At 35.7% G+C, this 144,179-nt stretch overlaps 6 protein-coding genes and 1 long non-coding RNA gene across 9 annotated transcripts in view; 2 read left to right on the top strand and 5 right to left on the bottom strand.

Annotated features, from left to right (window-relative positions):
* Positions 1-10,332, bottom strand: part of opa (odd paired) — a 21,450-nt gene extending 11,118 nt beyond the window's left edge. Inside the window, exons 1-2 of the mRNA XM_053745745.2 lie at positions 9,979-10,332; positions 5,083-5,930 (exon numbers count right to left, since the gene is read on the bottom strand). Of these exons, the coding sequence (XP_053601720.1) occupies positions 5,083-5,788 (706 nt within the window). The 5' untranslated portion in view covers positions 5,789-5,930; positions 9,979-10,332. The remainder of the gene's footprint in view (positions 1-5,082; positions 5,931-9,978) is intronic.
* Positions 10,333-36,605: 26,273 nt separating this feature from the next.
* bel (belle) lies at positions 36,606-49,430 on the bottom strand. 3 transcript variants are annotated; one of them, XM_053745139.2, is made up of 14 exons: positions 49,211-49,430; positions 47,356-47,452; positions 46,519-46,722; positions 45,134-45,375; positions 44,775-44,918; positions 43,852-44,063; positions 43,496-43,624; positions 42,921-43,087; positions 42,278-42,465; positions 41,745-41,871; positions 41,090-41,242; positions 39,575-39,770; positions 38,903-39,075; positions 36,606-38,529 (listed from the first exon to the last, which is right to left on the bottom strand). In XM_053745139.2, exons 1-14 carry the CDS (start codon positions 49,253-49,255, stop codon positions 38,432-38,434), a joined length of 2,175 nt encoding a protein of 724 aa, XP_053601114.1. In that variant the 5' UTR covers positions 49,256-49,430; the 3' UTR covers positions 36,606-38,431. The 3 variants fall into 3 exon arrangements, with proteins under 3 accessions (XP_053601114.1, XP_053601116.1, XP_053601115.1); XM_053745141.2 differs by having other exon boundaries at positions 46,543-46,722; XM_053745140.2 differs by lacking the exon at positions 49,211-49,430 and adding an exon at positions 48,794-48,933.
* A 1,199-nt stretch (positions 49,431-50,629) lies between these two features.
* LOC128669918 (uncharacterized) lies at positions 50,630-53,337 on the top strand. The gene is made up of 2 exons (XR_008404707.1): positions 50,630-50,771; positions 50,900-53,337. It is a non-coding gene; the product is annotated as an uncharacterized LOC128669918 (long non-coding RNA).
* Positions 53,338-53,561: 224 nt separating this feature from the next.
* LOC128669916 (uncharacterized) lies at positions 53,562-60,290 on the bottom strand. The gene is made up of 7 exons (XM_053745148.1): positions 60,186-60,290; positions 59,734-59,825; positions 59,197-59,374; positions 55,245-55,375; positions 55,101-55,164; positions 54,537-54,654; positions 53,562-53,882 (listed from the first exon to the last, which is right to left on the bottom strand). The coding sequence occupies exons 2-7, from the start codon at positions 59,822-59,824 to the stop codon at positions 53,673-53,675; spliced, it is 792 nt and encodes a 263-aa protein (XP_053601123.1). The 5' UTR covers position 59,825; positions 60,186-60,290; the 3' UTR covers positions 53,562-53,672.
* A 126-nt stretch (positions 60,291-60,416) lies between these two features.
* Positions 60,417-62,854, bottom strand: LOC128669917 (uncharacterized). The gene is made up of 6 exons (XM_053745149.1): positions 62,723-62,854; positions 62,392-62,551; positions 61,874-62,004; positions 61,583-61,646; positions 61,278-61,395; positions 60,417-61,174 (listed from the first exon to the last, which is right to left on the bottom strand). Exons 1-6 carry the CDS (start codon positions 62,784-62,786, stop codon positions 60,989-60,991), a joined length of 723 nt encoding a protein of 240 aa, XP_053601124.1. The 5' UTR covers positions 62,787-62,854; the 3' UTR covers positions 60,417-60,988.
* Positions 62,855-65,915: 3,061 nt separating this feature from the next.
* On the top strand, positions 65,916-72,046 carry LOC128669684 (uncharacterized). The gene is made up of 3 exons (XM_053744689.1): positions 65,916-66,184; positions 67,298-67,489; positions 71,159-72,046. Exons 1-3 carry the CDS (start codon positions 66,100-66,102, stop codon positions 71,323-71,325), a joined length of 444 nt encoding a protein of 147 aa, XP_053600664.1. The 5' UTR covers positions 65,916-66,099; the 3' UTR covers positions 71,326-72,046.
* Positions 71,809-138,825, bottom strand: jbug (jitterbug). Its single transcript, XM_053744688.1, has 54 exons — positions 138,662-138,825; positions 126,467-126,771; positions 125,961-126,141; positions 124,603-124,702; positions 122,946-123,088; positions 121,494-121,717; positions 121,155-121,296; positions 120,555-120,718; positions 120,099-120,274; positions 119,865-119,977; positions 119,235-119,416; positions 118,727-118,969; positions 117,371-117,497; positions 116,684-117,095; positions 114,899-115,083; positions 114,313-114,397; positions 113,619-113,784; positions 113,006-113,175; positions 110,914-111,005; positions 110,474-110,650; positions 93,267-93,403; positions 92,143-92,268; positions 91,225-91,345; positions 90,661-90,734; positions 90,357-90,513; positions 89,873-90,081; positions 89,516-89,695; positions 89,317-89,391; positions 88,701-88,860; positions 87,506-87,654; positions 87,319-87,391; positions 86,842-87,009; positions 85,880-86,049; positions 85,580-85,672; positions 85,232-85,376; positions 84,767-84,852; positions 84,191-84,383; positions 82,773-82,994; positions 82,274-82,437; positions 81,855-82,005; positions 81,122-81,370; positions 80,379-80,599; positions 79,687-79,894; positions 79,095-79,223; positions 78,608-78,793; positions 78,109-78,266; positions 77,589-77,768; positions 77,026-77,170; positions 76,358-76,573; positions 75,914-76,087; positions 75,153-75,328; positions 74,657-74,818; positions 74,277-74,456; positions 71,809-72,989 (listed from the first exon to the last, which is right to left on the bottom strand). Exons 2-54 carry the CDS (start codon positions 126,680-126,682, stop codon positions 72,852-72,854), a joined length of 8,673 nt encoding a protein of 2,890 aa, XP_053600663.1. The 5' UTR covers positions 126,683-126,771; positions 138,662-138,825; the 3' UTR covers positions 71,809-72,851.
* Between the last annotated feature and the right edge of the window lie 5,354 nt (positions 138,826-144,179).

Here is a 144,179-nt window from a genome sequence, read left to right as displayed (position 1 = left end):
GATATTACATAGGGGAAAATATCTGACAACGCCGATTCCGCTTGGTCTTAGCAGAAGAGACAGATTATAGAGATGCTGGATTGATGTCGTCAATTAGTATTAAAACTTGCCGCTTGCTACCAATGGACCCTAAGCATCAACAATGCTATGAAACAATTGGAATTTATATGAGAGGAGAGAGATAATTTCAAAAAAACTAATTTCTTATAATTACAATATTGAAATAATACTAGTAATATACCTACTAATAATTAATATTATACATACACCTAAAACAAAACCAAAAACAGCATGAAAATACATTTTTGAGTTTATTGTGAACAGACAGACAGACGTGGCAGAGGACTTTGTTTTATAACATGTTCCTTACATATTAGCAACTATCAAGTTGCTACAAAAGGTGACAAAGTTGAGCGATACGGAATTCGGTTATAGAAACCAGGCAATCTGCTTGGTTCTCATTAAGAAGTAGGTGAGCAATGTAATTGAATAAACATCGAATTAATTAAACCATCAGCTGAAGTATTCCGTAGCTCCTCTGCGTCTGGGCGGGACCGGATATTGGTAATAGTTCGGATGGATACCCGATTACTTGCTCGATTAAACTATGTACAAGAAACGATTGATTGATTGTGCGATGCTATCTCTAACGAAACAATTTCAGACTTTGATTAATAATTCCTCTAATAAATTACCTTTACTAAGGGCCTGGAATAGAATAATGCGAAACGTAATGGAAAATGAATTTTAGTTGTTAAAATCTAAGTTATAGGTAGTCGGTATTCATGATACTTGATTTGATGTTAGTAATTTCGTTTACATTATACATTTGCGATAATTTTATATTACCTATTACTACATTTTCCTCTTGTTGTTATTGGTATTTAGTTAATTGCAATGACGTTTGCCATTTTGTTAGGTGTAAGTATTAAAAACAAACAATTACTTTTAGTACAACTAACAAAAAATTGACACAAATTTAAACTTTAATTTTTCTTAAACCCGTACTTAGTTATGTATAATTCCGCATGGCGCTGGTAGAATGCTTCCACTGCGATGTAAGAAGCTATATAAATTATTCTAGTTTTTATCGATACGAATCTGTAATCAACTAATTGTTGAGATCACATTAGCGATGCGAGATACGTATCTCTGCATCGGTATCCGATGTATCGAGTGGAAGACAAGGAATCGCTGCCCGGTTGCCGACGCGCGCGCACTGCGGCAACATGGCGGAGCAGTTTTTGCCCGCACTCTTGAACCCTGTTCGCACCATCTCCATGACATTTAGTAAATTTCCAACACGATAAAAACAATTGTCACGTTTGCTCGCAAAAGAATGCTTGGAGAGAACTGTTCGCGTCCTCGGAGCATATTTTTTCTAGGAACTTTAGCGTCGGTGGTGGCAATTTATTCGAAGAGCGCTCACTTTGTCATTTAAATTCGGTCCTACAAATCCTGAATATACGGAGCGACATATGTGTTCGGCCATCGTCACCTCGATGATGCGTTGTCAATGTAGCATCGGAGGGGTGGCGACAAAGAAGACAAAAAAATAAACCGCTTAGCGCTTTTGTCTCGGAATATCGTTCAGTTGCTGGTGTGTGCGTTTTGTTTGGGGTAGCAAGTGATGGAAACTTACATGAGTATTCGTCTGGGTGTGTATATATCGATACGATGTGTGTCGAGGGTTGTAATGATGCTACGGTGCTACCGACGGGTGATGGCTCGGCCACGCCCTTCAAATTATCGTTTGTTTTTACACGGATGTTTTCCGTGGAATATCTGACAATTAATGAACGAAGGCGGACAGTTTTTGTAGCTTGAGATTTATGAATGTTTAACTTGTAAGAAGATTACAAACTTTGAAACAATACATTTTAGGGGCAGATAATAATAAGTTTTTACACTTGTATTCAGAGTAAAAGTTAAATGGAATATCATATAAGTGCAACTCAGGACTATGTAGGTGGCCACTAAACATAGCAATGCAACTAGCATTATAAGACCAACCAATAAAATAATACACAGTTAGTGTAGTTACTTATCTAAAAGGAATTAAAAATATATACAAAGAGTGATGACAACACAAAGTTTTTTGAATGTTCTCCTGAAGCGCCCCCATCACACACACACGCTCGGCATTGTGCTGTAGATAATATTTTTTATACAATTTATCAAATCGGGACAGATGGCTGGCTCACATAAACACCTTTTAAAATGCACCCAGCTATTATAGGGTTACAACATTATCATACACGAATACGTAAAATGGCCGAACGAACAATACGTTCTTTATTATGGACTGTATATTAAAAAGTCTAATTTAAAAATCTGGTTTTATTCATTTCATCTAAAATACTTTAATCCTAAGATAGGTAGTAATTTTTGTTATATTTTGGAATTATTGTTATATTTTTCTGAAAAAGCTTATTCAAAAGACGGAATGAATATTAAAGTACCTGGAAGAGTTCTTCCGTAGTGGGTACTACAAATTCATGAAATTCAAAATCGTTTACATTTTTTGCAGAAAATAAAGAGTTTTTTGTTGTATCGACATCTTGATACGAATTAATTATATTTTCATTAGCGTTTTTTTTATATGAAGTGCATTTTAAAGAGTATAGTAACGCACTGTACCAGACGTTGCTCAATGAAACCGCAGAGGGTTCCGTATTGTTTGCAAATATTGTGAAAGCGTCATTTCATACGCCATATTAGCCTGCGTTTGATGGCTGGGGTCTTCACGAGGACGCAAATTGACGAATCTATAGAAATGTAGCCGTCCCAGTACTTGATACCGAAATAATTTGATACGGTAGTAATAAATACCAAAAGTTGTCTTGTTAGCATTATTGTACACAAAATCCTTCAACGTAAGTAAATATTATTTTTAACATCTTCCTAAAATATTATATGAAATTAAATCATACCGAACATTAAATCATAATAAACATATCAGGCTTATATGGTGCTTTATAAGATGATGATTACTGATTTCCAAAAAAAAAAGTTCATGAATCCCTATGTAAGTAATTATTAACATAATTTGGCTGTTATACGATAGGTATCTTTCTGTACTCACTTCCTTCGAAGTTGGTCGTGATCATATCGTCATTACTATTATAGTTCACCCCGGCAAAAACACCCCTTTGCGGATGAAGTGTTCGTAAACATTTTATACGCATTCGATTGGCTGGCATAAACTTTCGTTTCCTGACTATAAGCAGCTTGATAACAATGAAAGGATGGAGGATTTTTAATAAGATTTTTTAAGAAATATCTATTATGGGAGTATTTTATGAGAAATACACAAATACATATAGGTAGATATGTAAGTCGATGATTACATTCTTTAATCGTATTGAATAATTACTTTTTCAAAATTTCATAGTAATCGCGGATTCTATTTTATTTACTTCAAATAAGTATGACAACAAAATACTTGATTTGTAATATAACAATATGGGTAAATAATTAACTATGGATGTTATGAGTGAATTATACCGCTTGCTACCAATATGTTCGTGTTTTAGGTATCATGTTACTCTCTTCAATAAAAGTATCAGTTTCAAGCGCGCTGGAGACTCGTTGCCGTAAAAATTCGGTAGCCCTACTTCTGTGTTACTTGTCGCTTACGTATTAAAATTGGAATTCTGTGATATTTTAGTACTTATTTGTATGTTTGTTATTTAGCATGAAAGATCGTAAAATAATAAGTGCAAAAATTATGGGGGTCTTTTTGGGACTATCAGAAGTCACAACATATTTTTTAGAATTTTTGCCTGTCTTTATGTATGTTCGCGCATCACGCAAGAACTATTGAATTGAATTTGATGTAGTTTTCACAATTGTATAAGGGATGGACTAACTTAAATACCTGGCATCGCGATACATTGCTTAGAACCCGATATATTGCCAATCATTATGTGCACAAAATAAAGAGATTTTACTTTGTTTAGAAGGGAAATTCACGTGGGCCGCGTTATGAATAATTTTATTGGATTGTATAATATCATTCGTAAGTAGGTATTATATTATTATGTTATAATCCATTGCAATTAGGAAATTAACTTTGGATGAGTTATATTAGTGTAGGACTTTATTACTAAATAGTTAACTATTATTACGAGGAAAAGAAGCGATTAATGTTTGGTCAATGAAATCATCAGAATATTTTGTACATTTTATGGTATCTAATGGGCTTCCAATTCCATATTGCTCCACGAGCTCGTCCCAGTTAATTTATAGCCGATCGTAAAACAATTCTTTAAGCTGGCCACAAAAAGCGGGGTCTATTCTGTCGCCCGTATGAGATAATAGAGGACGGGGGCACAGGACAAAAGTCTGGACGCAACACTAAACACTGATGGTCGTTAAAAAAAAAATATAAAACCATCTGCCCATACGAATTCCTGGAGTCTACCCGAAAATCGATATTTAAAGTTAAGTACCAATACTTTACCCCATAACAATGGAGTAACGTGCGAGGGAGACGTCCAAGAAGCCAGGCGACGGAACTGGACATTTTAATTTATGATATTTTTTCTATCCCATATTACACAGTTCAGATGAATCTTTGGACTTTTGAAATGAATTGAAAAATAGACCTCGCGCTGAATGGGGTTTTGTCCTTACTGAGAAAAGGACTTCACAAGTCGACAGAGGACATTATAGGATGCCCGTTAGCCGTTGTTTGTGCGCAGATCGCGTTACAAGGATCTCTGTCAGTTTGTTTGTCATTGTGTCTGCTCGGTTATTGTCGAGGCGTGCTGCTTATGACATGTGCGGGCCGCGGGGGGCGGTCATTATGCTTTAATGAGAATCAAAACGTTCCGGCAGATCAACACTGGTCCGCTTCAATGCCCGCGACAACTCTATACCGCAACCGGACCTCATGTTGCTGTTGCTGATATAAGATTGTTATAGACGTTTTCCTTTACTGCTAAACGTGATGAATTAATTCTGCTTCCTTTGCATTTTTACAGTGAATCTGGTTTGTATCTTTTCTTAAATTTAATTGCTAAATTAGTGGAAAGATAATACCTAATCATAAAATAAGATAGGTAAATCATAACTCACCAGTATGTGTTCTTTTGTGGATTTTGAGGTTTTCTGATCTCGCAAATACTTTGCCGCAGCCAGGGAAGGGACAAGGGAAAGGCTTCTCTCCAGTGTGCACGCGGATGTGATTCACTAGCTTGTATTTCGCCTTGAAGGGCCGGCCGTTCCTCGAGCAGCCCTGCCAGAAGCAGGCGTGCGTCGTGCACTCCGGACCGCCCACGTGTTCCACTGTCAGGTGCGTCACGATCTCGTGCATACTTGAAAACAGTTTGTTGCACATTTTCCGCGGAGGGGGCTGCTCGGGGTCGAGCCATTGGCAGCGCATGTCCCGTCGCGGAGGAGCGCGCACATAGCGGAGGAACGCATGAGGAGCGTGCGCGTGCGCATGTGGGACGAGCGGAGGAGCACCGCCCTGGTAGTGCACGTCACCGCGCCAGTCCCAACTCTGCTCTAATGGTTGTTGAGGAAATAGCTCCCCACAGCCCCCGTACTCCCGGAGGTAGCCCGTCTGGTAGGAGTGCAGAGGATAGGGCTGATAGTGAGGCGGATGATGAGGAGGGGGCGGGTGCGGCGCGGCGGCCCGGTGTTGGGCGCCGACGCCGCAGGCCGGCTGTGGCGACATCTTCAGGCCGTAGGAGGCGAGGTGCGCGTGGTTGGTGTCGAGGAAGGCGTTCATGGCAGGGGTGGCCGCCGCCGGCGCATAGCCCCATTCGCCCGCCACCATCCACGCGGCGGGGAGGACCCGCGCTCGCCGCTGCTTCCAAACAAGTCTCCGCCGATGCTGACGGGCCGCTTGACGGCGATTTTGTCACGCAGTTAGCCAAACCTCCGAACAAATCACCATTTCTTTCTTCTAGAAGATGTTGCTGTAAAAATAAATGTATGGTATTAATTTCTTAATTTAACTTTAGTCAGTGGTATTTTCCTTCTTTGCATGAAACAAGTTCGAAGCAAAAGCAATCACAAACGGCCCGAGACAAATTCAAAACCATTTTTCAAAATAATAACACATATTCGTGCACCCATAACCGCCGACGAATATTTTATTTACAAAAAAAAATGTGATGCAGGTACTTTTGGACATTAAATTAAACTGTGGGTAAATTTATAGGACATTTTTATACGTCTGAGACAAAAATTTCGATTGTAGTCGTGTGTATATTTAATTTTAGTTTATTTGTTAGGTTGGCTCCAATCTCTTTTATGGCCAGGTTTAGCATCGATAGTTTATTAAAATAGTTTTATGAATGATAAAACCTGTTGCGAGACTCGAGCCCGGACCACTTTATGGCTGTGCATCCCTTTAAAATTAATAGGTACTTTCCTACTGGCAAAACATGTATTTTTTATGTATTCTTTTTTTAGTTAAGTCTGTAAGCATAATCTGCCCATTGCAGTGTCTGCTTAGCATGAACTTTGTAAGACCACTGTGAATAGCTTGAGAATTTGAAATGAAAACAATTTAGTGAAAAGAGCGAATCTGAGATCTGAGGCCATGCTGAATGTAGGGTTCCGTTATCAGCAAGTAGTCTTGTATTTTTACTGACAGTAACTAGGTATTCATCATTGTTTTTGTCAGGGTGAGTACTAACTTATCATTTTACAACAGTGGTTCTTAATTTACAATCAAAACCATGGAATAAATCAATTGGAGAAATCAAATTACATCTTAACAGTTCTTTTATATGGATTGGTTCGTATATTATAAGTGTACTGTTAGTTTAAATTTCATAAATTGTAAATTAAATAACTTTTTCCTCAGAAAATAAGTATTAAATAGGTGCTTTTTTCTTCTTTTTCAATGATGTTTATAAAAAAAAGTATATTATTATTACTTTAGCATCTGCTGCAATAACATAATTATAAAGTGTCTACTTTAATTAACTAAGAGTTACGTGGGAAAATTAAAATATACAGACAATAGGCAGAAATTAATTATCAAGAGAAGATTTATGAGAGTGCCATGTAATAAATTAATTATGTGTGTGATATGATATATGGATTTACAGACGTTGTGATATTGTAGCTGAATCATAATTGTCTGACAGCGAGGAATGTGGCCTGTTGTCTGGAGAACAACGTATTATGCATATCGAATTTTATTACTAAACTTTACATATATACCCGAAGTGTTTACTGTAATGGAAGATATATTATTTTCCAAAAAACAAATACTATTCAATTCATTCGTTGATATATTCTAATATTGTAACAAAATAAGTAAGATGTTTGTAGATGTAAGGAGGATGGGTTATGTCATGTCATGAACGAAACCATGACCCTAAATGTGGGAAAAGTACATACACATATAAATAAAAAATATTACAAATACCTTTTAAAAAAGTATTTAACTAAAAATACAATAGTAAAAGTACAGTAGTACTATATATATTTTTAATTAGTTTAGCACTCAGGGTTAAAATTCATGTGATCTACAGCTAGGTAATTAATAAGTAATTCCAAAATAAATCAAGTAATAATGAACAAGTCACTCCCACAGCTGTCAATCATCGACATTTTCGCAAGTTAATCGCGTTACTTGAAAATAATGTTGTTTACCCATTGTTCGGCCACTCGAGCCTCCTCGACTGCGGGTCTACCTGGCTTAAACAATGTCCTGCCTGATTCCCATCTAATCTCTACATTATCTATGCGACGCCCCGCCGCGCGGCCGCATCATCACAAAGTAACGGGTTGACAGATATCTACAGACAGCACATTAAAAATCATATAGTACCACCCTAACATGCAATTTTAAACCTTATATTCTCCAAATTACGACGGCAAACCAGTTTATTGAACGCACAAATAAGTTGGCTAATATTTTGCAGCTGCTTTACAAACGATTTTTACAGTTTTAAGGAATTAGCAATAATCACATTAGTTCTCTATTGAGATGTGCAATGCTTAACTTGCTCAAAAGATCTTTGTTAAATTTTAAAGAAATCCTCGTTATCTTCTAATCCTGTTAGTTAATACAATTTAAGAAAGAACTGTAATTTACATTACTATTTTACATAGTTTTTTTTTTGTTTCAGAGAAATCAGTACATTGTACATCTTTAAATTTATCAATACATATGTAGTGTATATTTTTTAAATACTTTACATTAGATACAGACAAGTTTTTTTTTAAAACACTTATCTGTGAAACTGGATTTGAAAAACGTTTGTTTATTTTGGATATGTTTATAGTGTAGTGTAGCCCAAATTATTGAAGTTAAGCATATCGCAGGTTTAAACATTTTAATCAGTTTTAATAAAAAATTACAGTTTAAAAAAACCAAAAATGACTACCATAGTAATGCCAAATGTTTCTCTAAAATTTTTAAATATATCTACGCAATAGGAGTAGGTTGTCATCGACTCTACATTTTTGCCACACACTTGCAATTATTAATATTTACAGGTAGTAGAGAGCATTTTAAAATTGTATTCACGATAAACCAATTAGAAGAATTATAATAATCTGTAGTTGTGACTACCTCTATCAAATGTAATCCAAGGTCTTTTAGAAAATATCTAAAAATGGAAATCATCACAACGGTAGCAAAGCAATCGTTGCGACTCTACAATTTTAATTATTTTTCATCTAAACATAGAAAATATATGTTACTTTTCTCCCATCCTTCCGTTTTCCCGATTATGTTGGAGGCTGTGATGCCCCGAAGCCCAAGGCTGTAGTAAAAGTGTGAAGCATTACATTTTAAAGATTTGGCTATGATTTTACAAACGGCTGCCTGTCTGAGGTCAAACCCTCTTTGAAAATGTTTAGTTTATAAGAACTATATGTATCGCGATTAAATTAAAATGTATTCAAAATATAGTTCTATTATTACTAAATTTCAAAATTAGTTTATAATGATTAATGTTAATATTTCAAGAAGATAAGTTTTATTTTTTATCAGACTTATTGAAATAGAAATAAATTTATTCATAGCATATAATACATCACAGAAAATGAACAAAATAATAATTTTAATTACATTTGTAAATTAACATGCTTACCTAAACAAAAAAAAACATCTAAAACATCTAATACAAAAAAGAAGAGACATTATGTAGAGTCCGTCGGGTCTCGAGTATATAGTGCATCATAGTATTGTGGTCTGTCATTTTGGTAGTAATAGTATTTAAATTTTCTACCTACATGTTTGAAATACCAGCATATTGCAGTATAATAAAGAAAATTTAAAAAATATAGTGCAGATGTATGTATGTTTTTATTCTTTCACGCAAGATCTAGTGAACGGATTGTTATGAAATTTGGTACACAGGTAGAATATACGTAGGGTACTTTTTACCCTGAAATTCCTACGGGAGCGAAGCCCCGTAGCGTAGCTAGTATTAAATATTGTACTAACAGCTTATATACCTAAGTCTAGAATTTTAAACGTCGCTTTAAAGTCCGTTGGCGAGTCGGTTAGCTTTACTAATTTGATATTAAATTGCTTGTAAAAATGTAAGCAATAATATTGTTTTGGCCTTATATCTGTATATACGACACTGCTAAATAGGTTAAATTATGCTGACTTATTGATAAAAGTTGGCAGATAGATTGAATTTACTTATTTCCATAACACATAATTATGCCTAAGTTCAAAATAGATTCATAAGGAGAGGAGGTAGATGCATATATATTAGATAACACACAAATTTCTTTCTTCACTAGACCGGTTGATAAGATTAGTTTTAAAAATAAGCTAAACTGCATCCCTATTAGGTTCGTAGCAATTAGCTACGATATGCGTAGCGCCGTAGGTATCTACGCATATTTCCTTCAATTAGTCATTGTTATTTAAATATGTTTTATTAAAAAAGGAACCATTTCAACCCTTACTGAGTTTATGAGAAAAAAACTTAGTACCTATATGAGTATGGCAAGAAAACCACAAATAGATAAATAATATCTTACTTGACAAGAATGTTAATCCAGTCTTTAATATGTAGTGAGCCGTTAAAATCACTTCTAGTTATGCAACACAAGTAAATATGAAACACTTCACTCAACGTATACGAATAATAATATCTAAAATAAACTTCAGTATCCTCATATAACTAGTGCAATTGCTATCACAGAGATTGGCGCGTCGTTATAACAATCTCGAGTCGGTTTCACAGCCTAATTCTGCGTTTCGCGGTTGCATGCGTTTTTTGGTCAAATCGTCACGCAAGGAATTTTTCTCGGAGCGATGAAAAGCTTCGCGACGTGTGTCCGGTGACTCCGCTGAGGCTCTCAGCATGACTGCGGGCTCCCGCGTCGCCGCCCCTCGACACCACCGACATACTGCTTCTTAGAAACCGTTCCGAGCGGCCGGAGGCGCGAACGCAGCCCTAACCCAACGAAAAGGGCGGGACACCGGCTACTTTTTCATCCAATAATACCGGCTTCGACGACAACGCCACGCCATATTTCTATCTCGCTCGCGCTCGCCGTTATCTCCATTCAACTGCGGAAACAGCGACAATTTTGAAGCAATAGTGTTAAGAAGAAAATTTCTTCGTGTTGCCGTCATAATATGTTTGCTTTATCAGATTTACGCTGAAAGCTCGCTGTTTGCATCAGAGGGCGCCATGTCGGTGTTTCCTTTCGGACATTAGAGATTTTAGACGGGTGCGAGAAGGATGCAGGACGTTCGGGAAATGTTCCCGCTAATGTATTTTCCTGTGGGAAGAAAAACACATGTCGTCGCTTTTAATTTAATACGTATCATGCTGCGATCTCTTGTACCGCTTACGCGGAGCTTATTTTTGCTGAAATGTTTTGGGGAGCACAATTATTTTGTTCAGAAAGCTATTGTATCCCATAAATCATTATCCATGTAATGTTCATTAGCCATGATTAACTGAATGTCAAAGGTTTAGTAGGTACTTAAAAAATTGGACAGTTTTATAGCTGACTAAATTCTTCTCCATTTCCACAACTTCGAAAACGTTTGAGCATTTGCCGTTGTGCAGATCTGCTGATTCTAATTAAGAGAACGAAAATTTAATGAATATTTAATAAAATATGAACTGCTCTCCAATGAAATAAAAATATATTCTTAGTAAAAAAATATTTTCATATTATATCATAAAAATATTATATATATTTGCCGGTTTTATTCACAATTAGTTCTTAACAACCTACTCTTTATAGTTATTGCAATCATCAAGTGTTGGTTATTATTACCTAAACATATATAGGATAGGGTTAGTTATTAATAAATAAAATATTTGGTTACATAAAGTGATTAAGTCATGCATGTGATGTTATATGCAATAAAAAATACTTTTAATTATAACTTATTTTATTTTCTTCAAAATGCAAATATCTATCGTCTTAAACATGAGTTCGTATCACGAAAGAAGTCCCGCGGAAGTGGCGCTACTGTAGCTGTAAACAACAATGTGGCCATCCCTTATTGATAGTTCCTCATATTGCCACAGGCCTTCTTTCCATTAATAGTTTCTAGTAATGATTTTGAAAATTAAATTAATTTGACTGCCAGATTACTTTTTTTTTTCAAGAAAGTGGTCGAGGATTCTGATTTTAATCTAATTATATTTTTTTAGTTTTGCAATACCAAATACAATGGTCAAGACAAGTTGATAAACACCCTCACCTTAACTTACATAAATAAATAAATAAAAAATATATTTATATTTATTTGAATCAGCGACCGGTCCCTCAAAAATGTCTTACTTAATAATGATTACTGTGTCCACTCCAGACCAGACTATTCTCATACATCACCCTCAATGAGTGTACAGTACCAACTTTTTGTTCCTGTCAGACTATCCCATGGCCAATTAGCATTCCAAACGTACCGTGGCGAAGCGCGCCGAAATTAATTCAAGTAATTAATTTGACATTCCGCTCCAGTATAGTAATTATTTTGTAAAAAGTCACAATTCCATGTGTGTAATAATGTGTGATGGCACGCCCCCGCACGGCGCTCGCTGATTGGTCGGCTCGGAGGCCCGAGAGGGCGGAGGCGTCTCCGGCGCACTCATTTTTATCACAATTTATTTTCATCCACCGCACGAAGGTCCTGATTAATTTAATATATCTTTATAAAGGCACTTTCTCACGCAATATTTACCACATTTAAGTGATAAATTAATCTAGTAATTAGTTCTTAATTGGTGCCTATTATGTTATACGTCTGTAAGGTTCTCTCAAAACTCAAAAATATGATTTTTTAAAATGACTCAAAACCAAAGTAAGCAATTTTGATCTAAATACGAGGAGAATAAAGAAAAGATAAAAAATATCTTGTATGATTAAAGATGAGCTCTTTCTTTATATCTCAGAATTGTATTGACATTATTCTAATAAGATTTATTACCCAATTGGATTGAATTTTCCAAATATTAATTTGGAAAATTTCATATCATTTTATATAAATTTCAGTTATATCACTGTCGTCTCTCGTGTTAGGCATCTGCTTCAGCGACAAGTATAATAAGGTCTCCTAGTATGGTGACTTAAAATTGCAAATGCGTGTATAAGAGTATTCTAAAGAAACATCTTTCTTTCTTATCGAATTATTTCTTTAATATCTTATTAATAATAATAAGGTACTACTACTATAGGTAAATAAGTCATATTGTTGACTGTTCTGTCTGATACTGCCTGTGAGCGAGTCACTGCGTCACCTAGATTTTTTTTAAAAAGCTAGATAAGTTAAGATTAAGTTTAACCCAGTAAATTATCAACAAACCTAAACCGTTCCATCGATTTACTAATTTTATATAAAAAATCGAATAGATATAGCAGAAATTAAGTGTAACATAACAAAACGCAGTGGGAGCCAGGTCACAAAGGATCCCAAGGGACCCTCACCTCGCCATGTTGCGGGTTCCGTAGGTATTTTATAATAAATAACGTTATTATTTATTTGGCTGTTTGGGAGTGATGCCAGCTACAAATTACCATGGACAATAGCTCAGTGGGAAGCCGCTCTTATTATACCTACACAACAGATGGCTGTGCTTGGGCACCCCATTACTTATAAACAATATTAAAATCTTTATCATTGTGATAAACAATTAGTCCAAATGTTTGACATTTAAATGAAATTAAACTTATAAAACTTATAAAATGTAATTAAATGGATAAAACCATAATAGATTCCATTCTCGCATGCCTCCTACAAATACTCTCCGATGATCATGGTTGAATCGACAAGTACACGGCTTTGTATGAACGCAATATGAAAAACCAGCAGTATAATATTACTAGCTGCGCCTCGGGACTTCGCTTCCGTTCTAATTTCGGGATAAAAAGTACCGTATAGTAAGTATGTGTTATTTCAGGTTATTCTACCCGTGTATCAAGTTTCATCAAAATCCGTCCACAGTTGATTTAACGTGAAACATACACACACACATATATCCTCACAAACTTTCACATTTATAATATTAGTAGGTGTACCGAATCTATTCGCCATGATCAAGACCGATAGTGTAGTGTAGTGATCGATATTAATCAATACTATTGATTTCCTTAATGATATAGCAATCCATTTAAAACATGGAATAAATCGATAAAAATATTATATAAAATATATTATATATAATATTGTATAAAAATATATTAATATAATATAACATTTAAATTGCGTGCAGTATAACTAATAAAGTTTAAGTGTGTGGTATTACTTAACATTACTTTTTTCGTACTTGTCAATGTAGAATAAAATTTTACCACGATTTTATACATATTATTTTTCACTAGCGGCCCGTACTGGCTTCACTTGGGTTATATTATAATAAATTATACACCTAAATCTTCCTCAGGAATTATAGTATCTATAAAAAAAACAAAACAATATCTAAGCATACACAGGGACAGAGAGCGGGTAGAAACATTGTTTTACAAAAATATAATTATTTGCATGAAATTAGGTAAGCATAGAAAAACTTTTAGTCAAAAATACCAATTAGACATTATACAAATCTTAGTTGTGATACGATAATTTAAAGTAAATTAAAAGTGAGAGACTTAATACATATTTACACCTAGTGACGTTGATGTCTAATACACAGTCAAACATAGTGGGTATACTGTACATCATATTATAAACCAATTTTACTCTCGCTTGTAATAGATATTTATAAAATACTTTTTGAAATATATCAGTTTGGATTCTGATAACAGAGGTATATGAAAAACCTTAATTGTCTACTTATTTTTAACAGATTCAAAATATAAGCTGATAAAACTGGGCGAGGTGCAAAAAAATCAGGTATAGCAGAATAGTTCATGACAAATTTTATTAATTTAGACCAGTATAAGTAGCCACAGCAATTGTCTCGTCATTGCCTCATTACCTATATATTAATTCGCACGCGGCCCGATCTGACTGTTTTTCAATTGTTTTTATTATCTCCAGGATCGAAGTGTTAAAGTCTTCTATGAAATAGGAGGGACAATTTGAGTATAGTTGTCTATATAAAATATGTAATCGGATAACTGAAATGAAAGACCTGATATAAAGCGCTTGCGGCACTTGTGCCCTGCTCTGACTGAACCCATGTAATTAAATTCCAAGTCTTCAAAGCTAGACGTAGCTCGCCGACATTGATGAGACTTTTTGCCGTCTCCCACCGAAATTAGATGCGGGCCGAGAGGATACCATTATATAAATTCACTTGTACTCTCAATTCTGCATGAAAAAACTAGCAATGAAGATGGTAAAGATTTTTAAAATCTGTGCTTTGCTTGATCTACTTTTAGGAATGCCTATATTTAGTTTTTAACTTCGGGGCGCTATTGGTTGTGGTATTTAAATTAATAACATTCCATTTAATTAAATAGGTACGGTCTGCATGTCAAGTTATCCTCATGGACCTCTATGCCGCGGCATTAGCGATCATTTTGCAATGAATTTGGGTAGGTTGTTATGCTGTCTACTATATACGTAATTAGGAAGGTATATTTCCCAAATATTTAAGAATGATAGTAAACGTGATAATGAAGACATATTGTTATATTCCAGCAGGCAGTCTTTCGCAGTTGAAGCAGTTAAATTGCCGTGAAGTATTTAACAAAATTTACATATGTATTGGACGACAACCTTCCTCATTAGTGCTGATGGAAATATGAAAACATCTTACTCGTAAATTTATTGTGATGGGAAAACAAAATAAGTTTTTATTTATTTGCTCTGAAATTTAATATATGTTTTAGGTATTAATATTACAAACTTTATTTATGAAAGTTTATAAAGATTTATGTTTCCTTGTATCCTTAACTGCTTAATCAAATGGCTTTTTTTCATACGTATCTTTTTTGTAAATATATCATGATTGCTGGCTTTCAGTAAATCGTTCAAGACTAAAAAAACATTTGTTTGTTACCTGTTCTGATTACTAATATGATCATGCGCCCAGTCGCCTCCCGCGGCGCTGCCCGCGTACCGAGGTAGCGAACTGTACATACATTCACAATAAGCAGCCATAATTTAATATACCTTTTGCCATACATCGCCCAAATTGAGCTATTTATACACGTCTCGGCTCCAGGGGCCGTACTCCAGAATAATAATTGTTTGATATCGAAATGATGTATCAATGGCCCACGTAATTATATAAACATTCGTACTATGTTCGTATTGTTGAGTTTCTTTAGTTATCTCTTCTCAGCAGTGGTCGTTCTGAAATCCCAGTAGTTTGTACTGTGTGTTCTTTTTGAGAAATACTACGTAGAACACAAGTCGTTAGACCATCCATTTGTGAATCTTCAAAATGTTAAAGGTTTTCGTTTTACGTGAACCCTTTAGTTTCACATATTAAATCTAAAGTTATATATGGTAATGTATATTGTGTAACCTATGGTATAGCCCCGAGGTTTTGAGCAAAGTCGGTCGGGCTACCTCGCGTGATCCTTAATAAATGCTGATTGTATACGGGTATCTGTAATTAACGTTATTAAACCACGCTCGATATTGGCTAATCGATTTTATTTCATCGAATATACCCACATATTTGAAAATTATGCAGTTTTGACAGGAATCGTCATGCAAATTCTTTTTTTTTAGAGTCTCCAATTAAAATACATTAAAATTTTATAAACTAACATATTCTACCTAAGAGTTAGTTTATAAGAATCTTAAAATAAATTACTTAAAAATTCTGCCCTATTAAGGTAAAAAAGTATTTCATAAGGGTTGGATATGAGAAAAGATATTATATTATACTTGTTGCCTATATCTACTTACGTTGTTCGTTGTATAACCCACTCCATTTTTTCGTTGATAATAAATAACCCTATATTTAATTGATGCTGACTCGTTCTTTTTTCTCGATATCGATGTCTATTATTTAGATATTTTAATCAAGTCGATCAATTGTGCTATGAAGTATAAAGGAAGGTAATTAATAATAACAGATCGAGAGCGCGTTGCCACATGCCGCAGCAAAAACCGATTCGAAATGGAGCGATTCGAAACGGACTCGATATAAAACGATGACGATTGTGCGTCCCAGACCTTTTTGCTGCGCGACCAACTGATGCTACAGTATCAGGAACGCAGAAGGTTACCTGTTTCTCTTTGCTGGACACATCAGTATTTCCATCATGGAACAATGCAAGCAATAGTTCTTCTAGTGGTTCACCTGGGTCTCACCCAGGTCACCCAACCACATATCTAAGGCATATTGTAGTTATTTTCGACTCAATTCAAGGAGAAGACCAGGATTTTTTTTACTATGTCATATACAATTTTGACTAAACTATTCCTAGATGAAAAATTTGTAAATTGAAGAACTATTTCATGAAAGTTCTTACATATTTGTATAAAATAATGTATTGTCTATATACATTCAATTATTTTTGTTGATCTATAATCAACAAAAATAATTGAAATACCATACATATATTGCTTTAATAGGTACGTACGCGTTTAATTTAGAATAACAGAAAGTGTTGTTACGTATAACCTGAAATATCAACGTCCAAATCGCTGGAAATGTGATTCCGGCAATTCGCTTATTGGAAAAGATTGCCTTCTGATTTTCAGTTATTGTGCCGCTTTTCTAGATGATTTGCGGTATCGGAGACAACTACACAGAAAAGACCGGTAAGATACAACTCATCGAATCTAAAAATAAAATTGGAATTAACCGGTGGTCTAACCTGCGTATTATAATTTGGTGACTGTCTCGCCATTAATAAATTGTAATCAAAGCAGCACGGGACGCTCCAATGAAGTTTTTTCAATGATTCCATAATTTCAGTTTATTAAAGCAGGCAGACGTAAATGATGTAAATATTGTTTACAAATACAACTCAATGAATATGGACTAAATTATTTAAGCTTTACCAGATTCAAAATAAATTACTTCATGGTCTCTATATTTAGCAGTACAGCTATTTTAACTCATCCCACCTCTAGATTTGTGTTGGAAAATACACGCAAAATTAGAATTTTTTATAGCGTTTCACGATTCTAATAGTAAACCTCGTAGGCACGGTTTAGCGAAGTCATCGTAATTCTTAGAATGGGTAGCACCGTCAACTTTGACGTTAACCTGAGCAGAAAAACTCAAAGTACGCCATTTTATTTAAGTGACGGCGGTGCGCAGGTTAAAGTTAACGTCAACATTGATGGGTGAAAACCATTCTTTAGTAATTCAACTATGAGTAGAATCAGGGCCAATCACGGCTGGCTCGCCGCCCACAAAAACCGATCAAAGGCGTCGTGCCGACACCACCTCGGGACCGCGGTCGCGACAAATTGCTTTATTCTCAAAATAGACCAATCGTTTGAAAAACGACGCTAAAGAGAGCCGCTCACGAGAAAGCCAACCACGTCTAATTGAACGTTTTAGAGCTCAGTTAACTGAATAGCTGGGAAAATGGTGAGGAATTCTCGTTCCGATTTGTATACCATTTTAAATGTTATCAAAATCTAGGTATATTTATCTATTATTAAAAGATTCGCAACATCTATTTATTACTATCGCACATAGGTGGATATCTCGATAGTTCACGATTATTTTAATAAGTTGAGAAGTGTGGTTTTCCCTGTAGGATAGGACCACACCATAGCCTCCCTTGAGATGTCACATGAGGTACCTAACTAGAGATATAAAAATATAATAAAGCAACGACGACATTCCCAAAGAACGGCAATCGACCAAATGAGCATATCTTTGCGTGGACCCCAGGTCTCCGGCGTTACAGCTAGAAACGTAACATATTATATTTATTAATGTGTAAGTAACTTGCCAGCAATTCTTGCGAAAATATTCCATTAGTTAACGCATAGTGCCGTATTTAACCATAGGCAACGTGGGCTGTTGCCTATGGGCCGTCACCACACCACAAAAAAAAATTAAATCTATAAAGACTCAGTAGAAACAAAAAATACTGAGTTTTGTTACAAATAGTTGTTACAAATAGTTAGACGCGCCGGGCAAAAAAAAAATAATTTAGCTTGTAGGTACATCTAGGTTAATTTTGAATAAATTTTATGTTAAGTAGCTTGTTCAGTTGCTCTCTTCTATAACTTGACTTTAATATAAACCACATAAACTTTCAACAGTAACCACAAACTAATTGAGGACCTCCACGACATGCCCTGCCATGGGTCGCCGAAGCTTAAATCCGACGTTGAGTTTACGTTGTTTTCTTCTTTTAACTATTTTTTTAAGAAATACAATAAGTACTTATCACAGTAGGAAACTAGAAAAAGCCTTAATTTAGTTGTGTACCTACTGTGATATTTGTTAATCACTACATACCTCGCAGCGTACGAAGTATGAAAAAATAATAAGAGCGAAGACTTACGATTATATTCATCTATACATATTCTTTATTATTTCTTAAATCTGTATTTCTTTTAAAATTCTAAAATTCTCACAGTTTAGATATATTTATTATATACTGGTAATTTTCTAGAAAATTATTAATTTTGTTAAGACCGTGGATTTATTCATTTTTGTATTTATAGTAAACAAGGTACGCAATCAACCGAAATTGATATGAATCTTGCAAACGAAGCGATTGTTGCAGGGGACGTTATCAAGATTGCGCCAATCAGAGGCATTGATTAGTTATAATAATAGACATTGATTGAGCAAGTTCTGTCTCCCTACAAATGCTCGTCAAATGTCATTTTATTTACAGATTAAAGATACGAATTATTGGTCCCCTAACTGGAGAAATATAAAAGTATTAGAAGTAAAGAAATACTCGTAACTGCGTATTTTGTACCGTTTCATCAGAAAAAATACAAAGCTCGTGTAATTATCCTTATCCTTACATCATTTCTTACATATTATAAAACAAAGTCCTCTGTCTTTCTGTCGGTTTGTTATCGATAAACTTAATTTAATTTTCATGCGCTTTTCAACAATAGTGGGATGCCTGCGAGGAAGTTTTTGGCAAAGTGTATAATTTATTATATTTTTACACGAGCGAAGCTTGGACTAGCGATCGGTCCAAGCTTCGCTCTTCAATATCTTATAAATTATGCCACACGGAATAGATAAATTTATGTAAAAAGCGATTTCTTTGTATAAAACTATTAATCGAAAACCAATACGTCTAAAAATTTGTAGGGCCAAATAAGTTAGAATGTAAACTACTTTAAGCACATTAATTTGTACGATCTTCTCTCACCACAGCTGAAAACGATCCAGTTATTAATATTGTTAGACAATTTATGAAGAAAAATATGTTTTTGATTAGTGTGGAGTGTGAACGCGGTGGCAAGCAACCACGCCTATTATGCCCGCCCACACGCCCACGGCGTCTTATGCCACGACATGTTGTTTGGTTAACACCACGTTTCTGCATATTATTAATATAAATTATAATTTAATTGACTCATCACAGTCTCGTTTCATACATATTTATATGAGCTATAAATATTATCGGTTGATATGTTTTCTCGTTTATGTTTTAGGTAACGAACGAGCGATTTTTATAGTCATTTCATTACAGGGCAATAGTCCCATGAGTACGTACCTACTTACAAAAAATTAAGAGTATATTTTAGTGGTAAGTCAGTAAATAGTTTTAGCGGTTTTAGTGCGTTGTAAAAAGGTTAGTTTCTGGAATTTGTTCTCCAAGATTTTTTTTATCTAGTAAGTAAGTACGTTTGCTAAGGTAAATTTGCTTGAGAAATACGTACATACATATTATAACGCGTGTTTCCTTTGGAAGTAAGCAGAGGCTGTTAATAATCTGGCTAGTTAGAGTTTGAATCTGTTGATTCTCGCTGCAACTGCGTCACAAATAACAATTTATGTCATGTAGGTATTGATTGCCAAATACAAAAGGTGCAACGAACCTGTTTCATGTAGAAGAAATATGTACAATTAAGTGTATAAATATGTATAAACATCGGTTCTGATTTCATTGTGACAAAGTTTAAAATTGAATGCTGTTGTGTACATATTAATGTACGTGACTGTACCTAATCGAATTAAGTAGGTATGGTACGTACTTATAACATTGCGTTTCTTACAACCCTTGTATCCTAAGCCGGACTATACAGTGAGTATGTAATATAATGTCCTAGATTACTTAGATACGTAGATTAACCGCGGTACGAATAAGATTATACATATATCATGGTCGAATACGTAGTATAATTACGGCTTTCAGAATATTTTGATTTAAGAGATACTTGGGTAGATTATTGAGAGCATGTTCGCTTTTTAAATAAGTACCACAATATTTTGATCAACATCATTAATTCTTTATTACAGAACAACATAAGTATATGTCGCTTCGTCGTTTCGAAGGCCCAAGAGGGTAAATAAGTCAGACAATAATTATGAATACTTATTCCATTTACCTTCACAGTCTACATACCTATTACGTATTTTCTACGTATTTTCTCATAAAGGCAAATAAAATTCAATAGACACGAGGAAGAAAATAGCATTTTCTATCATAGTACTTCTTATGTTAGATCAATTTCAAATCTATTAAGGCTAAATCATCTGTGTATGTCTTAGTGTTGTTGTAGAAAGGCACTTATAGAGCGGGCGCGTTTTTCCCGCGTTATGGGCGCCCCCGCAGCGCCCTGCGGGGCTCCGGCCGCCCCCACTTAACACAATTTATTGTGGGCCCTTTAATAAATAAATAAATAACCGAGGAAAATTCGATGAAATACAACCGCTCGTGCCCGTTTCGCTCACGAACCATAGAGTGCAACTTTTGAAAAATTGCTTTAATTTCGGAAAAGATCGCAAGTTATTTATAGCATAAGTATTAAATTTATCTGGTAAGAATACTAAATGCTTATTTTCCCTCCTTACTTTCAAATGTTGCAATTTATAAATATTAATTAGAGCATTAGTAATATTAAGTCATGGACTTCTACTACAATTTAAATAAAGAATAACAAGTTAATTAAAAATCACGTCAAAGATCGCGTATGTATAAAAAATCGTCCCAACGGTGAATAACAATCAGTAACACGGTCCCAGCGTCCAATTAACAAAAATAGCGAACTAATAAAGCAAACATACCAGTCTCTTTATTTCTCTCGAACACGAAAAGTCTACACATTTTCCAATTAATAAATAACAAAAAATGTAAAGGTACTTACTTTCTAGAAGAATCTTTTAGAAATATATCGGTAGAGGCAGACAAGGAGGAGATGGCGAGGCGACCTCAAATTTTCGAAATGGTCTTTGCAATATGGCGACCCGTGGAAAATTTAAGGAGCAACTTTGCCCAACTGTGGTCACACACGTCACCTTTTTTTCTGAGATAAAGAAAAATAATAAAAATAAATCAACAAAATGATTTTCTTTCTCGGATCTACTGAAAGAAATTTCTTTAGAAATAAATAATATCTGTCTACTTAACCTGTTAGGTTATTGTTTATATTTACACTGTTATGTTGTGTACATACATAAAATTAATAAAATAAATAAAAAAGGCAACACATCTATTTTTACAAACCGAATTTAAGCACACATTTTAAATCTGCTATTTTCGAATGGCAAACTATGGAACCTTTATAGAGCGTTATAGATTCCTCATGTCTGTCTGTCCATCCATATGTTACTACCTATAATATTGGTTTTGATAAATAAAATGAAATTCCTTTTTATTTTGCTATACCTTACACATACAGATGTCAAAATAACGGAGATGCCGTAAATAACCTCTCACATTTCACCAAACACTGGCATCCCAACTACTAAATAATTATAAATATACGAGTATTATTTAATCTTAAAAACAAAAATTTTAAAAAGTATATTCGCAACATTCTTCCGTACAAAAAAAATATTTAATTTGATAATCATAGTTAATACTTCATTTCATAATCAGAGTTGAAATTCAATTGTCCAATTCCCAACACTGTATTATTGATTGAAACCTACTTATACCTAGGTACATAAAATAGATACACATTTAGCAAATCTTATATACGAAGGTCCCGTTAGAACAGAGTTGGGCACAAAAAGTATAAACTCATTAGTTGGTAGCTGTGGAATTAATGAAGGTGAACAATAATTTAGGGTTTAATTAAAAGTGCAGCCCCCCGCGGCGGGCGGCGCTCCGTCCCTGCTATATTATTTCTACATAATTTGTGAAAGCAGTAATTTAATAAAACTCGCCTCCGCTAGATTTATAAGATACACTGAACAAGGATATATGCTTTATTAGCTTTTGTGTTGTAGTTTACATAGTTTACAAAAATAGAACAGTTCATATCATAACTTTTTAAAGTCGTTGACCCCATGTAGTGCCAGGACCAACTGCCATCGCAATGTAATTGGTACTGTTGTTTTTTAAAGGATGAAGATGATAAAGGGGAACTAATCATCGAAAGTCCAGGGAGTGCTGGAGTCTTACTGGTTGAAACAATACCTATAACGATAAGCGATTCAATATGCCACCAGTTTGGATTTTCATTTTCTAATTGCTACTAAGTACTTACTTGCAAAACGCACTTACTTATATATACATAATTTGTGTATATGTACATAAATATATTTAGAGAGATTTGAAAGATAATATATGTATATACAGGAGTGCGTAACTATTTTTTTAAAAGGTAAAAGCAATTTACCAAATGGGGTCGCGGCGTTAGAACAAACACTTGCGCCTGCCAACGTCTTTTCTCACAGGTATCGAGTGAACAATGCTCTATAGAAGCTGTGACCCTCCTCTCTAAAAGAATAGAGCTCGCCAAATTACTGTTATTACGCCACAATGCGACTGATGATTGAGGGTCCTTACATTTATTGCCGAATTCTAATCTGATACGAATTTGTAAAATATTTATGATAATAATTAAGGCACTTAGTTTAAAGTATCCGAATATTTGTTTTCAGTTCTTGTAGGAGAACGTACTTACTTCAATTTATTTTCTGATAACGACTATGATGTTATATTTTAATACCGTTATCAGTACTGTAATATATAAAAATAATATAATTATTCATCTTTTTGTTTTATGTTTTTTTTTTCTAAGTAAAAACTGTATTACTAACAAGTTAGTAATAAAAAAGTCGGCTTTCATCAATGTGTGCCTTACTTACAATACTTACGTTTTTTTTCCTTATTAACATTTTATCTGCTCTCAAAATTCATGATATATTTAAAATTCAAAGTTCGAATTCAAATTATAAAAAACTCAGCAATTAGGTAATTGCATGAAAAGTTGTTGCGATAAGTCGAACATATTGTCATTACATTCACAACACGGACAGGATATCAAAAAGTCAGAAATGTGCTGAGCAAAAAGTGGCGCGAGCGCAGTTAAATAAAGCAATGCTATGCGCACCACCCCTGGCGCGGGACAAAGCTGGAATCCTACACCGAACGGAAGTGGGGACCCCCTCGACGATACCATTTTCTTACACTCTCCAACTTTTCAATAAAACACTAAAGAGGGCTAATGCGTGCGCGCATTTTTGTTATCGGCGCGAGACATTGAAGTCAAGTCGCGAGCCATTGTTCAAGAGCATAATTATCGATGGTTTTATTGTCGCGCACGATCTCAAAGAATATGCTCCCCTGACTTTTGACTCGGAGCGTATTGCGCAAAGTCAATGGAGAACGGTTAAAACTTCTCACGAGGAGACGATTCTATGCAATTGCGAACGTGACGTTACACTATAATATAAATTAAATAAGTAATAAAATTGACCTACAAATTTCAAGACTTATTTAATCAGTTAGGTACTTACTTATATAAGCTCAGTTAGGATTAGGACACGGTAGGTACCTACCACTGCTTTAAAGATATTCAAAAATTTCAATTTTTTTTGTCTCTTTCTCACACTCATCTGAGCGTATTCCCGGTTGTTTTCGCTCTCCTACTTATTTTTCCACTCTTCTGTCCTACCAACTAAATTTCGTAAAATTGTGTTAATAGAGATACCTAACGTCAAAAATGTCCATGTGCAGTTTTACTCATTCATGTACTTACTTCGCATCTCCTAATAACTAGTAACGTCTATTGCACATCCAATCTGATCTCCCTATGAACCTTAAGAAGCAAATTTTCATGCATCCACGCATGAAAATTGCTGTTCTGATGCAATCATTTCTATTAATGCGATGACTAGAACGATCGAGCAGTATCACTTAGGAGTTAAGAGGGGGAATTCCATATGTTCTTTTGTACGAAGGTCCTTCGTCCCCTCAGATACTTGGACGTTGGCGTCACGTGCTCGAGGGCTGTACCTCCTCGTATGATCGTTCCGTTTATTACAGCACTTGATCTTCAAGGACACTCGAGGAAACCCCTAGAGGCAACGACTTCACTTTGGCTTGTGCCAATTTTTAAAGTTCAGTGTAATAGAAACTGATATTTTTACACGGCGATTTAATTACCGATTACCGCAGAGGAAATTCTGTAAGAATCCATAGTAAGTAAGGAGAAATATTTAGCATCCGTCTTCCCCCATGGCGATTCGCATGCGTGAATTTCACAAAGACACATAAGTGCGGTACCTAAACTCATCCCGGAAATAGGTTCTATATATTTTTTATGTTGTACGACGACCAATACCATGAAACGAATTTTCAGGAAGAAAGGACAAAATATATGCTGTATGCATATATTAAGTTTGATGACTATACTTAAATAAATTGAAATAAATTTTAAATAAATTTGCATTAAATAATATTATTTCTGATATAACATACATGATTTGACCTTTCCAACAAATGAATAATTGAATACAAAGTCTGATTGTCGTTAAAAATATAATGTGCTGCAAAAAATACCACCAACCACGTTAGCTGAATGAATTTATAAGTCTTTTTTTCGACAAGTATAATTTGTTTGATTTGTAAAGAGTGAATGGTTGGTACGTCTGTATTAGTCTGGGCTGTAGCTCGCGACCCATTGTTTGAGGCTCCCGGGTGTCCACGGTTCCCTGCTATTTTCTCCGCAGGGTTCTGCTAAAGACCCGCCATGCTCGGAGTCACCAAATGTGTCGTTAAAGTTGTCAGCCCTCAATGGACTCTTGCCCTTTGACGCTCAGTGCTGTTGTTCAATAAAAATATCATTCATCGCTAGTCAACGTCAAACCGTTTGCGAAATTATTTTAAATTCGAATGCATATTTTATTTTTTAATGTTTTGATTAGGCATAGGAACTTACGTCAAGCATCTCGATTTAGTAGTAGTAACACCGTTTTATACCGTGAACCGTGAAAAGAAAATGTAAGTAATGTCTAGACGAAATAAAACCTGCTTAAAAACGCATATCCGACTTTCGAAAAATCTGATTGTAAATAAATCTCATTTTGTTTGAAAGTAGATAAAATTTCTAAGAAATAAAGCGTTGCACATCCGCATCGAAAGATTCTCACAGTTTGTCAGATGGCATGGCTCGGTACATTGAACTTATGCCGGAAAATTCTCCGAGTGAGCACGGACAATGCTGACAATCGCCGGGTGTTGTGATCCTGCCCACAACTAATTGGTGCGGACGTGGCTCTGCGGGGACTGATTTTGGATTCATGGTTCAACAGACAAATACTTATATTTTTTATTTAACTATAAATTTTAAATGGGCAACTGCAAAATTATTGTTTCATAATAAATTCTTAAGTTGATTCTGTTTTCATAATTTCTTTCGAGATTTTTGTTTGTCTGTCAAATATTGTCCAAGTTCAATTTCTCCTAGGTAGGTACTTCAGCTTGTCTCACAGTGTTGAAATTTTGAAAAATGTCAATTTTGTAAAAAACCTGTTCTCTGAACCACAAATTATATAATACTCTGAATCGCCACTAACTACTTATCTGTCAGAAATACCTAGAATACTTCTCTTCAGACTGGGCTAACCCGCACACAAACACCACATCACATTGTACCTAACCAACTTATTTTATTTATTAGCGAAAATTAGAAATTTGGTATTACAAAATATGCTACAGTAAATAATTGATTTTATTATAAAGTTTTCTATAGGACAGTTGCCACAATTACTAAAAAAGAAAACAATGACCAGCAAACATCTAGCAGTACATTGTGACTAAATTATAATGGAAAACTATAATACTACCTATTTAATAAAATGCATTTAGCTTTAAGGTTTCACTTTAAATTGAGAGAAAACGATAAAAATGTGATGGTGGTGCTAGGGTAATTCACTTTGAAGATCGATGATGATGGTAATAAATATGGAACCTCAGTCTGAGTTCGTCTTTTCTCGATCTAATGGACCGTGGTGTTACGTTTACGATATGACCTACATATAACATTGAATCACAAAAACATTTTCAGATAATTTTTTAGTCATTAAAAATTTAAAATCATTTGGTTTCAAATCATAGAACAACATAAAATATTGCAAATGGATTATTATCATTTACAGTTAATTCTGTCTTTATTTAATCTGTCTATAAAATAAAAGACAATGCTAGATAAGTCCTTCGACTTCGATAAATTTTGTGTTCAATAATAGATTTATGAGAAAGTTGCTTTCGGTAAATGCAGTTTTAAATAAATGATTGCCTTATAAGTAGAATGTTATTATTCGCCATAAAAATAATAAAGTATTTTTAAATTTTAATATTTAATTTCCTGATTGAAATTAAAAACACCTGGGAAATTATAATGACATCATTTTCTAAGTTTATAATAAACACGTTCATTAATTCATTACTTTTGATTTTTGTCGTTTATGTTATGAATTTAAATATTAAATTACGATTGTCTCATATCAAGTAGGGTTGTAAATAATTTTAGTTTTTTCGTCGCGTACGCAACTGCGGCCGACAAAGCAGAGCCAGGCCGCGGTCGATTTGCCAGCGGGACGCCAGCCGTCCCAAGCCCATTGCATAAATAAATACCTACTACAAACATAAAGACACACATCTGAATACGTATGTGTATTTACGGAAATTATTTATTTCTCAACGACGAATGCTGACACTCCGAAAATTGTTTCTCTGAACTAACAAACGGATGAATGTTAAAATTGATTGAATTTATTACATTTTTTTCGACATTTATCAGCATAACGAGAAGCATTAATAGAAAAATCGTAAATTAACTGAATTCATGTCAGTACGATCATTGATTTGTTATTATCTGTAATGTAACTAAATATAGATCTTTCTTGATCTTATGTGGTACTTTTGGGCTGGTTAGAACTACTAACAATAAGTTAGAACCTAGACTCAGCAAAAATACTAGACCGTTACAATTATGTACAACATGGCTACAACTATCGTCGTTTTTGCAGCGTGAAGTTAATTTCTTACCTTCGCAGAAGCACACCCATTTATAGTCAATCTGGGTGTATAAATTTACACATTGATCTGTAAATGGTCACAGGAAATCACGACTTTTGCTGGTAGGTACTTACCTACCTACAGCACAGCATACATAGTTTTTTATTTTATACTATAGGCATATTTAGTAGGTTCTTTACTTAATTTAATTTAGACCTAAATATTCATAGTTATAAAGATGTAGATCCCTTTTGCAACATGGTTTCCAACCCAAACACCTACTTAGATACTTAGGTACATATCTATTATACTAATTTTGTTAAAGAATATGAAAATTAAGTACTTACCTATAAATGAAACCACAAATACTAACATCACATAAAGACAATTTACAAAATGTGCAGTTAAACATTAAAAAAAAAATCATTTGTATTATCAAAATCAAATACAAAAATATTCGATAATTAAAAGAGAACAGATATTAGACAGATTGCCTACTTGCTACCTACTTAACCTATCTAATGTAATTAGACACAGTATTCTGAATTTGTATGTAAATAATTACACTGAAACATAGACATTAATAATTTACGCAGTTTTATTAAAATGACGCATAAAATATTCAGCTCAATTTATAGTACAGACTACGTCTATTAAGTCGCGACAAATTGTGCGATTAATCTTGCCTTATGTCTTAACTGCCGCTTTATTGTCGACAGCCACATAAAGGATGTAATTGCTTCTAGAAATCTTCCATGGTTTCAGAAAAAATGGCGACGTGCATGTACGTTGACTATATGCTAGGCCGGTTAGTTGGAGTCATAAAGTTCTTCGTAAACTCTAGTAGTGAGATTACCTATCTCAAGTTAGATACTTAATCTAGCTTAACACTTAGTTTAGTTATCTAGTTACTTACCTACTATAATGTGTTCTAGGACCAATGTAGCGGTTTTCTTTTTGCACCTAGAAGCAAATTAAGAAGAATATTTAATCTGAGATTTAGTTACTATCTATAAATTTTTTCATTTCTCTTATTTGCAATTTTGGAAAAAGTGTATTTGATTGGAGTAGCGAATAAGAGATGTGCGGACCCATCGAAAATACCTATACTTACTATCAGCAATTCTTTGTCTTTGCTCATAAGTTGCTCATTGACAAAGAAAGTTATTCGGAATATAAGTATAGGTACCTAATACAATACAGCATCATTAAATGTAAATAATAAACTACAGACGGTGGCTGTATGGGTATTATATGTATAGCGTCTTATTGGTCTAACAACTTGGGGCAAAAATAGATTTTTTGTATGTAAGTATGTATGTATGTTTGTAACGCGATAACTTTCGAACCGTTGGTCCGATTTTGATGAAATTTAAAATGTATGTAGGATCTGCCAATGGTTTTTTTAAGTTCGTGGGGCAACATAATCGCATAAGCCGTTTTTAATATTTTTGCCGTATAGGTTTAACCTTAGATTAGGGGTATAACATATTGGATAATGGAGACGCACGTGACATTCTATTGCCGAGATATTCGAATTCTACCAGAAAATAATCTCCATTTCTCGAAGCCACAGTACATCATCTATTTATAAATTACATAAGAAGTATCTAATCTTCGAAGAGTCATCAAACACGAGGGCTGATAGGTTGCGAGGGAAGATAATTGCTGTAATAAATAGTGGATCTCCGCAATTCATTATGGCTATCGACAGGTCGTTCAGATCGCTATTCTATGGTACCTAGGTACCTACTTACTTCACTATAGTCGCCACTCTACAAATGATAAATTAAAGCCGGATTAATACCTACAACAAATGTTCAGTCATAATTTAACAAATAATTACTACTTACTTACCCATATAGTATATTTTTTCGGATCCAAACACTGCAGTATAAAGTTATATTAATAGTATAAGTATGATAATAGTTAAGTATGATACGAGACTTCAGAGTTTGAATGCAATTAGTTAAAAATTAGAAGGATATACTTAAGTAGACACCTATACTTATAATATTCTTTGAGTTATACTTAGTACCTACTTCATCCTAATTAATTATTCAATTAAACAACGATAAAGCTAACTACGATCTCATACGATGTCGTATTTCCTTTCAATCACATCATTTGACACAGGTAGATACTTACATGAGTTGGTAGTTAGTTAGCTATTTTGTTTCAGAATAACTTATGGTAGGTCCACAGTTTAAGATTCACGAATATTCTTGCCAACATGGCAAGAAAATGTGTAGTAGGTACTTAATAAGAAGTTATATTATAGTGGACGTGCATTACTGAACTCAATATATAATGTAATGTGTGTACGTTATGTATCCCAGTAGGTATATAGAGCGGTGGGCGGCGCGGGGCGTGGCTCAGCCCCTCCCTCCTTAACCGACCCGAGTGGTTACATACTTAAACATATTAAAATAATGGTTGCATTTCATACGTTATTATTTCTTATTGAATGTGAAATTAAACATGGCAGGATTTTAGCCTAAATGTTAGCACACGATCGTGTATCGGCAATCACCTATATTTGTAGGTACTCTAAGTAGTCTACGGTATAATGGAACTCGATAAGAGTTTGTATATTTGTTTGTTTTTTTTTTATTACGGATGTCTACTTACTTAAAAACTTATTTTATAATTTTTCGCTTTATTCTCAAGCCACCATTCCTCCAATGCCTCATGGTGCCAGCTGAAAATCAGCGCTATGGTTTCTGTAATAGCAAAACACGCTGAGCTGGCCGCCTTATCGACAAACTTACTGTATTGTCAATTTTAAGTCACATAAGTAGTTAGTTGTAAGTTTAGTTAATTTTTTTGACGAATATAAATATTTTCTTTCTATTCCAATCAAACCAACTAGGTGTTGGTTGCACAGAATTAACGAGGTTATTTTAAAAGTACTTATATAGTATAATATCTTAAAATACAAATGCTTTTTTTACACATGCAAGAAAGGCAGACAGCCAAAACCGTATTTACATCATTGATTACGCATATAGCAATTTTCATCCTCCAAATAGGTTCATTATAACGATGTTTAACAGCGTATGTACGTACCTACTTAATTATATAGAGTTACATCGGTAATTAAACTGAACAGTCATCTAAAAAGCTGTCAATCTAATCGCACATCTCACCACAGATCTGTGGGCCTATCAGCTGAAGTGGCAACGCGTGCTGCTGCGGTGCCGCGCTATGTGGCCGACCACCGCGGCGCGTGGGCTACTAGGAGTGATATTGTTTGGGCCGCATTGTCCACACCCTACCTATAAGAGTACTCTGGCATGATTGAGCTTAATAATTTGAGATTGGACAATTAAATTCAATGCAGGGTGGCTTTTACACCATGCAAATTTTCAATACAAACAATACACAATTATAAAAAAACTGAATCCGCGATCAACAACTCTAGTTATTGAAAATAAACCAAATCGCATACTTAAGTAAATGGGACCTTTAAAACATAATAAGTAAAACATAATAAGTAATAATACTTATTATGTTTTAAAGGTCCCATTTACTTAAGTATGCGATTTGGTTTATTTTCAATAGCTAGAGTTGTTGATCGCGGATTCAGTTTTTTTATAATTGTGTATTGTTTGTATTGAAAATTTGCATGGTGTACTTATGTATAATCTACACTGCATATCAAATAGACTGTGCATAGGTGTACATTAGAGATTTTGTTAATTTCATAAGTAAGTACTGAATTGTGTAAAAAGTTGGTACAAGCATGAAATGGTAAATTTATGACCGTTTAATTACTACAGGTGCCACTTTTCATAAAAATTATAACGCAAACAGCAATTAACGCAAATTAAATAAACGGCCATAAATCATAGAGGACTTCCTACAGCATCGAACAAAAACGGCCCCTAGAAAGTTTAGGGCGTCATAAATCGTCCAAGAAAAAAAATCCAAAACAAACAACCAGATTTAGGGTCCAGTAAAACAAAAAACACATAGACAATGTCTGTAAGGCATTCATAACATTTCTGGAATTTTACAGTTTGCAATTTAACATCCGTCACGCTTAAATAAAATGTAACATTGAATTTGAGGACACAATGCGTTGTGGGGACAATGTTGCACCCAACATCTTGTTTAGAAAACATTACTCTATCAGAAATAATGGCGGGAATCGCAAGCCCACCGTGACTGGACAACTAGAGCAGACTCATAATAGTAATAAATCACCTTCGAATGACAAACTGACTCACAAAAGGCGCATTTCGAAGATTTCCGTTTGCAAGATCTATTTTGTTATTTTGGTTTGGCGATGGATGGCCACGATAGCAATTAATTTGTCAATAGCTTTATATTCATATTCGTTGACTTGTAAGCATTAGTCCCGTCATCGATCGTCGTAAATCGATAATTACACTGAGTAGTATACAAAACCATTTGCATCTGACTGTTGAGTTGGCGCAAAAAATTAAAAAAGACACATCCCTCTTTCTACAGACAGCTTAAGTAATCCACTTTTTTTAAATCCTGAAATTACTGAAAACAAAAGACAAAACTTCGATCATTAATTCTTCATTCCGCCGCTTAGGTACAACCCTTTACCCTGACCATTACGAACGTCATATACCTACCTACCTACCATTCTTCGTCATGTACCTACCACCTACTTACCATTTTAGTTGCAATCTTCTCGTGGTGCCTTACGCCAACAACGCTGTTCAAAATTATATTACATGTCATACATAAACGTATTTTACTATTGAAAATGTAATTACTGGGCTTACTTAAAAAGTGCTGTTGTCCAAAAGGTTACTTATTCAAATAAAAGTTAAACCCTACATGAATAACAGGTTAAAAATATCATATTGTAATCTGGCAGTTCTCAAATTCACGATACCTACACAAAAATAAAATATTTTCTTTCCAAAGCAAAAACTTATTGTAATTTACAATAATAACAGACAGTCTACTTACGCAAGGGACATTATTTACGAGTCGGTTTGTAGGGAATAAAGTACGTCTAACTACTGAGAAACTACAAAATGTGAGTTAGGCTATGTTAACAGCTGTTGGGCTACCTGATTTGGTAGGTAGTGGTAGTAGGTACTAAGCTGTTCTGTGTGAGTTGGAATTGATTACCTTGATTTACCTTATTGATTACTTTCAACCGTGTCAAACCCTACTTTTCATTTCGAAAGGAAATTGGTTGATAGTCCAATGTATATTTACCTAAACTTCATTTTTGCTAGAATATTACGGAAGCGGCTTCTTCAAAGATTTCTTTGTAATTCTTATTTATTATTCTATTGAGATAAATGTTTTGAAAATTTTAAAAAAATTAAGAGGACGTTATTATTTGACGACCTCGGTGGCGCAGTGGTAAGGTTCTAGCCACTGAACCGAGAGGTCCCGGGTTCGATCCCCGGTCGGGTCATGATGGAAAATGATCTTTTTCTGATTGGCCCGGGTCTTGGATGTTTATCTATATATGTATTTGTTATAAAAAAATATAGTATCGTTGAGTTAGTATCCCATAACACAAGTCTCGAACTTACTTTGGGGCTAGCTCAATCTGTGTGATTTGTCCTAATATATTTATTTATTTATTAAAAAGCGAAAAGGTTTATTACCCTAAACATTATTACTTTTAGTTTTTTTTTGTTCAAAAGTTAAAATAAGTAAATATAGGTACCTACACTATCACCAATTTAATTCTATAATAAAAACACTAAATTTGTCGATTCTGAAATCCCGGGACTTTTTTCGATATAAATCTGTTCGAACAAAATTCCATATTAGCCAACAAACACATTAAAATAAGTAAATATACCACCCGATATAACACCCTATAACACCCGATTTGATTCTATAATAAAAGAAACTAAAGTTCATTCTATAATAGCCAACACCTCAACTTAGTAAATATGCATCCAATTATCCGATCACTGATTATATAAATTAGTTTTTTTTATCAAAACCTAACTGAGATTTTGAATTTCTATGCAGCTCCAACAAATTGCACATTGTCCGTCCATTCAAGATTTAAATGTGGAACACACGTGGAATAAATTATATTTTTTAAATTTACTTGCCATCGGTCAGGAAATAATTAGGTACCATAAGCTAGTAGGTACCAAGTTTTTCTTGACCGAGGCGCGGGTTGTATTTTACATTTTTCACCCGATACCTACCTATTCAGATCAAACCATGGAATTAGTAGGTATTCCGTCGAACGTCGAAGTACTTATTAAATCCATGGGTCAAACATAGGTACTTTACAAGTAAGTATTATGTAGACAGGAAAAAAAACATTTTTACCTCTAGATAAACCACGGTATGAATGGTATTAAAATGAATTCTCATGTAGTGCCGCTTCTCGTCGAAGATTGGTGACCATCATTTATTGGCTATCCTTTTGAAACTGTCTGCACGGTAGAGCATTCGACGGGGAATTTCACGAGCATTTTGAACTCTGCCGCGGATTCTCATAGTGATTATTAATTTGTACCATACACAGTAGGTAATCAATTTAATTATCCTATTTTATAAATAGGTGAAGAACTGGTGGTACAATTAAATTTTATAAATGTTTAATTAAAAAAAAATGATTCTTTATTTAAAAAAAATGTGCGACACTAATGACACGCAGAGTTCAAATGGTCATGAAATACACCCTCGGGTACTCAAATGAAACTAATATATTTCTCCTTCCCAATTTACGTTTTCCCTGGACTTTTGCTTGCATTACGAGCTTAAGAATGGGTTATCTTTCCCAATGATTCTTTCAATTTCTTTACAAAATGAATAATTATGTTACTTATCTGTGGGCCCGCTGTCCGACCCAACCAGACAGTTCATTACACGAAGACGATTGATGCTATCTCAATCATTTTAGACCACGATCTGTAGATAGTAATCTTTTTGCTTTATTTTTAATGTATCTAACTCGTATTCATACAACTGGTACCTAGGTACTTAGTAATATTTTTTTTTGTTGTTTTAGCTCACGCCTATGGTAAGTAGCTTCATAGGTATTCTTTGTTAGTATATTTTATTTATATAAAGTAATCAACAAACAGAATAATTTTTAACCTCTTTTTTTTTTAAAACAGTTGGACGGGTTCCCAGACATTTATAATATCGAAGGTAGGAAGACTACATAATACTTAGTTAGAATCGTTCTGCCAAGTGAAAATAATAAAATAAGGTGGCTATGAGATAGATAAAAAAAAACCGAAATTCTCTTTTCGGTGGACAATGTGGACATACCTTTTTTATTTTTAACAAACAGGCAAGGCAATCAGTGTTGGAAATACTTAGGTACATCTATTGCATTAGACATATTGATAGTTATATTAATTTGTATAGCTGAAGTTACCGATCCCGCATGAAATATAATAAGTTAACGATCTCCCGGCCACTCCATCAACGAGCAATTAATAAAAATTACCTCTTACATAAAAGTATCTATTAGCGTCCAGCGGCGCGCGCTGTTCCGATCGGATCAACTTCCTCGGCGACAATAAATTAATTGTTTTATTATGTCACAAGTCGCGATAAAAACCCGACAAATTACCTCAGAATTGAGACATCCCGCTATCTCTTTTATTAGACACGGGCCCTCTACAAATACCAGCCGTTATGAGATAAAACCTATCTAGAAATCAAATGGCTGCGGGTCCGTTTTTTTTTTTCTCATCGCAGCGTGAGCTTTATGCTAATGAGGCCCAAAAACAAACATTGTTACAAGCCAAATGTGTAACATACAATAAAAATAAATTAAATAATAAAGGGAATCGTTAAAATGGAAGAAATGTCCGTAATTTATCCACGAGTCACCTTTTAGGCATTCCGCGGATGCCAGCGCGGCGGGGCCCCGGCCGCTCTAGACGCGATCTCCAATGCTCCAACCAAATAAAAAGGCGCCACAAAAAGACGCATTCAATAAGCCGTTGGCCATTACTGGCCGTAATCGATGAGATAAATTAATAATAATGAAATCTGAAAGACACGAGATGAACATAGGCGCCCGCTGCTATTTGACAAGAGCGAGCGACAAGCGCACTAGGAACCGAACGTAACATTGAATAATTGAGATTGTAATCATGTTTTGCGTCAGTACATGATCTGCATTATATATTAAAACTACATCGACGAGGTGTTACCACTGTCTATTTAGTACCCGTTATAAATATTCCTGATTTGTGTGCGTAATAAAACTGTTGATTTACGACTCAAACTGGCTTTATAGTTACAGAAATATCTACATCTTAGGTACAAATTTATTATGAATACCTATATTAAAATAGAGCTAAAATGCCATATTATTAAATACCTATATTAAAATAGAGCTTGAAATGTCATTATTTTTTTAGTTTATTCATATAGTTAAGAGCCCTCTTAACTATATGCTCCCTATTCTATAACGCCACCATAAAATTTTTAGCAGTTTAGCGAAAACTAATAATGCTAGATATAGGTATATAAAGAATTCGGTAGTTACTATACATGAGAAAGTTTGTAAGGATGTGTGTGTGTATGTATGTTTGTTACTCTTTTGAAATTTGGTACACGGGTAGAATATAACCTGGAATAGTAGTTCCCACGAGAGTAAAACCCCGGGACGCAGCTAGTTAGGTATAAATAAGTACATAACCATTGTTATATTGGCCGAGGCACACGCCTTGCTATCTTGCTGGCCACACAAACCTGTGCCTTTACTGTAGTAAATTTCACACACTATAAACACTTCCATGTTTTCTGTGTTCCGTGACGATTAGATGAAGATTTTATTTTTGAATGTGATTTAATTTTAACGTTAACAAAAATGAGAGTAATGCACTGCATTATTATAAGAGCAAACAGGATAGTAGGTAGATATACAAATAAAAACCCGTTGATCTCGTTTCTTTAATTTTTTTATTGGTAAATTCACATTCAAATTATAGACCACGTTGATGACAGATGTTACATATTGGATTTCTACGGAGATAATTTAGTTATTAGTTATTACTATGATACTGTATCGGTACTTTTCAATTTCTAAATCTACTTCATCAATAGCTACATCGATTTTAAGAGTGCGTAAATGCTTCAAAATTCCAGTGTCAGGAACGAGTCAGCAATGAGACCAGAAAATAGAAATTCGAAAATACACATTACATCATTCATTAAGTAATCACGATACAGATCGAACATCAAAAATATTTCTATATTAATCGACTACCTCACATAATAGATACTAAAATGATAAAACGGGTGTGTGTCACGGCGGGAGTGACGCGAACGAAACGGGTGATTGTCATAATCATAATTTACTCTAACGTTAACTCCACTAATGATCGCGAGCCGTGGGCTTCGCGGTATATTCACAGACATTTGTTAAAAGCATGCCCATGGTGAAACTATGTAAACATTAAGAAACATAACCGCGGGCCGGCGCGTGCATGAGATTCGGCGCCGAACCCGCCCTCGCATCTCTCAGTCGCACCGCTCTCCATCAATTAACATTATCGTATCAAATAATCACGGGGCAATTTCAGTCCGATTCTCAGTTCGCGAATTAAAAATTAAACTAGGACCATTCGCCGATCGCGCCACTAAACACGGCGAGTCAACTAACGTATGCTATGGCTACTTAAGACTAACGTTCACGAGGAACATCGCTACCATTCATCGAATGGGCCAAATAAAAAGGCAACAACATCGTTAAGTATACATGATAAGGAAGTCGCCGTCGGTGGCCACAGCAAATTTCTCAAGGTTCTCTCGTTTAAGCTAAGACTAAGACCACTGGTCGCCCCAGAGGTAACACTAGCCTCATCTTTATAGCGCAATAAACGCATCAAGAGATCGTATCGTCCTAGGAAAATTATAAGTTAAAACTAATAAAGTATTTCACTGGAAATAAACTCTTTCATATTATAAGCTTGACATACAATACGTGACACTTCTTGACTATGTGATTTTTAGGTTTGGCTTGTGGAAATGTATTTAAAATTTAAAAGGTTTCCATAAGCTTAGCGGTACCCTCTTTTGAGATAAATTTGTTATTCAAAATCATAGGTTAATACTTTTTTGCAGAATATACGCAACGTGATCGATTTTCAGAAATAGGTAAAAATATTATTCATTTAAATATTTTCAAACGAGGATATCGCTGGACTCAATGCACAAACAAACAAATGGGTCACCATGTGACTTAGTAAACTTTATAAAATGTTTATGCAACTCCGTTGTGTATGTCACTTCATTTATGTACAATAAAGGATTTACAAAAAAATATATATGTCAAAGAATCGACTAAAATAGTCAAGTGTTGCATCCAGTGGTATTGGCCCGAGTCGGTAGAGCATACTCGATCTTGTCAATTGAAATAGAGGAACGCCATGACTGGGAAAGCGCCATACGTGTGAATAAATATAAGTTCAGAGACTTATCCATAACATTTAGTAATTTGCTCTAAAATCTGTTTCTAACGCTGGTGGAAAAGCGGACAAGTAAAAAATATAATACATAGCATGAAGTTTTCACAAGTCCATTGACCGCCATTGTATTGCGACACCTATTTTCTACGACAGAGAGACACAAGCATTTGGGGGTCATCGTCCGATTTTCCGGCGGCGTCGAAACAGAGTTTACGTGGAGACTGAGAGGATCGAAGTATGTTCTATCGGCGGAGGTGTGGGCGGGGTGAGGTGGAGAGGCGGGCGCGGGAGGGGCGTGTCTAGGAGTCCCACCAGTCGGGGCCGCCGCTGCTCTGGCCGCCGCCGTACGACCCGCCGTAGTTGCCGCCGTACGACCCGCCGCCGTAGCCGCCGTAACCTACAAATACATACAAGATAAATACGGGGATATTTAATACAGTTACACGAGGTCTAGCGAGTTTCGTTATCGACAATCACGAAGAAGAAATAATTATAAATTTTGACGTCGATACGATAGCGTTCAAAATCCAAAATGCCGTAGATGCAAAATGATCCGGTCATTCAGATACCTTCCAGTCTCTGATGTTTTAGGTTTCTCTTGTTCTTGGATACTGGTCAATTTCTGCTGTTGAATTGTTATCTGATGATAAATCTTAGTGATAATCAGAGTGGACTTCTCAACCTTGCAAAATAATCGTTTAGATGGACGATGGAGCCATATATTAAAAATTACTAATTTTATAGCAACACTACGCTAGGAAAACATTTACCTGAGCCCATGGAGCCGGGTCCAGCGGAGCGCGGCGCCTGGCGCGGCTGTGTGCGGAAGTCGCGGGCGCCAAAGGCGCCGCCACCTCCGAACCGCGCACCCCCACCCGACCGCGACCCCGCCCGCCGCCCGCCGCCGCCCAGGCGACCGTCAGCCGCCGTGCTCGTCAGCCAACTGGATCACATACCAAAGTTATTAACTACTTGTCTCTAAGTCTGTAAACTTAGGACAGGTGAGCCTTGAACCTTGAAGACATATCGAGTCATATGCTATTTACTAAAAACTTAAATCATCTTCATCCAGTTTATTGATAACCAATCAAAACTTTAAAATGTTCAACAGTATTTGATAAATTTTTAATCGCCCAAGCCAGTGCATTGTACGTCTGAAAGAGACAAATCGTATCGTATTTGTAAACTTAAGCCGGCCATATGTTGCGGTGTACCTGTACGTATAGGCCGCAGACAACCAAAAATCTATACTTTTGAATAACACCGTACGGCAAATTTTGTGTACTTGTTTGTGAAATTACGCCATCTTGCGCAGGTAACCTCTCCATAACGCCAGCTTAATTGTAACTTAATTTATTTCCAAACATTAATTAATTTCTTTACAACATGCAAAGATGTAATGGAACGCTTCTTCTCTTTTTCTAACACAGCATTATACTCACTTAGGCACGTCCTGCTTGGCCTCAACAAGCAACTCGACGAGGTCGCGCGCGAGGCCGCGGTTGGTGTCGTTGAAGAAGGAGGTGGCGACGCCCAGGTTCCCCATGCGCCCGGTGCGCCCGATCCTGTGCACGTACTCCTCCACGTCCGACGGCAGGTCGAAGTTGATCACGTGGCGCACGTGCGGGATGTCCAGACCTGCAAGTTTTATTTATTTAAAAAAAACATGTTTTGTCGTGAATAATGATGCAGGCATGGTGACCACATATATAATAACAGGAAGGAATAACCGCTACTAAATTATTCAAGTTACAATTCGTTCATAAATATGATCTGTGAATATTATAATACATAAGCAACAATTTTACTCTCCAAAAGGGTCGACATCGGGCACCACTGAACATTTAATGAAAATGAAGCAGATGAAAGATGGCAAGATACGGTGTTTATCATCATCACTCTGACTGATGACTTCTCATTATACCTACAAGTTACAGGCAGATATAACAAAAAAGGAGCGCTATTTTAAAATCTGTGGTCTCACCAAAATCAGGTTACCTAACTTTTGGTGAACCGTAAATTTTAATAATAATTCTTTATACAACGTATGTACAACGTCAAGACATGTATTTGAAGTCTATTTCGGAGAAGTTAGCGCGGGTTACCACTATAACTCCTGTGAGGCCGCGCTGAGCTCATAACTCGCTCGCAGATCTCCTGTAAATATATCGCATTCGAAATTTATACTCGAGCGACAAATTGTCGTGGTTTATGCATGATAGATTAATCAAAAAGTTAAAAGTAGACAATGTCTTTATCGAAATTTATGAACAAATGTGCCTTTATTATTATTATTTGAATTTAAAGGGAACTTTAAAAATTTTCGCGTTTAAAATCAATTTGAAAGAGATATCTTTAGAAATAAGCGTACAGATTTGTACGTGTGTATATCCTATATCATATTTTGTGTACTTAAACTTGTAAATAAATAATAAATAAATAAAATCGAGGTAATATGTAGTAGAGGATAAAGCCAATGCGCTGCTATGAGAGCTGGTGTTCTGAAAGGTTAGTTTTCAGACAACATTTTGACCTTTGCATCGTGCGCGTGTGTACAAAACTAACCTTTAACTAACGGTAACGTTAGTTATCATCACACGTTTATTAATTTCTTGTATTTACTAGCGAAAACTAACAAAGAGATACTACGAATTATGCTACATTAGATAAATGATTTTATTAGAACATGTTATAGTTTTGTAATTTGTATATAGTTTACTATTAGACACAGTTGCACAATTTACTAAAAAAAAACGGTGGCCCCTTATGACTACATTTTGTATAATGCAAAACTATAGTATTATAATAAATCTAATGTAGCGTTCTCCTGTAGTATTTCTTTAGTTTTCTCTACAAATTGAAGGAAATCGGTAACAATTGCGGTAAAAAGTGTTTGAATTGATGATGGTGACGCTAAAAGAGTATCTAATGATGAATGCATAGAAGCATGAGTTTACCCCTGGCGGCGACGGCGGTGGCGACGAGGATGGGCGTCTGCCCGGTGCGGAAGCGGCGCAGCGCCTCCTCGCGCTCGCGCTGCGTGCGGTCGCCGTGGATGGACGTCACCGGGTAGCCCTGCGTGTCCAGGTACTCCTCCAGCTGGTCCGCACCTGATAGTAGATACGCTTGCTTCAACTATCATTTATATAAGTATCTTCCTTTAGTCATTTGTTGCTGTGACGACCGAAAGCCCCATATATAAAAGCTTTTTGACTTTTTCAATCAATATAACCTAGCCTGATAGCATTTTGATAAACCTTGCTCATGACATCTTCAGTGAATAATTAGTAGACACTAATCTACTGATTTGGAAATATCATTTTCTAAATAATTTCACCACTTTTACTACAAAAAACCGCTACTTTGTTTTAATATGTTTAAATCCTAATTAATATTGAAGTTATAAGATATCCTGTATACCATTAAATGGGTTAATGACAATGTATACGCGCTAGGAATACACTGATGTTGTGAAAGGTTCGTTTTCAAACTAAATTTGACGTTTTTCAAAATTTCGTTTTGCAATATTGGCTAGCATTAGCTCCCATTCTTATGAAAAGTGATTAAAGGTGAGCGACATAAATATACATAACACTTAAAAACAACACTTACCTTTTTTAGTTTCTACGAACACAAGAATGAGTTGGTCCTCCTCGGGACGCGCAGTCTGCATCAGGTTGGACGCGTTAAGCAGGTCCAGCAGGAAGGAACGCTTGTCGCACTCCTCCACCCACACCACCTGCAACATTATCAATATTCTTACATCACAAACATCTCATATGGGTCTATTAGATTTTTTAAAAATAAAATCCCTTGTACTTATTTTTATTGGATACTGTTTGCATTTAACATTATTTTAACATTATTTAACATTATTAAATGTCAAAGAAAAAGGATATCAGTCAATACTTAAAAATAATGTCTGTCAATACAATTTCCTGAAATTATGAAACTAATATTGCACAAAGTAACAGAAATTCTCCATGAGCCACAGTTATGCGAACAATAAAACAAAGACGATATGATGACATTACTGACTGACTGAAATAAGTTTTTCAGTTGAAATCATATTTTGTTCTTTCTTTCTATGAAAACAAAAAAGTTATTTGTACCCATGGAAGTTTTTATGTGAGACAGTATATTACCTTCTGAGTGATATTCTCAGACGTGGAGCCGACGCGTCCGACCGCAAGGAACACGTAGTTGTGCAAGAAGTCCTGCGCCAGCACTTGGATCTGCTTGGGGAAGGTCGCGGAGAACATGAGCGTCTGCCGTTCGCCGGTCTTCGGCATCGTGTGGCTTTCCACGATCTTGCGGATCTGGGGCTCGAAACCTGAAATTACAAATTTAGTTTTTCCTAATTTATTAAGGCCGGCTGTCAAGAAAGTGAAGAAAAATCTTAAACGAACTTCATTGCAATACCAAATAGAATGGTCAAGACATTGGTTGATAAAGACCTAGTGTTGTCAGTGAACAGGAGACTCGCGCACTCATTTATTTTGATTACTTGACTTGTCAAGTAGGCTAGACTTCTCCTATGCATTCGCGGCCACGGGCAGGGCGAAAGGCGAGTAAGACGCGCAATATTTATTTCACTCTCGACCTCTCCCTCTATTTTAGATATATAGCCATAGAAAGTTGTGTAGATTTTTTTTCTGTTGGTATATTACAACTCCTAGTCCCCAACTTTTATTATGGACAATTTTCTGTTCTTCACCAATAATTCACCAATTTTGCAGCATGAGAGCAGACACTGTTAGACTTGGTTGCGCTGAGCTGGCCACTCACCCATGTCCAGCATGCGGTCAGCCTCGTCCAGCACGAGATGCCGGCAGTGGTCGAGCGCCACGCGGCCGCGCGCCAGCATGTCCACCAGCCGCCCCGGCGTCGCCACCAGCAGGTGGCAGCCGCGCTCCAGCTCGCGGATTTGCTCGTGGATGGGAGACCCGCCATACCTGAAGAATAGTCACATTTGTGTTAGTTGGACAAGCCACTAGCAGTCTTAAAATCAACATACGAATGCAGATTTGGAGGTCTATTGTAACAGGTGACATTCTGATATTCACACAGGCTTTCTCAAGAGTTTTGGGTGTGTAGTGAGTACAACATAAACCCAAAGTTTGACGTGCCTCATAAACCTCGGAGCCCGTATTTGGCATACCAAATAATAATCTCATCAAATCATCAATCAATCAATCAATCAATGGATCACCAAAATTGAATTGCAAGATTGCAGCTGTTATAGCTTTAACAAGGCCGTCGAACAACTGTATGAACAAATCACACAGATTGAGTTAGCCCCGTAGTAAGTTCGATGAATCTCATTGAACTGAGATAAAAGCTTTTAAATAGATCCTACTCACACGACACATGGGCGCACTCGGGAGCGGTAGGCGAACTTGCGGGCCTCGTCGTAAATCTGAGTGGCGAGCTCGCGGGTCGGCGCCAGCACCAGACCCAGCGGATATTGCTTGCTGCGCCTTTGGTATGGCCTGCGGGAAAATAATTCTTTGTATGATGTTGAGACATCGTGTTTACAGTTTAACGCGTAATTTCCATTACGATACTATAGTAACCTCAAAATAATTTCGGTCATCAAAATTTTCACATGAACTTCAAGTTTTACACGAAACGGCAGATTTTTTTCAAGTCAATATATTGTCCATCATCTGCAGCTCTCCGTGACCCACTGCTGGGTCCAATATATGTCCATAGTTACCCCATATGTTTGACGGGTCCCGCCTCGTAGATCTGGTTGAGTATGGGCACGAGGAAGGCGGCCGTCTTGCCGGAGCCGGTTTGCGCGCAGGCCATCACGTCGCGGTGGCCCAGCACTATGGGAATCGCGTACTTCTGCACCGGCGTCGGCTTGTCGTATCGCGCGAGCGCAATGTTCGAACGCATTATTTCCGTCAGGTTAACGTCCTCAAACTATGACAATAAAATAAAAATTATTTATTAAAAAATATAAAAGGTTACAGGATAAAATATAACTAGAATTTGAATGAATGAATGAATTATGTTTCACTCAGTTTATATAGTTTAACACGAAAATGTTATACACATTCATCCACACAATTTTTGTATTTCACTTCACAATGTTCACTTTAAAAATATGTTACAAATGTTTATTTAAAATTACATTGTAAAAATCAAATACAACATTGGTCAAATTATCTCATGAAATAAAACCTATTTTTAATACAGAAACAGGTTTGTATATAATCATAAAATTAATATGGCCCAGTTCTAATATCTAGAGATATATTTATGTTACTGGGTTTATAATATCATCTCAACAAAATTATTTGCGTCGAATGACGATGCCGAGCATGCTTCTATTGGCGGCAAGGCAACATTCGAAATCATGTGTATATAATATACTGTGTCTATTCCACTAATTTAAAGTTCTAAACCTATTGATTACTATGTAGAAATAATAGCAATTTTACAGACTCTGCATTGGGGAGCCCACCAATTTTATTTGTCTGTTCTGTTTATATGTTTTGCTGTTTTTATAGTCATAACAGTGGGACCATTACATCAGGTGCAAGTGCTTTTTGGCATGTCACACAGACAACATGATGGATGACCCTTAGTTAAGAGACCCGTACGGGGAAATAACTTGCTAATTGAACTTACGCTTGTAATGTAGTCCGGTACGCGTTCTCCGCTGGCCTCAACCGGTATATCCTCATATTTGGAGAAGTTGATGCCTGTGTTGCCAGTGCCAAAGAGCTCCAACTCCTGCCGCTCGTCGCGAGATAGCGGGATTGTCCAGTCGTTCTATATAAAAATATCGATTTGTATTTTACCATATATGGAAAAAAAGCTATATATAATAAATTCATCAGAGATTAACTATGGGGCTACCATGTTAAGGCTAATTCCGTTTTGAAATTTGTAGACAGCAGATGCCGCATATCTCTTTCTCGAACTTGAATGCAATCTGCATTAAAATTTGTCTTAAACTGACAATGAAATATCGAAAACATGAAAACCTCATCGCGACGAGATGCGGTGCGACGAACGTCGTCTGATGCCCAGCGGGAGTTGCGTTCCTCAACGCGGGGCTCCGGCTCCTTCCAGCGGTCGTTGCGCGGCTGTGGGGGCTCCAGCGCCTCCTCGTCACGTCGCGGAGGCTCTCTGTCCTTCTCTCGGCCACCCGATGTCCCCTTTCGGTCTGGCCAGCTGGGCTCGGCCCAGCGTTCTGAATCTCCATTTTGGTATCCAGCATCACGACCTAAATTGAAATGAAAATGAAATTTGCTTGCAGGCGGTCATTAATTCGGTTAAGGCATTGGTTTAATGACATGATTTATTTCTTGAAACATGGAAAAATGACGTACAAAAAATAGTGAGGAAGAGTATGCCTTGCATTCAACAGGCATGTAAGTTTTTATGATGAATGCCTAATATATTTAAAAAATAAATCATTTCAATTAAAGGTGACATTATTAACGCAATATTCAGGAAATAATGATTAGAGCTTTTAAAATTTAAAACCATGACTCACTTAAGAAGTCATGGTTTGATGATATCATCAAAGTAGTGTGAGGATTCCAATCTCTATAGATCTACATAAAATTAAAATATGGTCATACAAGATGCTTCAAAAATCATAAATCAGAGAAAATGTAAGATCAAATAAAAAAAACTATCTACATAAAAGCAACAGAAGTGATGCATGCAAAATATGAAATTTGTATTAAATTTATTTTAAAGTTGGTATTTAAGTTGAAGTTCATTATCCTGTGATTCAAATTTGAAAAATATGAATTTGTTGTACAAAAAGAAATGTGTTATTATTTTTTCAGTCACATATTTCTTACTTTTTAAACTGTAACTTAAATGTAAAAAAAAAGTTTAAAACCTTTAATGCAAAACGGAACCATAAAACAATCACTTGTGTATGTCTGTCTTGTATGTTTCAGACTTTCACAGCTAGTTAATCCTGAAATTACTGAACCAAATTAGTTAAAATTTAGTACAAATACATATAAGTCTGTGACCCAAAGATGACAAGAAACTTTTATGATACTTAATTGAAAAAAAGTTTCCTAAACTTATCATGTGTGTGACATATCAATTAAAAGTTCTTGATCTTAAATATATTTTTTGTTTAATTTTTATCGATAATTATAATTTCCATTCTAATTTTCATTCGGATATAAATTAAGCAAAGGAAAGGACCATAAATTATCTCTCTCCTCTCTCAATGATAAAAAATTATGAATGAAAACAATAATTTATGACACTAAACGACATTTATCACAGATAATTAAAATGCTCACATTGACATTAAAATAATTTAAAATTGCACCTCAAAATGACCACCACCCAGAGTAATAGAAATGGCGAAGCGTAAAGAGTATGAAAGACGTACGATCTTGACTGGATGGTGACGTACCGCGGTCCCTGCGCGGGTATCGCGAATCGTAGCCGCGATCGTAGTCACGGTCGCGGTCACGCTCGCGGTCGTCGCGCCGACCACCACGGTCGTTCCCTCTAGAGTTATTTCCGAATGATGAACGGTTGTCCCGTGAGTCGTTAGGACGAGCGTCTAAGCTTGAGCGCTTAGACTCCTCTCCTGTAGAATAATAGTTTTGTTATACTCTGAAATGCTAGGAAATCTATAATAACTCAAATTCAAATAGGATGTCACACATTACTTATTGACATTGACAACAAAATTCATCAAATTCAGCCGTTTTGACGGAATTAACAAAATTATGAAAACATCGTGAAGAAACCTTCACTATAGTAGATGATTTATCAGCTAGTGTGTGAAATGGAGAAGGCAATGGTAGGCCACTCCATTTATATTGCTCAGCAGGATACATTAATTCTGATTCTCAGCCTTGAAACATTATTAAAATTATACACACCAACTACTAGGATTGATCCTATATACTATAAACTAAGTATAACCTACAATACATCAAGTAATAATACAATGCACTAAAGAAACGCCTGTCTTTCTTACTGAACGGTTTGCTTTGCCCCTAGACATTAGGAGTGTAAGTGTGACTAATATAGTAAATAAAAAAGTATTTAAAAAATTACTACTTAATTACTATAAAAACATATAACAAATAGATTATTTTTGATTAGAATTATAAAATATTATTACCTAGATATATAATATAGTTATGGTTTAATTGTGTTATGTTAGTTGGTTTTATTTGTTGGTAAACTTATTCATTATGCACTTAAAACTCACCTTGAGAGTTGTTGGCCTGCAACTGCCTACGCTGATGCGGGGGAATGTAGCGGCCAGCACTCTTAGGAGCCTGGGGCTGCAAGTCCAGACCAGCAAGCTAAAAGGGAATGTTTGTTTTAGGCTTTTACATCAGAAACGAATAGTGGCCCATCTCGGCTTTGCTTAGGTAAACTATAATAAATTCTATACCTGAATCTTCCTAAGAAATCACACTATCTATTGTCCAAAAATTCATTGTGTAGTTTTTCATTCACAGACAGACGTGGCTTATTTAATAAAAATATGTAAGTATAACATACTTAATATTATAAATGTGAAAGTCAGTCTGTCTGTTCCATTTCCACAGCTATACAGCTGGACCAATTTTGATGAAATTTGGTGCATGTAGTCAAAGAACCCCATTCACACATAGGCTACTTTTTTTCAAAAATCAAACCCCAAAAGACTATAATAGGGAGTGAAATATGTATGAAAATCATGTCTATTACGCATTCATAGACAAATTCATACAGGCTAAGCCACGGTAAAAAGCTAGTATTAAATATATATGGTAAATCACAAAGTTTGTCATTTTAGGATTAGTAGGTAACTATATTTGTTATCTGATTTTTAGGCATGACAGTTCCAGGGACATAAAATGTGATAAGATTTGCATACAATAGTCAACTAGCTGCACCCCGGGGATTCTCTCCTGTGGGAATTTTGGGATAAAAAGTGCCATATGTGTTTTATTCCACATCATATGTAGTAAATTTAATAATGATTGGTCCAGTAGATAATGCGTGAAGAGGTAACAAACAAACTTACTTTCACATTTATAATATTAGTTAGGATTAACAAGTGGATTTTAGTTCACCATGAGTCTTTAAAAAGTTCATGTTTGATTTTTACAATTTCCGATGATATTATGGTTCTCAACCTAAAAAGGTTCACATGTGTCCCTAAGTTTGAGCTTGGGATCAGTAATTAAACACTTTATGCTGTAAAAGATTGACTGACAGACTTTCTTTAAATTAATAATATTATAAACCTATAACATTAAATATTAGAATAAAAAGATGCTTTTCTTTAAAAAAAATTTTTTCCTATAAATACATAGGAAAAATTACAAAAATCCTAATTTTGGTTGTGTGTTCAATTGGCCTTACACACTTTGGTTATTGATTGACTAACCACACTCATGTTTGGGTTACACTAGATTGGGTTGTTAATTTTACATCACATTATTATCTTTTACATTACAATAACCGGTACCTGCTAAACTAAGCAGAAACTAATGCATAGTTTATCGAAATAAGAGGCTATGTAAGCCTATGACCATGGAAGCATGACCAAATAAGTGAGTAAATAGGTAAATGTAGGTAGGTGCTACAGAAATAGCAATATATAAAAATCAAACAAACAAACAAAGAATAATGTTAGAATGATTGATAAGTACCATTCTCATAGTGTTATTCATAGGTTGTGCCATTACTAATGTTTATAAATTGCGAAATAGCAGTATCCTCCCGCCATGACACGCATTTGAAGCGTGACAATGACCTCACCAGAAGATTCGGAAAACCACTGTGGAACTTCGCACTAATTTATCGTGGCTCAGTTATAACAAAACTTGTCTCGCAATTACATTGATACTATAATAGTGGAAGAACAAAGTCGCCATGTTGGTTAGGCAGTACAAGACACGTAAAGCAACGAAATATTGTTCATCAGTATTAGTAGATTTCATGACCTTCCAATGAATTAGACCACTCCTGATCTTCTAACGATACTTATAATCTTATGCTATTTATACATGTTCATATAATCAATGCAACAAAAATCAATACAAAGTGCATGTACATGAGGTACCGACCTGCTGCTCTAGACCTGTTCCATTTTGGTTGGTAACATTACTCATATTACTACCAAGCGGTACGTTTTTTTGGGAACTTTGCTCCAAAAATACTATACAAACACAGTCTACAATGAATTTTGCACAAACACAAATTCACAAAATCACATGAAAAGGCTTCAATTTTTCTCACCGAAATCACTTTTCATTCGTAGTTTTTGTTCTCACTGACTTTTTAATTTCTATAAATTGTCTATGATTCGTCATACATTAGGTTTTGGCAAAGACATTCTAAACTTACTGCATTTACACATTTGTCTCTCTGTTCACCCGTCAATACATTTGTTATGTGGACAGAAAAAGCTATAAAGCAATTCCATAGCTCTTCCATATAGATACAAGAAAAAGATGTGAGCGAGTATTAGATATGACACGAAAAGAAACAATACAGAGCGCTGATCTAGTACCTACTAATTCCATGGCGCTGACATTTTTTTTGACATTGTATTATTGGGCTGAGGAAGTTCTATGAAAATGTAAATCTGTAGACTAGTCTGGTAGGTTCTGGTATCTATCTAAATAGTTTTCTTGGCCTTGAATCTGTTCCACTGATGTTCCACTATGCAATTTAGACTAAATTCCGCAAATATACAACATACAACCAATAAACGTTTCTGTCAAGTTTCGCAAATTTTGGCTCTGTCAACCTCGTAAAAGGATAAATATCTGCATCATTGTTCTATTTATTGTATGATCGAAATGAAAGATACTACAATGTTTATAGATTTCTCTGTTTACTGTTCTACACTTTGAGGTCTCTAGCGTGGAGACGACATGATTTTGTGAAAATGGGACTGACCGGCGACGCACAGCACAAGACGAGATGCAGAGGACAGGCGTCTTCCTTTTCTTGGGTATAATAGGGTTTGTTAATAGTCTACAAGTCAACTTGGGGCAAAATTACATTGTATGTACATAATAACGACGTAATAACTGTAAATATTTTTTAATTTTTCTTGATCCATGTCGTAAAGTTACACGCGGTACCGGTAACGGTATAATAGCATTTGAAAAATATTTGCACTTTAACTGTCAATGATGTGAAGTGTCTAGGGATGGGCAAGTGGGAAAAATATCGATATATATCGAATCGATATTTTTCAAATGTACGATAAATTTAAGTAAATGTAACGTAATATCTATAATAAATAAATATAATAAATATCGACCAAAAAAAAACGATATTTTGATATATGGATTTTTTCGAAATCGGATTGGAAAAATATATCGATTTTACTATTTTCCTTTTTTTTAGAAATCGGATTGGATAAACGAATTTGATATTTAAAAATAAATATTGAAAATCTATATATCACTTCGATATTTTACTGAAAAAATATTGATGTTTTGATATATCGATTTTTTTTGGCCATCCCTGGACAAGATTGTGTCAATTATTTTTGGCATTGTCACAGTGTCACATTTTACAAAAATAAAAAATCACCTTATATTTTAGAATTCACAACAAAAACCATTGCAAGAAACCAAACAAATATTTATTTATTTGGTCTTAATAAGTAACGTAAGTATTAAAGTTTCATACATAGGTAAATATCTTGACTAGTAACTGGTGGCGCCGTAATAACTCGAGACATTATTTATTGTATAAAGTAGAGATAAGAAAAGTGATTTTATTTACTTTTTCTAAAGAATGGAATCAGCTGCTCGTCCATGTTCGATTTCACCGCCGTTGCCTCGAGATCGACAACCCCCCCCAGAACCCAGAGTGAGGCAGGCGCCCCCACAGCCTCGTCGTTCGACTGCCCAACCTCCGCCTCAACCGAGGGAGCGGCAACCTCCTCCGCAGCCAAGAGAAAGACAAATGCCACCATTGCCCAAATATTGATAATCAAAAGAAGTCAGTCCACACCACAAAGAATTCGCGCAGACAGGGGCACTGCTTTCTCTGACAATAACAAAATTGCCACAATGTTATTTAATTTTTATAGTTACACATTATTACCACAGGATTACTTTCGTGGCATGGACTCAGATGCCTGCTGTGGAAAGTAAGTACTATATTATCAAGCCTACCTTGCTGTTTTTTAGCAAAAGATTTTATAATTAAAACCCGAAGTAGCATTTAATCTTACCATCATAGTTATTGTTTTTGGATTTGAGTACTTAAGTACCTATAAAGATTTAGTATAATTGCAACACAAAATCAATTAAACTTTAAGGGAAAAAGCACAAAAGTGAGATTTATAATGCTCTAGATACTGGTACTGGCAGGAAATAATTTTTTTTGTTACATTTTTAGTGCCAGTTGTCCAATTGAACTACCTACTGGGTCAAAATCGTCTCAGGTGTCCCTCTATTGTTTCTTAATATCTAGTAATAAAAAAATAACCACAATGGTTCACAATATTTTTATCAACAGTACCATAAAGTGGCCTATTACATTACAATGTTAGGTACATAACAAACTGGTGGCTTGTCTCACTACTTTGTCATGATGTTAATTCCACATATTCTTGAATGCAATTTCAATTATTCTATACTTGTTTGGTGCTTTCTATTATTATATTGCATACTTAATTCTGTTCATCTAATCAAAAATATATATATTGTATACCATTATGCCAAAAAATAAATGTTAAGTTATCAACTTTACCAAATAATGTTTAAGTTTACCAAACATTATTTATTTACTTACTTATTGACATAACTTCGGTTTTTCAATAAATATAAAATTATATGAGAACCAAAGAAACAGTACTTTGTTAATGTGAATTTACCAATATTTTTGAGTCACTATTGACATATACACTTTTTATATGGTTTATTTAGGATAGTTTTGTTATTACAGATTATTCTAAAATATATTTTTTTATACAGTTCATTGTTTAATTTACATTATCGTATTTGTTATTGTGTATTTCGAAACAATTTTCCCAAGATATGGTCTCAAGAAATATTATCTACACAGTTTAGTTGGGCTAGGTACTGAATAATTATTTTTTTGCTAAAAATATAGAATAACAGATTAGGTAACTATACCCACCAAGACCCATGTTTGTTAATGACGATTTTGGAGAAAGAAGTGGCGCAACAAACTTCACAAGATTTTTGGAAGTCGGCAGTATACTTAGTTACAAAATGAATTTATAAGATATCTGTATCTGAAAATGAGTATATCCGTTTTATCCACTGAGGTACCCAACGCTTTTTGTTCTCGGGATGGTGGATTACAGCTCACTCGAGGTTAGACGACAAATTACCCTAGCGACATATTTGTTCGAGCTACTTCGGGGTAGGAACAGCCACCAGGTGGTGCTACAGTGGCTGGCGCTGAAACTGCCGGACAGGTACGTGTGGCGGCGACCTCCTCTGTTCGCGACTCCGCAAGCGAGAACGGAATTGTTAAGGCAAGCGCCGATCTCAAGGGCGGTAAAAGATCTGAACAAGGTCGCTAATAACATACGACTTGTTCAACTGTACTTTGACTGAGTTTACAAAAACTATGATACATGAATTATCCAATAGGTACTTAATTTACATGACGTCATAATTGATTTTGAATTTGATTGTTTTATTTACAACTTGAAACAAAATATTCAAATTCAGGTATACATACCTAATTTATGGCAAATTTGTACAAACACAAACGGGCGTAGTTTATTTTTTATTGTAGCCCATTGATATCTACATCCACCGCGTGGGTGGTGGAAGTACGAGTCGTCATTTTCTGATATTACTATTGTCTGTTTAATTTATCCGATATCGCCAGTCAACATGGGTCGTGCTATAGTCTTAATTTTTTTGTTACTTTTAAGCTTCGTATTATCTCGTCCGAAAAGGCCGAAGCGTGTCGAAATGTCGGAAGAAGTGGTAGATCGCGGCGCAATCAGATCTGGTTTCTTGAATTCTCCGTTCATCTTTCCTAGAGGATGTCCTGAAGGCTACCTTTTAGACCCCACTGGACAATGCAGAGAAGTGTGGGATAACGATGTTGGTGACCACGAAACTGCAGATTATAGCGATTTTTATTCTTAAATGATAAATAAGAATGAAGGCTTCATAATTATGTGCAAGTGTTTTTAAAACGTATGTAACAAATCTGTGACTAATTAAAAGCAGTATGTGTTAATCTGTCGTATAAATTTGTCTTATCTTCCTAATCTAGCGACGCGTCTGAGCTATTTGCTCATTAGTATTAGTATAAATTCTACTTTACCTTTTATCCAATTCCCAGTGCAAACCACGGACTTCGCTTCGATATCCGTGTTCCACTGTTATAATCAGTTTGTTAGGTTTTCAGTTGGACTGGAACCTAAAGGTTACAAAAAATATTTCTAAACTTAACAATACAGAGGTTTTATCAATTTAATCGTTTAATGTACATACAGATCCTATCAATATCGCTGTGGGATTTAATTTTATTGATTTCTTCATACACAGTATTCTTAGTAATGAAGTAGTTTTAGTCCGAATTACGAGGAATGAAAGGTGCGATGTATCTCCAGGTGTTCAGTTGGTCCAAGAATGGGTTCGCGATATCCACGCCTAAGGTGGATACGATGAAGGAGATGGCTCCTTGGAAACGGTTTACGTAGCCAATCAGAACTTCCTCAGTAATGGCGTTTACTATAGCGTCGATGTCTCCGCCGCCGATAACACCATTGATATCACACTGAAATATAAACAAGTTTTTTACAATAAGTGTCATTTTTGCCACAAGCTTTTATTGTCATTAGATAGGCATTTAACGCCTGACATGAAAAATCCATGTCCATGCAGTAAACCATTAAGGAGTTTACTCGTTGGGAGCCGATCTTGGGTGCGCTATATTGTCATGGAAACTGAAGTGACGTGGGAAATTTCAACTCTGTAGGACGGCTAGAAAGAAATATTTGATTAGGTACAGATAGAACAAGCAAAAATCGGGACGGAACTAATAAAATAATAAAAGCTTGTAAAAATAGTTTGAAAATCAGATACTTATCTCATACTTCTTACTAATATTATCTTATCTGGCTCTATGAGGGCGTCGCTACTGTTTAATAACTTTAACAAGAAAGTGACATTTTAAAATTACTTGAAACTTAAATTTGACGGCGGTAAACACGAATATAACTTTGCATGTTAGACCGTATCTAACCACCTATCATGTATTATGATATGATGGACGGAGCACCAAGTATCTTTCTGAACTATTGAATGAGCTACTTACTACCTATGGGTTTTTCTTCAAATGTGTTATTATATTCCCTATTTGGGATACATAGTCGGCCAAATATAGCGTGTAATCGGCTTAATACCCGTGCAATAAACAGCACGCTTTTACCTTAAAACTAGGGATAGCAAAGGAAGCGCCTGAGATCCTGTCCAGCAGCACAGAGGCTCCATCCTCAGACTGCTTCAGGTGAAGTATGGCGCTTACTCTGAAGTTTTCGATAACAAACCTGCAAGAAAGAGTTGTTATATATTCAGTATAGTCAAGTATAAATACATTCAGTATATACTTATTCTCTCAGTTATACCAAAAAGTGGAATCAATTTACGTGGGTGAACCTTCCTGGGATGGAACCTATTCAATTTTAACCGCACATTTTTTGATATTCATTTTAATATTCATTGCAAACGAGCGCTATTTTAAAGCCTCTCTTGTTGCTGGATATTACAGAGCAGATGATCTACTTATTACTATTTGCTTACCTACTCGATAAATCTAATAAAATTCGAATTGTGATTTGGCTATGTGGGCCCATTGGCAATAAGTAGGTAGATAGGTAATAAAACATATTTTTGTATCTTTGTGAAGATGTTCTTAAAGTTCATTTTTGTTTATTTTCGTAACGTTTTTAATCATTTATTAATCTTTAGTACAAATGTTAGAAAATGAACAAACCTGGCAGGGCCCTTTCCGTATAGAGGAATAGCGTTGTAGAGGTCACCGACTAAGTCGTATTCACCTGGAAAGCACAAAATAATCAAAAAATTCTGTTCTAATTCTTTTTAATTATTACTTGTAACAAAGTACATGAAAACCCACCTGCAACAATGTCTAAGTGTGGGAATACGATGTCCAAGTCAAACGTCATACTCCTCAGGTCAAGCTCGCTCTTTGGCACCTCGAAGCCACCAAAACCAGTTATCAAGATATCTCTTAGTTTCATGTCCAAGCTGGAAGTTATTATATAGTAGTATAGATGTATTAATTTTATGCACTTCTTTCTTATCGTTTATTCAAGTCGCGTATCTAGTGGCATAGCATATGTACATACTTACTAGTGAACTAAACTATCAACCAGTGTGCAGGTTTCTTCACCGTATGCACTAATGCAAGGGCCACCCATGCCACTTGACATTGCGATAAATTGACGCGTGTTATATACCCGCACTAAGTAGATAGGTACTCGGAAACAGTACTTCGAAAATCCATATCCTCCCTTTACTGAATAGGTAACAACAAGTTTCCTAAAGAGTATTGACGTCAGGTAGGTCGTAAAACCATAGACAAATAGGTTTAAAGAATTTATTCTCATAAAAAGATTACATTAAATCCACTTACATGAGAACAGAATTAACAATACTTAAACTAAACTAGGATGCAGTCACCGCATTAACATTTTAGACAATGGGCAAACAAAAGGTACAGAAAATCTTATTATTCCCTTATGTCAATGTAGGTTTATTATTATACAAGTATTTATCAACGATATACATTTATTTTATTCAGGATAAATAGCAACAGTTATATTTGAATAATATAATCGTGTAGCTGTGATTTGAAACATTGAAAGGACTCCGCGTTTTTTATATTAGAGGGTAATTTGTTGTACAAGAGTGCTCCTTCAAAAGTGATGCTTTTTTTCGCCAACTTGGTACGTATCTTTGGTAATACAAGTAAACTTGGTCTACGTAATTTGCGTTTAGTAAGTTGTGATTTTTGGGTAAACGATAAACTAGTGTGCATGTTTTTATTTAGTATCTTCCTAATTAGAATGCAAGTATTATAACGATAAAGTTGTTGAATGTTCATTAATTTTGTTTCTTTAAAAATCTTTGTGGTGGATGTTGAGTAGGGATAGCAGAATAGTGCTTTTATTACTTTGTTTTGGGCTCTTTGTAGTTCTTGTAATCCGGTCTTGGCGGCAGTACCCCATATTTCTATTAAATATAACAAATGGGACTTTACGAGCGAGTTGTATATATTGTACTTGAGTTTTCTAGGAACACATTCATTTATACTACGGAGTGACCCTGTAAGTGAAGCTAACTTATTTTTTATGTATGAAATTTGTTTATCCCATCTTAAATGATTATCAAGTCTAAGGCCAAGATATTTCTCGTGAGCTTTCTGTTCAATAAATGTATCATTAATTTTTAGAGAGTTATGGGGGGGGATTGTTTTATTTTTTGTCTTGAATATAATATAACTTGTTTTAGAAATATTGATGGTTAATAAATTGAACTGAAACCATTCGAACAACTTATCAAGATCCTGTTGAGCTTGTGTTGTAGTTTCATTTAAACTGTTACCTATATAAAATAGACATGTATCGTCCGCATACAAGGTTACATGACCATGAAGACCCAATTTTGGAATATCATTTATATAAATGAGGAACAAAAGTGGTCCTAATATGGAACCCTGTGGGACGCCATGGGTAATGAATCGAGCCGTACTTTGAGTATTATCAATTTGAACTATTTGTGCCCTATTTGTTAGATACGATTTGAACATTTTAAGAGCAACGCCATTTATACCAATGCATTCTAACTTTTGTAATAGTAAATTGTGACTAACCGTATCAAAAGCCTTTTTTAGGTCAATAAAAACACCCAAAACAGACTTTTTCTGGTCCAAGTTAGCTTTTATCTTTGTTACCAGATCGATTATAGCTGCTGTCGTGTTGCTTTTCGGCCGGAAACCGTATTGTCGAGGTGACAGGAAGTCGAGAGTGTCAAGATAATTTAGCAAATGATTATATAATAGTTTTTCTAGTATTTTAGATATGACCGGCAATACAGAGATCGGGCGGTAATTGCCTGGGTCGTTTATGGCCCCAGACTTAAAGATAGGTGTTACTTTCGCAATCTTTAAGGTATCAGGAAATACACCATCGATCATCAACTTATTGAAACAACGCGACAAGGGTTCTGAAATTAGGTCTTGCAAGCATTTTATAATTTTTATACTGATTTTATCAATTCCACAACTAGAATTTGGGTCAAGGTTTTGAATAATCGCTTTTACATCTTTAGCATCGCATGGAGGAAAGGCAAGCAACTCATGTCCATTCGTATTTTGTGGCAATATAACAGGGTTGTATTCGCTATTATGATATTTATCAGGTATTTGTTCTGCTAATATGGAGCCTATGGTGGAAAAGTATGCGTTAAAAACCTCACATAATTCCGCTTTATCGGTAATTTCTTTAGAATCTACTAAGAGTTTTGGACAAGAACTGCCCTGATTAAGTTTGTTTTTAGCTAGATCGTTGATAAGAGACCAGGTTTTTTTGGGATTTCGTGAACAGTTTGAAAACAATTTTAGATAATAAGATTTTTTTGTACCTGAGATTAATTTAGCTACTGTGTCCCTTTTTTGATTGAAATTCTCTTCCAGACTTTTGTTTCCAGGGGAATCTTTATGTTGCCTCCATAAAAAATTTCTTTGACTGATGGCAGTAACAATATCACCGTTGATCCAGTCCTCTTTAGGAGGGTTCAGTATTTTCGTTTTTATTACTCTGTTGTGTGATATGCATTGCTTCAGTTTATCGTCAAGATCTTCGTATTTATTTGCTATGTTTTTCAAATCATATGATTCCATTTCTGCATATAGAGTTTTGTAGTCTACTGCTTCATATACCGATCGCATTTTCTTAGGTGGTTTGTACCTATTCAATTGGAAGAAAAATTGTTTATGGTCTGACATAGATGAATTGATAATAGCAAAATTGGAAGGCTCATTTTTCAAATCACTGATAATGTGGTCCAGAATTGACTTTCTTGAATCTGATACTCTTGTACAATATTTTTGGTGTATTTTATTTAGTATTCTGTGACCTGATTCCTTCAACGTTTGTTTGTATTTGGTCAAGTTTTTATTCTTTTCCAGTAGATCGATGTTGAAGTCGCCAAATATAATTGATCTTTTCTTCTGTTGTAATTGTGATCCAAAGGTTTCCAGAAAGGTATTAAGGTTTGTATGACCTGGTTTATACACGACCCCAATATTGAGTGTAAGCTTCTCCAAGTGGATCCAGAGGTAGTTGTTTCCTTCCTCATATGTTGAACTAATCAGATAGTGTTTTAGGTCGTTATGTATGAAAGCTGATACTCCGCCGCCTTTGATATCTCGTCTGCAATTGTAATGATGGGTGTAGTTCTCGATTTGTAGTCGTTGGGCCTGATCTTCGTTTTTTATCCAAGTTTCCGTCACCAATATTATTTGAATTAGAGTTGGCATTGATTTTAAAATACACTTTAGTTCGTCCAGTTTTCCTTTCTTTTTGATGCTTCTTGCGTTAAGATATATACACGATATTGCCGATTTTTTTGTTGCTATGCGTCTGTAGTCATCAACAATCTGATATGTTATGTTTTTTAGGTTTTGCTCGATGAGTTTTTTTGGTTGTTGTAGTTTTTTGAGATAGCTTTAACGATGGTTGGTGTTCCCTTTATGTACTTTATTATGAGATCATTTTCTCCTTCATTTTTGCGCTTTGCAAATCTCCAAAATTAAATAATGTAAGGTGCCGCCACAGTCAATAATGGACTGGATCAACGTGAGGAAGAGAGAAATATATGAGATAAAAAATAATGATAAAAACACAGTAAAATACATGGTCAACTTTTCAGTTTCATTGCGAATGATAAGATACCTAGTACTATTCTGACATCCTATGTCGTAGGTCTGTAATAATAATGAGCTCATCATGGACTAATTATTTGTCCGACGTATAATAAATATTTACGTATAAATAAATACGAACTTGATGAGTCCAGCTGGGATGTAGAGGTGGTACTCCTCGACGACGAGTGGGTCAAGGGGCGGGAAGCCGAAGATGACGGAGCCGTTGTTGATGACGCGGCGCACGTACGCGATCAGCTGGCGGATCAGCGCGTTCAACAGGATGTTGCGCTGCTCGGGGTTGTTGTTGATATCCGCGGCTAAAACATTGTTTTATCTTCTTATTTTCTAAAAATGGTAAAGGTATCTTAAGGTCGCAATTATATATATTTCTGTAATCTGCTAATCAAAAACTATTCAGATCAAAACATCCATAGGTACTAATATCATAAGTCTATTTGTCCGTCTGCTTTTTTCGCGGATTTTGATGTTTGATGTGAATGTAGTTAAAGACCCTCGTTCAAATATAGGCTCCTCCTTAGATTATTTCTAAGTAGGTACTTACCAACCTACCTAACAATTAATAATAATAGCAATATAGTAAGGAACACACTTTTTTATCTTTTGTTTAACTCTTACTTATTACAAACAAAGGTACAAAGTAAAATTATTAATTTACCTGACATATCGAACTGCAGCACATCTTGCTTCTGAGAGCGGGGCGCGGCCGCCGCCAACGCACACAATATAAGTACCAAAAATAGCTTCATTCTGAAAATTGTTTTGCCCTTTGTAAACCACTGAAGAAACATATGCGTAACTATTAAATATATTTTTTATATTATAAATACAAAATATATTTAAGCAGCTAGAAAATACAATACAGCCAATTAGGTAGGTACCAAAGTAAAATTTAAAATATATTATGATCATTTTTTTCTTTATTTTATAACTATACACTTATTGATGTTATTTAGTCTCAGGAATAAAATTAGATATAAAATAGTCACTAGAAAGTCGAAGACATATAAGTAGCATAAGTACTCATAAATAATCAAATCTTTCAAATCATCTTTTGATGATTTGAAAGAGTTCTTCATAATATGATCAAAAAAAAGGAAAAAAACTCACCTTAGAGTTTCACGATTAAGAAGCTACTGCAGCAATCCTTGACAGTGGGACTTATTAAACTAATTGCTATCTACGAAAAACAGATCATCGGCGATTTGCGAATTTTGATAAATTAGTCGAAAACATTGCCGTTATCAATAAATCACTGCCATATTTTTATTACTAGCAGCTCTGTGATTGTATGCAAATTTTATTTTTGGTTTTGTTGTATGCAGAAATAAAAATAAATAATTAAATTTGTTTGCGTTTAATCATTACTTTTGGTTCAGAATCATCAAATGAATAAAGATCAACGTAAGGGATTTCGAAGAAAACATTGTATCCAGGATAGATCAATAGTGATAAGATCATGTACCAAGATGAAAAAATTTGAACTATAGCATAGAATTAAGACAAAGCTTTCATAGGACGTATTTGACAAGAACAGGATTGGAAAGGTCTATGGTAACCAAAGCCTGATTACCCTAACCCTTAGGCTAAATAAGCTGCAGTCTAAGGGTTAGGTATTCAGGACGCGAGGCCCAGGGGGCGCCGATCGTACATTCGCATACACTGTTGATCATCATCGTATCATTGTACCTATGTACCCTAAATATTTCAATTAGGCAGACAAAACACTAAAACAAAATGCAACTAAATTTATATTGATCTGCGAACATAAAATGTTTAGGAAATCCTGATTAAAGGGCGCATCATCTTAATGAGCTTAGGGCTGTAAATATTTTTGATCAGTCGCTGATGTGATGAGTATCTAAATACTCCTAGGTTTTTTCTAGGTAGAAATAAATCCAGTTCAATATAGTTCAGAGAATCGTGGCGAGTATTTGCCAAGTGTCAAACTTGTCCAGCGTAGGGTTGAGCAGGTCTACGACAGCCTGGGCGTAGAGAGACGAGATGTAGCCATTGAAGCGGTTGATGTAGCCGGCAAGAAGGTCATCCATCATGGTGTTGAAGATGTCGTCAAAGTTGTCGTCGTATTGAGTCGTCGACTGAAATTACACGGACATGAGAACCCGTCTTAGATATGGCGATTAGTTAAATAACATCTTTGATTCAATTTCAGCATTTATTATGCACAGATGGTTTACTTACAAAAAACTTTTTGATATTGAAATTGAAGTTGTCCACTCTGTCAATCAGTATAGACTTTCCATCTTCAGAAGGTTTCAAAAAAAATTTCCCAAGCACCGTCAAATGGTGCATTTCAATGCTGAAAAAGTGCAATTGTTTGTTCTTGAATAGCAATTGGTGGTAATCTACAAAATAATAACACTATCTATACAAATGATAGCCAAAGTAGCCAAAGTGATATGAATGAGAATGAAATTCATTTTTTAATTGATCAAGTGTGTACTTACATAGATAAAAAGAAAAAATAAAATAGTATAGGTACTTACTTAAACTTTCCGTGACCTTCCAAAGGTATTGCTGGCCATATATGGCCTTCCATGTCATATGAGTCTATAAAAAGTTACAATTAAAAATATAGGTTGTATAAAATATGGAGGGAACGTCAGGTTATTGAAAATAGGGTTAATTATACAAATAAGGATTTAAGTAGTACGAAGCAAGGATATATAAGTAGCAAATTTGGACAGGTATAGGAGTTTTGCCGTGTATCATTTGAAATAATCAAAATTATCAATCTAATTATCAACCAAAAATGTAATCAACTAATTAGTACAAACCTGAGTAAAGTTTAAGTCGTGGATAAATGATTTTAGTGTCAATAGAAATCTCTGTTGCATCAAAATCTGTCTTTAACACGTAGAAATCGGCTAAACCCGTGAACCTGGCCTTCGTAAGGTTTGCGTTGAGGCTGAAAGACAGATTTAGGTAATGGCAGTACTTACTTACCTAGATACATTTTCGAGCTCTTGTTCATGTCTTCTTGTCATGTTTGATATGGTTTTAAAGACAATAACTGATTGCATATGTTGTCGGCGCAACGTAACGATTGGTTGTTAGCCGTAGACACCGTATAATACAGAATAGATAACGACGATGTTGTTGTCATAAAAAATAGAAATAAGTTGGAAAATCATGCGTGACCAGCTTAGCCATAGACGGCCTAGGCATCTAGGGTCTGGCCTTGATTGAGGGCCAACTATCGGTCAGTGCAGCGAAATGTCGGTTGTGTTTAGTGTACCGATTTGGCCTATGATTTTTAAGCATATGAATTCTGTATATAACATCAATTATCTACCTGAAATACTTTTTTGAAAAGTTGACATTCAAGTCACTATCGTATGGATCCATAACCGGCACGCCTTCCTCCTCACTGCCGTTTCTGATTAAATTTCTCATCATCTCAAACAACTGATGAATTATAGCATTCGTGGAAAATCTTATAGGGTTTGAGACATCTAAAACATGAAATTTGTCAATTATGGTTTATTGTCGATTATCAATTTTCATTTCTTTTAATGTGTAAACAGTAAAATTATAGAATATACTGAATCAAAGCTAAGTTAGATTTAAAAATACTAATGATACTGTAATTAGTGAGTAGGCATATTTGTATTTAGTATACATACTTGCAGATGTCGGATTACCCAAACTGATAACAGAAAAGAGCAGAGTTAGTGACACAAACTTCATTGTAATAATATTATTTTACAGTGTGCACTTATCGAACAGTTAATTCAATGTGACTTTATTATCAGCCCTAAATATACTTATGTACATACTAGTTAACGATTAACTATAAAGGTTAATTTCGAAATAATATATTAATCGTAGATAGAAAGACGATACTGATTAATAACAAACAGATATCCCTACCTATCTCCTAGCTAATGTAAATAATCCAACTAATGTAAATGATCTATCAGCAACTTAACAAAAGTGGTGAACTTACTTTGGGACTTTCTGCTTATCGAGTGTGACACTGCACTTAGGGAATCGTGCTGTATTTTAATTTATTCCTGTCGATATTTTTTAAGATTTCCCTCAATGCAGGTAAATGTAGGGTCGGTATATAGCTGTATACATAACAATATCATTGGTCCTATTGGTATCCATAAAACGCTATAATCTATTTTAATGTCAACGAACCACGCCGTATTTTAATTGAATTGAATTAATTTTCCCATCCTGACAAAGCAAAGTGCCCACAATGTCGTGCCATATGGTCCACATAGGGCCTTGACATAATTCAACGACAGAATGGACGAAAATTCAACGGCATTATCAGCTCTCAAATCACCACACCTTTTCCCTATCTTGGATAAGTTTATGAGCTGTGCGAAACTGCGAAGACAATGGTTTTCATATACCAAAATATGTAGCTGACTTAATCTCTTGAAATAGACAAAACAATATACTAAAGTTATGATTACAGTTAAGTACCTAACAGTTGCCTACCGAAATGCACAAAAATATTGATCGGTCGACACCTAGGTACTTCGACTATAAAAACTGCTAAATGTATCTGATATCTATACTATACAAGGTGTCGCAATAGGTATGTACGAAGTGTTTAGATTTTATTCTATTTATTATTATTTAGATTCACGTTAATATTCAAACTTCTAAAGAGTAGTTTTCACTCACGTCCACCATAACGAATACGAGCACTATAGGATATTCCATGTAGTACGTATTTTATACCACTTCGTATTATGTATTTTGTAACATCCTGTGTACACTAGGTAGGTACCTAAGTATACTTACTTCATAAATAGGTTAGCTTTGACGACGTTCGACGAAATGTCGAATTGCTCCATCGACAGTTACCGGGAGATTTATGACTGATGAACGATTGTGCTCATTCGGCCAGATGCCAGGAGCAAATGTGATCGGCCGAGCTGATCTTTAAACAAACATTGTCAAGTAACAGCGAATGGAGATTAAATGTTTTTCTCAATTTTTGCTTGAGTTAGCACTGAATTCTTTACATTCCAATCTCAGAATACAGAAAATTGATATGATGACCCGCTTTACATTCTAATTAACCATACGACTTCTTGAGAGTATTTAAAATTTGAATTCTGATGATAATGCTATTTGTTTGATAAGCTGTATCGAAATTAAAATAGTTTAATTTCAATAGTTAGATATTTTATGATATTCTCATTATTTTTTTACTTATAAACCTAGGGATATGACATGGGGCACTATTTATCCTGGATATCCCACGGAAGCAGAGCCTCAGGGCGCTGCTAGTCTAGCTCTATAAATGAAACACCATGGCATGGCCTCTAGGGACGGCATCAAGGAACTCGCGTCATTAATGTTAAATTGTATTAAGTTGATCAATTGTCCCAAATAAAATAAGAGCGGATATTAAATACATGTTTTAAATAGGTCAGCTTGAGAATATAATGTGACCGCCATGGTATTGAGGCCGTGACTACTATAGGTACTGGAACTAGGCGATCTTAATTAAATGATATGTTGAATTTTACATGGCCTAACATTTGTTACGTTTATTATATAGGTGGGTACGTAATTAAGGGTGTATAATTCGTTGCTAGTCTGTGTAAGTCAATTCCTAGGTTCTGGAGCAAACAAGCTCTGTTTTTGAGCATCATATATAAACTTTTTTGGGTAAAAACGTTTTTATATGATGTTCATAAATAGAGCTTGATTGCTGCAACTGATGTTTGCAACGAATTATACACCCTTAATTGCGTCCTCGATAGGTCACTATAAATATAAAGTTAAAGAAATATTATATAAAGTTTAGGGTACTTAGGTACCTTTCTTTTTTTACCAGCTTTAAGCTGTTTATTTGTAAACTAGGCATCATGTCGTAGTTTAATCGACTGGGTATACTTAAGTATCTATAGGCCATCACATTTAATTAGCCACCTTTTGATCACCACCTCATTCAGTATCAGCTCAAGAAATAGGTGACCATAAACCAGAAAATGTATTTTAAATATGCGACGAATGAGGTAATAAATGCTCAATGGTATGGGTTTACCAAATGTCTGTTTTCTGTTGCTAACAGTTTATTTGTGTGTGGCCATGAACTTATCGGTTCTGATGATTCCATAGACGCGTGTTGAGAAGTTGATTGGAACGTCGTAATGCTAAAAGAAAGTACCTACTTAACTACCTACTTAAAGTTTAGTTTAGTTAAGTTTTATTTTAGGTGGCTAGGTATATCTGAAAATTTGCTACCAAACCAAATTTTACTTGTCACTATTTTTTTACAATTTTGCTAACTACCTATATGTATGGACTCGAATGAGTAAAACATTCAGGGATTTAAATAGGGAACTACAAATAAATGAATAAATCACAAACTATTAAAATAATTCTATCTATTTTGTTTGTGACTTATTAAGAAAATCTTCTCAATGTAAAAGTGCTTTTAAAATACAATTATGCCATAAGAAAATAGTACCTAACAGATTTGACTAGCTGTTAACAAGTAACAAGTAAAAGAACTACCTAGATACCTACTTACTTATGAGTTATCAATGGGCAATATCTTATTTACCCACTCATTACGTAATATAAATAGGTATCTAGGTACCTGTATAGTTTTAGGTGTCACACATGCTTTTCAAATAATTTTGGAAATAATAATGAGATGAAAAAATTCGAGCGGAAATCGAACCCAAATTCTAGACATTTCATTTTATTATTATTTAAAAAAAAATACCTATCGCCAGTTCATCCAAATCCCAATAAGTACATTTTTATTGATAGGTACTGTAGCAAGTATTTCAGTAGATACACGAACGCTGCTATTTATTCCACTTCCACGGGCTCCAAGTCTCTCAGTAATCTCGATCTCCCATGCCACCATAGCCGCCCGGTGCTCTCATTTAGCGGTTAATAATAAATGTTCGCTAAAAAATGAATAAAGAGAAATAAAAAAGTTGAAGTTTAAAAAAATAATGACTATGTGAAATGTTTAAAAAATATTACAATAAATGAAATTATAGTACCTTTTACCATGATTTGGAGAAATATAGCGTTTTGTGCTGTAGTAATTTTTGTTGTGGTGAAGTGCGTCTTAACCGCACCCGCTTATCATCATTGTAAGTATTCCACTTATTATAGAAATATTTTTCGGCATTGTTTATTGTGTTATTTACCCATTTTAAAAGATGTTATGACCCGATGATTGTACGAATTTTCGTAGCTCTTACATATCTAAATCTATATTAATCAAATGAAATAAATATTATTAAGTAGGTACCTACCTACACAGGGTTGTCACCTGATGTTATTCCGATTTTGCATAGATATAAGAAACATTTAAAAATAGATACGGCGCATGAGTATATTAACAAGCAGATGCTAATACTCCTAAAAGGAAAGGCCATGGGAATTTATTACATGGACTTAGGCAAGACATTCCTTTTAGCAGTAGAATTTGCTCTCGACTTCGTAAGCGCGAAAAATCTCATCCGAGTTTCCGTCGAAATCTAGTGTTTATATATTTCCGAAGGAACTGGGTACCTACTTAGCAAATCCCAGCTTTTTACGCCCAGCACCTAGTTTTTGGTGTGCGTTGTCTGTCGATCTGCTGTGGCGGAGTTTCATGTGATTGAGGACATGAGCCAAGGTTCGAAAGGAATCAACTTCCCTATGAGATACTTAGATGGCTATATCTAATTTAGCATCAATTAATGCATTCAACCGTGCCAAAAACATTATTTTTCATTTCTAATTGCATAAATATCAACAAAAAAAAGTAGATTTTAACAAATTATCTAGGTACCTAAGTACCTACCTACTGATAAAAAGATCGCGACGAATATTAAGTACCTCCTCCTTTTTTTGAAGTCTGTTTTATTATTAACCGACTTCGACCGAGCCAACCGAGATTATTTTTAATTTTCTCCAGAAACCAGCTAGTTTCTTATTTTTAATTTTAATAATGTGTTTTTAGTTAGAAACTTATAAGGTCTCAAGTATTTCTTTTTTATTCGTAATTGTTTTTTCTTTAGTAAAATCTAGGACGACCACTTATTCAATGAATTCTATTTTTAAAACTTTCTCCCCGCCACAGATCTTCCCGCCCATAATCCGGAAGTAAGTACCTAATTAGGTTCTGCATAAAGTATACTAGGTACTCTGAGTGAAAAAAAAAACGTCTTTTGTAGGGCGACTTAATAAATAAATAAAGTAAAAATATTTTATTACAGTGCGAGGACCACAGTACACAATAAGCACGTCTCCAGACCGGAAGACGCCTTACATCGAGGTTCGCAATTCCACCTACCACGGTTTCGGGCCGCGGGAGGAAGCCAGAGCGATGTGCTCCGTCAAAACCCACGAGGTCAATGCCACCGCCAATGCTACCATCACCAGGCGATTGCACGGAGTAGTCACGTCTAGTAAGTAATTGATCTTATTAGAAATCGACTGCCACTACGAACACTATCGAAATTGCAAAATGCATACTTTACAGTAGAGCAGTTCAAAGTTATATTTTGGTGTAAAGCATTGAATTTTAAATTTAGCGTGGAAACTATTATTTGATTTGATAGTTAATCTTGTACATTTTACTAGTAAGTGATCACGATTAAATTATTTTCTATATTTTCTGAAAATTTTCATATTCGATGTTTTACGTCGTCAATACTAAACAGAATTTTGTCGAAAGTGGCAGATTCAATAGTATTCAATGATATAAAATGAATTTTCATTGTCGAATCTGCCAATTTCGATATTATACTTTGAGGATTTGTTAGCAAAAGCAATCGATTCGGTTAATATCCATTGTGTAAGTACTTATTGTACAATTATTATTTCATTGACCGATTTCTAAAAAAGAAGTGGAACTGAAATAAAACATGTGGTAGGTATTAAACGCTTTTAATACTTATAATTTTAATAAAACAATTAACTTATGAGATCTTGCAAGAGTTATACTTATCTAATAGAAAGTCTATTAACTTGTGTAACAGGGTAAGTAGTCCTAAATGAAGGTAACATATTTTTAAAAAATAAAATAACACGACTACTTCAGTCTTTACACAAACAAACAAAATACCCTTAATTTGTTCATAACAAAGTAAATAAGTTCTAACTTGGCTAGAACAACTAAATAAAAAAATGAAAATCAACTTCTTTGGATATATCAAATCAAATAATGGCTTGTAATAAAGAAAAATAACGATAATTTCCTACTTCTGCCAAAATAAAATAAAAAATATTTTTTCAATAGAAATTATAACAAGTATTTTGTTAATTTTTAATGAATTGTCTCATCCTCATCGCTCCCTAAATCAAAGTTTTCAATTTGTGTCCTCTTAAGATTTTTGAAAAATGAATGATATTGCTTAGGAATATGTCCTGCTTCGCATAGATAAATTAAATCATTGTATTTGGCTTCAGGAATAGGTAAACTACCTGAATACAATGGTTTTAACGCATCATTATTAGTTGCAACAATGATTTTCTTGTTGCGACGAGTCTGCACTAAAGTATTCAACTTCATATAATCAGATTTCAAATCATATTTATACAAAATTATATTTGGTTCCGTTTTCTCTATGCAGATTTCTTTAATGTTGCTCCACTTAACTTCTTGATTCAAAGTGTTTTTCTTAAAATTTCTATTTTGCAAAAGTTCTTTTAAATCATACAACATATCTTGGGACACCTCTATGACTTGATATGGTTTATCATTAATTTGTGCCCATCTAACTAAAGCGTACCACTGATCGGGTGTATAAATTATTTTACCCTTCGCAGATCGTTCAATAAGAGCATGGACGCTATCTGCTTCTTGTTGGGTATGACCAGACTCTAGAAATCTATGGGTTATATTAATATTGTACTTGTGACTAGCGTACATGTAAAGACTATACACTACTCTATTTCTGTTTTGTCCTGTACAATTATCGGACCAGAACCTTACGTCTTCTGCACCATTAGCTACTTTTTTCTCTATGAAGTCCAACAAACAGCTGCCAACTTCGTTTGCTCCTCGTTTACCTACATTTTGAGGCCACAAATAGCAAGAAGCTTCTATTATATATTTCAATATTAGAAAATGAATGACACTTGTCACATAAATCTTTTTTTGGGATGAACAATGCAATGGATTCTCAATGTCAGATGCTGAAATTAAGGAACTAATACTTGGAATATTTAAAGAGTCATTAGCTGTTTGCGGGGTTGTTAGGACCTCGTCTATGTTTTGTATTTCATTGTTTAGGGCATGGTATGGTGATTCGCAGCTGAAGTCTTGTCCTGAAGAAGATGACGGCATTGGTGTATGTTTTTGGTTGGTATTTAACATGTCATCTGGTTTAGTTACGAGATTCAAGGTTTCTTCAGAGGAGGCTAATGGTATAGGTGTAACCTGAATTACACAGTCGGTCAGAACATTGCAGGACTTCTCGTCAATACTAAAAGTAATCTCACCAAGCCTTGGAGATGATATAGGAAATATTTCGCACGACTTCTCGTCTAGACTATAACTAATCTCACCATGCCTTGGAGGTGAATTGGGAAATATGTCGTCATAAATATTATTTAAAACTCTACTTTCTTCTTCGGTGTACTCTTCATAAGGTACCGGAGATTCTATAATGAATAAAAAAAACTCTTTTTAACAGTAAATAAAAATAAAAAATCGAATGTACTATTCAAATAATTTTGCAGCGAAGAACAATAAAGTAATTGGTAGATTCGATAAATGGGTTTCGTAAAACACTGTTGAAAGTGCCACTTTCGATAGTACTGAGATTTAAGTTGTATTAGTAAACTATCGAAACTACCACTTTCAATATTTCTCGGTAAACAATTATAAGTGTACACTATCGAATCTACCACTTTCGATAGTTTATCTTTTCAATCTTAATTTTAGCTAAAGGTTAATAAAAAAGCAAAATTGCATATCACTTTAAAACTATCTAATCACTTATTATTTTACGCTGTTAATGTACAATACACACTAATTGAGTAAAAACTAGTAATAATTGAGTAAAAATGATATTTTGAAATAAGTAGGTGCGGGCGCTTGTCATTTGTTTCATTTAATGATTCAAATTGCTGCTGTTGCTCGGTTCCCTTTACCAAATTGACTAGGTGTCTACCACGCGTATTCATGTTTATATGTTTACTTAGAAAATACTATTAAATTAATATAATCGAACTAAAACTTAACCTAACCTAAAGGCACGACCTCACTCATTCACATCGCGGCGAACACTAGCGACCCGGGTAGTTTCGCACTGCGATCGTAAACCATCGTGGTAGAACAGTACCGAATGTGCCGGAATCGATTGTGTTCGTCGCTCACAATGTGAAGAAACGATATTGTTCGATTCAAAATTTCATTAATCATATAATTTATAAAAAAATGATAAACTCTCCTAAAAGTCTATTATTAACTCTATTAAGAACTGCAATAAAAAAAAAAACGCGATTTTGCAATTTCGATAGTGTTCGTAGTGGCAGTCGAAATGATGGATCAATGATGTCATTCTGTTTTTCGCAGAATGTTGCCCTGTAATTAGGGCGAATGCTCCAACTAAATTTTGGGCTGTCTAGGCTCCTAAAACGGAATTGACCAGCTGTTGTTGTTGTTGTTTGTTTGCAGATTCAGACAAATGCGTGTATCATGTTGCCGAATATGGAACTATAATAGTTGCATAATTGTAGTTTGATAGATGACCTAGCTTTACACAATTTTATGTTGTTTGACGTTTGTTTTTGTTAGAATCGGACTGGATAAGCAAAACCTGAAAAGATTTTAATCTTTTGGGTTTTATATGAAAGCCCCTCGAGTGGTTGTCTATGTGTTTTAGTTAGGCGTTGGAGTCCAAGATTCACTTCCCTACTTTTTCTTCTCCACTTCTCAAGATATTCGGCATCCTTATTGTCGAATGATCGGATTGGCACGCATATAATCCTTAACAGCCTTTTATCAACTGTCAAATATTTTTTAAATAATCATAATAAGATATTATCTGGGTCTGGTGCACAGTTATAAGAACATTACATAATGTTTTTATATCTGTGGTCTGGTGACATTTATATTATTTTCTCAGGGGAGCTCCACAGCGCCATCCAGCGGCTAGAAGTGATCATCTTTGGGCAGATGCAGCAGTTATGGCAGAGCCTGGACGCGCTCCGAACTCATTTGACGAACGATATGAGAACCTCATTCCCCGACAGACGGACAGTCTCATTTCGATACAAGCCTGGCATGACATAGCAAGAATTTCCAAATTTTTTAAAGAAATTTGCTAAGTGTATTAATGATTTAAGGAAGAATATGACCTGACAGGTCATACATATTTCGGATAATAAAGTTTGTGCTATGGAACAGCTTAATCCGTGCGTTAAAAAAAGATGTGCCGAAAATTTTCAATCGGACGTTCTGTTCAATTCAACACTGTTTTATCGCTTACTACTATGGATAAAAAAAGCCCATGGAAATGTGTAGGTACATCACAAAAGTTAAAATTTCGCGGATTCAAACGTCCGTATTAATGTGCTAACTGGATTTGACACTAGGGGCGCTGGCGTGGAGAAATATCCATGACCAAGACAAATTTGGCGATTGTTTCTCTGAGCAGGTTTTGCTTTAATCTCAGCCAAAACTGGCGGCGCCAACTAGTGAGCGAAGAAACGGTAGACCCCCATATAACTAATTTGTTTCGTATATACACAGTCAGTAAAAATAAAACAAATGAGGTAATAAAGTTCAATTTATTAACAATTAGTAACCTGAATCAGGGGGTAACCGACGAAGTTCTAAAACATGTCTGACTGTTCGAACTCCGTCGGGAATAACAATAAAAATACGTTAGTTTATAATAATTAAGTTAAATGTTTGTAAGTCTAAATGCCAGTATTAATAAATATTAACAAATTAAAAAAAAAAAACAATTTAAGTATTATGCCTTTCATATCCGCCTCCTCAAATTATATTAGACGTTATACATTCATTGCGACCATTTCATTTATTTATGATAGTATGTACTACACTTATAAAATATTAAAGTATTGGACGGATTGTCATTGTCTTTTTGATGGGATTTTTTAAATATTATTATAACTAAATAAATCAATTTATTATATGTTCATCATCAGGAAAATCTTATACACTCATATATTCTTTGATATTATATGTACTTAATTAAACAAATCAGGTTTCGAATTAAATAGGCAACCGGACAAATTTTTGATTTGATACCTCTTTGAATAATGTCACAATTATAGAATCATAAGTGAAAGAATCGCTTTAATAAACAAAATAATTCCCAACATCATATAAATAAGAAAAAAAAAACATAATTTTTTTACTATACTTCTCTTTCTTTTACTAAACTTACATTTTTTATAACGCCCATAGGCAGGAAACGACTTTTTCAAAAAGTTAGATCTTCAGTAAATTAGTATTTATATTGACGCTGAAAAATCGCATAAGTTCATGTAATTTAATCTATCATAATATTGCTTATACTTAATTTTTACTATTTGTCCAGTTCCCTATTTAATTCTAAATATCATGGTGTACTGAGATTCATTTTTCGCGATAAATTCCTTAGCTAGGCAGCTTGTTCATTAGTCGATTAACGACAAGAATACTCAAAAATTATGCGAGTAACGCATGGAATATGTTTATTTTAACTTCATAGTAGACTATTTCTTATAAGTCAAAGCCTGATATGTATCAACTAATGAGCTAGCTGCTTTAAAAAGGTAGTGTTAATAGAGTGCTTGATGTTAAAACCATCAAGCTGCGGACGCTTGGAGATATCTTCGCAATTCCTCTTGTGTGTCGAAGATCATGACAGGGAAGGGAGAACCCGGTACATGACGACCCGCCCATCTCACCTCCACGCGGTAGTCACCGGGTTCGGTGGGTGAAAACTGGTGATAAAATAAAAAAAATAATTCCTGATACTAAATTATGGCTAAAACACGATTAGTATTAATTTTAAAAAAGATTAATAATAAAAAAAAGATCGAAACCAGTTCATCCGTTCAGATGTGGCATCGTAGGTACCTATGATACCACCCCTCTTTTTGCATCTGGGGGTTAAAAAGTACGGTATTAAATTTCAATTACAATTAAAAAAAAAAATAAGCTGCTTGTCTCTTGTGTGATGTATAATGGACGCATCTATATGACACTTTCTATGTATTGTGTGGCGTAAGACTAATTAAAGAATTTATGAAAGAATATTAATCTTTGTGTCTGGAACGCTTGAAAATAAAGATAACAACACAATTAACCTCACTCAAAGATTTCTTTATCAGATAATAAAATGCCGGCTATACACTATCGTCGGATTCGAACAGCTGCCGACGCGAATGCATGAGCATTGCGTTGTTTGTATGAGTGTTTTAATTACCGTAATCAAAAACCGGCAATGTACGCCGAATTCGCCATTTCGGCGAACTGGTCCGCGATAGTGTGGAGCCGGCATAACAATTTAAAAATCTATCTACAACCAAAGCTACCACACAAAAACATGATAGTATTAATTATTTTATCATATCATAATAATGAGTATATGATAGCGGCATATCAAGATGCTAGTACCGACAATCATGATGTATGGGGGACAAAAGTAGTGGATATCTGCAGCAGCTTGATATAATCTGTGCGATAGAAGTTGTTTTCATTAGTAATGCGATAAAGGTTAATCTTTTGGTTGGACAGGTGCGTCAAAATAACTACTGCATTGGTACATAAAGCGTTTAAATTTGTAAATTCGAATGAACACTTAGGATTAAAATAATGTCAATTGATTCTTCGTTTAGTCATATTAAAACACTAAACGTTACAACTGAACATAAATAATACATTTTTACTTATAAAAACACTGAAATAATAACATTTTTATTTTTATGCGTAATATGGGACTTCCACGAATCATATAACACGTCCACACGTCTCTTTTTTACACGATGTTTAGGTACACAATATGAGGAAAAGAGACAGCATGTTGTCGTTCTTAACGTGTTGGTAATTTTCGTCGTATGCCTTCAGCTCAGAGTCTGCGCATGTGTTAGACTATGGTGAGTACTTTCGGAGATGATTCGACATCGGAAAATACCTAGGAAGCTCAGGTGTGTCACTTACATCGTCAATGAAAATACGGGTCACTCACTATTTCTCACGTAAGATTGAATCAAAATATTATCAGTTACCTTGCATAGTATAGTGCGGTCCTTCTGGCTCTCCCGTTTCATCTCGACGCGGAAGGCGCCCTTGGGCCCGCGCACGCGCACCGTGAGCTGGCCCGCGCCCGCGCCCTGCGTGTCGCACCAGAACCGGGACTGGAATGTTGCCAGCACTCCGGGCTCCACTCCCGACCCGTACACTCGGACCTACGAGGTAAATCGTATTTCTTTCAAAAAGTCTAAAATAAATAGGTGTATTTTAATTTAAAAATACAATATGAACAAAGACATATATGTCATGTACGTGGCAATAAATATTATGTCGTTTGTGGCTGCAAAAATATTATAATTAAAAAACTAAAACTGAACCGGCAATAAAGAAACACAGTTTAAAAATGGAATCTTACCTTGGACGGGTCCGGCGCACCGGCAACTTTGAGTATGAAAGGCGATCCAGGTACATGTTCTCCAGCAAACTGAATGCTGAGTACATGGCGACCCGCCTCTGCTGGCTTCACGTTCAATGTGAACGTGCCGTCGCCGTGTTCGTATAGTTCGCAGTATGCCACCTGGTGGTAGAAGAAGTTTAGTTTCACTATTTATTTAAATGATACAGACACAGATTGCAATCAAAATAGTATAAGGTGTACTTAGATACTAGATTGTATTCTAGTTACATATGTATGCATATATAGACGATCACAATTAATTTATGTGTAAAGTATTTTTAAAAAGAAGTTTGAAAATTTAATGCTATATTTGTGTAAACTAAAAAAAAAATAACTATATAAAAGATAGAGAGAGATAAAATATTGACTATATATTGAGAAAAAATATAGAATTGTAATGGCGATATGTAACTATATCGTATGTTAGGAATCCTGTGTTGGTTCAAGTAGTGACCTTGTTAGGGCCGGTGCAGTGCGCCGTCAGCTCGCCGGGTCCGGCGCGGCGCGTGTCGATCCAGGACCGGATCTCGTGTCCGACCACGCCGGACTCCAGTCCGGTGCCGGTGCACGCCACACGGGACGCGTCGCCGCTCTCCCCGCCGGGAGACACGGCCACTGTTAGCGGGCAGCCTGTCAGATAAAACGCCGTGAGTATTGTATGCACCAAATTTTATTCTACTTATTTACTTGAAAAGTTAAGATGCTTGCAGAGCGTGGTCAGTAAATCGATTTCCCATACAAATGTACCAAAATAATGTTCAGGAATTTTTGAACATAATTTATTCTGTTGTCTGGATTAATACAGTTTTAACCTACGAAACGAAATCTTTTTCGAAATTTTCCCCAACTTAAAAATACGCGATTTTCATTTTGTATGACGAAAGACGACCTCGGTGGCGCAGTGGTAAAGTTCTTGCCACTGGACCGAGAGGTCCCGGGTTCGATCCCCGGTCGGGACATAATGGAAAATGATCTTTTTCTGATTGGCCCGGGTCTTGGATGTTTATCTATATATGTATTTGTTATAAAATATATAGTATCGTTGAGTTAGTATCCCATAACACAAGTCTCGAACTTACTTTGGGGCTAGCTCAATCTGTGTGATTTGTCCTAATATATTTATTTATTTATTTATTTATTTAAATATGATAGTATCATGGAAAAGATGTTTTAATGCGAATTTCAAGTGTGATCAATAAAAATGAAAACACTCACCTTTGACCAATCGTCCGGCCCACGTGACCCTCAACTGGTGGTCCCCGGACCTCCGCGGGGTGTACGTGGCCCGCCACAGCCCGGACCCGGCCGCCGCCAGCGCCACCGGCACCGTGTCCCCGTCCGGCGACGTCAGTGACGCTTCGGGAGCGCCGGGGCCGGCTGCACTGCCATCTTGAAGTGAAGTTTTATGGTAAATATTGTTGGTGGGTTATATACTATCCCACATGTTAATCCATAATGGAAGGCGTGCGTTCAGCGTGTGGATGTTAAAAATGGCTGAACAAATCCGAAAATACATTGAATATTTCATGTTAATAATAGATCTGATTTATAGATTGGTTCTTGATGGTCCGTGGATCCCTATATATCCGTGGACCAGGAGACCGGAGTACATTTTGAGAGAGAGAACCGTTGCTGTAAAGAAACTATATCAGCACTAACCAACAGTGAATACAGCGGGTGTGTGAGGCGCGGCATGCGCCAGTCCTCGCCCAGCCAGCGCCACGCGGTCCGCAGTCCCGGCCGCCGCCAGCAGCGCCCTCCGCGGAGCTCCGGCCACTAGGGCTCCGTTGTAGGTCAGCTCTAGCTCGTGTTCGCCCGCGCCTGCGCCCTCGCCTGATAGAGTGACCACTGCGCGACCGGACACTGTCTCCACACCTATGGAAGTTACATGAAATTTATAATATAAAACGATTTAATGGCGTATGTTGAGGCGCTTTGTGGCACACTAGCGCCACCATCATATTTTAATTAATTCCTTTTATTTTTTAACGTATAATGCTGGATAAAGGCCCTTATTCTTCCACCCGTTTCGGTCCAAGGAAAAGTATGGTCATTCTTTCAAAAATTTACTAAGGTCACCCGCCATCTACTAGAATTAAGTCTACTAGAGTTTAGTAAGAATTTTTGTATAAAGTAATATACTTTTTGTATAATACATGTGGTCAGAGTTGACCGTTTTCGATTTATTACTCACTATAAGCAGGTTCTAAATCGTTCTCATGTGTTTTATAGTACCAGATTTTGTTACTTGGGAAATTACACGGTATCGTGCCTTAGCGAGCCCCTATCACTATAGCTAACCCGGCACACTACCGGTCGCTACTCACGCTGGTGGCGGCCGGCCAGCAGACACTCGAGGGCGCCGGGCCCCGCGTTGCTGGTGTCCAGCACCAGTTTGGAGGGCGCGCGCACGCGCCCCGCGTTGTCCGCACCCCACCCGCCCACTGGCATTATTGCTGACGTGTCTATTACCTGACAAATAACAAAAATATACCATTTAATAAATATAACTAGCCTTGAATTATATAATTGGTTATTTGATTGGGTAACCATAGGTAGCCTAGATATTTAATATTTTCTGTATTTTTATTTGGTGCAATATACGAGTATTAAATTTAGCCCGCTTTTTATATTTTCTTATACACTTCGTACGATCTTCGGCATTCCTAGTTGTCAAACTATTGACACTCATAATAAACGGATATATTGTTATAATCCATATAAAACAAGTTTGTCTTCTTTCAAGTCAAAAAGGAGCAAAGTGATGAGATAATTTTTAGTGTGGAAATAGATAGTGACATAGGCTACTTGTTGCCGTTACAGCTAGCAAAGAATCTACATAGAGAGATCTTTCACAAATACATTAAGTATGGAGACACGTGAAACTTACTTTGACGGAGAATGGACTGCCAGGTAGCGGGCCGCTGGCGGTGAATATCCTGACTTCGTACAAGCCCACGACTAGAGGGATGTAGGCGCAGAGCCACTCCCGATGTCCGCCAGTCACCACGCGGCATTCCAACAGGCCCGAGTCTGTCGAGTCTTCCTTGCCGTCTGTTAGTCTTTCCACCTGCGATAAATAGGTATATAAGTAGGTTAATCCATATGGATTGACCTGATGGCAAAACAAAAAAGTGAAGCTATTGACCTGTTTTCTTTGTCAAATGCCGACGACATGAAACGAAGATTCAATGTAAACAATTTGTGACTTATTTTGGCAACAACACGAGACGGATTGTAACTATTTTTAGGCTGGCTCTCATAATCATGTTTCTCCAGAACTTGCGGTTCTGCGACGTCATTTGGGGGAGAGCAAATATAAAAGACAGAACGTAATTTCACTCATCTTATTGAGCGACGTAAGAAATCAGCGACTTTCACACACAAATCCCGGTAATTTCTGTATTTACCTGGACAGTGGGAGTAGTGTCTTCGTCACAATGTATAGTGAAGGCGGCCTCTTTGCCGACGTGCGCGTGAACCAATCCGGTGCCGGCACAGCGCGTCACACTACTGCTGCGGGCGTTCAACACGCCAAGGGACACTGGACTGCCTGACACTGCGGCACCTATGTACATTAAATGTAATAAGATTTATTATTACACGTAAAACTTTTGGCTTTGTCTACCCACTAAGTTATAAAGACATGATATGTCTAAGATCTGCATCTAAAAATACCATACAAGAAAAAATTACATGGGATGACATGTTCAAGGGCAAATTTAAATTAATTAATTTGAAATTCAAATTTGTCCTATAGTATTTGTACAGAGAACTAAAACCTTGGAGCAGGGACTTGAGCAAACCAATTCCAAAAATCTTTTTACGACTAAAAGGTAAAAAATACCACTTGATTGTATTATATTTAGTGAATAAATGAATAAATAATCGTTAATGTAGTCAACTAACCTCCGTATGTGATGTAAATTCTGTAATGCGCAGGCAACGCGGGCCTCATCCTGACGCGGTACGAGCGGCCATCTTCTCTGATGTCGACTGGTACCCGCACCCTCCTCTCCCCCCCGCCTTCCCCTCCATCGCCCATAGCCTCACATACTACTTCCAGTTCAGCCACACCGGCATCTTTTGTTTCCACTGAAAAGGAATAGTCAAATATTCGTTACAAATAAAAGACCAATCTTACACTAATAACTAGCCTTTGTAATTTATTCCTTTGTAATTTATTTGGACGTAGCTTACGGCTGTTAAATTTTGTATTAAAAATTGCGAAAAACTAGTTAAAAAGTGTATTTACATATGCAAAATGCGTCTAAATATAGATTATATGATATAATTATGTGAGATATAATTATGTGAAAAATCATTAATGATATCTTAAAAATTGCTTCAAAGGTTGGGTGTTTACAAACAAGAAAATTATTCAAGAAATACTTACCATTAAAATTAATAGGCGTATGTGTGATGATATTCCCAGTGGGCAACCCGGACAATATAACTCTGTTGGGGTCGAACGACTCGCATGTGAACGGACTGCCAGACACTGGTTTCGATAGGTGTAGTACTTCTGCAGATAAAATAATATACTTGTAACTGGCTGATGATATTGACTTCATTTAGCGACAGAATATAAAAAATGAAATGAATACGTCCTACTAATCATATCTCAACGGGAACGTTTTTGAGAATGCATATATGTTTCTTAGTCTTTGCAAACGTTTTTGGACATAATTTGATAAAATTTGACAGGACAGGACAAAATGTAAAAAATAATATCTTTTTTGTACTTCCTTCTACTTTATCTACGTCAGTCTGTTTTGTAATTAAGTGAAATATATACATATATTTAAAAAAAACCATAAATATGGAGTACATTTCATTTTGAAAATATCACGATTTGGTCACATACGGTATTATAAAATCCTTTCCCAGCATCCACCGCGTTGGACTCCCGCAGCGGCCGCGCGTGTCTATACTAAAACTAAACGACGCATTTTGTGAAAGGGAGACAATACAACACAACGACTCACCAATAGTGCTTTGTCCCACTTCAGTGATAGTGAACTCGGCTTGCAGCATCCCGGACTTGGTCTGATAGCAGCGCACGGGCAGCGCGCGCGCGCCCGGCCCGGACACCACCACGTCGAACTCCCGCGCCGGCCGCCCCAGCGTGTCGATACTGAACGACGCTACTTTGCCCACTTGCGCTTGATATAAGCCAAGGCCTGATGCTGTGACCTGTGGAAATAATCAATGAATTTAAGGCCGGGTTGGTCGTAAAAAATAACCCTAATATTTAAAAGATTCTGCTGTATTTCTTTCCATCGCGAGAGGAATTTACGCCTGGCCCACCTTGGAAGTGTAACCAATTAAAACACTCGAAAAGAACTAATAATATCTACTAACAAAAACGGAAAAATTAATTGAACATATTAAATTATAAAGAATCACACACTCACATATACGCTCACATATATAGTGACACATACAAATTCATACTCCTTTTATTATTACTTGTCGCAATCTGCCTTTGTACTTGATAATTATTAGATACGGCATTTATGTTTGGCTATGATAGAGGATGGCCTACTGATACAGATGTATTTTACTTAATAGGAGGTCATAAAAACATGAAACTTATGTACCAATATTGTTAAAGAAATTACCGATTTTTGATTTATTGACTAACTAATAAATGAAAATCAAGTTATGTTAGACGTGCCTGTTGCGGGTGCCTCGCGGGCATGACGTCGACCAGCAGCGGCTGGCGCTGCAGCGGCGCGCCGCTCCACAGCAGCGCGAGGCGGTGCGGCGCGGCGCGCGCGGGGTGCCACACCAGCTCCTGCCGTCCGCCGCCGCGCCGCCGCACCGAGTGCGGCACGCTGGCGCCGCCGCACCACACGCGCGCTGATAGACGGCCCGCGCCCGCTCCGCTTGTACTCACTGGAGAACATTTTACGTTTATAGATCTAGTGCTGCGTGTGGTGTGTGAAAGCTGATCTTGAGCTTCGACGTTCGTAGGCTCAAGGAACCGGCAATACGCTCAAAGAGAAATTCGGTGTGTGGTTACGGCCTCTCCATATCCACATGTGGATATAATTCGAGCCGACTAAGGGACACATAGCGTAGACAACTCATAGACAACAATAGCATGCGAAGATGTTTAAGTCAAGTAGTTTGTAAAATCACAGACAAAATACTGACTTCGTAGCGTTAAAGCCATGAACAAAATCGGGAACACGCGGAAATAAGAGAGAAAGACGACAAGTTTGCAACGAATACCTATGTATTTGGCCTTGGCTATCCAAGACAACAGCTTCCCGTCATAATTTGAGGTCGAAACATCAAAGGTCTCGACCTCGGTCATGGGGCCTTTGTAACAGCGCACCCAGTGTCTGTCCACTTTGACTCCTAAGAGAGAACTACTTCTGAAACCTTTACACATTAATATATTATGATCCTTACCTGTCAAGATTGCAGGTTTGTGGGCCACGGCATCGCCAATGGACAGCACCTTGACGGCCGAAGCATCTAAGGCCTCGACCTCGGCCACGGGGCCTCTGGAACTGCGCACCATGTATCTGCCTACTTTGAGCGCGGGAAACGTGAGGAGACCCGTGTCTTCTAGATGCGCTTCGGATATTCGAGCTCCGGTCGGAGATATTACTTCCACGTCTGATAGCGTCTCGTCTATCTCAACTGTGGCGATGCCGCCTGAAACACACATGGGTAAAATTGTGAAATTAGTGTCTGAGATAGCTTTGAATATAAAACAGTTTTAAACAGCTTGGGGGAGTGTTTTTCTAAGAGACCAATGTGTTTATAGCTCAATTTCGCTATACATAAAACGATTATTATAATACAATACTCTTTATTACACAAAAAAAAAGAACAGAAATAAAATTCTAAATATTATGTAAATAAAAAGCACAATGGCGGACTCATCGTTAAAATGATCTCGTCCGGTCAACCTTACGTTTGGGAGGAATCGTTAATAGATAGACGTTGGTGCAGTAAATAAAATAATAATTAGTATAATACAATAATAATATACATATACTCGCTACATCACCAATAGTTTTTCATTGATTGTATATTCGATATCGTTTTTGCAATTGCAATTTGCAAAATATATCTACTGTATCTATGTAGGGATGAAAACGTGTCAATGGTCAAAACCTGGGAGTAATTAACGTACCTATTTGTACATAAGTGTGTGGCTCGCTGACTCGACACACGAAGGGGCTTCCCGGCACCGCTTGTTCGTTGAATGTGACGGACACTCGGTGAGGCTCGCGGGACACTGGCACGAAGGTCACGTCATATAGACCTCGGGCTACGGCTACCACCTGGGAATAAATATTTATTATTTTTTAGGAATAATAACGGTTAATTGGTATAGAATGACTATGAATAATTAGTATTAAGTCCTTACTTTCAAAGTCATTTGTGAACCTTTTAGATCATGCAATCGCGGGCCTTTTCATAAATATTGTCAAAACACCATACCAGGGTTATGATCAATTTGGGAAACTTAACTTGAAGACCTGTGTTTTGTGTAATTTTAAGGAGATAAAATAATATATATTTATCGAAGTTTTATTTATATGAACTCGCCTCAGCTTTGACCGTGGTAGATGGTGTTGATACAACCAGTTCTAGAGTACCCTCGCCTGCCCCCGCCGCGTCTACACTGAATGTGACAGGTTTGCCAACTTCCACACCGCGCTCTTCGTCTACGACGTCATCTAAGCTGAGACCTTCTAATGTGCCTTCTAATTCTGAAAGAGATAAAGATCTATGAGATAAAGATTTATGGTAACTTTTCTTTATAATAAGTAATGGTAACGTACTTATTATTTCGACTTTTGATTATGATTTTTATTAAAAGAAAATCCCGTTAGTTATTTACCCGACGGTTAGTTTTTAATTAACTTTTTCGACTATTTAGGAATACTCCAAATATCAGAAACAGATAATATAGAACTTGCTTCACAAACTTTGTAAATTTATCTCTTAACTATATAGTGTACTTTACCATAAATAGTTCATTCATTCATTCAATATAAAACTACTTACAGATATTTGTTTGTGATATATAAAATCAGTGTCTTACCTCCAGGCCCAAGTCCCGTGACCCTAACTCTCTTCACGTCATACACGTTACAAGTAAACGGCGAGCCAGGAACATGGCGACCCGAGGAAGTGATTTGGACGCTATGCCGACCGACAGCTTCTGGTGTGTACGTCGCTGTATAGCGGCCTTCACCTGTCGGCGTCACTCGCGTCCTCACGTTGCTGCCGCCGGGCCCCGACACGTATACCGTTGGTTCACCGGCTGGTAAATGGAATTACAGTGAAAATGGAATTACTTCATCATCCCTAATAACAATTCACTTGAGAATTTCATCGCAATCGTGGATTTGGCGTGATCGGCCTTATATGTGGACTTTAGCATTCATAATTATATTTTGTGTATCTGTGTTTCTTTATGCAATAAAGTTATTACAAACAAATGGTTTAGTATGATTAGTGTAGTCTATAAGGAGTAAAAAATAAACGAGGGCGCTGAGTCGTATTGGCTGTCCGCACTGGGTGTTTATCAACCAATCTCGACCATTCTATTTGGCAAATGACAAAAAAATGTAGTTCGTTAAAATAAAAATCCGTTTCCTACTCCTATTAGACAAATTGTATTAAATATTTTAATTAACACACGTACAAAGGGACAGACCGCGTTGTCGCCAGGAACACTTGAGACAATGTATGCACATCAGTAAGGAAACAATCAAACTAAAATGTATTCATAGAATTGGTAGCGTCAACAAAAAACTGATAGCGCGAGATTTATAAACACGCGTCTTTGTTGATGGATGCATAAACGATCGTTAGTAAACATTATCATAACTGCTGATAATATCATGGACGAATTTATTTGATTCATATAATGTACACACAGATACGAGACGTGTCAAAATATTGGGGCGAAAATATAAATATTCCTTTTGTATTAAGTGTCGTAGGGTTGTTATTAGTATAAAGATGGCAATAAGCATAATATATTAAAATAAAATAAATATATCGAGTGTGTTGTGAAAGGATCTTAATAAAGAAAGTGCAAAGGGCAAGTAAACAAACAAAAATACATGCCTATCCTCATATAAAAAAAAATACAATAAGGTGAGAATTTTTTAAAGTTGTGTTTGACCAATACTTGACAGAAAGATAAACAACTTCACAAATATACATTTATTTTGTAAGTTTTATATTTACATTGTTGTGTACATAAATAAATAAAAAATAAAATAAACAAAAACTAAAATTAAAACTCAAGTTGGCCTATGTTCAGAGGTATAAATAAGATGATGATCTTGTTTTCGAGTGTGTTTTGCTAATACTGGTGTCAGATTTTATTTTAGTCTAACGTAAATACATCAGCTGGCATGAGTTTACAACGAGTTACTGCCATCCGGCGGCTAAAAATCTCTAAACAATCAACCAGGGTGGAGTCTGTTAGTTAGTTTGGATACTTACTATGGAAACCAGTGAGGTGTATCTCGGCAGGATCGGCGCGGGGCGCGGAGCTGAGCCCCGGGCCGTGTGCCCGCGCATCGCCCGCGTGCGGGGGCGCCGTCACCGGGCACACGAACGGCGACCCGGGGACAGTGTGCCCGTTGAAACGCACCGACAGCATGTGCGGCGCTGGCTCTACTGGCTTGAAGTTCACCTGGAGGTAATAAATAAATATTTTTTATTCAGACAACTTACGCCGCTTTCTTGCGCCGCACAAATTCATATGTTTCTCCTAATGTTTAGATGGGAGAAAAATGAGAATATTTTTAGCAGTTCTCCATGTGTTTGTGAATTTGTTTTTACTTGGAACAATAAAAGTGAAATATCGCTCTCATGAAAAACAGAGAGAAAACATAATAAAGAAATACAGTTTAGTAAAAATTTTGTGCATTAAAAACTAAAGAGCTGTAGAAATGAGCTGTACCGCAGAGCAACCTGCTGAAAGCAGGTTGCTCTGCGGTACAGATATTACGATATAAAATTTAATATGTTACGTTTTGTGACTAATTAATTTATTTTTACGAAACAACGTGTTACCTTAAATCTTGCGTTTCCTTCACTTTGTACATAATTTGGGACGTTTCTACCGTTGACCGCGACTATTATTTCCAGATTGCCAGCACCTGAAACCAATAAATTTTGTATGAGTTATTATATGAATGTGAAATTGTCTTGTCTTCGTATAAGATTTTTAAAATAAATATAAATAATTTAATTTACATGATGCCAAGTTGTCGAAATATTTATTCTCTTTTTTATCAAATGGGCTGGTTGAGAGATAAACCTATTAGCATTATGTCCACCTTTAGTATTTTGGATAATAAAATTTAAATAAATTTTAGAACAACTACAGTTATACGTAGCTCCACTCGTGATACCCTTTTTAGTGATAGGGTCATTAAGTATATTTATTCATAACTTCTTCAAATTCGGCCCCGCGATTTAGCCGCAAAAGCGTGACAGACAAAGACATTAGTAATATTAGTATGGATGCATACATACCTGCATGAGAAGCGTTGATGGTAAAAGAAACAGGTCGGCCGACAACTCCGGGCGATATGTCCGTGACTGCCACGCGGCTTGCGCTGTACGCCTTCACCAGGAATGGGCTGCCCTCCACGTGGCCCCCCATTGCTCCCGCTCGAACCTTTTATTTTTTTATTGTTAAATTCCCCTCAAACTTGCATTAAGTTACGCCATACAAAACATACTAAATTTGAAATAGAAATATGGAAAGATCGAATGCATTTACTTATTATAATGAATATTCCAAGTTAGACCTAGTCGTTTCATTCTAATATATGAAAATATTTTTTACGCTAACGTGTGCTTTATACTTAACGAATTTACCTCAATACTATGATCTCCGACATCGACCGGAACGAAAGAGATAGTATAACGCTTGCTCGCTTCATTTTCTCCCACTGTTTCTTCTGCTGATACCTGTGTATAAATATAATTTTAATTTAATCAAATAGAACGCTGTAGCTTAACTATAAATTCAGTGTTCCTAAATAGGTACAGCCAGATTAATCCTTTAATATACGAATAGATAAGAATGTGTAAGTAAGCGCAAAATGGTTTTTTTATTAAGGAATAATTTCAATATAACCCAAATATGTTCTTAATTATTACTAAAACGCGACGTACCTGTACAGGTACGGGTCTACGGGCAGGACCCAAAACCTCCACGTGTGGGGAGGTGGGCGAATCAACACTGAAGGTGTAGGGGTCTCCCACGGACACCTTGTCGGGTGATTCACTGGAGCCCGCGCCGATAACGCGCGCTGGCGCTGACACGTGGCATACGAACGGACTGCCTGTAAAAGGAAAATTGTTATAGACACTAATAAGTAATTGCGCGCTGGTAACATTGAGTGCATAGATCCGGCAGCTAGATGGGTCGACGATGAAAAGGAAATGGCTGGCGATAACTGGATAAGGATGGCCCAGGACAAAGATGGTTGGGGTAGACGGAAAGAGGCTTATGCCCAGCATTCGTTACAGAGGGTAGCACATGATGATGAACATTGAGAGACTAGCGCCACCACGGCAGCTGCGGCAGTGTGAGGGAACAAACCGCGCATGCGCGCTACTAAACTTCAGGAGAAATTGTCACTGAAAAAGGTTACATCTTGAAGTTTATGTGAAAAGGTGCATTATTTTATGCTTTTAATTTATTTATGGATTGCAACCATGTTCTTGTATTTTTTTAGTATTTAACAATAGATAATCGGCAAATATGCGGCCGTCCAATCAAAAAGAACTTTATGGCGGCTGGCACTTAGCTCTTTATTGCCATTGTTCGAATACAAAATAACGGTAATAATGGCGTGCCGGGCGCCATAAGGTCCCTTTTGGTTTGGACGGCCACATATATTTTATTGGTCAATTTTAGTAGAGACTGAAAGTTAAGCAAGAAAGGAGGCGGTTACAGTTTCATCGGTATATTGATGAAACTAAAAAACGGTATGTTGTGTTACAAAGAAGATAAACTTATGCTGGAATGGTTATCTGTTCGATGTTACATATAAGCTATCATACTTTATTAATAAGCAAGCGAAACAGCCCTTAAAAGATTAAGATAAGTATAAAAAAGTGTATCTATTTACCAGGCACGTGGTCCCCGTTGAACCTCAGCTCGACGGTGTGCGGGCGGGGGTCGCGGGGCGTGAAGCTGATGGCGTACGTGTGCGCTCCCTGCGCGGCCGCCGCAGTCGGCACTCTGCCGCCGTTTACTGTCACCTCAAGGTTGCCGGGTCCGGCGGCCATTGTTTCAACTGATATATAGAAAGATTCTAGCTGAATACACAGAGATATCATTGCAGATCATATGTTATGAATTTAAAATTCCCCATTCGGGATTTTGATGCCGCGAAAACCTGGGTCAGCGTAAGAAATAAAACTTAAAATTTCCGGCTGTGATTATATAATCAGTTGCCTGATTGTCGTCAATGATCCTTGGAAATGAGGTTGTTTAACAGTTGTCAAGGCTGTGTGTCCTTCAGTCGCCGCGTACGACACCCACTGGAGGATATGGTGTGATCAGGACGGAACCACATTAAATTTATAGAAGTTTCATAACGTACCTAGAAAAGTTACAGGTTTGCCGACTGTTCCATGCGCAACGTCCTTCACTCTGATAGCGGTGACATCATAAACCTATGAATGATGAATAGTTTTGTTAAAACATTGTGTTTTACAATCGAATCAAAAAACGTAACTAAACATATTTCCAAAGCAATTAAAATACAAATAATAACATTTTAAACGTACTTTCAAATGGAACGGGCTGGCCGGAATCGGGACCGAATCGACGAGCACGTTGAGGCGATGCTCTCCTACGGCCCTCGGCACAAACTCTGCGCGGAAGACGCCGGCGCCGGCTGAGGCCACGGCCGCCGGCACCGACGCGCCGTTCGGACCTGCCACCGCGCAACGCTCAGCTCACCGCTACGCCCTAACTTCCCCACTACACTAGGCCTATGTTCTCTACCCTATATTAGTGTTACTGGCCAGTATCTATGATAAAAATATTTATTTTCAAAATTTTGCAAACTGTTTCTTTTTGTAAACAAAATATTATGGCCAGTTTTATAACTGTTTTTAAATGATGTTAGGTAGTTAAGGCGAAGCGGATGAACGAGCTTATTGCAATATAAATGTTATATGGCGTCATGTTATTTCAAAAACCATAATAGATTTATCCAAACGCATTTTTGTCCTAGAACTGAATTATAAATATTAAACTTAAACTAATATACACGATTTATTAAAGCGCAGTTAAATATTAGTGACTCATTACATTGTAGTAAGCGTGTTAAGAGGTGGATTTATTAGTAGGGCAAAGCGTAAAAATGGTTATAAACGATATTGTTTTCCTATATATCTAAAATCTTGTGACACTCCTTGTTCTACGTTTCCTACTGACATTATTGTGAGAGTTTCATTATTTTAGTCATTAAACTTTTTTTTCTAACATGCCCTCATATTATCCTCCTGGAAAGAGACAAATATATTTTTGAACTCAGAAATGTGCAAGATAGTATTTTAGCAAGAATGGTTACTACTAAAAGCACAGCGCATATCCACCTCCTAAAACTGCATATAATTTATATATTTTTCCGTATCACATGCCATATGGAGTAAGTTAGGTAAGTATTTTGTACAAAGTAGATTTAGAGCAGCATAATTAGATAGTATTTATTAAATATCAATATATCTTAGACACACTATAAAACTATGTTAGCCCAGAAATAGTTAATACAGTGTCCTTACATATATGACAAACTTCTAAATATTTATTTAATAAAGTCGATTTTCAATTCGATTTGTAATATGTCGTGGCCAGACCGGACTCAGAATAAGAACCGACGACGACGACGAGACTGACCAATTACGATTTGGTCAATTATGATCTAGCCACGACATCAGAGTTTTGAAAATATATTCAGTGAATATGCAGACTCACCCTCAACATTGACCTCTATCTGGTCGAGCGTGGCGGAGGGGTGGTGCAGCGTGAGGGCGGCGGGGCGGTGCAGCGGCGCGGGGCCCGGCACCGACACCCGCGCGCCGCCCCCCGCACCTTCCGACACTGAGATCACCAGCGGGCAGCCGGGGACGCGCATCTGTTAATATCATATGTTATACGAAAAACAAAAACAAGCATAACACATCCAGAAACATGGGCAATTAATATATGTGAGAACTGGTACAATATTTGACAATCCAGATTTAGATCCAGGACCATTGGCAGATAGGTGTAGAGTTCACGTCATAGAGGTCATTGAAAGGAGAGCAACATATATTTTAGGAGGAAACACGAAATAGCTTCACTTTCAATTTTTGTATTTAAAATTATAAACTTTATTGTAGCCAAGCATACAAGCAAACTTTAGTCAGCACTGACTGAATCCATTGTAGTCTGTTTTTTTATTTACTCAGCTGATCCTTATTACATCATTAATATTTTACTTTCTAAAACAATACTAATGTTCTTCTTAATTTACTAGAATTTTAACAGATTTTGATGAAAGGGACACTGTCATTTGTAAGTTTGATTGTAGATTTGTATTCTTATTTACCTTATTGAATGATACATTGACGACATGGTCGCAAGCTTCTGTTGGAGTGAATGATACAGTGAAGCGGGCATTCCCCTGAAAAGAAAATGTAATGTTTAATAACTAAAAGAATTTTCACAATGTTGTGTAAAATTAGACCAAATATTTAGTGATTAATTCAGGTTAGCATTTCGAATGAGTACATTTTACAAATACCTACCTGCGGATGAACTTGTGTGGGAATATTGAGACCTCTTGCGGCCACTGTGATCTCAAGGTTTCCCTCTCCGGCCTGAGCAGCATCGACTGCCAGCTGCACTGGCACTCCAACACGGGCCGATGACCCTCCCGTCACACTGACTAGTTTTCCGTCATATGCCTTGCAGACAAATGGTGTTTCCTATGAAATAAAAAAAAAAAAATTATATATGCATCTAATTCATAAATTGTGTATCATTGTAGTTAAGAAAACAAGAAAAAGCGTACACAAAGTTAACTATACTAGTAAAAGCATAAAAAATAAAGAAAACCGTATAAAATTTATTGTGTCGTTCGTTATGAATTTCTGAGTATTTACCGGTACTGGTTGATTGTTGTAATGAGCCGTGAGTGTGTGAGGCCCAACATGTCTCGGGACAAAGCTGGCGACGAGTCCAGTTACTATATCTCCAGTGAGTCTCACTGGGACTTCGCCTCTTGGTCCGCGGACAGTCACAGTGAGTTCGCCGCCACCGGAGCCCTCGACGCGCACCGAACATGATGCAGTCTCGTCTACTGGTATTAGTTCTATTAAAAAAAAAAAATGAAAAAAACAACAGTATTTTTGCACAAATTCAAACAAAATATTTGTAAATATACAAAAGCAACCTAACTTTTATCTGTCAACGTCAACGTCAAGTTGTAAAAAAAGGCCTATGTTGTTTAGTTTTAAGCTAAGGAGTTGATCTGATTTAATATGTAGAGTATTATAAATTTGATCTTTGCACACAATCACAGTCTTATATATTAACCTATAAAAAATAGCTTTAAATACTTAGATAATTTATAACTTTAATAGTTACCAATTTGCGAAGTATCAATAGTAACTCGTTGAGCAGGTGTGACGTGGAATACAAAAGGCGACGAAGGTACTGGTTCCCCATTGAATTTGATGTCTACTCTATGTGGAGTTGCAGTTTCAGGCCTCCAAAACACTAAGCATCGTCCACCACCAACTACCTGTGAATCAAAATCAATCATTACTATAAAAATAATACGTTGGTAATTAAAAGAAGGCAATACCTACTTATTTTATAGCTTATATTTTATATTTCAGAAGTAGAGGTATATTGCCATGTAGTAAATTAATTTTAAAAAAATATTTACCTGGACGTGATTAGGTACTTCTCCCTCATTGATAGATATTTCCAACTGCCCTTCACCAGCTGCACTAGCGTCCACTAAAAAGGCAAAGTTCTACATAAGTAATCTTCGCAAGCACATCTAACATTATCAAAACGATTCGTCATACGGTATATCGCTGTTGGATAGGACTCGAGGAAAGTTTATGAGTACCTAGGTACGTAGGTATGATATGAAATCTATTTCTCTCTCTCTTTCTCTCGACTTCGCGTGTTCATTTGCATTAGTAGCTGAGACTCCGTCACTATCGGCATCAACTTAAAATATAAATCACTAAAATTTCGATGTTTTATGATATGACGTCTAATACTGATCTCGGATAGATACCGAAGCGAATGCTTGAACATTCGTAGTTTTTATGAGAGATTTTATTTACCGCAAGGAAAAACCTGCAATGTCTACCAAAACCGTAAAGTTCGGCAAACTTCATTGCAATAGTGTAATATTTTGTAATATACGTAAGTACTAGTGCAAATTGTTCTGTATGGCATTATCGGAAAAATGGGATTTTCATGATATTTTCCATACCTCTGAACTGGCATTGCTGCCCGACGACAGCATTGCCAACGTCTGTGACCTTGATAAGGCTAGCATCATACACCTTGGCGACCAACGGACCTGCAGCTAATTTGTCATCGGCGTTCGAAACCTGTAATAATAATAAAAACAAATTTAAAGTAATTCGTAGCAGACTCACAGCTTCGTAGCTATGATACAACCATCTATATAGGCCGTAGTTTTGACTTTAACAAAAATAAAATGAAACATTAGGGAGATTTATCGCTTTTAAAAAATCTCGATCAAATATAAATAAGCTCTATTTTTCGAATGAACAAATTATGTGGAATAAATCCACACATTCTACTAACAGATTAGGTAGTATTGTTTCAATAAAAGTGAAATTGTGCGACACAGACACAATATTATAGCTAATTCCTGTAACTATGAATACAAACGTTAACTACAAAAGTTTGGATTGCAATATTTGTTCTTTCCTGTTTCGGTTGAGCGGTGACCCTCCAAACACTACGGTCTAAGATATAATAATGAGAGAATAGAAATAAAGCTCGAGAATAGAAATAAACTTAACTTCCTTATCTCTTGTGCTGAATATCCTAGTTTAATATGCCGGTGGGCAGTGAGTTATTCAACCAATGTCATGCAATAAACAAAATACTACCTGCTTGTTTATGAAAGTTGTTTATTTCTGTATTCTTAGTGTGTTGTTGACAAACATTATCATCAATCAATCTGCTTAATTATCTGTCTGTTATCAATGTATTACGAGTTCGTGTTCACTGCTCACCCACTACCAGATTAATTCCTAAGTAGATTACGTTAACGCAATAGATTATAATATCTGACTGTTGAATTTGTGCATAAAGAACCTACCTACATCTATTGAACATATTATTGAAGTAAACTGAAAAGAAGCAATATTCTTACATCAATCAGATGTGTGCCGACTTCCTCCGGCGTGAACTCAATGCGGTAGACCCCTGGTCGTTCGGTCACGTCCAACACCCGAGCAGGCACCGGGCGACGGGACGGTGCGGTCACAGTTACTCCGACCTGGTGGATAATATTTTCATGTTATTTTTTTCTTCGATGACATCTGTTTTTTTTTTACGGCGAAATATGCTCCATTCGACAGAGATTTATAGAATTCTACAAATTTTAATATAAACCAGCATCATCACAAAGACAAACAAGTTCTGGAAAAGACGCGGTTAATACCTACCCGCAAAAATGGAATCAAGGAAAGACCTAAGTGGAATCGCCTACTATGGCACATTGCTGCTGCTTGACTTTTGACGATGCTGGTGATGCTTTTTGACGCTTTATAGTGACATCACTCCTTTATAATAGTTAGGTATATATGTTCCATAGAAATATTTAGAAAAAATATGTAATAGCCTTCTTTGCCATAGAATTAAAGCTTTATTCTATAAAAGCATACCTTGCTTCATTCTACTATCAAAAACACCTATCGAGATTCTAGACAGATATAATGTACAACTTACACTACCTACTGCCGCATTATCCCAGGGCCATGAGAATGACAGTATCCACTGCTGATGCTATCAGAAAGTAACAATAATAAAATCTAAAGATATTAATGAATGGAACTTGCAAGCGGTTGCACGCCCACCACTTTTACATTCCAAGCATGATGAGTTCAAGGTTAGATGTTAGCCTTGTGTTAAATATTCTATAGAGAATAGAGAGATTATTTAATTAGAAAATATGTAAAATACCTAGGTAATAATAAATCGTAAAAATCTACTTTTCGCCTAAAGATGCGCCGAATAGTGAATATACTGAAGATATTCCATTACATGTTACACAGACATAAGAAAATATTTCCCCAGGTCTTCATACCCAGAAGGCAACGGGCACCCATCAGGAGAGGTCAATGGGAAATGGTGCAGCTATCTCGTCTTCCTTCATACACAACACACACACCTTAGTCTTGTTGTGAAGCTAGTGGTCCCGGGGGGCGGGTGCAGTGAACTCGAAGACAGCGGGAGTTGGACCAGCTATGACCTCTACCTTCCTACAACACACACCTCACTTTTGTTGAACGTGGTGGTCCCGGGGGGCGCGGTGAACTCGAAGACAGCGGGCACCCGCGCGGGGATCAGCCGGGCAGGCTCGCCGCCACCGCCCGCCGGCCCAGCCATCACCTCTACCTTCCACGGGGATCCTGGAAAAGAGCAGATTTTAAAATTAATATTATGTTTTACCCGGTCTATGAAATTCATATAGGAAAGTCCAGCCATTATTGTATCCAATGGTGTAGCGTTTATATATTAAAAGTAGTAGATAAAGTCTAAAATATGGATTTCTTGTAATAAAAACTATTTTCACAAATGCTTTTAGTAAATATCGTAGGTACCCATCGATGTTCGTACCATAATTGCGTCAATAAAGAGGGTTTACTGGCGCCAATCGCAAAATTATGATGACTATCGAATGATAAATACAAATTATACAAAGGCCAACAATTGTGATTTACAATTTAAACCACAAATACGTAGTATGTGCGCAATTTGCATTGTCGTACTTTTACGTGCTACAACATGCAATACGTTGTTTGAACGACAACAGTAGGAACACACGTATATTTATATTAACATGGGTAATTTCATTTAGTTTTGCAAGCTACTAAGCTACTCCTCGTCTTCACAAAGTTTCAGGTTTATGGCAAAATTTTCGGACCTATATATAATACTTACTTGAAAACAAAGTTTTGGACATTTAAAATCAGAAATAGCCTTTAACTTTACTTTAAAAGCTCAGTACCCGGTAATGTAATGTACGTTTATAACTTTAAACATACGGTAAGCAATCCAAGCGTGACGTGGATTGGCTAGGTGGCCTCCACTGCTAGTGTTTATTAAAAATACCTAGGTGCTTACATCAGTAATAAACTACTTACTACAATCGATACTATTAAGTATCTATGATCTGTACCTATCTACGAATTTTTATCAAAAAATTATACCCAATAATGGATACATTCCTAATTCCCTAGTTGATGAAATTTTAAATTATATACCAATTACTAGGTAGTTTAAAATAGAGATATTTGCATAAGTTTCCAATTCAGTATGAATTAAAAAAAATATATAAAATGAACAGGGCGTAACTTAAGGAAATTAAATAATTTCCTGTGCAAAACATTCTAATCCGAGTCCATAACGCAATTACTTTCTCGTAATTACATTAACGTAAAGCTATCAGCGTTACGCGGTAATTATTTTGGAATGTAAGCGAAGAATTCTTGTATTACACAAGATGTTGTAAGTGAGGAAAGTCGAGATTCTTTGAGATAAAATGGGTCCATTTAGCACTATGTGGCGTGCGGAGTGGATTAAGTAGTGCTTATTCATCAGCCACAGTTGTTGTTTGACCGGTCGACCATACAGTAACGGCAGTGCAGTTGCAGTGAACAAATGCATAATTGATGGGACTTAATACTACCTTTCGGATTCACATAAACTTAATTGTGTTGTACTCATGACTGTTAGTCATATAATCTAAGCTAGCGAACAATTTAAGATAATATTTAGGACTTCATCGACTATTATCATACTTACTCGATACTAGATAGTATCGACTATCGTATGTTATGTGGTATGTTTGCTCTAATAAATCTTACATAGGTTACGTATATTACTTATACGATTTGCAACTGTATTATAAAGTAATGAAAAAAGTGGAGAAAAAATGTGAAAAGCTTGTGTATGAAAGACAATTTGTACACATTAAGTATATGTCAAGTTGATGAAGAAACTATAAAATATAGTCATAAACACGACCAAACATGTAACCCTTATGCTTTTCCTATGTTGTTGTGTGTTGACGACACTATTATTTATTTTATAGTCAAGTTAATAAGTTTGTTTATTATAAAATATTAATGTTGTCGTAAAATACTCGAGAAAGACTCCGTTAGATAATATTATCTAAGCATCGAAATTAATGAAGTAACGGTAAAGAAAATTACAAATTAACAAACTTGGCATACATTAATAAACTAACGGGATTCAAAACAACATCGGTGGTATTATATAGATACTTAGGTACCTACAAGTAAACTTTCACTATCATGCCCTTACAATAAAACATCCGTAGCGACCCGACCCGTCTCCGCTCGGGTAAAAATATTAATATAAACACCTAAACCTATTATCAGACTATAATTATGGATGAAACCGGTCAAAAATCCGGCCGGTAGTTTATGAGTTTATCGCATCATACAGACAGACGCCACAATGGGACTTCTTTTTATAATATGTAAGGATTTACCATTAGCGATCACATTTATGGGAAGGTCGGTTTTCTTGCCGATAACGTCACAAGGAGGTGCGATTAGTATGAGGCGTTTTGGCAAGTCAAAAAATTGTATATAAATTACTTTTGTTATATCTTGGGAAATAATTTGAATACTAAAATGATTTGTTAACTGATGATTCTATATGTATCAAATTAAAATTCTGCTTCTCACTACGATATATAAATAATAATTTATGGAGCCAATATAAGAAATGAATTAACTTACAATCTAAGATTTACGAAGATTAAAGGTAGCCATAGTGAGTCCCTGTCTTTATCCAAACTAGATGCGAGATCTCGGAACCAACCATTTATGCTTGTTATAGTGACAATATTATCCAAGCCATTTGAATAAAACAAACACCGACTGCAGCCAGACCGAGGTGGTGCACAATTCCGTGAGAATGTATAGCGCAACATCACTTATCTAAAGCTGTGCCAGCACGTGGCGAAGACAGGTTCTAAGGATCACAAATGTCCTGAAGAACTTAGTTTGGAGATTATACCAGTAAGAAACTGCATGAGAAATGGGAAACACGAGTAACGGCCATTTCTCTTAATTTGAATATTTTTTTCCATTAGGTATTTCAATTAATTATTACTCATTGAACTTATAACTAAATCTTTAAATGGTTAAAGATTCTGTTTGGTTAAAGATTCTGTTTTATCAAATTTTATAAATTTTGGTTATGACCAAAGCTATAATTATAACCTAAAATGATAAAAAAGAATAGACTCGTACTTCGTACTTCATATTTCATAATATTATCTATTCAAATTGATTATTTTATCTCTAGCAATTGAAAAAATAGTGAATCAGAAGCTCACGGAGATCGGAGAATTGACAAGACTGTTCACTAGACTGCAACAAATCTTTTTATATTACATTTGGGGGTAACAGCGCCCAAAAGTTTAGAAAGTGAGGTTATGGTGTAAATTGTGTTCTCTACACTTTGTATACGTCCGTCGCTGGTTGCTACGACCGCAAATTAAACTTGAGCAATTTTGACGACGCCCGCGTCACAGCGAAAGTTAACATTGTCTTTCAATCTACCAAGTAATTACTGACAAAGTAAACGATGGATTGCACGTGGAAAATTTCTTTAAGTTATATTGAAATGAAAAATCATTATTTATGGTCGGATGATTTAAACAGTTTCGACAAGAAATGGCAATAGAACACCAAAGACAGGAATGAAGAAGGAAAGAAGTTGGGGGAGCATTTTGCTTAGCAGTGGGACTTAAAGAGCTAGAAAAAAAGAGTTATAATCGCAAGACTCCGATCTATTACTGGAGAATAGTAAGATAGGCACTAAATATTATAAGTAAAATATTATGCGCGATTGAAGTATTGTCAGTAGCTCAATGTTACTAACTTTTAAAAAATTATTGTATTGTAAAACGTATAGAGGTATATGTGATTTTGCTCTTCTCATTTTAAACTTCATAGTTTTCAAGAAATAAATATGAAATAATACGTAGAATTCTTAATCGATATAATCGATTGAATTTTTGTGCATTTTTTGTATAATTCATAAAATTATGTACAATTTCTGTCTACCCCGAGAAGTGATACTATACTGAGATTAGCAAAAAATATCCCAGAAATAAATAACAGTAGGAAGCTAGTAGCAGTGATTGATTACGTCATACAATATAGTGAATTATAGTTTAGTAGGTGTGTACTGTACACAGCCAGTGCTAACTGGACCATTGCAATGGCTTGTGATAACATCTGCAATATTGGCTGTGATGTAATATTATTATCTACATGAAAATTTGATTTCAGCGTGTTTCCTAAAGTTTTTATTTTATATACAGTGTTAGTCACGCTAGCTTCCCTGCTAAATACGTATAGTAACTTGAGTTGAGCTAGATCCGCTCTCTTACTTTTCCTTGTCCACTTTTCACGGTCTTCGGCATCCGTAATATTTAGACTATTGACATGCATATATTTAGGTAATTCTTAACGTACTCATGTGGTTCCCTCACTCTCCATTTTGTTTGCCTGAACCTGTAAAAACTCGTTTTAAAATACCTACTAAAATAAGTAATGCGAACTCGTATCATAACTTATGAAGCAGGTATAGGTATTTGTTATTGATTAAGTCGAATAAAATTTTGATTGCCATTTAGTAATCATCAATATCAATTGAAATTTAATTAAGTGTGGCCATTTTAGTTGTCTAAATTGAATAAGTACGGAAGATAATAAATTGATATGGTAATAATATATTGATAAATCACTAAATGTAAAATGCAAGTAGCTTTATACCATTGTTCTGACCTACCTACATTTCAGTGGTAGCTACTTATTAATATTTCAAGTAATCTGGCGCATGACTGGAAAGTATAAAACAAAAATGCTTTGCGCAAAAGAATTTCTTTGAAAGGTTAGTTTTGCAGTTTCGATAAGGTTTTGCAATAGAAATAGAACTGGCATTTTGTTGAAAAGATTCTGACAATGGGCCGCGCTGGTCGCCGTAGGAAGCGTCAGGCTGGACAATGCCGTGACCAGCCATGACATTCTCTCTGTAGTTTACCTGTACAGCTACACGAACGACATTACGAAACAAGTAACAATATGTTACCCTGGTTCTGAAGCTTCAAGTCATAGTAATAGTTTTGTTTTCAGCAAGAAAATAAATGAAAAGTCTGGAAGACAGATTTAATGTGTTGTTAGTTCAGGCGTTTGTCAGGACTGACGCATAAATATTAAGTTATCGTGGAAATAAATTTAAAAATCGTACCTCCATTCACTTGGTTGTTGTTATCTGGAGGTATCACCAAATATCAAACGAAAATCTTATTCTGATTGACCTAGGTCTTGGAAGTATTATGTATGTTACAAATAGTACAGTATCATTAAGTAGTATCTCAGAACTCAAGTCTTGAACTTACTTTTGGGCTAATAATAAAATTGTTTCTACGGAAAAAATAACTACCTAGTAACAGCTTACGACAGCCCTCAATAGGATAATGTATTACGGTAAGATCCGTTCGACACGATGTTAGATCCGAATTAACATTCTAATATATGATGAGGCTGTAATATATTCTGATAAAGGTGCTGATCTGTCTGGGCGTAGCCATAAAAATATGTAAATGGACTTTTGTAGATTTCGAATACACTTATTGTATAATTTGTAACTAACATAATTTATCAATAAGCCCTTGTAATTTCGATAGACCAATCGTCGGGAATACAATTTTAACAGTATATTTTGTTTCCAAGCAAATGTGACTTTTCAATCGACGACATTATGACAAAAATACTGAATCATTAAGAAAAAATGTGAAAGGTTGGTTTCTGTTACACGTGAAGTGAAATACAAACGCTATATTGCATCTCCATCGTAATTAAGTACATACACGTGTGTCATTTCAATTAGCCAGTTCAACTGTTTGTAAAACATGTTAATTGTCCAAGCGGATTGAACCAGCATGCCTATGCCCCGCTACAGCCTGGTCACTCCTTTGAGACAAGCGTTGACCTGTACTTATCAACCCGCTGCGTTCAAATAGTGCTAACTTTGTAATCGTCTTGGAATATAATTATATATATAATTTTAGAGCTTGGTCACAATGAAAAATTCAGATTTAACGAAATGATTTCGGACTTTATTACTAGTAGTCTAGTAGGCAGTGGTAGATAAGCCGTTCTCACAAGTCGGTCATTGGATGGTTAATCCTAATAATGCATAGGAAGGCACGTTATACCGTTGTTGGTCCCAGCTGTATTTGAAGTCGTTAAATGTGGTGTGTCCGGTGGGTCATGCATAGCCCATACTTCTTATCCTTCTAAAAGACCACAAGGGGGGTCCACAGTGGGGTCATTAAGATGGTTGACGATAATGACAAAGTTATTGACTGTACTGTATTTTTAAAATTTCATATATGTGTATTGCCTGTACGATATGATCAAATGAATAGACTGTTTTTAGACTTAGCAGATAATGAGGTAACGGTAATAAACCTTACGGTATTTCCAGCTTTGAAATAAGTGCAAGTAATCATAGTAGTTATAGTTGAATTATAAAACGTTAATCTTGAAACGGCATTGGAAATTGAGTGACAAGCATGAGTCTAGACTAGACCTGCTGTCCTCATGGTTCTTGTCCAGTTGACCTCCATACAGCTTTCGTACAGGATGCCAAAGTGAATTGATCCTATAAAAGCGATTCGTCTTTACTTTTGAGACACAGAATCATATATGTATTTAAATGAAAAATTCGCGAAACTAGAAAAAGAATATTTTTTTTTATCAAGATTAATAAGGTACATTAATTCAAATAACATCTTTATTTGCCAAAACCGGAGATAACGGAGGTTTATTTTTTCATATTTTTTTTTGTTAAATTGATAGATTAGCCGGTTCATGTTTAATTATCTCGAATAGGGACGTGTCGAAATATACCGGCGCGGGAAATATGCCATTTCAAAAACTCGTTTTTCTCCGCTCTTTCGAAAGCCAGAGTGCAGTTTTTAACCTGTTTCACGCAGGTGGCTACTTTGTATTTAATAACTTCGATGTAATGCTATATCAAAGCAATGATGGCAAATAATTTTTGACCCTTTTGTATGCAATACATTTTAAATGTAATAATCAGATTATTAAGATAAGATAAATTTACTTAATATTTTGGTTTATATTTGATACTATATATTATTTGAATAATTTCTTATTTATCCTGGGAGTCGTTTAGGTGTACCTAATTTACAGTTATTTTTCCGATAATTACTAATAGTAATATCGACGGAGAAAAATTTAATCAATTAAATAAAATCGGAATATTGCAAATATTTCAAATTAAGAGAAAATAAAACCTATACAATCATCGTCGACTTTTGCAAAACTCGACGATGATTGTATAGGTTTTAGGTCGTTAGGTAATTCATTATGTTAATTTACTACACACGCCTTTCATTGATAGATCTTAATCTCCTAGTGCAAGCTACACTAACTGGTTTCGATGTCATTATGAGGTATTAAAGACGAACGTAGACTTGTCATCGCCAGAATCAAACATGATTGTGTGTTAAGAGTCAGTGTGGGATGTGGAACATCGTGTGCAAGCAAACTACTTAAAACCATAAACAAATCAGCTACTCGTTGCATATAGATGCAACGACAATAACAGCAATTGTTTATGCTGGGCAGTTGATTAGGCATCTACTGTCGGGAATTCCCTAAGAGTGTTATAAGTTTCTTATGGAATCACTTCAAAACGAGACGTTCGCTTTATTAAAATAATATCATATTCAGACCCTAAATACCTACTACGTAAGTACTTATTTCACCTGACAAGCGTAAGTTTATATTACAATCTTCGATTACAATGCCGGTTTGTATTAAAACCAAATACGATTAAACACGCGCAGCTGAAAATGATGATACAGAAAGGTGGGAACCAATCGAAGAGCAGGAGGACTTTGTATATAAAATCAGTGGAATGAAATATAATTTTAATTCCCAGCATGTAATCTGATGTTGCTTGTACGGCCGGACGCGGCGGGATCAGGTATCCGGCAGATAGCACGCAATCGGACACCATGGTCGACACTTTAGGGAAATGTTCCCACTTGCAAGGATATTGCGCTTTGTTATTTTTTTAACCTTTATGCACGAATTCAAAAATATATACAAACGGGCTAGCGGGCTTTCGCTGGGGTAAAAGGTTCGGTTTCGTCTATCTCGATGCCAAATTTTATCAAAATCGATCCAGTAGTTTTAATTTATTCATTACAAATAAAAATACAAACCTTTTCACTTTATAATATTAGTATGCAAGTATGTCGGAATCTCTAACTGCAGGAGTCTATCCCTTTCATACAGTTTGTTTATTTATAAAACATGAAGTCCTTATTATTGAAGTCACAGTTATATAAGTACTTACATCTTCCAGGCTCTCTCAGAATTTAGTGTATTCCCGGCCCTTGGTTTAACGAAGCGTCATACACACACCTTTCAACGTTAAATAAATAATTAATAATTTTAATTTTGTCTTTCATTGGCTTCCATAATCCAATAAAGTATGCATAGTGCCTATGTATAGTAATAGAAGTACGGATAGCGGATTTTATACTAGAGAATTTAGTAATAACTACACTTCTGTGAAAGTGAGAAATATTTTTTTATGACTAAGTAGATACTCGATCGGTAGGTTCTTAGTGCATGAAAAAAGTTTTTGGTATTATAGTTTAGTTATATTATTATGTGTGCTTGTCCCTCTAGCGGCGACTACAATCAAGAATATTTTACACGCACGTGATTTCGCTCCCATGGGACATTCGCGATTTTTGACGAGCTTACCTTCCTCATGAATTCTTATATTTCTCCTTTCTCATACAAAGAAAGAATATTTAAAAGCAGGTCAGCTCAAGCGTGTTCAAACCAACATACTTTCCTACATGTACAGTTATAATAGTCAGACAACTTCTGATGCCTATGCCTGACTGCTGCTTTGGAGGTCCCGGGTTTGATCCCCGAGGTTAGGTTAAGTTAGACAATGATCCTTTTTTTACTAACATGGGTCTTGGGTGTTCATTTATCTACGTAAATATATATATGTTAATTTCATAACATACTATTATCACAGCTATTATGTATATAACAACCATCAAATCCATTTGGTTGATTTAAAGTGTCCTTGTGTTAGTATACCATAACACAAGATTTAAACTGACTTTGGGGCTATCTCAGTCTGTATGATTTATCCATACCATGTATATTTATTTATTATAGATATGTCAGAACTTGGAGGTGTGTTCACACCGAACGAGTACAAATCTGGTTAGGTAGTTAGTCCTACATTCCTTTATTTATGACATTGAACGTTTATGGCATTGGCCTTGTTACGTTTACCTACCCAGGTCCAGGTGCCTCCTGTACTTGTAGGTCCATTAAAACAAATTGGCAATTAGAGTTAGAGATCACTATAATGAAGTACTTGCCAGTAAACTAACTAACAAGCTTGTTGGAAATTGTTTGGTGATTGAAAAACTTAAGCTGCAAACAGAAATGTTGAAAGAAGATAGGTAAGATAATTAACTATATTTCTAAGATCTGTCGGCCGTTAGCACAAAAAAGTACCTACCTACCATTGGTGTATCGTTTATAAGTATAGCTGTGTGTTGACAACACAGAAACTGATTAGCCCTCTGTTGGAAATATATCTGCTTATCGTTATACGTACACGTTTTTTATTTCATATAGAATCCGCCAGGGCCAGGGTAGGCTAGGGTTATCTGGAGACCCATATCTACACCTATACCTATTTAATACTATACTATTATGTCATGACAAAATACCACTCCCGAGTTATTTTCGTCGGAAAAGTCGACTATAGTTTGAAAAGCGTCTACAAGTAGAATGAAACTATAGTCGAATTTTCCGTCGATAATCACAACATGTGAGTGAATCGTAATGTCGATTTCTCACATTTGTGCCTTTTTATTTTGTATATTTTTATTTATTTTCTGTACATTTTACTTTTCGTGCGATAAATTTTAATTAAGAAGAAATAACACTTTGAAAGTTAAATTAAAAAAAAAGAAAATGCAATATTCCTCTATTAGGTATAAAAAATGTGAATATTTGTGAGGATATATGTGTGTATATTTGTTAACTCTTTCACGCAGAATCTACTGGGTCGATTGTTATGAAACTTGGTACACGGGTAGAATATAACTTGGAATAACACTTATGGTACTTTTTCTCCCGAATTTCCCATGGGAGCGAAGCCCCAGGGCGCAGCTAGTGTATTATAAAATGTACCTAACGATCACTAAAAAAAGATATGAGTATATCTTTTTATAAAAATTGTAAGTGAAATTGTCTTTTCATTTCCTTATCGCACATGTACTGAACAAAACTATCGATACATTCGATTACAGAACCCGGAAAACACATTTCTCGTAAATCGTTTCGCAGAAACGCTATTAATTCCTAGACAATAAGGAACAATCTGGATGGACATTATTTCTTCACATCCGTATCTACACATTCTCTGAATCGTGATCGACTGAATCGAGATTATTTTATTTCTTAATAAACATTGTCTGTTAGCTGGCAGTTAAATAGTCCAGACGATCTTCAACTTTATGTAATAAGAAAGTAGTATATAATGTTATGTTTGAATATTTGGCTTATGCAAGTAAAGAACCATTGGGGTCATTTTCATTTGGCGCACGCAATTGAATGCTTTCACTGGTTTCGTAAAAGTTTGATAGACTTTTTGTTTGATGTGTTACGTCTACGTAATATGCAAATAGTCGCCAATTTGAATCCAGATCGGAATCATAATTAATGCTTTTAGGATATCTAGACCAACTTTTTTATCTACTCGTAATTATTTGATTGATACTGATGCAGATAGACGTATGAATTAAAATGCCATTAATGTTGCAACTGTTTAGTTTATTAACCAACTTCTGTATACTCAATATCCATAAGTATCATTTGCTCAGTTTTTATAAGATTCCCATACAATTTCACCATCAAACGAAAGGTCTAATAAGGCACGCATTCCGCTCCATACCACGTCCTCTTATTTGCAATACATGTGCGTGTTACTTAAGTCGGAATAACTTTTATCCATTAGAACGATTACGGAAATTAGTGCGTGCTTTTTTGCCAAGTAACCAGACCAGTCCAGCGCAGTCACGCAATATTGGTCTACGTTTGCACGAGCGATTAATATGTTACCTGCAAAAACTTTACATCCGTTATCCGTTGGATGCACCCACATTATTCCTTGATAGTAGACATTAACCTACATAGTTTTAAAGTAGTTTTTGCGACGTATGGAGTGGACTAATGAAGGAGGGTGCGCGTGAGAAACGGCCCTTATAAAAGAGTTCAACGCACGTTCGCGCTTTGTTGGGGCCCAGTCGTGCGAAACCAGCCTAGATCAGGATGACTGCTTGAGCTGTTATGAGCTGACTGATCTTGTATTGCTATTCATAAAAATATTCTAGGTATAATTAAGTCACAAATCGTCTGTAAGAATTCACAGACATGACATGTTTACAATCTCATTGCCGTAGATGGCGAGATAGATCAATAATCTGACATTATTCAAGGAATACATTTTAACAAAGTTACTCCTAAAACTGAAACTGTAGCTACGCGCGTCTATATCAACCTATTTGGTATTGGAACTCAAAAGGTTGGGCACAGATAATGACGTGTCGCGCCCACACTTAGCATTTTACACGGATGAATAAGAGACGGATGTGAGGATCCAATGTATGCAAATAGACTCACTTATTGGGGGCAAGCAATCCTCCGAAGACTCACTCCCTCAGCGACTGCTATCTAGGGCACTGTACTGACTGATGTCAAGAAGAAATCACAACAAACACTTTCCGAGAATTCACTACACTATACAAACTGTCACTCAACTGTTCTTATGCCAAAAGAGCAGGGAGGCACTTCGTATTTAGTATGTGTTAGCACGTATACGATAGAATATGCGGCGAAATTGCATTTTGTTGTTAAAGAGGCATAGCCTCATTCGTATACAGGCGCGACTCAAATGTCAGCAAGCGCAGGCGCAGAGCCACCCGCGCCCAGCCTCGTGACGTCACTGCGGTATTCAAAATGGCGGCCATGGAATTCGAGAGCCTACGTGTACTGGCAACAAAGGCATCTGGATAGCCGCTACGAATGACAGTATTTTTTTATTGAACCATTAAGTATTTAATGATCTGAGTGATTCAGTGTTAGATACAAACTGCGCTCCCGTTAGGTATTTTATAGATGACTGTTTTATTATTAATAATTTTGTATTCGTTTTGTTAAGCCAACTGTCCTATTTATGAATTTATGAAATAAGAATAATTATCTCCATTCATCCGCCATCTAGTATAGATAGAAATAATGAAGACGATTAAGAAATAGTATTTTATATATGAGAAAATTACTTCGTGCTATTTTTATTAACCGAATTATTTATCTTCTGACTGTACAGAGCCCCTTTCACTATAGGAGCAAGACAGCTAAATCTCGTATTCATTCACCTTGCATGTGTTAGAAAGAGACTGCAAATAAGGCTTGAATGTAGCCTTCCAATCACATATGTTAACCTTCATCACAGACTAAGTACTCGTTCTAGTACTAGTTCTTCATTAAAGCTAAGGAGTAATAATATAGGTAAGTACTCTACTTAAGTACGTAAATACCTACTATGTTTAAAGCGTTTAAAATCTTAGAAGGTGTCGTAAGTACATAAATCTAAATAGCTATTGATATTAATGTTTGCATTTACTTTTTTAAATTGTATAATGCATACATATTATAACTGTAAATGAGCTATGTCACACTTATCATGTATCCATACTAATATTATATGCGAAAGTATGTCTGTCTGTCATGCTCACAAGGCTAAACCGCTCTGGGTCAATTAAATTAAGTTTGTAATAGATACAGTTAATGACCCGAGATCAAAGCAATTCTACTGCGGACGGAGCTACGGGCAAGAGCTAATACTTTACAAGCACATTATTTTGTGATGTGGAAAAGAAACCATTCATTATTTATTTTTATTACACACCAAATAAATCAGGTATTATTGGATTCAATCTGATCATTTTAAGATTCAATAAACAAAAGAAAATAAACTATATACGAGTACAAGGTAGGAATTACTATTTCACTCACCATGGCATTCGAACGCTTCCAAAAGAAATCTATCTACTAACTCCGATCAGCTGATCGGCTAATTTGTATGTCGATTTCTTGGATATAAGTAGAGTAGGGTGAGTTTCACCGTCAAATTTGAAGTTGATTTTGACCGGCGGCGCGTCTCTAACTTTACACAAAATGGCGTAATGTTTGTTTTCTTTTTTGCGCACTATAATTTTAATGTCAAAGTAGACGGTGCAAGCCTAGTTTCATCATTCATATCTCTCACAAAAAATGCGCAATGTAAAAAAATAAGCTGTATACAAGGAACCCTTATATTGTTTATTCACAGCAGTAGTAATTGTATAAAAATACTGTAAAACCAAGTCTGGCTAAAAGCCAACGTGACATTTTGAGGGTTGAAGGTTGTTCCGGCCTTAGGATACGTTATTTTCTTTACGAGTGTGTTACTTATAATATTGGTGATAAGTTAGACTGATTACTTTGAAACTCACACCTTTCGGACGCAACCTAGGCGAATTCATCTTTAATTAAAAATAATATAGCATGGAAATTTGGTTATTTATAATTTTACCGCATAACTTTATCCACAATCATATGCAATCTCGAATTAAGTTCCATCCCTATGTTTTCACATTGCTCTGCTTAGAAAGTGTGCAGCGCTGGACGCACTGCGCGTATAATTTGTGCGATTACGTTCCGAGTAGAAACCCTAACCATTTACTGCCGCGTCGGGTCAGCCGTACCCACGAAAGTGTCGACAACTGTATATACAAAATATTCAGGGAACAGATGATTAACATTTTGAAGCAATTAGGTAACTAGTAGGTACACATACGTTCAGCCTAGATGTACAACTAGCGTGTCAAGTATCAGTTGAGAAGTAGGATGAAAGTTTGGCTGCTTTGGAACTTGCATAATGATTTATGTCTTAATCTTTGAACGCTGGAGGTTTACACAAATGACCCTTGTACATACTTCACGACTTGTGGTGAAAATTTTTTAAAGTATCATCGAGATTTCTGCCGAGATTTTTGGTTGACCTAATCCACCACATTGGATTTTTTACTTGATGTGAAAAGGCAGATATTTATTTATTCTTCGTGGTACGTCTTCTGTTATTTTTGATTTGATCGAATGTTCAGACTGCACGACACACCCATCATTTTCTAATTACGTACTTTTGTCAATTGCTCAGTGAAACTTTAAATTGCATTTTACTTACGCTAACCGACATAATTACGGTTGTAAAAGAATTCCTGACGTGATAATTGCAAAATATCATTTTTATCTAATTACTCGACATAATTGTATAAATACGCATTTAAGAAGGATGTAGGTAATTAAATAAGCTTAATAAAGTTTCACTTTGAAATATTTTATTGAAGCATTTTTGGATCAGAGAAACGAGACTGAGAGTGAAACATATTTTTATTTTTTTTATTCCAATGTGCAAACTGACATCGAGCCCGTTTATGGAGATTCAATCTTTCAGTAATCAGACTGTAACACGGAGTAACTATCATATAAATATCAATACTCACTCTTATCTGAACAATATGAAAGTTTCTCTATCAAGATGATCGATCCCATCTTATTGTTAGGTCTCGCAACAATTCGTGAATACAGATGGACATATTGGATATTCATTCACATATTATACATATAAATATATATACGCGGTACGCATAATTACCGTGGAATGAGAAGAGACCATGCAGGGATTTCCACTTGTAACAAATCGTTTCTCTATAATCATACTTGCACGCCATTTACCTACTCTAAGTTCTGTGATATTATAATATAAAAATATATATATAAATATATATAAAAATCATCGGCCATCTGTAGTGATACGCGCTGCGTGTATCGAGTAAATAAAGACCATGGAATTAGTAGGTACTCCGTTATTAAAACCATGGTAAAGACATCTTCAATTGTTTCTTCTTGTTTCGACACGAGAGCAAAGGACATCTTATCTATATATATTATCTGTTTATGTATTAATATATATTTTATATTAACACATAAACAGACTCTGGACAAGTCTAGAAGATTGTGAAAGAAAAAATATGCAGAAAAGATCTTCATGAATCCGTGTCACTACACGGATCTAACTTCTTTCGATATTGACTTATTAGTTTTTTCGGGATTATAGTGGAGGGTAAATCGTCTTATTTTGAATCGAAACTCAATAAAGCTTCGTTTATACATGAAATAGGGAGGTCTTGTTTAGATTATACATATAATATTCTAATAGGTAGTTAGGTAATATAATTGCTGGATAGAATTACGCCCATGCCAATACTAAGCGCACGCCATAATAGACAGCACTTGAAATATGCAATCTGTAATATGTATCGTGATATCTACCGCTTCGTATGTACTATAATAGTTTGCGTAGCTTTGTGAAAATTGACTAATTTTCATATCTGACGGTACATATTGTCAAAATAATCATGTTCCTTACATTTTATTTTGTTATTATTTAAAAAGTTAGAACCATTGGCAATTTATATGAAACCGAACAGGTACGTGTTTATCCAGGGTATTCCTGTCAGGCGCGTGCAATCTCTTTGTTCCGGGAATCACATATAATATGTAGGGAGTAGCTCACTCGCGGTAATGCGCTGGGGATCGCCCATCTCATACGGAACCATCACATGCGAAAGGGTACTTAGATCGTGATTTGTTGTAAGTAATTGAATACAGTGGAATGAAACGTTGTTTTAACCCACTGCTTGATAGCGATTACGATGCGATACTACATCCACATTATCAAATGTTGAAATTATTAAATTCAAATAACAAAAATCGATATGTATTGATCAAATTTGTATTGATTACATACGAATATGTATTGAAATATTTAATTAATTATGTAATTATGTTACTTTTAGTTCGAAGCTTTACTTTATTATAATATGAAAATAATATATTTTAATATGAAACAGTGCTGTTTGTATAACTCGGCTAATGCCATCGGCGCTCAAAGGAATCCGTCATAAATAAATAGTATTCACTCAAGTTTGACAAGCAGTGAGAATTAAAAAAAAATTGCAAAGAGTTTATTTCTCATTATAAGTTTAAGGTATAATAGTTACCAAAATCCATCTAGATTATCTTTTAGATATAATGTTAGCATGATTCGGGAAATACACGAGTTTATTAATACAGTTACAAAGGCAGTCGAGTTCACTGAATGTAAATGCGAAACAGCGGCAATATTTGGCGGATCGCGGTTGAATTGGGGCTTACCCGGCGTCCTAGGTGAGCGACAAGGCGACAAATGCGGCATGTGACGCGACGTGGTGTTATCCTAATGGTTGGAGAAAGACTGAGCTATCTTTATATTGCTGCAGACATATCGCAATAGTTGTTAGCGAGAAAAATGTCACCTAAAGGTTAAATAAAAAAAACTTCTGAAATAAATTATTTGTTATTATACTCGCACAGTGTCGCATCGCGTTGTCTAGCATTCCGTCGCTCACCTAGATGTCGGGTAAATTGGTGCTTAAAGCGTGCTAGACAGGTGCTACTGGCGGGCCTAGGTAATGAACTCATTCTATTTTACAATGTTATTTGGTAATGCATCAGATAACTTTGCAAAATTATTATATATTTAAACAAGATGTTTAAATTTATTTATTATTGTGCTATTTATTTATAATACTTTCCTATAGGCACTGGCGTCCAATATTTATAGTAAAGTACATATATTCTGAAGAATTATTTGTGACGTCTATCAGTCAAGCCAAGGCACACAAAAACGTTACGCCTTGTTGTGTTAAAAAAAATATCACGTTCGCCGGGACACGTAAAGCGTGACAAGTAATAAGGTATGAAGGAAGTAAATATATCCGCAAATTTCATCGGTTTATATATTTTATTTAGCCAGAATTTATCAATATAAGTAAAATATCACATAATTAAATCACATCCTCTAATTTCCGGTTCCTGTGAACTATTTGTTCTTATCAAAAAGATTTTGTCGTAGTTATTTGCAATCAGTTCGTGCGGAGAAAATGTAAAATAGTTGCTTGGTACAGTTTAGCACAGTACTATTTTCCATGTCAATGTCTAGAAATGTCAAGATTGGGATATTCGTTATTTGCATATAAATTGTCTGAATCATATTTATTTTATCTATGTCTGAATCAAATATATTATTTCTATCAATTCATCAGACACCTGGATTGTACGCACACAAGTGGTGATGTGAAGGTAGCTTAACAGTTACCTGCCAGAGGTCGATCATAACCGGACACTAGGATAGATTCCTCTTACCTGGTACGTGCTCTTCATTGAAGGTGATGCGCACAATGTGCGCGCGCGCAATGCGCGGCGTGAAGGCGGCAGCGTACCGGTTGCCTCCAAGAGGCCGCACAGAGCTGGCCACTAATGCCCCGTTCCCACCTGATACTTCAAGCTCCAGGTGACCTGCGCCCGCGGTGCTGCAGTCCACTGGTGTAAAAATATAAAATAAAACACTTATCCTAACTCTAATTAGTAATGAAAAAAAAGATATGAAGCGTGCGTTATAAGAAAAGATAAGAAAATAATTAAAGATATATAGACCTATAGAATTTCCACGTTGCTCCGTTATTCATGCTGCATAACTGTGCTCGTGAATTCACAGACTTATAAATAGATAACCAACAACCGAATGAACTTCATAATAAAACTATTATTTCATTGATTAGATTATATATTTATCACAAACTTACCTACAAACTCGACAGGTTGTCCCACTACGCCTTTGTAGTTTGGGTTTACGATAACTCCTTTGGCACCTTTATTGTTATCCCTTTGTATTGGTCTGCAACAAAATAAATCAATATAAACAATTGCATACAACTGCGCGCAACAATGAATTTTATTGTATCTGTTTCTGCAACTTATGCATAAAAAATGTTACAATACTAATTGAATTTACCCCAGGGGTTGATAAGGTTTTATAAATACACATTGAATAAACCTTGATTGTGAGTCATGAAATTTTATGCTCAAAGTCGACGCTAAATTGTAGCCCCGAGTAAAATGATCATGTTTTAGTTATAAAGTTCTTCTAATTAAAGGTTGTTCTTTGTTTGGTTTTGAGTTACAATATGGTTTGAGTAGAATTGTGTTTAATAGAGAAAACAATGCTTAAGTGGATGACAAACGGTGTACCAAACATTTTTGTTGAGAATCAGCCTAAAGATGAATCATCCTTCAGCTTTATAAAAAAAGCTGCGGTGAAGTTTGCTGTCAGTTTCAGTCTTACTACAAAAGTACTTCAACACTATTTAAGCATTGTCGACCTCAATTTAATATTTTCATTCGTTCATGACGATTCATTCTGGACGGTTACTGGCATCTTTTATGCTTATTTCAAAAGTAAAAAACAAATCAACGTTTAATTCATTTTCATTTTATCTTAGGCTTTTATCTTATGACCTGAACATTTACTTAAAAATTACGATCCTGCTAATTTAATGTAATATCTTTCCACATTAGTGTCGCTATTGCAACTTCGTACGCTAAGTTTGTATGTTGCGTTTAACAATATACTCGATATTAACAAAATAATACATCGAATTTTCACTACTGTTCGTTATAACATTTATTTCGTTCAGTCAGTATTTTATTTACTCAATAAAAATAGTCCCAATAGTGCGGCTGGGTTGCGGAGCCGAGTGTAAAATTTACAGTGTCGTGAAAGCGTCTGTTTCGTTCGGCAGATTCATATTTTCAAAGGACATACGAGTTATTGAGTTTTATGTTGCAAGTTTATTATTATAAAGTACTAGGTTTTACTCGCGACTTCGTCAACTTGACTTCGTACGCAATCTCCGTACTCGCGGAAATTTCGGAAATGTTTAGTTCCCTACGCTCCCCGAACCACATTTTTATTTTCTACACTCGGTTGTTTATGAAAAAATTTTAGAACTCTCTTAAAATATTGTTGATGATTTAATAGTAGAAATAAATTCATATTATATTGGATAGATCGTTTTATAAAGAACAATGCACGGACGATGCATTAGTGTGCTGAAAAAAGCCAATCTAAAAGGACTTTGTAAAGCAAGGCGTATCACGGGAACAGCCTTTATGCCTAGCATATAGCTGCCTGCAATGTATGAAGCAGGTGAGATGAAAATCAATTGTACAGAATTGTATGGTTTTTTATATTTATTATCATTTTAAAGACTATAATACAATAAAAACAATACAAATAATGCATTAAGCTAAAACCACAGAGGTTTGTTACGTACCAGTTGATGTAACTACATCACAGTATCTAATACAACAATATTACTTAGTTACTCGTACTTATACAGATTGGGCAGCCATATTCTCTAAGAAATGTTCTTACAAATGTAGACCAAGCATCCTTAAATTAGTTTCCGTAGTTTATATTCGTGATTGTAACTCTTAACAAAATCGGCTTAGCCAAGTAATAGCGTGGCAGCCTTTCGCGTTATGGTATGAAAATATGAATCTCAAATAAATAAAATAATAGGTCAACCTGCACATTGGTGGACTCACGGTTCACTTCACTAGTGTGTATGCGACTACTTGCCCCTAGATGCGGTAGGTAGTCGTAAAAGTAATTTCAGATGCCTTTGAAAATGACACCTGACACCAGTGTTAGCAATAACACATTCTATGAAAAAGACAAAGAAAACATGAATCTAGAAGTATCTAGATATGGAAGTATGGATGAGTACGTGTTCAAATTTTACAGTAAATGAAATTGCAAGTAATTTGTAATAAAATTAATAGTAAACCACCACCACCAAGGATGTTATAAGAAGTAGAAGACATTACAAATACCTGAAACGGCCGTGTGCGGCGTCCGTTTCAGAGCGGGCCCCCCCGGCAGGGTCGCGGGGGGGCCTATTGGATAAAAAAGGCTGCTGGTGTTGTTGTCTCTCTTCCACACTACTATAAGAAGAGTCACGCACCACGTATGAACTCTCGCGAATTTCGCGCTTGAACTCTTGCTGTGGAAAAAAGTCGGTAAAAATAACAGTAAGAACGGATGAGCAATGTTAGTTTCTTCATACTTTCTGAAAAACTCTTTTAGCAGTTTTATATTTCTTTTATCTATTTATTGTGATGCGAATTATATTTTTTTTACACTGCCATATTTTTTAGCCTTTATGTTTTTATAATAATGTAAACTATCACTGAAAACCTCCATTGGATTTTAATAGAGCTGACATGTAATTTTAAACCAAAGCCATGTAGCAGTCCCTGTTATTATTGTTGGAAATTAAGTACCTGCACTGCACTGCATTGCATTTTGCCAATAAAAATAAAACAACAAGTGCATAACAAAGAAAATAGGTGATACAGCGTCCGCCACAGTATTCAATAACACCCTGATTACCCCCACGGGTGCAAAGCGTTCCATTTTAAAACACAAATTGTATTCACAACTCACTCGACTGCTGTAAGTGTCTGAGTCGCGCTCGTCGGCCAACCGGTCGAGCTGTTTGTTGAAGGAGTCTCTGGAGAAATCGGTGAACTTGTTTAGTTGCGTGTTGCGTTTCGTCTCGCGGTCGAGCGTGCTCTGTCCGAAACGCTCCGGACTCGCGGTCTGCTCCAAGCTACGACAAGTTTAATTCCCAACATGTTGTAATGACCACGCAAATGTTGGCAACAGTTTCACTGGGAATAAGTTTTAGTTGGAGTTCCTATGATTTTCAATGTTGTTTTTCTTTTTTTACTGCTTTCTAAATATGTGTACTTTCTTGTGTAATAAATAGTATTAAATAAACATAGTTGACGTGACCTAGCAGTCGTCGCGGTCACAGCCAGACTGAAATATTTACGATGTGAAAAACGTTAACCTTTCCTTAGAGAGCAACAAGATACCCCATAATGGGATGTCTAAACTTAGCGTGAACGTTATAATCCAGACTTAAACCATGCTATCATGTAATACTACGGAAGGTACCTTCACTAAACATATTCCATTGATCTTATCTATTATATTATCTACCTAGGTATGTTTCATAATTTAATAAATTAATTATTAATTACTTACTTAGGCTGTCAGTTTTATTGATAGATTTATTGTAAATGATAAGACCGACGTCCAAGCGAAGAATATAAATAGGTATAATATTATTTACCTATTAGAACCCAGCATTTGTCTTGTCTTTTCGACAGTATCAAACGAATCTCTTCTGTATGGTCTGCTTCCAGGGTCACCCATGCCTGCAAAGTAACGAATTAAACGTAAACAGTCAATTCTACGACACACTAGTTAATTTATGCGTAAGTGTGATTTGATTTCATTGTGTAATTTCATAATTTCATTTGCTGTTGCAAGTATTTCATCGTAGGTGTGATAGTAATAACATATTCCGAACAATGTCTCAATAGCATATGTTGCATGAATTATGTTCAAGAGTTCCTATTTTTCGCTGGTCAGCTGTCACTGTTCAGAGAGAGGGAGAAGAGAAAGCAACAAAGACTCAAACTTTGTCTGTGGCAAACAGAAAGTTGAGGTTGAGGTAACAATGAGTTAAGGATTAATTATCTAACAATCTTGCGATCCGCTATAGAAACTGTCCAGTCCACGGCAAAATATCCTGTGCAACCGATGGCATTAGTAACTTTTTTAATCAGCGGGTTAGTTAATTTTCTTCAGGTTATGTATATTGTAACTAAGTTGGACTGCTTCTTGGCCACATTGTAATATGAAACGGCACTTACTAGGGCTGCCAAGCCTCCGGACGCGGTCGGCCTCCAGCGAGGAGTAGGGGCTGGTCTGATCCAGGTTGTCTTGGGAGCCGAAGGAGCTGTACATCTTGTAGTTACTGCTGGACCTCTTCTCCACCACACGCTTGGTCGTCGTCCCTGGACTGTAACGCTGCTCACTACTTGTAGGAGTGCTAACCCTGACAAAAAAATATACATAAATTCAACTTAGTTAATTTTTAGATTTTTGTCTATGACTGAGGCACTCAAGGCCTAGGATTATTAACTTGTAGAATGATATCACCATACTTATAAGAATTATTTAGTAGAATAGACAAAGGATGTAAGATATCATCATCACCATTAACAGCCATTTAAACATCCCCACTGCTGGGGCACTGGCCTTCCTTACGGATGGATAATGAGTTTGGGTCATAATCTCGGAGGCACATTGTGAATTGGCGCATTGTAACGACTACAAATACAACCGGGATCAAAACGGTTTTACGTGCCTTCCGAAGCACGGAGGAGCTCAATATAATTTTGCTCACCCAACCAATGATCGACCATCCTGTTAATCACTGCGCCATTGAGCACCTCAAGTAAGATTATATATATAAAATTTGTGTATTTTGAAAAAAGAAATAATATGCTGCATTTGGTGAGCCTGTTTTCGGGCGAGAGTACCTATTGGTTGTCGTTTGGTGATCAAGTGGGGATTTGGTGTTTAATCCAATTGCGGGGCCCTGGTAATGGACGTGGCACTACGTCTGATCATAACTTTATAATAAGTAAATACCTACATCCATAAAATGTTATAATAAAGTAATGATCATCATCTTCATTCCTCCGTGACTCACTGCTATAGGCTCACAATATAATAGAAGTACAAACATACCATCAATCGAAAGATACAAATTACTAACGAATCATAAAAATACAAAGTTTTAAGTGAGAATAGAGCGAATAGCCGTAAAATTAAAACTCAATGTAACGTTAAACCCTCTCGTTTTAAATAAAAACTCGTTGATTTATGCTCTCTCGCCGAGTACAGATTGAAATTGATTTACAGTGCCGGGAAAATTCACAATTTTGTATTGTGAGATTTTAAAATAACTGCCGGAGAGATATTTTTTATGCTTGATGATGAAAATGGAAAGCAAACCTAGATTATACGGTAGCTGCAAACAAAATGTGCAATATTTTATTTTTCTCTAGCTTTTGCCTGCGGCTTTGCCCGCGTTTATTTCGTGCGCCGCTAATAACTTAATATTGTCAATATCTCGGGGTCTAAGCAACATATCACGATGAAACCTATACCAGATTTTAAGTTAAACTATGCGCTATACAACTGTGTAATCGTATCCAATTCTATGCAGTAGATTTTTGCGTGAGGCGCAAAAAACCTACAGACAGACAAAAATATAAAAAAATTTTTTTGGTCGCGTTTAGTGCCATAATTATGGGGGATCTCCCCCATAATTATTTTTCTTTAATATCTCCTATGTTCAGACATAGCCCTCTTACAGTTTTATTATATGTATGTATAGAAAGATAACACATAGAAACATAAAATTTACGGAATACGGATATAATATGTTAGAGATATGTATAGAGATTATTTATTTGTTTATTATTTGAGATGTGATTTGATATAGGATAGGGATGTGACAATATGAAGGTTTTTTTGTTGTGTAATTGTGATAGTGGATGTCGGCATGACAGCTAATAGGTAGATAATTCTGGAGGTACAAGACAGAAAGAAAGAAATAGGTAAGGCAAATAATACTCGTTACGTACCTATTGATCGGACTGGAGGTGCGATTTAGAGGGCTATCCTTTCTCGTCAAAGGGCTTGTAGTCCTACCGATAGGACTAGTAGCCCTGTACGGGCTACTGGCTCGATATGGGCTAGTTGCTCTATTGAGGTCCGACGGTGTAAGTCTCGAACCATTTCCAAGATGCTTCGTTGTAATCGGACTGGCGGTTCTGTTCCTAGGACTTTCTGAGCCATATCTGTACTCCTTTTTATTGATTCTGGAGGTGGAATATGCGGAGTCCGTGACGTCATAGCTCTTGTCTTTGATGTCGGAGTATTTGTAATAATCGCCGGAGTCACGTCGCTCTTCCCGACGATCCAGCGAACTCGTATTGTGCTTTGACTCATACAAGCTGTATTGATTCATCGGGCTTTCGGATCTGAGACGGGTGACTGAAAAGGAAAATTACTATTAGACATGCGTCATTACAATGCCTTGTAGACTTTAAAAATGTTATCGACCAGCGTTTGAACTAAAACGGAACTCCCTTCATGTAACTTTATTTGAGTTACAGCACTTTGTGGTCTGATGGGTACACATTTATCTGTTTTTATCTAAGTTATCTAAAGGCTTAATATTATACAAATTCAGTAATTATAAATTGTTATGATAACAAGCGTTTCCATATTATTAGTTATCGTGTTCAGTAATGTATCTGGAGTGTTACCTGGACTGGAGATCCTCGCGTAGGCTGGTGATGGACTAGAGCTTTCCCGAGGTTTCTTAGACTTGGACCCCACTCGGAATAAGTGGGGGGAGCCGTTCACGTCGTAACCATTGAAGTAGATGTACAGCTGTCAAAAATAATATATTTGATGATTTTGTGCCTTGTCATTAGTGTAGTGATTTCCTAGTAGTAGTTAGTAAGAATAAAGTCTATATATACATATTACTATTATAAAGATGTAAGCGTTTGTGAGTTTGTATGTTTAAGGCGGATAATCTCTGAAACTATCGAACAAATTTTATAAACACTTTTTATTCTATTTATCGAACAAATTTTATAAAGGTACATTATCGAAGATTGCTATAGGCAATATTTTATCTCAAAATTCCCACGGGAGTGAAACCCCAGGTTACATCTAGTATTACATAATTTTTGAGCGTTTAATATATTCCCGACTTTGGGCTCGGCATACCCTGTGAGGGATATAGACGTGATATTATATATCAAATAGAAATCGAAAATTGTATATGAAAGCACAATAGAGTACGTACGGAAATTTTAGAGCCAGACAAAAAGTTTGTTTGCTCTTTATTAAAAAATAATTGACTGCACTAACAAAGTGGACTGTGCTGGCAATGCGACACCTGATATGCATATCATACATAAATATAATTCTGCGTCTAATTGGCAATTATTCCTAATTGGACAATGATTCTCTACGCTTTAATTTAGAATTATTGAACTGTAAGTGTGACTTCAAATTGAGCCCAGCCATTGTATTCAATTAATTGGAGGGTGACAGGTACATACTCATCAGTGCTTTTATTTGGTTATGAGTATGGTTTGGACCTACCTACTCGTTCAAACAGATTCAATTCAATTGAATTAAAATTTCTTTGTTCTTCTCCACAATGTAATATAGACTTAAAGTAGCTACAAGGTGCAAAATTATTTTAATCATGTGAGAGATTGGTGTCTGAGCAGAGCTTGTATCTCAGTACACCCAGCCTCCCCACGGTCAAGGTCAAGAAGAAGATAAGACTGAAGAAGTGATGTGAATGTGGACCTGTTTCACAGCTTCTTGATAAAGTATCAGATAGCCTAAATATAACTAATAAAAAATGTGTTTTACAAGAGTTGGAATGGGTCTGTGTGGTTTGTCCCAATATATTTATTTATTTATTATTTATTTATTTATTGATTGGGTAGATAAAAATGGAAGAGGTAACAGACAAACAAACTTACTTTCACATTTATAATTTTAGCTAGGATTGGGATAGCTAAAATTACGGTGTTATTTTCTCAGTAAGTGGTAAAACGGTATTTCCAATGAAAGATTATTTTTCATCTACTTACTCTATGTTTTCCCGGTGCCTTGGGCATGAAAGTAGCTCTGTATTTAGTAGCAGAGAGTTTCTCTAGCGCACACATGACGCTCCTCTTGTCGTGGACGATGTCCAACTGTAGGTCACCCTTCACTCCACAGCCGCTGGTGTCCAGCTCAAACGAATGCGGTTTTAGGGGTTCTGCCCCTTCCAAAGCGCCTGAGCTGAGGTGAACGCCGGCTGGGTCGAATACTTCGCACGTGAATGGGCCTCCCTGGTTTAGTGAAAAATTCGCGCTTTTTATGTGATGTTTAAAATAAGGTATATTTAGCACGTGCTAAATATAGTGGGACGTCCCACTGTTGGATAAATGCCTCTTCACTCCCTTTTAATAAATCCCTGATTGTTTGTATGTCTTGACGAATGCTCAAAACTCATCCGACCATCTCATAGTCGATATGGTCTTCTAAATATGAATCTTCTATATATACATTTTTCTTCAAGGACAATAATAATTATGTAGTTGGAAGTGTATTTACCTGAATATGTTCTCCTTTGTAAGTGATGGCGATGGTCCAAGTGCCAGCCTCGTCGGGCTGGAAGGTGGCACTGGAGGCGGTGGTACCGGGCGCGGAGGGGGGAGGGTGCCGTGCTTGGAGAGGCACGGCGCGGCCGCTGGGAGAGTGGGCTGTGACGTCGATATCCTCTCTTCTTGGTGCTCCTAGAAAAGGTAAGAACTCCATGGTAAGAAAAGTGGCTTAAAACCACGGAAAAAAACTATGGTATTAAGTAAAGCTTGTAATGCTAACTCACACTGGCATCTATCTACCCTCATAGAAATGCACCGCGCGGAACTAGCTCACTGGGGTAAAATGAATAAATACAAAACCCTTTATTATACTTTCCCTTTGTTTTTACAATAATTAGTTTTGAGATTTAGTGTTATTATTAATTTGGAGGACAAAAAATTTAGAAAAACAATATCTTAAATATAAAGACCAATCGTCTCTTTTCACTGGGATTGGAATCATCTTCTCTATACTATTCTATTTTCCTCTGGCGTGAATTTTTCAGTTGCTGCCAGCATAACTCTATCTCATCTGTGGATTACCCCTGCTCGCTGGTAGAAATCCTTCACCTGTTTTAAAATAGTCCCATAATAACTATACCTGTAGCACTAACTAGGACTTCGACAATACTGCCGGCAGCACAGGGCGCCATTCCGGGCGGAGGCACCGTCACCAGCCGCGGAAGCACCCGGAAGAAGTATCGGCCATCTACCCTGAATTATTATTGCTTATGTTAAATCTATGTATATGATACAACAGCAATGGTTTATTTATAGACATTTAAAATTGGCTTTTTTCTAACTAGTCAGTTTTACCAAGTAGCTAATTAGATACCTCATATCATCTACGGTGAGCACAATCTCGTGCATGCCAGCGTGTTCGGGAACAAACTCGCCAGCGCCACGGGCGTCGAGTTTCAACCTTGACTCCTGCTCCAAGGGATTCACTATCGATACCTTCACATCAGATATCGAGAGCTCGTTCGATATGGATTCTACTCGAATGAATGTCTGTAAAAAAATTATAAAGCTTCAACATACAATCGACAAGCGTATTTAATATAAATAAACAACAAACGTATTTAAGTCACAGATTTAGGTGTGTAGTTTACCTCTATTTTTATAATAACAATAACAAATATTAAATAAATCTGATAAAATCTATGATGAATTGGTGAAGTTGAAGAAAAGACGAATATATCATTACGTGAAATAATAATGTTATCTTTTCTATATCCATGTGTTTCTGCCAGATAAAACAAAACCTTATAACTAGTAAAAGTAAACCAACCTCTTCGCCAACTCTTCCAGAAGTGGAGTCAAGCGCTACCCTCAGCATGTCGTGTACCGGAGGACGAGGGGGGACGTTCCTGAACTGAGTGGCCCACGCCATCACGCCCAGGTGTTCTGAGTCGTTCTGACTCATGTCTCGAGCCGATAACACTGGCTGAACACCTGGCGAATAAATAATTGTTATGTAACGCATTTATTCATCTTTATCACTACGTATGATAAAACAAAGTCGTTTCTCGATGTCTGTCTGTTCCTATGTATTCTTAGATCTTTAAAACTACGAAACGGATTGTGTTGCGGGTTTTAAAAATAAACAGTATGATTCCAAAGAACATTTAGGTGTACTTCTAAATTAAAATGCTTATACCAAAGCGAAATTATATGACATATAGCTAGATAGAAAGCGAAATTATATGACATATAAATAGATAGAAATATATGGCGTAGAGGTAGAGGCAGACCAAGGAGTAGACGGAGGGATGACCTCAACAAATTTTTGATAGAATGGCCAGACTTTGCCTTGGACTAAGACGGGCGGAAGAATAAAACCTTTGCCCAGTAATAGGACATCAGAAGGTTAAAAAAATGAGAAAGGTACCGATTTTCTTAGCAGCGTCGATGGCCTGCTGATTGTTTTCCTCCCAGCGCGCCGGGTCTCTCCGCAGCCGGCTTGGAGGCGGCGCTGGACCGCCCATAGACCGGACCAGCTCATTTGCTACTCGACCGTCATTCCAGTCAGTCTGTAGATCAAAAAATATTATTATATTAATTTTAATATGTTTAAATAACTAAACATTTAAATTTGTGTTATAGGGCACAGATTATATATTGGCCTATGGAATGATTTAGAAAATATATTTCGAATAACACAACCAGTGGGGCGTATCAGTTTCATTTTTTAATTTATCACGTACAGTATAAGAAATTTAATACTCACTGTAAAGTTGGTAATTCCACGTTCAATCTTCGAGTTGACAAAGTCCAAGGTGGCTCTGTATCCTGCAGAGCCTGGCTTCATGAAGTACGACAAGTAGGTCATGCCAGAGAGCTCGTCAAGCCAAGGGGACGCGAGGTACTCTGGCTCCAGGACCATTGGGACGTCTAGCTCACGGTGCGCCAGTTTCATGGCGCGTCTGCAGTTTTCTATGGCCTCGTGTCGGTCTGTAAATAATAGAGGTAATTTGTATAACATCCAAAATAATTAATATATCGTAGTAGTTGGTGGCTTTGAGAAATTTTTTCGCGTTAATATTTTAAATATTTACATTAATACTTGTTAAACTTCATTATTATATTAATATAGAGTTTGGAACTCTATATTAATATAATAGTCTTCGCATACGATTATACTAGCAATAGATAGTATAATCGTATGCGAAGACTCCTATCCTATTAATATATCATATTATTATATTTTGGGATAAATCCATCTACATATTACTTATACAAAATTGCTCGTGTAAAGAAACAAAATATGTGCCGACTTAATTATCTGCACATCATTTCCATATACTTACATTAAAAGGTGCTTTTAAAATCAAACTGTGCCGTTGATAACACGGCCAACAGATCACGATGACATACTTCACACCTCGTTAAAGATAATAGCGGTAAGTTTCCTTATATGTCATCGCTATATCAGTATTCATTGCACCCGTTCAATAATTGCCATTCGTGGCCCATGTACTCGAATAGTTGAAATATTTCCAGTCATTAAAGGTAATTACTAAATTGAAAAATAAAAAGTAAATATAAATAAAACCGGCCAAGTGCGAGTTGTACTCGCGCACGAAGGGTTCCGTGCCATCTATAAAAACGGCATAAAGGTTACGTTGTATAAGGTGACCCCTTAAATACTCATTATTTCTGTTTGTTTTTGTAGCGGTAATAGAAATACATCATTGGTGAAAATTCAACTGTTTAACAATGACGGTTCATGAGATATAGCCTGGTGACAGACGGACAGATAGAAAATCGGCCCGTTTTACCCCTAAGGTACGGAACCCTAAAAGAGGCTATATTTTAGCCTTCATTACTCTAGATAAGGTAAGTACTATGTTTACACTTCCATATTTAGGAAAGTACGTAAAAAAATAGAACGTAAAATAAAGGAAATAACTTAATGAAACTCATAGACATACATGAACCCTGAATGTTATCTATATAAAGAGGTAAGCATTTGTGAGTTTATGAGATGTATGTTCTATGTTTGAGGCGGGTAATTTCTTAAACTACCGAACCGATTTCAAAAATTCTTTCACAATTGGAATGGTACATTATCCAATATTGCTATAGGCTATATTTTATCTCAACATTCCCATGGAAGCGAAGGCCCGGGCAACATGTTTTTTATGTTCCTTTTTAGTTGTGTAATAAATAACAAGCATACTGAGCTCTCGCCAGCGCGGGAAGACGCCCGGCTTGCAGTAGTCAAGGAGAGCTGAGAGCAGGACTCCGCTGTTCCAGTCGGTGGTTAGGTTGCCCACCTTACACTCCGGCAATGCTGACTGTAGCCACGACAGCATCAGTTTTCTGAAAACATAAATCAGATGAAACAAGTGGCCTGAAATGCTACAAAGATTCTGTCTCTTATCTGTGCCTTTTCGTTGGTCATTTCCAATATATTTATTGTAAATGACATGACAACAATGTTACATGGCGGCCATTAGTATGTTATGTTCCGATGACAAGGAAAATAGGATCAATAATATATTTGTAAAAAATACTGTATGTTTATTACAGTATTGTTCTTGCGGTACAAATGGCGTTTTTCTATAAAATAATATGATTAATGAACAACCTATTCATGTAAAATACAAGTAAAAACAACGTTTTGCTTAGTACACAGCATTTAAAAGAATTTATGTATAAAATAGAATTAACAATATAACAAAATACGATCTCACATATAAAGTCTAATCAACTGATAGCTCAGTTTTATGTTCCATTTCACCTGCACAGCTTCTAATAAATGGTTACGTGTTGCTGAACTATAAAACCTTTGTTCACATGCTCTTGAAGCCATTACGATGCTCATTGTTCACTCGCATGTACTAAATACAGTATAGAATAATTTAATATAATAGTAGTGTTTGTATGTACCATAACTTTAGCCTACGGTGCCGTTTTAGGTGTGTCCATAATAAAGGGTAATAAATGCCCTAGTTATGGCCACTTTAAGAATAGAAATCTTGAATAATACCAGAGCGACAGTAATGACTGCAAGTTCCTTCTCAATGTTTGGGAAATTTGTCTCAGCACTTTAAGTGTGAATGCATAGAGTTAGTACCGATCATAGAGCCATACATATATAAACTAACTTTTTTACACGCGCATATTCTTTTTTCTTAGTCTGTCATAACAATATTTGGTTATTTTATCTTATGTAGAACATATGCAATAATAGCATCTAACAATAGTGACTAACTAACAAAAGTGTTTCTCCTTATGTACTTACAAAATGTTCATAAGTACCTCTTGAACAGTCACGATTATAATTATAATAAAATTATGATATAATATGTTATTGCTTTCAGTCATAATTTTGTGAGAATAAATCATCGTGGTTTCTGATAGAATTATACAGTTAATAATTATCAACATAGAACAATATTATAATCATGTCTTTTCATGTTAAATACGATTACAGTATGGGCGACGTTGCGCTCTATATAAATAGTTACTCTAAAAAAGACTCAATAGATATAAACATATAAAATTTAACATTGTCTGCGTTTGCGCAGACCATGTCGTGCTAATTGCTTACGCGAATAAAACGTTATTAACAGTTTATATACAGTTATGTAATACATTTTCAAATCGAGAGAAGCATCGAGAAATCCAGATTTATACTTTACATATATAGCAGAAATCAGAGAGGATTATTTATCAAGAACTTCTACATAAGTAAATAGGTAGTTATAATATTAGATAAGGATAATAAAATAAGTTAGAACACTAATAAAAAAGAGTTATCGAGATTTTCCACCAATAAGGAGTAAAAAGACAATATCATTTGTCGAAAGAAAAATAAAAGTCGAACATACCTCGGAGGGAATTTACTTCTACCAATTTGGTATCTAACGATTAGTGACCAGATTAATCCCAAAATCAATTTTAGGTTTCCGTTTACGATGTCCACGTTTCCTGAAACAAACAAGACATTCTTTTTATACGACACTTCGAAGTACTAAGCTTGGAACATTTTTCATTCCTTTTAAAGTACATAAATCTCTCTTTCATTTGAGCGTTTTCCCGGATTCTTCCTAAGCCGTTGATCGCGGGAGCCCAGGGTCCTTTTCCAATAAATACATAAATAAAATTAAATAAATATTTGTCTACGTGATTTTCTTTGTAGCAAACCTTTTTGTGAAGTACCTAAAAACCATTTTGCATTGACATAAAAATTTTATGTGATGCACATTTTCATCAATGTTGCGCGAAACAACGACGCGGAACAATGCTGCGGGTCGCGACACGACACCGGTAATAAAATGTCTACAATTAAACAAACAATTAAAATGTAGCCAAGCTAGCTACCTGTCTTAAAAGTTCACTATACATTATAATGAAACACAGGAGAATATTCTGTTCAAATGAAACTGGATTATGCATGTTTGATGTAAAGTAAAAAATTACTATGAAAAATACGGGCTCTCAGGTGTGATTATCGGAAACGTCGACAATAGTTTCAGTCGCTAAATAGAGAATCTGGTACCTACTAGATAACTCAAAATATTGTTATATACTAATACCAAAGAAAAACTATTAGTTTCTTTCCTTAGCATAATCTGCATCGCTTTATCCGGTGACCATCTAAATAAAGCAGTTTACATCGATCAATAACGAGTGTAGAAAATAAAGCAAGCAAGTTAGCAAACTAAACTCAGCCCCGTTAAAGCGTAGTTCTCATACAAACATGGATGGAAGTACGGACTAATGGTATAAGCTTGTTAATAAACTTGTCGGCTCCGAATAGAAACTGAGATTCAGATTGCTTTTACATATTAACGCCAAAATTATTAAGTATATATTCGTTAAATATAATGAAAGTAATATTACATACAAAATGACAAAAATACAGTGTTAGACAGTGTCTATCATATTCTCTATCGGAATGGAAATTTTAAATATATTACAAATTAAATTCGCTTTTCCATTTGTAAAACTTATATGCAGTCAATTTAATACACAATTTATATTCAACATGATAGCGTAAATTTTAGAAAGAAAAACTTGCTAAATTAATAAAATGTTTGAATGGATAATTAGCGTTTTTGGTAACTGATAGGGTAATTTTGAATTGAAGAGTTTAAACAAGCGATTCGGCAAAATGTTTAATTGATCTAATGTCTTTTTGGTCGTTCGCGTTGGAAGAAGAAGTGAGGATTGTTCTCCAACTCACCTATATTAACAAGCTTGACCCCATCGTCCTCAATGGCTTGCAAAGCGGTAGTGACGTTGTCCAGCTTCTGATGCTGGTTGCTAGGGTTGGCACTCCAGCCTTTCAGCCTACGGCCTTGCAGGGCCTCCACCAGTGAGCACAGTACCGTGCCGTCACGAAGGTCTTCCACAAGGTCCACTACCTAGTGCATTTAAACATATCTGAACGTCCAAATCAAAAGGGACCTTATGACGGCTAGCACTTAGGACTATAAGGCCGTTCTTTTGTATTGGAATAACGGCAATAAAGACCTGAGTGCTAGCCGGATAGTAATACAGATGACACATTAATTGTAATTATAACTTGGCTGTGAAAAAGACCATTGACGAATGTAGCCACAATACAATTAATTAACAAAACGCCGACGTTGCCTATAACAATTATATATGTAACAATTGTTTATTACATAAAACTTAAATATAAAAGGCCGAAAAAAAACAATGTAGGCGACTAAAATATTCTTCTACCTTAATATTCGCAGGTTTCAAGGTTTCATTCACCCAGTTCCTAAAGGTGTTGGCCTGGATTTCAACCCAGAGGTCTTCATGGCCTTTTATGGCCATGCCTTTAGCTGCCGTACCCTCAGGGCTCCGGGCCGCCAGCCCGGCCTGGGTGATCCGCCCCGCGGTCCCCTCGGCGGAGTGGGCGCGCACTCCTTGGTGCGTCACTCTTACGCCCTCCATTATTAATTGTGACGTCACTTTCTTAAATACAAATATTTGGCCTGTCTTTTGTTTCGTTCGTTGTCTCTAGCACTACATGTCGTTGTCATCTGAAACAAGAAGTGATTTAATTAAAATTGTGAAAGTATCGCAGATTTCAAAACATAAGATGTTATTATATTTGTGGAAAGTATCCTACATAAATTGTTTAATATATAGGTATACGCGACCCGGACCCGAATATTTTTACTTCAAAATATTTTAATTAATGCATAGTTATATATATTTTGAAGTAATAACATACAACGTTGCGCGATGATTCGTTCCACCTTTACTACACTTTGGCAGTATGGTTCCAATCTAAACCAAATACTAATGTTGATCCCAAGAATATTATCTTAAGTTATTAGCTCAGCTATTCATCGTTTATTTGCGAGGAAGATTGGTTCTCTGGCCTAGTTTGCTTGGTTATTGTGTGGGTTCGTCTATTAGTGATGTAATCAATATGGCGAAAAAGGTACAGAGATATTTCATTTGAAGTAGGCTTGTTGATGCAATGATGCATAAATAATCAAAAAATAAGTATGGCTCTTGTATTTATAAATTTTAAATAGTAGAAATTTGTGTTTACCAACTTCCAGTCGTTTTTGAAACAAATATAAATATACTTATTTGAAATGTTTTCGTTAATAACACACATTCATGAGGCCATCAGTATCCCACTGACTCGCTGTTTGAATATAGGTGTGTGCCAATCTGCTCACACTGGTAGAGTAAAAGGTAGAGTTACTACTTCCTTGTCATTATTTAGAGTAAAATAAACTTTAAAATATAATTCAGAGCAATGTATGTAACTGTTACCTGCTTTCATACAAAAAAATGTCAGTTTTGTGTTTATTGTATTCGACAGTCATAGCTTTTAGCCCCGACTTCGAGAAAATCTAGATGAGAGAGAGAAAAAGGTTTTACACATTTTAAATTAATTTTCATATTTATTCTATCCAATTGCTTTCTCTAAGTGAAATGCAACACATGAAACTATCTATTATGGTTATAGTCTATATTATGGTTATATCTATATATAAATTAGTATACTTCGTCAGTTCATATTAAAACTGGTCTTAGTATAAGTGGAAACCCAAGAAATGTTGACTTGATGCCGTCAAAGATACCAAACGTGCCAAAGTTCTAAAAACTAGGCCAAAGACCGAGTGAAGTGGAGAAAAAAAATAGGATAGTGTTCTCTGGACTCCGACGCTTAATGTCTACAGAAGGACCGGGAAAAGGCTCAGGAGATAGAGAGAGATAGAGTTCATAATCAAACTGCATTAGTACTACCCATCATGCCTATCAGTGTGCACCGCTGTATTGCTATAAGAGTTTAGAGCAGATTGATGACGTATTGTCACTCGAGGTGATTGATGAGTTCCGGGATTTATTTCACGGCGCATTCAAGTCTCGCTACGACAACTTGCCTAATTTTAACGGGAACGTTACTAACCGCTTTAAAATCTATATTAAATGACGGATGAATGGCTGAGTTTTCTAAAGCATTTCAAAATGATCTCTTGAGATTTGAGTGTGTCTTTGCTTGAAATGTTCGTTTGGAATCGGTCGAAAAAGCATAAAATATGTACTATGTGATCTCCTCTAAGTAATAATCAATCAATGGGAAGGACTAGTATTGGCTAGCAAGCCACTTGATATGAGAACATCCTTAGCAACCAGTCTTTGAAAACTTAATTCCAATGGGTATCGGAATTGAGTTTTCAAAGTTTTTTTAAAAGTCTTCATAAGCCAGGTGGTTTATGATACTGACGCAATAAGAAACTTAGCCATTCTTCTTTGAGACTTCAATGTTCGGATTGTTCGGCTCTACCCAAAAATAATTTTAAAATAACAATCTAAGAATGCATTATACTTTAAATTCGACGTACGAAATAATGTCTCAAAACAGTCGTCGCCGTTTATATCTCAACCAAGCATTTAGACACCGCACATATCTTTGTGGAATTCTAGACGTAGGAAATGCTTCCTCAGCTATGTCGACTGCACCTTAGCGGAGGTATTTTAATGATCGTTGTGGCGACAGCGGGTGCAGAAAGCATTCCGTTTCACAAATGTCTCACCATGACAACTACTACTTAGGGTGGGCTGTACCGTCAACTTTGACATTAACTTTACCGTGCGTACCTTTAAATGCAAAGTACGCCATTTTGTTTAAACGTCAGCGGCGCGCCGGTTAAAATCAACGTGAAATTTGACGGTGCAACTCATCCTTAATTAGTCCTTTATCCTTGTAGATTGATTTTTTGTCGGTATTATTACGTGCAATGTAATGACGAGTGTTATATGCGCAATTTTTCATAATAATATTTTATACTTACTTAAGCACAACGTAAACACGAGCAGCTACTTAAAAATTTATTTTGTGGTCTGTTGTTTTAAATAACTTTATTGCACATTTCTGTATTTTATACAAATATTTTTTTTTTCAGCATATTTTCGTATAAATATTTTATTGAATAAGCCAAAGAATCACTAGGGCTGGGAAATTCACTATGTATAACTTATTTGAGTATAGGTAACCGCACACGTTCTTTCGCTATAAAAATAACAACAAATATTCATGTCAAAATTTAAATTATACTACCTTTTTTGCATACTATATACTAGAATTTATAGAAATATTCTGTATTTAATTCACGCCCCGTGTGGGTAAGTCAAAACTTACCTACACGGGGCGTGAATTAAGCTCATTTTTGGCTACTGCAGGACATCAGTTTGGTCGACAAGTACGGCAAACAGTGGTTTAACCTATATTATTACTACCTTGTAACAGCATGAATAACGTTTCAGTTTTTCCCAAAGGTTGACTGGTATATGTATAATGCTTTTAGAATTTAGTCCGCCCTTGTACCGTATTGGTAAACAAAGCTGGAATAAATACATAAATAAATAATCAGCACTTTTATCTTTTGAAAGATTATTGCTTTGTTACTATTGCCTTCGCATAGATTTTCATGCAGGGTATCTTGAGATGGGATTGCCGACTACAAACGAATAGTATATTTTATCAGAATACAATTTGAATATTCAATATATAAATCTCTGAAATATTCTCTGTAAATTACACAACCAGAAACGCGCCAATTTATTCTGCGTGTCTTCTGATAGGAACAGCAATAAATGAGCGAGGGGCATATAAATCCCATATGTAATCTGGAGCAGGCAGGCGACATTGCGATTTTTTTTCTAATTAGAATGAAATTGTTTTCCGCCCAATTTCTTGAGCATGCTGAATCGCTGACGCGGCTATATGTTTTGTTTTTGTTGGTAATGGGTAAATTACGATTATTGTTTGGTGCTTGCCTTTTCTATTTGATATTCTAAATGAATTTAGAATGTTTTGGAGATGTTTTGGATAAAATGACTGGAAATAAATAGATAAGTACCTAATTAATTAAAACGATGATATAAATGTATTTGTTCTTATTTTAAGCCAATACGGAGGAATGAATATAAGTGATTTTTTGTGTGGAGATAGTTCAACGGGTGAAGCATATATAAGGTTAGTTTTTGCCGCGCGCGGAGCCGCGGACCACAGCTAGTACGTTTTACGTTTGGTATTTCCGGAAATGACCAGGGCTTTGCTTTTTTTACAATATCTAATAACATAGTTATTGTTATCGTCATCTTTTTAAATTGCGTTAGACGTCATCTTTGCTTACAATCAGGCTAGGAAATCAAATGCACTTGATTTGTAAACAGCATATCTGATATATCTAACTATGAAAATAGATCAAAGAAGAACAATGTTCTGGCTATCAATGCGCGTGGGCTGATCACTGGCGCGGTTCGTGATAATATAATTGTATTTATTACGTTTGCATAATTTGATATCTGGATGTTAGTGCTTAGAAATTACAATCATTACATTTAAATAACGTATTTAATGCTGAGGCATTAAAGCGAACAGGCACGAGGCACGAAACGAATAGGAATGAGGCACGAAAGCGATATACATATTCACTCATCCCGGAGAAAGACCTCTCATCCCGGAAAGATAACTGTTCACGTGGGGAAATTAACGCAGGCGAAACCGCGGACAAAAGCTAGTGAAATATACAACTGTAATAAAACAGTACTTTTAAATACCAGATTTTCAAAGAATCAATGATAATTTAAACTTTCTATTTTTTATATATTAATGTGCAAATCTGCAATACATTGATTATATATAATTTTCGATTTTTTTGATAAATTTGGAAGTTGTAGCATCAGATATTGATTAAAAACATAGTAAAGCCTTATAAGAGTTTATCGTGGGTCGCGTGAGCCACTGTGCGCTCAGCTGACGTAGAGGCCGTCATGTCTATTTTAAAAATCTCGTCACTACGTCGATGACATTATTATGATTATTGCGCGATAGGAAACTATAAAATATCACATAAAATATTGATTTGAGTTGATTTTAAACAATGTAACAGATATAATGTTGTAACTCTGTTAAAACATCTTAAACGGTTTATTTTCATCAGAAATGAACCTGTGTAGACAGTTGCGCGTCGGATAAAATCAACGTCAAATTTGACGGTGCAACTAACACAAAGCTTTGGTAACGATATTCTCGATTTGTTTTTAACTATATTACAGCAAGTAATAAATAAATAAACAAGATGTGAGGAATTTATTTAAATTATTTTTGCATATATTTGTTGTAGGTAGGTACCTATTTACTGTAGGTACATCACACGCACGCGTGACTAAGGCAATTAAAGTGGTATTTGTATGTAATCAAGTGGAAATTATGAATTTCCGATTTTAGAATCAAGTTATTTGTAGTTTATTAAACAACAATAGCGGCAAAAAAACTCATATAATGTCAATTAGTATTTATTTTTGTGTTGATATTTTAAGTAGCTTTCCACGTTTCCACGTTGATCTTAACTAATTTCAGTTTGAAAATGAATATATAAAAAAAAAATAAAAGATCGTGGCTAATTGAGAAACTCCTCCTTTACAAAGGTAGGCTTCGACTTTAGGGTCTAGCTGTGTACAGTCGTATACGTCATAGGGACGCTGCGGTAATAGGGACGATTTTACTTTTGTATTGATGTGCAGTGGATTGTACATATTAAACTGCACCGGTGAAGTAGCTGTCCTTGGACGAAACTGGCTCTCCTTTAAACTTTTAAGATGTCGGGCAGAGTTTAGAGTCAAGTTACAGAACGAAACATTTTATTAAAAAAACTATCATTGGCTTAACTCAGTCATAATCTAAATTTATGTTTAAAAAAGTCATTTATGAATTTAATTATAGCTCCTTAAATTACTCATTAAGTATGTATGTAATTATGTATGTTAGAAATGTAAAAGTTTTGAAATTTTTGCGTCGTTCGTATAGTCAATCAGCCAGAATATTATGATAAAATATGGCATAAATTAAGGGCTACTTATTCCACTAAAATATTTTTAAAAGCTAGTTAAAAAAATCTTGCAACCACATTCACGCGAAAGATACACCGTAAAAACAATGTGACACTGAGCAAGAGACTCCAAAGTAAATTGTGTTATACCTAGCCAGATTTAAACTGTTTTTTTAGATTAATTAGGTATACATTACATCAGTTTCTGCCTACACTGCTACACTTGATGTCTTGGATATGGACAGATACATCGCTAATTAGACGTGAAGACGACGATAGACTCACGCCCACATTATGTGAAATGTGAGATATTAACAAAGCACTTATTATGTTTTTTTTAATATGGGATAACAATATTATTATTTAGAATACTAAGGGTGAGTTGCACAGTCAAATATATATATATATATATATATATATATGCATTGACTATCATTGCTGTCACATTTTTTGACCAATTCCTACGGGAATAGCGAATGTTCATTTCTAAAAATGTGTTAAGATGATACCTTGGTATCAGCTATCTCAATGCCAAATTTCATAAAAACTGAGCCAGGCTTCTGAACGTGAAGAAGTAACAAACATATTCACAAACTTTCGTCTTTATAATACTGTTGTTCGTCTTTATATTACCGTTCGGATGTCATTAAAGAAATGCTTTAATGACATCCGAACGCATGAATTATACGTACTTTTATTTTTATCAAGTCTAAAGTGTAGGCTTCAATGTAGATGTACCACCCACTACGATTATTTGAATTCGTTTATGGAACCGGAACGTTACTCGATCTACAGACCAAGTTACACTGGTGATTTTCTAAGCAATTTTCTATAATATTACTATAATAATAAGGTTTAAAATCTCCACTATATATCCAACTTTATAAATAACTGTACCTTATTCTGCGGAAGTTGAGAAGAAAATGTTACTCAGTTTTTGATCGTTATAGGTATTTAGGGGAAAAGTTGAAGAATCTAGTAATCGGAGATAGATTTACGTGCGATGACGACAATGCGAAGTGGAGACGTAGAAAAAAGTAGGAAATCGGGCCCTGGGCTCCGACGCGCAACTGCCGTAGAAGCAACCGGGAAAACGCTCAGATGAGAGATAGAGATACAAATCCCTATGTTATTAGCTAGTTATTTAATTTTAGTATTTTTTTGATAAATAATAAATAAGAACCAATATAAATGAATAGATTTACAATCAATTAAAAGTTAATGAAATGTATCCTTAGTGATGTAACGACGACAACTCAATTAAGTAATTTTCTTCTGGAATTTCTTTTCAGCTTTGGCTATTTATTCATTCTGATTTTCTGTTAATTTAAAGGAAAATTTTTAAATCATATAAAAACTGATTGCAGTTTCAGGGAATCCAATTAGGGCTGTGACTTCCGAACGTGTTTTGTACGAATATTTGGATAGAAAGTTAATTAAACTGGATATATGATCCAGCGTAGGCACATCCGGCACACCTTTGACCTTTTTGGACGAGAGTTTCTGAAACATATTACCAGTCAAAGTAAAACATGATTAATCCTCAAAGGTCTGCAAAAATTAAAAGTTTGTCGCTCTCCGAAAATTCGTTTAATTTTGTAAGAACGCAGAGATGTTTTCTATATCTTTTGTTGGGGTGGAACGTGTTTTTCAGTCCAGTATGAAAGCTTTTAGCGAACTAGATTAGTTACCTACCTATTTACGAATTATAATACTAATATTTCTCATGCTGACCATCCAAACAATTGTCTTTTTTTTAAATTGTAAGTTTGAATTAAGTATATTGTTGGCGCATCACGCAAAATCTACTAGAAGGAAATTGTATAGTAAATGGTCTAACTTAAAATCCAGATTTTATCGCGATACCTTATTTAGAAGCCGAGATTTTGACCAAAAATAATTATGTGCGTCCACATTAAAGTGAACGCCGATGAAGTCTCCGGCAAATGTACCTAGCAATAAATACAGACTTCCTTTCTTTCATCCTCGCGTGTTCTTGGTTTCATTTATGGCCATCTTGTCTCGAAGCCCATGGTCCGCCTAAAAATACATGAAATTAAAAAAAATTGGCTCTGAATTTTCGACAAACGGACAAGCGCCTGTAATCCTCGTACGACTTCCATAGAAGGAAATGTTGTGGTCCTATTTTAGGCCGGAAACCATACGGCAAAAATATAAAAAAATATTATTATTATGCGTTGTTATTAGTTGCTTATATAAGTGAATTAAAAAAGATACATTACTTCGTGTTCCTCAGTACAAAAGTTTTCCGTCACTATGTTCCGAGTTTGGTTCCCACGCAATGAGGTATAAATTTATTTCACATCATGATGTTATGGTGGCGGCATGAGAAAAACGTAGACTTTCTTATATCAGGTGATAATTGAATCTGTCACGTCAGGTCAAGTCTGTTATGACACGACAATAAAATTGATATTCTAAAATAATAAATCTTCCACTAGTTTCTCTGTAACTAAATGCGAAGCGAAAATATGAAGACGTGGTGGTTGGTCTAGTGGTTAAGACCATACGCGATCGAAAGGTCCAAAGTTCGGATTCTCGGACCAATTAGACTCGTGTATATATATAGTAAATAGTTTTCATTGATTACAACTTGCTTCCGATGAAGGAAAACATCGCCAGGAAACTTGCACACTGGTTGACAATTTAAGTACACTAGTGAGTATGCGATAACTTGCCACGTTTACGGAAAAGTCATGTCAGATGCCTTTAGGCAACTTGAATAAAATGTGTTAGCTAATACACTCGAAAAGATGAACACTGTAACAAATCCAAGAAGGTGTGCCCTGAAATACGTATCTCAAGATTAATAATTAAGATACATCTACTTATTTGTAGCCGACTCAAAATATAATTTATTTATCTGACACTGCAACTACTGTAACGATAACAAAAGAATAACAGTTAATTCATAATGTATAATTTATCGAACAATGACGGACGATACATTGTAAAATATTCACATCACACGAATTTCTAATTTCATACTCAACACAGAGGTCAAACTGGTTCGCATTCGCCATAGCTAATAGGGGAGCTAAAGCTAAATCAATAAGCTTATAGAAATATAAAAAAACAATATTCCACTGCTATGACTTGACACATTTATCGATAGATATTTCTACGTGAACGCATGTAATGAGAATGATGCGGAATTGACGCCTCATAGGGCCTTTTGTGTACTAACTTGTGTGGCAACTAGTTTTTTCACAACTTAACCATTGTGGTTTTAAAATCGATCACCGGCACACTTTGGCAATAGAATGTCTCTTCATTCGAAGATAGATCTACATCGATGAGAAGTACATTAATTAAAACTTCAGTCAGATATAAGTCATTCCGAAGAGGTTATTTTACGACATCCAGAGAGCAACTGAGAGTAATCTAATCATGTTCACAAATTTAGTATATACTGGAATTAAGATTGCATTGGAAATTGTATTGGGTGAGTGCCATCAGTCCACTTTGAAGTTGACTTCTAACTGCGCGCAGCTGATGTTTTTAGATAAAATGGCGTAATTTGTGTTTTTCTGCGCAGGCTTCAAAGTTGACTGCTGCGACCAATCCTAATTGGACCAAATAAAAGACACTTAGAATGTCAACGACGCAATAGTGCAACTGCACACCATCTCGCCGTTTGAAAAATATTCTGCATACATACAATTGTTTATTATGATACAATTTAGAATATTTAAGAATGAGTTATAAGACTGTACATTTTTTATTTTGCGACGGGTGGCTCGTACGTTATTGGACGCAGCGGAGCACGAAGCACGTCGTTAGGCAGTCGCTTGTTAAAAATAAAATTATACAATTTTAGCACCCCCAGGCTTCCTTTTGTGAGCCACCTTCTATTAGAAGTTGTTTCGTAAATGTATCACAGGGATAGCTCGGATGCGAATATTATAATGGTCTAATTTTGACTGTTTGCGTTGCATTTATAGACTGAAGCGACTGGAATTTGACTGACTTCAATTTTGCACCTGTTTTGTTCGTGTTACGTAACTATTATTTTAAAAGGTCACTTTATTTAGAATTCAATTTCAATATCAACCCATAGAATTAGATACAACTCATAGATTCTTAGTAGAATATATATTTTTTAATTTGTTTATTTTACTTGAGTTTCAAATGAAAATCCTGATTATTTAAACGGTGTAAGTCGTTAATTATTAAATACAAACATATAAACAAATAAGAATTAGTTATTTATCCATACTGAATAGCTCACGAAAATGTTGCGTTGTAATCCAATATATAACAAATGATTGATGTAAACAAGGCTAATGCTTGTTTATATGAATCATTTACGTAAAGGATAATATTTACCAAGGGAAAGGATGCTTAGTAATCTAATGCGGACGCGAGCAGTTTGTCTAAGTGGTTACAATATGACATTTTATAAGAATATCATAATTATATGATTGCAATCACAAAAGTTACTTGAAAAATATATTTGATTTTCACTCAAGATTACATAAACCAAACTATATATAAGAACACGCCTGTTTTCCATGGGGATAGGCGGATAATAAGAATATCTACGATTCTTAGCCATTGATGGCTTAATATAAAAAGAAGCCATCTGTCGCGTTTGACTGCCTGCATGAGCTTTATAAACACAAAATATACCTGACAGATTTTTGTATAGTTTTCAACAATATATATGTATAGTGTGATTTCCGAGGTGGAAGTTTATTATGGTTTTAACCAACTGAAGCCGGAAGGGCCGCGATGTAACTAGCAAACGAGTTATGAATATAAGAATTTATTATGCCTCCAAACTATATTTATTTAGATGGCTCAGCTTTTGTATAGGATTAGATACTGTTTACATTATCCACTAACCTTGAATAACTGTGTCGGTCAGTATTGCTTATGGCAAACATGTTAATTTCATTCAAAGACGATAAAGGACTGCGGTTTGCCGTCAATGCCGGAAGAGCCTTATTACATGTAGGATCGTTGTGGGAGGCTCTATGTTTAGTAAAGCTGTTCAATTGTTCTTTTACAATGAATATACAAACGGATAAGACTGTACTTAAAACGAGAATAACATAGGCAGTAAAAATAATGTAGGTACCTACATTATTTTTACTGTAATTCATGTAAATGAATAATTCTTATCAAGTTCTTTTGGTAGGTACTTTATTCAAAATATCGCGAAAATTGTTGTTTGGCATGCTTATTATAGAATGATTTATTAAAGTTTTTAATAGCACATAAAAGGAACAACCCATTTTTTTAATACTTATGCAATGGCAGAAGTAGGTACGGTACGTATATACGTAAAATCTATGAATAAGTACGAACCAAGCAACGCCATGTATATCGAGTTGTGTTAGGAAGGACTATATTTTGTTTGAATATTGTCATTACGTATTAGAAATTATTTTTTGTTCATAAATTAGACTATGTTTTTGAGGTAACATGGTCCTAATTATGGTGTGCCTTGAATAAACATTATGATATGAAGTCATTTAATAAATAAAAACATTTTATTATTTAATTCCTTTTACCTTCTTTCAAATACGTCTATCAATATTATTGTACTTAATAATAAATTATTAAGTATTAAAAATACTGCAGACGTATTTGTTAGATTAGTTATCTGTGCATGTGCATTGAACCAAACCAGACGATGGATATTCAAAGTGCAGTGCGAGAGCATGGGAATTTTTTATAACATTGTATTGACCCCAAACAGTTTTACTTCACTGCACTTAACGTGCATTGCAGACTAACTCAGTGTCTTGATATTACAGAATTCAAGTCATTCAACGAATATTGACTCTGTGTCAAGGCAATGAATTTTAAAAAGAATACCTACCTAATTTTAATACATCTGCATTTTGATAATTCATTTATATCTGAGCTTTGTTTCCTTTTATCTATAATACGCATGGTACGATACGCACAACACCAGTTGTTACGACGTATTTATATTTTGTCATTTATATAATATGCTAATTATCTTCATTATAATCTACTATACGAAGTTAAGGGGATGCTTTACATGGGTGCGGATACTAGATGTCTAGAATCCTTTACGAGGTTTTTATACCATTTTGACCACATTTTTTTATTATCCTCATTAAAAATGAGGTTGCCAGGGTACTGATTGCGGGCACTACTTAGGCTAGAGACGACTGCAATAAGTTCAATTTGTTATTTCACACTATAACCTAGAGGCACGTGTGTTGTGGGTGGAGTATGAACAACTGTCGATGATGTCATAGACACCACATACTTCGTAATCTTTGTCACATTCTGTACTTGGGAAATGAACTCCAAATTCCCAATGACACAGTAACTTGACATTCTTAAAGTTATGCAAGACCGGTCGCTCACTCTCGCGTCGACTCATTCACTAAACCCAAGCACCTGTTCCAAGTTCGCACATCCCACGATAAATCATGCAAAATCAAATAAAATAAAATGTTACTTAGCAATAAGGTAAAACTTAAGAATTTAAGATATAGGTATATAATCAGTAATATAAAATGTCCTTGCTGCAATGCAAGTACGATGCAGTTAACTGCATGTTTACCTTGATAATAAACATCTAAGAACACATCACTGTATTCATCATCACAGACACATAAGTTTCGTCACTGGTTCCGATTTAGTTACTTTGTTTTGTACACAAATTTCGAGTATGTTAGAAGCGGCGCGTACGGGCGTTGCGCACGCGCAGTCCACTGACTGGAGGAGTGAATTGACGGAGGCACAGGTTGCGCGGGAGGGCCCCTCCTGCCCCCCCAGGCCCCTCTCGGCAAGGCTGCCCTCTCGGCACTCTGAGGCATTCCGACTGTGACAACAACGTGCCCATTTAAGTCTTTGGACATGGTTTGATGGCCACGACGGCCATATGGTGTCTTGCACTTACGTGATTAAGGCTTTTCAATGGAATTCCGTAATAGTCATGAATTACGTCAAGTCATCAAGTGTGGGAACTGCAAGAGGCACAGTTAGTAATGTTTCGATGGGCAAGCTCGAATTTAAATTCCTACTATTTGCACAGGTTTTTGATAGCACCTCTCAGATCGTATACCTATTTAAAAATCTGAATATTCAGATGCTTCATTTTTTATAGAACATTTGTATTTCTAATGTGGTAATGCGAGTTATAGAAAATAATTAGATTAAATTTGTAGGTTTCGTTTGGATAAAGTCGCATGGAACAGCTACTTTAGCAATATAAATTATTTGTTATAATTAGTTCAAAAAAGACGGAAATCACAAATTGGAATGTATGATGCGCTCCTCATAACTGAAGTTCCAGTTAATTAATTTCGTATTTAACGAACATGATGGATGGACGCTTTCATATTTTCAAGCAGAGTAAATACGTATATGAGCCATCTGAAATTACACTATTTGTACTCATATTTATTGTAAAAGTTTAATTAAAAAATAGAAATGTAGTCGTTTATGACATAAAATATGTATGTACGTATATTATATGGTGTTATGTCCTTTTATCACCATCATCCAAAAAGTACCTAAATGCAAAAAAACAATATTGCCACAATACTGCCAGTATACCGTTTTGAGACACTTGCACAGGTTATATAAATACGAAAGTTTGTGATATTATGCATATATAATGATATAGAACTCTATCGTACATGTTCGGACCCTTTCCAGGCTTTATTTGCTAGTTAGGCGAGTCATATATACACAAAATGTACTTATTTAATGTTTGTTATGTGCTTAGGAAAGGAAAATGTTTTAGTAATTTATGTGGGCATAAATTATTAATAAACAGCCCTCCGCGCAGCTATCTGTGGAGGAGTTAAATTGGATTCAAGGGTCGCGAAGGTTTAATTTGATACGGGTTCGGTCGAGCGAGGCCCTTTATACTGAAGAGAATTTGTCGATTTTGAATACACACAGTTCTCGCCTCACAGGGCGTAGCTACCGCTGTACCTGCTGTATCAATCAAAACTGGACCAACTAGCACACTAGCGCTACCATCATTTATCAATTTTATAACTAAATAAGTGGTACTACGTAACATGATACATCAGACAATTAATTTTATTATTAAGTATAAATACTTTTGTATTGAACACAGTAGTCATAATTTACTAAAAAGAAAATGATGGCCACTAAAATTCTTGCCTTAAATCAGCCACGATTTTGTATTCTATCTCCTATTTATGGTATTTTTTTTTGTTTGCGCTATAAATTTAGTGAAGGAGCGTTCTCTTGAGAGCCTTAAGGAGGAGTCACCGAAACAGTGTGGGAAAAATAGGGTGTCCAGTAAACTCAGGTGAGTAAATTAGAAAAGCCGCTTCGTCATTGGTCATCAGGACGATGATGATGACGATAATTTATGAGATCTCATTTTTTTCTTATCGTTGGCCGCAGGGAGGCAAGGTCTTATCCGATTTTGTCATAGCTATGTATAAATTTGTTTAATTAATTTCGCTCACAACTATAGGTACCTATATATACATAGTTCACAAAGTTAAATATTGGAGTTATGTAGAAGTTAATAATTCTGTGTAATGTAGTTGGTCGTGATGGAGACGTCGAAGGCGCAGATCGGCAACAGCAGGTGCCGGCGGCCTAACTCGTGAATAAATTTGAATGGTTGAGCAGAGGACGGCGACACTTGGCCCACAGGCCACAGGTGCTGCCAACTCCACGTTCCATAAAATCCCCGCTGTCCAAGTTAAGGAAAAATGCTAGTAATTTTTCAAGTCTCCCCTTTTAGAACATTATCAGCAAGGTGTCTATAGAAAATCTTACCAATAAACACGGGTTAACTGTTTAAATTCGCCTAGTTTATATGCGAAAAGTTGTCACTAGATGTCGATAAGTAGTTATAAAATTCATATCAGATGCCTTTAAATCTGACACAAGTATTAGCACTCAAAAATATAGAAAACTAATATAAGATCGTAGAAATGCAGTTGTGGTTTAAAATGTTAATATTTGGATACTTCTATACCAACCGATACCAAATGGAGCCGCCATTTACAAATAACAGCTTGGCTTATCAACTTTTGTAACGGGTTTCATCGTCAAGACATTTTAATTAAGGTTTGGAACTCAAGTCTAGTTCGCCGTTGATAGATTTTTCAGTTTCACATTTCTTCTCGAGCTGCTATTTAATCCAATGGAGATATTTTGCCGCTTAAAGAGTTTAGTCCGCTTAAATTGCCTTTTGATATTTCCCAGCACAGTCTGTCGCGGCTAAAAGGAATCTTTTAAAATCCTTCTTGTTGAATAAACTGTTTTTGTTAGTTTTGCGACGAGGGCTTAAATCGTTGGATTGTTGGCAACTTTTTGTTTACTATCGGTCTGCTGTATTTCACTTTTATTTCAAAATATTCTTTTGTATATTTCAAGCCTATTGCTTTACGATAAATAATTTATAAACAATTCATTCTTTGTTAGCAATTGGCGTAACGAAAATGTATAAAAAGTATATCATAAGTATCATAAACATACTAACTAATGGTGCATGTATAATATAATCTATACATATAATAATACTGTAGGGCTATGTCTGGACATAAGAGATATTAGAGAAAAATAATTAATGAGCTCTTTATGGGATTATAAAAGTTAAAACATTTTTTTCTTAATGTAAGTTTAGTAAGGTAAGGTTCGCGCATCACGCAAAAATTACTAGATGGATTTTATGCAATAACACATTTGCAATAACTTAAAATTTGGTATAGGTTTCATCATTGCTTCGAACTTTAGATATTGACAACAATAAGTTAAGAGCGGACACAAGGTATAAACGAGGGCGAAGCCGCGGGCAAAAGCTAGTAATAAGTAAGTGAGAGCTATATTATTTTATCCTGAATACAGACACATTTCACAATCTAACTTGGGAGTCGCAAACTCAAATTGGATTTTCGTGTTTAGTGGGCGCAGGTGAAACATTTCAAGAAAATTTTTCAATAACTGAAAAATGGAATTGGTTTTCGACAGGAAATCGGTTTCTTATATTTTCCATCTCTTTGACAAATGAATACGTTATGAGTACAGGATACACAGTACAGGTTGTGCATGCGAAAGTAAATTGAAATATCTCCTCTAGAAAGTCTGTGATTGAAATAAACTTTGATGCAACGGTAAAAACAGTCATAATCAGAAATGCATTTCGTATTTTTTTTTATTTGAAAAAAAGAAATTGCTTTTTGTTAACAAATATCCTAACTTAAGATTTAGTCTAAATCTGAACTCAGGCAGAAAATACATTGAGTACACAATTACTACTAACCTCATTTTTCCAGTTGTTATATTGGAAACACAATTCTCTCTCAATGGTTCTCAAGGATTTATGGAACCTCAGAATTGACGAATGGCGTTGACAAGACAAGAAATGGCGTCATATAGTGTTGGATACCAATATTTATATTGGATTTTTGGGTAACTAAAAACCAACAACGTTAATCCAAAAACTACGCAACCAGTACTAATAACATACCTTTTAAATAATAATATCCCCATGGCACTCAGAGGCAAAATGAGACTGAATAGACTATGGGGTCGTGTAGAGTGTTACTCGTTACAGAGACCGTCTCGGGTAACTGAATTGCAATTTATTGCTTTCTCCTTGTTTTTCATAATTTATAAGATCACGAAGCCCGGGCGTCGCGGCCCTTTATAAATTTCAAATAAGCTTGATTTACGTTCCAGTAAAAACTAATGTTTTAATTACATTGGAGATGTTTTTGCTGTAAATTGACACGAGTATTTCGACATGATTTGATTATCCGGGATCTTAACGAGCTCGTAGACACTTTCGTTATACATTTCTTATTACATGAATATTTTTTTTCTTCTAAGTTTATGGTTTTAATATGTTTCGAATTTGGAACACGGCTAGTGCCGGATGAAAAGATTGATTATAAAAGTTACCAATAAATTAAAATTTTTTCAAAATATTTTTAATTCATACTATAATATTATAAAAAGAAAAAAAAAAGATTTTGTTTTATTGTTCGTAATGAATAAGCTTAAAAATTACTGTATCGATTTTGATCAAATTTGACACGGAAACCGTTTTATCTGAGCGAAGCCGCGACGAGCCACAGGTGTCATATAAAAATGAAGATAGTGACCATAGGTACTCGTATTTTTAAAGAGAAATATTAATTTTACGAAATTGAAAATTAAAACTAAATGCCGTATTTTTTTCCTTTTTTAGTTTTAATGTTTGTATATATGATTTTAATTAAATAGTGATTATCTATACATGTAATAAAACTGTAAGTGAGCATGTCTGTACATAGGAGATTTAAAGAAAAGTAATTATTGGGGCTCTATAAGGGACTAATGACGCCAAAACATTTTTTAAGTTTCATCGCGGTACGTTGCTTAGGATCCGAGAATATGTAATATATTTTCGTAATGTAAATATGAAAATGTGAAGCGGCTACTGTCAAAGGAAAATTATTGCCATTCTTAATTCAAATTCGAGCGCGAACATTATTTCGAAGTGCAAAAGTTTCCATTTTTATATTTGTTTCACTTTACCATTTTTAGATTTATAGTATAAGTTCATTAATTATGTACCTATATTTATATAACTTCTCTTCGACTGGACGTTTACTAGTATTGAATAGATTGTGTACATAGGTAATTGACTAGGTACTTTTCAAATTAGTCAAATTAAATAGGTACTATATTACTATTTAATATCAAAAGCAAGAAATACATAGAGCTTCTATGAGAGTGATGTGCTATGTTATGACGTCACGTATTTTGGTGTCAAAAATCATTCTTCATATACAATACAATACATAGCAAAAAAGTGTAAATCAAATAATTAATAATACCGATCAATTGAAGTGATTTAATGATTGATTTTTTAATGATTGAATTTTAATTAAAAAACCAATATGCATTTTATTTAGAAAAATAAATATCTACCACGCACATGGTGAAACGAAACTGTGACGATACTGCATACGACGCATAACTTCCGATTACATTCGGAATTATGCCACCGCGAATCCCGAGATGAGATTAAAAATAATAATCATACAGTAAATTTTTTTGCAGATTCATCTATGAATTTACAACTGGCCGCTGAC

Source organism: Plodia interpunctella, chromosome 5, assembly GCF_027563975.2.
Source record: "Plodia interpunctella isolate USDA-ARS_2022_Savannah chromosome 5, ilPloInte3.2, whole genome shotgun sequence".
Taxonomy (NCBI): Eukaryota; Metazoa; Arthropoda; class Insecta; order Lepidoptera; family Pyralidae; genus Plodia; species Plodia interpunctella.
This window is presented reverse-complemented; position numbering and strand designations above follow the sequence as displayed.

Bases quoted from the DNA above. Each gene is read 5' to 3' on its own strand.
- jbug (XM_053744688.1), bottom strand. From the start codon at position 126,682: ATGGAGGGCGTAAGAGTGACGCACCAAGGAGTGCGCGCCCACTCCGCC. The intron at 121,718-122,945 runs GTATGCTTGTTA...TATTATTTACAG, and splicing joins CCCGCGCTGGCGAGAGCTCA to ACCGACACGAGGCCATAGAA. The intron at 90,514-90,660 runs GTAAATATTTTT...TTTGATTCACAG, and splicing joins AAGTACCTAATCACGTCCAG to GTAGTTGGTGGTGGACGATG.
- LOC128669684 (XM_053744689.1), top strand. From the start codon at position 66,100: ATGATTTGGAGAAATATAGCGTTTTGTGCTGTAGTAATTTTTGTTGTG. The intron at 66,185-67,297 runs GTAAGTATTCCA...ATTTTATTACAG, and splicing joins CGCACCCGCTTATCATCATT to TGCGAGGACCACAGTACACA. The intron at 67,490-71,158 runs GTAAGTAATTGA...TTATTTTCTCAG, and splicing joins GCACGGAGTAGTCACGTCTA to GGGAGCTCCACAGCGCCATC.
- bel (XM_053745139.2), bottom strand. From the start codon at position 49,255: ATGAGTAATGTTACCAACCAAAATGGAACAGGTCTAGAGCAGCAG. The intron at 47,453-49,210 runs GTCGGTACCTCA...ATTCCCTTTTAG, and splicing joins GAACAGGTCTAGAGCAGCAG to CTTGCTGGTCTGGACTTGCA. The intron at 39,771-41,089 runs GTAAACTCATGC...TAAAACTTGCAG, and splicing joins CACCGCCGTCGCCGCCAGGG to GTCTGGACATCCCGCACGTG.
- LOC128669917 (XM_053745149.1), bottom strand. From the start codon at position 62,786: ATGAAGTTTGTGTCACTAACTCTGCTCTTTTCTGTTATCAGTTTGGGT. The intron at 62,552-62,722 runs GTATGTATACTA...TTCATGTTTTAG, and splicing joins GGGTAATCCGACATCTGCAA to ATGTCTCAAACCCTATAAGA. The intron at 61,396-61,582 runs GTAAGTACCTAT...GCACTTTTTCAG, and splicing joins GAAGGTCACGGAAAGTTTAA to CATTGAAATGCACCATTTGA.
- LOC128669916 (XM_053745148.1), bottom strand. From the start codon at position 59,824: ATGAAGCTATTTTTGGTACTTATATTGTGTGCGTTGGCGGCGGCCGCG. The intron at 55,376-59,196 runs GTTCGTATTTAT...AATAACTTCCAG, and splicing joins ATCCCAGCTGGACTCATCAA to CTTGGACATGAAACTAAGAG. The intron at 53,883-54,536 runs GTAAAAGCGTGC...TTTATATTTCAG, and splicing joins TTGCTATCCCTAGTTTTAAG to TGTGATATCAATGGTGTTAT.